General features: G+C 42.4%; 2 protein-coding genes across 13 annotated transcripts; one reads left to right on the forward strand and one right to left on the reverse strand.

The window, feature by feature from the left end:
- The first annotated feature begins 305 nt into the window (after positions 1 to 305).
- On the forward strand, positions 306 to 95,769 carry C3H2orf76 (chromosome 3 C2orf76 homolog). Of its 12 annotated transcripts, XM_065931394.1 has the most exons (9): positions 22,472 to 22,503; positions 58,781 to 58,850; positions 59,528 to 59,576; positions 59,673 to 59,795; positions 60,159 to 60,303; positions 69,846 to 69,896; positions 78,701 to 78,738; positions 87,360 to 87,441; positions 95,599 to 95,769. In XM_065931394.1, exons 5-9 carry the CDS (start codon positions 60,171 to 60,173, stop codon positions 95,673 to 95,675), a joined length of 381 nt encoding a protein of 126 aa, XP_065787466.1. In that variant the 5' UTR covers positions 22,472 to 22,503; positions 58,781 to 58,850; positions 59,528 to 59,576; positions 59,673 to 59,795; positions 60,159 to 60,170; the 3' UTR covers positions 95,676 to 95,769. The 12 variants fall into 12 exon arrangements, with proteins under 12 accessions (XP_065787465.1, XP_065787463.1, XP_065787472.1 ...); XM_065931393.1 differs by lacking the exons at positions 22,472 to 22,503; positions 59,528 to 59,576 and adding an exon at positions 306 to 409; XM_065931390.1 differs by lacking the exons at positions 59,528 to 59,576; positions 59,673 to 59,795 and adding an exon at positions 46,114 to 46,370.
- DBI (diazepam binding inhibitor, acyl-CoA binding protein) lies at positions 17,275 to 22,371 on the reverse strand. Its single transcript, XM_065931401.1, has 4 exons — positions 22,233 to 22,371; positions 21,091 to 21,208; positions 18,876 to 18,938; positions 17,275 to 17,548 (listed from the first exon to the last, which is right to left on the reverse strand). The coding sequence occupies exons 1-4, from the start codon at positions 22,239 to 22,241 to the stop codon at positions 17,475 to 17,477; spliced, it is 264 nt and encodes an 87-aa protein (XP_065787473.1). The 5' UTR covers positions 22,242 to 22,371; the 3' UTR covers positions 17,275 to 17,474.
- Positions 95,770 to 115,058: the final 19,289 nt, after the last annotated feature.

Raw genomic sequence — 115,058 nt, forward strand, 5'->3', positions numbered from 1 at the left:
TAGGTTTTCCTTTCCAGTGGCCTGAAAGACTGATGACGCTCTTGTCCTTCAGGCTGTGGCTCCAAAGAACGAGGCATGTCCCTGGCAGGAAAGCAGGCAGGGCTGGAGCAGGGCATCACCAGCTTCATCAGCGGAGAGGCTGAGGCTTTGCATCTCGGCCAGGAGGGGGCGCATGTCCTCCGACTATTGACCCCGAGCGTCCTGCGCGGCCTTCAGTGGCCGGCAGGTGGCGCCAGAAGCTTCCTGTCCTCGGCACGGGCGCATGCGCACCTCTCCGGCGTCCTTGGCAACGGAGCGGATTCTCCCTCAGGAAGACCGAGGGCCCGCCGCGGTGGCTCTGGGGCAGTTGCCTGGCTCGGTCGCGTCCGAGGCGGCAGAGCGCTCCCGGCTACGCCGCGCGTCTGAGGAGGTGATCCTGTGAAGGGGCTGGTGGTGCCGCGGGGGCCGGTGCGGGAGCCGGCGCGGGAGCCGGGCCGGAGGTCGCGCTGCCGGGGTGTCGCTCAGGCGCAGGTGGTTTGTGGGGACCGCGCTGACGTGTCGTCCGGGAGCGAGATGCGTGCTGGGGACCCCGCAGCCTCGGGAGAGGGGTGAGCGGGGCTCGGGGCCGGCCTGGGAGACGCGGGATCCCCGGGCAGAAGGGAAAGTTTGTTAGCCCCGTTCTCCCGTTACTGTTTCCTCACCTGCCCTCGAGAGGTGATAAAAACCTCTGTTTTCCTCAGTGACTGAGAGTGTTTGCCTCCCCTTGTCCTTAGGCCACTGGACTATTCAGTCACTGGTGCAAAGATCTTTACTAAATTTCTGATATGTGCGGACAATACGGACAGAATGGATTAGTAGTTGAAAAAATACTGAAAAAGTAAAGAGGAAGTGTGTTACATTACTTTAATATTTTAACTATGCAAAACCCCAGAATTTTCTATAACTTTAAGTTCCTGACTTTAAAGGAACACAAATTATCTAAAATACACTTAATATACTTCTTAACCTCATTTCCAGATTAAGATATTGCCATGCTTGACAGTTACTTTTAACACAGTGACCATCTTAGATTTGTGTAAGTATTAGGTCATTGAAACATCTTTTGCAGAATGACAATGCAACTAGACATGTTAAAATAATAATATCCAGGCCACTACCAAGTTTTTATAAGACTATAATGAAGATAACGGCAAATCACTTTTAGAAGATCCAAAGACAGTTGTGATTTAAAAAAAAACAAACTAGCCATTGTGTATTACTTAAGACAATTTAAGATGAAATATATTAAAACTCAAAACTTTAGCGTATTTAAGAGCTGAGACAATGGGTGCTTTTTGTAAATTGGACACTTTTGTTGCAAATGAGAAACTTCTAAATTATAAGCTTTCTCCTAATAACTTCAATATCTGAAGGCATTTAGATTAATTTTGTATATGTCTATTTGAATGGTAAATTAGAGTGTCTATAATCTTATTTTTTAATAAGCTCCTTTCCCAAAAGAATTGATGTTTTTATATGTAGTTCTTCATTCCCCATTTCTTTACTTTTCCTTTTTGTTATTTTTTAGATCAGAAAATGTATGTCTGTGTCTTGTTAAAGCTTTTCATTCTTCTGACGTATTTCAGGAGGTGCATTCTCTTCCTGTAAACAAGGAGAGAGCCCTTCTAATAAGCACGTATTATATATATAATCAGGATTTTTCCAAGGAGCACAAAACAGTTTCCACTTGGCTTACAGTATCATCCTGTTTAGAATCCTGCATAAATATTTGTACAGTAATGTCCTGTTACCAACACGCTTCTGGTTTCACCATGGTGTATTTCCTGATATGACTTTATCTTATTTTTCATTTCACTTTATGTTCTTTATTGGAGTGGAGTTGCTTTACACTGCCGTGTCAGTTTCCGCCGTGCAGCAAAGTGAATCAGCCACATGTACACAGATATCCCCCCACATATCCTGTGTTTGGGTTTCCTTCCCATCTAGGTCGCTACAGGGCGCCAGGTAGAGTTCCCTGTGCTATCCAGTAGGTTCTTCTTCTTAGTTGTCTACTTTATACCTCAGAGGTTAAACCATCTGCCTGCAATGCAGGCAGGAGACCTGGGTTCGATCCCTGGGTCGGGAAGATCCCCTGGAGAAGGAAATGGCAACCCACTCCAGTATTCTTGCCTGGAGAATCCCATGGACAGAGGAGCCTGGCGGGCCACAGTCCACAGGGTCGCAAAGAATCGGACACGACTGAGTGACTTCACTTTCACTTCTCTTTCAGTGTATATTTAGGGCTTCCTGGGCAGTGCTAGTGGTAAAGAATTGCCTGCAGTGCGGGAGACACAAGAGATGCGAGTTCGATACCTGGGTTGGGAAGATCCCTGGAGGGGGGCAAGGCAACCCACTCCACTATTCTTGCCTGGAGCATCCCATGGACAGAGGAGCCTGGCGGGCCACAGTCCACAGGGTCACAAAGAATCAACATGAGTGAAGCAACTTTGCACGCACGTGGTGTATATATGGCAATCCCAATCTCACAGTTGATCCCACCACATTGACCCCGTGAGTGCCCATATGTTTGTCCCCTACATCTGTGTCTCTATTCCTACTTTGCAAATAAGATCATCTTTACCATTTTTCTACATTTCAAATAATGGTTTTATTTTAAATATTAATCTAATAATACAGTATTTTTGACTTTGTTTTGTATCATATACTAATATATGCTTTAAGAGGACACGTATTAGTATTTGCTAAATGTGGTTAGTTTTCATGAGATGGTAGCTGATTGCATTTCATCTTGATGCCCATTGGGCATTCTTATAAGTGTTTAAAGTACTTTTTAGAACAGATATGAAATATCTCCCATCAGGAAGTTTCCATAAGCCTCTTATCCTTATCTGTCAGAGGATAGACAGAATGAAAACCACAATCACAGAAATCTAATCAAACTGATCACATGGACCACAGCCTTGTCTAACTCAATGAAACTATGAGCCATGACATGTAGGGCCACCCAAGACAGATGGGTCATGGTGGAGAGCTCTGACAGAATGTGGTTCACTGGAGAAGGGAATGGCAAACCACTTCAGTATTCTTGCCTCGAGAACCCCATGAACAGTATGAAAAGGCAAAAAGATAGGACACTGAAACATGAACTCCCCAGATTGGTAGGTGCCCAATATGTTACTGGAGATCAGTGGAGAAATAACTCCAGAAAGAATGAAGGGGTGGAGCCAAAGCATAAAACAACACCTAGTTGTGGATGGGACTGGTGATGGAAGCAAGGTCCGATGCTGTAAAGAGCAATATTGCATAGTAACCTGAATGTTAGGTCCACGACTCAAGGCAAATTGGAAGTGGTCAAACAGGAGATGGCAAGAGTGAACATCGACATTCTAGGAATCAGTGAATTAAGATGGACTGGAATGGGTGACTTTAACTCAGATGACCATTATATCTGCTACTGTGAGCAGAAATCCCTTAGAAGAAATGGAGTAGCCATCATAGTCAACAAAAGTACCCAAATGCAGTACTTGGATGCAATCTCAAAAATGACAGAATGATCTCTGTTCGTTTCCAAGGCTAGCTACTCAATATCACAGTAATCCAAGTCTACGCACTGACCAATAATGCTGAAGAAGCTGAAGTTGAACGGTTCTATGAAGACCTACAAGACCTTCTAGAACTAACACCCAAAAAATATGTCCTTTTCATTATAGGGGACTGGAATACAAAAGTAGGAAGTCAAGAAACACCTGGAGCAACAGGCAGATTTGGCCTTGGAGTACAGAATGAAGCAGGGCAAAGGCTAATAGCATTCTTCCAAGAGAATGCACTGGTCATAGCAAACATCCTCTTCCAACAACACAAGAGAAGACTCTATACATAGACATCACCAGATGGCCAACACCAAAATCAGATTGATTATATCCTTTGCAGCCAAAGATGGAGAAGCTCTATACAGTCAGCACAAACAAGACCGGGAAGTGACTGTGGCTCAGATCACGAAGTCCTTATTGCCAAATTCAGACTTAAATTTTGAAGAAAGTGGGGAAAACCACTAGACCATTCAGGTATGACCTAAATCAAATCCCTTATGATTATACAGTGGAAGTGAGAAATAGATTTAAGGGACTAGATCTGATAGACAGAGTGCCTGATGAACTATGGACAGAGGTTCATGAAATTGTACAGGAGATAGGAATCAAGACCATCCACAAGAAAAAGAAATGCAAAAAGGCAATATGGCTGTCTGAGGAGGCCTTACAAATAGCTGTGAAAAGAAGAGACGGGAAAGACAAAGGAGAAAAGGAAAGATATACCCATTTGAATGCAGAGTTCCAAAGAATAGCAAGGAGAGATAAGAAAGCCTTCCTCAGCGATCAATGCAAAGAAATAGAGGAAAACAATTGAATGGTAAAAACTAGAGATCTTTTCAAGAAAATTAGAGATATCAAGGGAACATTTCATGCAAAGATGGGTTCAATAAAGGACAGGAACGGTATGGACTTAACAGAAACAGAAGATATTAAGAAGAGGTGGCAAGAATACACAGAAGAACTGTACAAAAAAGATCTTCATGACCCAGATAATCACGATGGTGTGATCACTCACCTAGAGCTAGACATCCTGGAATGTGACGTCAAGTGGGCCTAAGGAAGCATCACTATGAACAAAGCTAGTGGAGGTGATGGAATTCCAGTTGAGCTATTTCAAATCCTAAAAGATGATGTTGTGAAAGTGCCGCACTCAATATGCCAGCAAATTTGGAGAACTCAGCAGTGGCTACAGGACTGGAAAAGGTCAGTTTTCATTCAGTACCAAAGAAAGGCAATGCCAAAGAATGCTCACACTACTGCACAATTGCACTCACCTCACACGCTAGTAAAGTAATACTCAAAATTCTCCAAGCCAGGCTTCAGCAATATGTGAACCGAGAACTTCCATATGTTCAAGCCAGTTTTAGAAAAGGCAGAGAAACCAGAGATCAAATTGCCAACATCCACTGGATCATTGAAAAAGCAAGAGAGTTTCAGAAAAACATTTATTTCTGCTTTATTGACTATGCTAAAGCCTTTGTGTGGATCATAATAAACTGTGAAAAATTCTTCAAGAGATGGGAATACCAGACCACCTGACCTGCCTCTTGAGAAACCTGTATGCGGGTCAGGAAGCAACAGTTAGAACTGGACATGGACCAACAGACTAGTTCCAAATAGGAAAAGGAGTATGTCAAGGCTGTATGTTGGCCCCCTGCTTATTTAACTTATATGCAGAGTACATCATGAGAAATGCTGGGCTGGATGAAGCACAAGCTGGAATCAAGATTGCCGGGAGAAATATCAATAACCTCAGATATGCAGGTGACACCACCCTTATGGCAGAAAGCGAAAAAGAACTAAAGAGCCTCTTGATGAAAGCAAAAGAGGAGAGTGAAAAAGCTGGCTTAAAGCTCAACATTCAGAAAACTAAGATCATGGCATCTGGTCCTATCACCTCATAGGAAATAGATGGGAAACAGTGGAAACAGTGGCTGATTTTATTTTTGGTGTCTCCAAAATCACTGCAGATGGTGACTGCAGCCATAAAATTAAAAGACGCTTACTCCTTGGAAGGAAAGTTAGGACCAACCTAGACAGCATATTAAAAAGCAGAGACATTACTTTGCCAACAAAAGTCCGTCTAGTCAAGGCTATGGCTTTTCCAGTAGTCATGTATGGATGTGAGAGTTGGACTATAAAGAAAGCTGAGCGCAGAAGAATTGATGCTTTTGAACTGTAGTATTGGAGAAGACTCTTGAGAGTCCCCTGGACAGCAAGGAGATCCAACCAGTCCATCCTGAAGGAGATCAGTCCTGGGTGTTCATTGGAAGGACTGATACTGAAGCTAAAACTCCAATACTTTGGCCACCTGATGTGAAGAGCTGACTCATTTGAAAAGACCCTAATGCTGGGAAAGATTGAGGGCAGGAGGAGAAGCGGACAACAGAGGATGAGATGGTTGGTTGGCATCACTGACTCAATGGACACGTGTTTAGGTGGACTTGGGAGTTGGTGATGGACAGGGAGGCCTGGCATGCTGCCGTTCATGGGGTCCCAATGAGTCAGACATGACTGAACAACGGAACTGAACTGATATTTGTCAAGTATATTTGTTAAGTCAAACATCAACAGGCAAATTTGGTCTTGGAGTACAAAATGAAGCAGGGCAAAGGCTAACAGAGTTTTGCCAAGAGAATGCACTGGTCATAGCAAACATCCTCTTCCAACAACACAAGAGAAGATTCTACACATGGACATCACCAGTTGGTCAATACCAAAATCAAATTGATTATATTCTTTTCAGCCAAAGATGGAAAAGCTCTATACAGTCAGCAAAAACAAGACCAGGAGCTGACTGTGGCTCAGATCATAAATTCTTTATTGCAAAATTCAGACTTGAATTGAAGAAAACCACTAAACCATTCAGGTATGACCTAAGTCAAATCCCTTATGATTATACCTTAGAAGTGACAAATAGATTCAAGGGATTAGATCTTATAGACAGAGTGCTTGAAGAACTGTGGATGGAGGTTCGTGACATTGTACAGGAGGCAGTGATCAAGACCATCCCCAAGAAAAAGAAATGCAAAAAGGCAAAATGGTTCTCTGAGGAAACCTTACAAATAACTGAGAAAAGTAGAGAAGCTAAAGGCAAAGGAGAAAAGGAAAGATATACCCATTTGAATGCAGAGTTCCAAAGAATAGCAAGGAGAGATAAGAAAGCCTTCCTCAGTGATCAATGCAAAGAAATAGAGGAAAGCAATAGAATGGGAAAGACTAGAGATCTTTTCAAGAAAATTAGTAATATCAAAGGAACATTTCATGCAAAAATGGGCACAATAAAGGACAGAAATGGTATGAATCTAAGAGAAGCAGACGATATGGCAAAAATACACAGAACTATACAAAAAACATCTTTATGACCCAGATAATCACGATGGTGTGATCACTCACCCAGAGCCAGACATCCTGGAATGTGAAGTCAAGTGGGCCTTAGAAAGCATCTTTGTACTCTCTTAATGGTGTTTCCCACTGTGGTTTCAAATGAAATTCTAGGTAATGAACAGTTTTCTTTCATCTCAAGTGAAAACTTGCTGGTGGGCCCTATAGTTTGATACTTTCCTCTCACATAATAAAGTGTCCTTAGATGAAGTGAAATAAGCCTTACACAAAGGATATACAGGTATGATTTCACTCACATGAAGTTGTAGAACAGGCAGAACTAGTTTATGGTAGAAAAAAATGAGAGTGATGTTTGCCTCTGGGAGCATGATGACAGACAGTGACTGGAAAGGAACGTGAAGGAACCTTTTGGATCAATGATAGCGTTCTATATTTTTGTTGCAGGAAGGGGGACCCCCTTCCAGGGCCCTAGACTGAGCTCTTGTCTAACACTCAGAAATGGATTGTGCAGTGCTGACAACGCAAGAGGCTTTATTGGGAAGGGGCACCCCAGTGGAGAGCAGGAGGGTAAATGACAGGAGAACTGTCTACCATGTGGTTTGCAGTCTCCGGTTTTAGGTGATGTACTGTCCAGATTCTCTCTGATCAATCAATCTGGCTCCAGGTCCTTTGTGGTATACACATTGCTTAGCCAAGGTGGATTCCAGCAAGGAGGATTGTGGGAGATTGGTAGCACTTTTGGCGTCTCTTGACCTTTCCCTAATTCCTGTGGTTGGTGGTGGCTTGTTAGTTCCATGTTCCTTGCCAGGCCCTCCTGTTGTAAAGTAACTGGTGCAGGTGATTACTATGTGGGTGCCTGGCCCGGGCGAGTGGTTTCAGCCAGCGTTTCCCCTAAGATTTTGATAGGGATCTGGGTTGTACAGGTACGTGTACTTGTTGAAACTTACCAGTTGGTATATTTAAGATTTTGCATTTTATTATAAATAAATTTTATTCCAAAGAAATAATAAAACTGTAAACAAGTGTTGAACTGTAATTAATAATATTCCATAACATCTTACAGAAACACCAGAATGAACTTTTTGGCCAACCCTATATACCCTTAAGTATTCAGGGAGAAACGTATGAATGCCTGCAAGTTACTTTGAATGGCATCCAAAAAGTGGCTCAGGTTGCCGGATAGAGTAGTGGATCTAGCTATATGATAAAACAGCTAGAGTAAAATGCTGTGGTAAAAATCTAGGTAGGGAGTACTCGAGAGCTCACTGTAAAAAATAGTATTTTCACTTCATGCTTTCAGTTTCATTAAACATGGGCAGGAATGAGTTGAAAGTCCTTGAAAAGGCCTTTAAGGTGCAGCGAGGCCAAAAGAAGGCCAGTTTCTCTTGCTCTGCAGTGCTGTGCTTAGTCGCATCGGACTGTTTGCAGCCCCAGGGACTGTAACTCGCCAGGCTCCTCTATCCAGGGGATGCTCCAGGCAGGAATACTGGAGCGGGTTGCCACGCCCTCCTCCAGGGGACCTTCCCAACCCAGGGATTGAACCCAGGTCTTCCACATTGCAGGCGATTCTTTACTGTCTGAGCCACTAGGGAAGCCCAGGAATACTGGAGTGGGTAGCCTATCCTTCTCCAGAGCATCTTCCCAACCCAGGAATCGAACTGGGGTCTCTTGTATTGCAGGTGGATTCTTTACCAGCTGAGCCACCAGAAACTCCCCTCTTGCTCTGCAGTCACCTGTTTCTGCAGATTCTTTCTCAGTCTGTGTCCTCCTGTCCTGCGGCTGCCAATGCAGGAGAGCGGCTTCCTCCCTCCTAGCCAGGAGCTCGTATTCCCATGCAGGCTTGTGTGTCTTGACCGGTCGGCCTGGTGTAGGAGGACTGAGTCCTCACCTATCGCCTGCGGTGACTCCAGGAAAAGCTAGGCACTTAACCTTCTTCTCCCAGCCTGTGGCATCCGGCCTGCCCAGCCCTGAGGGAGGCACCTCTGCCCCATGCTGCTTTCCTGGGTGCAGTCCAGCTCTGCACTCCTGCCATCTCCAGGGGCTTCTTAGTTGACCATTTCACATACATGGCCTTGGTTAATGGAAAACGTCTGGCCTTGTGCTCCCTGGCAGAATGAGACTTTGGAGAGCAGAGGTGAAACCGAGAAAGAAATGTCTGCTCCAAAGAAATGAGCAGAAACTGTGCAAGATGGTGAAAGATGGCCAGGAGGTTGAGAGAGAGAGAAAGAGAGGGAGAAAGAATCTGTAGGAGCAGAGGTCACTAAAGAACCTGGAAAAGACAGCCCTCAAGCACTCTCACTTTCAAGGAAGTCTCAAACTGCAAGACACCACTTTTTACCTGCCAGATTGTAAAAACAAAAGAAATTTTAAGTGATAATATTCAATGCTGGCAAGGAAGTGATAGTGAAAAGGCACTATTGTACATTAGCAGTAAGAACTTTTTATGGAAATAATTTAAAAATATGTATAAAAATGATACATTTTGAATCAATAAATTACATTCTAAGAGTGAAAAATCAAAATGTTTTCAAAGATTTGTATATAAAGATGTTTAACAAATTATCATACTAATAGCAAAAAGTGGATATTATCTATCAGGGTACAAATTAAATTATAGTCCAACAAAGTAATGCAACTATTATGCAAACATTTTTCATGAAATGGTTTTAGGAGAGAAAAATCAGGTTACAGAATTTTATATACATGTGATTCCCATTGTATGCTATAAGATTATGAGTTAACTTGTTCTCTTTTTCACATTTCTGGCATTTCCCAAGTTTTCTGCAATGCATGCACATTGTTTTTCAAATCCGAGAATTTGTTTAATTTTTATTTTATTATTTATTTCATTTTTGACTGCGCTGGGTCTTCGTTGCTTTGCACGGGCTCTCTCTGGTTTCTGAGAGTGGGGGCCGCTCTTGATTGTGGTGCGCCGGCTTCACGCAGTGGCTTCTCTTGTAGCGCACGGGCTCTGGGAAGCTCGGACTTCAGCAGTTGCGGCATGTGGGCTCAGTAGTTGCCAAGCACGGGCTTCGTTGCTCCGAGCATGTGAAATCCTCCTGGACCGGGGATTGAACCTGTGCCCCCTGGATTGGCAGGCGGACTCCTGCCCACTATGCCACCAGGGGTGTCCAGAACAAAAATTGTTTTTAAATGCCGCACAGCCTGGGACTGGGATATGAGAGCGATGTCTGCAGAGGGATTTGGGATATGTTGTAAAGAAACTGTATCTGAAAAGACTTGTTTAAAAACTCTTAAAAGTCAATTTCCAAACTCTTTTGCTTATAATATAAAAGTGCAGGTCCCAGTTTTGGATCATGTTGATGTAAATGTTAAGCTGATAGGTAGAAGGAACAATAGATTACTGCTTGTGAGCAGCGCTCTGTCTGTACTGGGCTGGAGCCATGTATTACAAGTTTCCTGAGTGTACCTGTAAGCTCAGGGTATGAACTGTCCATGACGATAAAGGTTGCTGCTACTGCTGTTCTGCAACATAGATGGCATTAGTTGCAGATTCTCACTATCCACAGGGGAAATCAGCCATTGGAAGGGAAGGAGTGGGGGTAAGGGAACTTCCAATTATGGAGCTCCTATAGTTTGCACTGTGCTGTGAGTTTTGCAAACATTGGCAACCATCTAATCCTTAGAGTAGCCCTGTGACATATTGTTATAGCGTTGTAACCAGGAAGTGACAGAAACCCATGTTAAACCAGCTGAAGCAGAATGGGAGTGTAGTGGTTCAGTTATCTGGAAAGGACAGTTTGATGGCGGCCACATGCTATATGTTCATAAATCTCTGGCAGGTTATATTAATATTTTCCCAAAAGAGTAGCAACAGTGTCTCCCATCTCGCCAGCCTTTCCTACATTGTGATCATGAGACTTTCCATCAAGAATGGGGTCCATGTTCTTTCTTCTTGAATTTGGGTTGGCTTGTGACTGTGGTAGAGGTCATGCCATGTGACTTTCCAGGCTAGGTTATAAAGGCAGTACGGATTCACCCTGTCTCTTGGGACACTCACTCTGGGAACTCAGCCACCAATGCTGTGAGGAAGTCCAAGCCACATGGAGAATTGTGGGTCGGTGTCCTGGCTAACAGCCAGCATTAACCACTAGACATGCGAGTGAGGAAGCTCTGAGGTGACCCCCATCCCCACCATCATCTAGCCATCCCGAACAAGAGCCACTCAGCTGAGCCTAGTTAAGTCCAGAATCATGAGAATGATAATGAAATCGTTGTTAAGTCACTAACCTTGGGGGTGACTTATACAGCAACAGATATCTTTTTTCTTCTGGTATCGAAACAGAAACTCAGGTAAGAGATTTTATTGAAATCATTCTTTGCTATGCCAAACAGCTTCTTCCATGCTTCTGGGAAAGATGGCAGCAAGCAGCTCCCACTTATAAAGTCCCTACAGTTAGAGATTTTGGAGGATGGGCAAACTTTGCAACAAGGCCTGGCCACTTAAGGTTCTATGCCCCTGGCCTTGAGATTGGTTCAAAGACAGTCAAGTGACCCAGGCAATCATTCTTCTCTAGGATTTTCATGCTGGGACCTTCAGGAAAAATGACCCCTCTTGTACTCTAGGACTCTGGTGGACTAATTGCCCTGGAATAGGGGAGGGGGCGTTATTCCTCAAAAGCAGGAATGCCGGTCCAAGCACACAGGAGCACAAAAGGTACACAGCTTAAGATTAGGGAGGAGTCTGGGCTCTCTCAACCAGAACCTCTCAGATTTTAATACTCTAAACAGACGAATCCATTCTTTAGTCGTCCTAAATGCTTTTGTTGCTAGTGTGTGTTCATTTTTCTCTTTTGTGTTAGGCGTTTATTAAAATCTCCACTCAATTCTGCACCATAGAGATTATCCCTATTTTACAGACCAAAAAAAAAAAAAAAAAAAATTGAGGCTCAGAGAAAATAAGCTGGCTCAAGGTCAGAAAGAGCAAAAGTAGCCACTTTGTGGTTCAAATGTAAGTCTATCTGGGAAGCCCATGCTGTCTGCACCACTGCCTATCTTCTGGTGAGCTGAGCGCCCCTCAGGGCCACGCTCAGGCAAAGCTGTGTGAAGGGCCGAGGCGAGCCTTCTCTCCGCCTCTCCCTTTGCAGGCCCCACCCGCCTTGGTACGTTTCATGCCCTGGTGCCCCTGGGTGATTTCTAATGTGGTCACCTTCGCAGCAACCTGAGCTCCAGCTTTTTCATGATTTCCACCAAAACCGTGCTGGCTCCCATACCTTAAGGCTGGTGTTTTTTTTTTTGTCTTTTTTTTTAGTGTTACTTGGACTTTATTTTAAAAACATTTAATTATAAACATATTTAAAAATTAACACAGACAACTGCTATCAGAATTATTGTGATAAAATATGCTATGTGCCATGATTTATCCAAATACAAATCATTTCTCAAAATTAAATATTAATAACATACCTTTAATATGACATATATATGGCAAGTTAAAAGTGCATTTATTTGAATTATGATTGACCATTAAAAAATTAACTACTAAACCAATTCAAAGTGGGTATTCCAATATTGAATTGCTTTAATTATTGCTTTCCTAATTTGAATAAATTTATGCAGAGAAATTAAAATTTCTTTGGCCACTAAAAATGAGATTTTTTTTTCTTTGTGCTTTTTTTTTTAATTAGTTGCTAATTAGAGGCCAATTACTTCACAACATTGCAGTGGGTTTTGTCATACATTGACATGAATCAAGGCTGGTGATTTTTAACTGCTGCTGCTGCGACCCCATAGACGGCAGCCCACCAGGCTCCCCTGTCCCTGGGGTTCTCCAGGCAAGAATACTGGAGTGGGTTGCCATTTCCTTCTCCAATGCATGAAAGTGAAAAGTGAAAGTGAAGTCGCTCAGTCGTGTCTGACTCTGTGCGACGCCATAGACGGCAGCCCACCAGGCTCCCCTGTCCCTGGGATTCTCCAGGCAAGAATACTGGAGTGGGTTGCCATTTCCTTCTCCAGCGCATGAAAGTGAAAAGTGAAAGTGAAGTCACTCAGTCATGTCCAACTCTTAGGGAGCCAGCCCATGGACTGCAGCCCACCAGGCTCCTCCGTCCATGGGATTTTCCAGGCAAGAATACTGGAGTGGGGTGCCATTGCCTGGACTTTTAACTGAGGTGAGCCCGATCAGGTATTCACCAGAGAGCCCTCCGGCTACTAGTGTCTCATTTGCAGTTGACCAAGACCTTACGGGTCTTCTGAAGAAGGGCCACTGCTGGACGAGACCAGCCCACCGACAGCCATATGAGGATTATTAGCAGGCATATTAGTTTCCTGGGGCTCCTCTGACAAATCACATAAACTGGATAGTTTAAAACCACAGACATTTATTTTACCACAGTTCTGGATGCTAGAAATCCAGATTCAAGGTGTCGGCAGGCCTGGTTCCTTCTGGAGACCTAGAGAAGATCTGTCCCATGCCTCTCTCTTAGCCTCTGGTGTTGCTGGTAGCCCTTGGCATTCCTTGGCTCCTAGATGCCTAATTCTAGTCTCTGCCCCCGTGTTTACATTGTCTTTCTCTCTATGCATATCTGTGTCTCAAATTTCACTTTCTTTTCTCTTATAAGAACAACAGTTATTGGATTAGGGCCCAGCCTTAATCCAGGATGATCTTGTCTTGAGATCCTTATCTCAATTGCAACTGCAAAGATCCTCTTTCCAAATAAGGTCACATCCTGAGGTGTGGTGTGTGTATTTGGGGGCGGTGGTGCTTAGGACTTGGACCTATATCCTGAGGGAACACCGTCTACCCCACTCTAGCAGAGCATTTGGAAGCCCCACAAGTTACACACTGAACCTACTTGATATTACCCCTCCTACCAAGTGCAGAGTCCTTTACTGTCTTTGATATCTCACTGATTACTCTGGAAAGGCTTTGCAGGGGTATCTAAACGTTTGCAGGCTAGACTTATACTAGTTCATTCATTCCTTACTCACATTCACTCCTGAGCAAGGATACTTATCAAAACATCATAGAACAGAAAGATGTAGGTCTTCTATTCCCGGTCCTCCAAGGACCGAGTTGCATCCGAGGCAGGAGGGTGTTGTGAAGCAAGGGGGGTTCCCTGCTGGAGGGGCACAGAGGGCACTCCCGGGCCCTCCTGGCGCGCTTCCTGGTTTACGGCTTTCAGAACAAGGAGGGCATCTGGTGGGGCTTTGCTCATTTGGGGGGTCTGTTCTTAGCTACCCCACGTCCCTTCAAAAGGCAGGTTGTGTGTACTCACACAAATAAATAAAAGGGAAGAACCATTCTGCCCCTTTCTTTCCTGGGAGCTGCTGAGGGCAGAGGCGCTGTCCTGCCCTGAGCCAGTCCAAAGCCTCAGCTCCTTAAAGCCTGCCTCCGCTGGTTATTTCTTTTGGTTCATCCGCAACTCTGAATACCTGTAATTTTACTTTACACCTTTATGCTGCTTAAACCGCCCCCTCACAACTTTCCAGTCTGATTCCTGTAAGCCAGGAACCCCTGGGGCCTTCTTATTCCCCTATTCTGCTCCCCTTCCCTTCTGTACTGGACCCCACGACCTTCTGCTCAGCCCCATTTAACTGATGAAGAAGCTGAGGCTTACTGAGTTGACGCAACTTGCCCTCTGTCTGTGTGACTTGGGCAGTGCTTAGCCAAGGTCCAGTTGCAGTCCAGGGGCCTTTCTGTGTCCCCTAAGATGCCTGGTCTCTAGCAGCAGTTCCCAGGCTTTTTGGATCTTGGAACTACTTTAGTGTAGGGAAAACATGGTGACCGCACCCCCCCCCCCCCACCTTATTATTGAAGCACTGCTAAGGAGGGGGCGCTTCCCAGGTGGCTCCGTGGTGAAGAATCCGCCTGCCAATGCAGGAGACCTGGGTTCATTCCCTGGGTTGGGAGGATCCCCTGGAAAAGGAAATGGCAACTCACCCCAGTATTCTCCTCTGGAGAATCCCAGGGACAGGGGCTGTAGTCCATGGGTTGCAAAGAGTTGGAAACACTTAGCAACTAAAGAGCAACAAAGTGGGGAGCAGCAGCTTGTGTCCTCAGGCCAAGGCTGGTCCACAAAGTTGGGCAGGGAAGTATTGAGGGCCAGGATGCCGGCTAGGGAAGGCCTCCGGGCTGCTAGCAGTCGCTGTTTGCTGGGCATTGTGCCAAGCACTTAACCCATTTTATCGGCTCATTTTCCAGATGGAAGAAAGTGTGGCTCAAAGAAGACAGGTGATTCAGCACCTGAGAGAGGCTGGAGTGGGGTTCACATGTGAGTCTGTCAGTCGCCTGCAATGCAGGAGACCTGGGTTCGATTCCTGGGTCGGGAACATCCCCTGGAGGAAGGCATGGTGACCCACTCTATATTGTTGCCTGAAGAATTCCATAGACAGAGGAGCCTGGTGGGTTGCAGTCCATGGGAGCTGCAAAGAGTTGGACACGACTGAGTGACTTTGACTTTATGTTAGCCTAGCGAGACAGGGGTCACCAGGTAATGAGTGGTGACTAGAGGGGATGTGACAGATGTGGACAAGCAAGGCCTTCCTGGTCAGAGAGCCCTGGGTTTGGATCAACTCATCATCTGAGCCTTCTTTTCCTCATTTGAATAATGGGCATGGTAACACAGCAAAGAGGTACAGTTCCCACCTCAAGGCACCGTGGATAATTTCAGAACTGAAGCAAAGAGCCTGACCCTGCAGGTCCTTTGCAAATAATGGCCACTCATCAGAGGCCATGCCCTTGGTGGGCAGAGGGGCCTTGGGTCTGTCTTTTCACTCCAGTGTCTCTCCCATTGGTATCCACTGGAGAAGAGATACGAGTCATCATAGTACAATCTAAGCAGAGTGTAACTGCAGAGGGCCATACTGTGCTCTTTGTCAGGGCTTCCCTAAGCTCAGGTCCACTCTTCTGGGATCCTGGCTGGCAACGAGGCAATGACATGTCTGAGCACAGGTCTGCGCTGCCTTTCCAAGCTAGAGATAGGGCAGGGGACCAGGTAGTTGATTTTCTTACCCACACCATCTCCAGTGTTAGACTCGGGCTAGGTCCCTGACTGATAGATACTGCAAGGGATGCTGCCAGGGACAAAAACTGGTTTGAAGGAGGGTGAGAGAGAAATTCCTGATAAAGTGCTACCCACTGTGGTACCTCCTTTATGGCAGGACCTTCTCACACCCCCTGGAGGCTACACTAGGCCTGACCTGGAGCCAGGTCTACAGCCGGGGCTGGAACTGGATGACTCAGTATTCTCAATAGTCACCGACAGTCAGACTGGCCGTCTGAACGCCTTGACCGCTGCAGCTCCCATCACCTATGGTCAGATTCTGTACTTTTAAACTTGGCTGTCAACTTCCCACTACCTAGCCTCCTTCCACACTGAAGGCACGTTCTATTCCAGCCATACCAGCTGCCTCCCTGCTTGCTCCTGTTTTTCCCATCTGTGCTACTCACTCCTTTGAGGCCACCTTGGCTGGTACAGGTATCTGAACCAAGAAGACCTGCACCTGAATGCTGGTCCTGGGTTTCTTTACCAGCTGAGTGACCTCAGGCAAGCTGCCGCAGTGCTCAGGTCTCACTGTTCTGGAGCAAGGCTGACTACGTCCAGGAGCAAGGCACTGGCTCTGGAGGGGAGATCTAAGAGCTGCCTGGCCTCAGAGAGCGTCTCTTTAAATTCCCTTTTGCCTCAGCATCCTCACCTGCAAAATGGAAATATGACTGCCTCCCTGGCAGGACTGTGGAAGTGACTGAAGGGGAACATGAGGCACAGAGGGTCTGACTGCTGTTTCCTTTTATTCTTACTATTCAACCAGCTGCAAAGTCAGGCCTCAGCCTGTCTTCTTTGCAGCCTTAACCCCTTGCCCTTCTGAGGTCCTAACTGCCCTTCTCCCTGCTGAGCCCTCACTTCCCCTACTTGCTTTTTGCCTGCCCAGCTGCATGTCACCAAGCTTCCCCGATGGACACTGGGGATGCTCCCTGAAAATGCATGTTTCACCCTGACTGGGGGCTTCCCTCCTTGCTTGTTTACCCTGCAACTATGAACTGGTTGGACCTCAGCCAGACCTCAAATGCTTATCAACCCTGCCTTCTTCAGAGTATGAGGCCAGCAGTGTTCTTGTCAGAGGGCTGGCAGTACCTGCAGATTGACGTCTCAGCCCACCTGACTGGTGTAGTTGAAGTTGAGGAAGATGGAGACAGCGAAGGCCACTTGTATGATAACTCCTCTGCACCGAGGTGAACACATGCCAGGTCTGAACAGGTGGGTGCGCCTGCCCACCTCCAGCAAAGTGTACAGGGGGAGATAGAGAAGTTCAAACACTTCTAGATGAAATCTTTAGAAATAGTGAGGAAGAGAGATTGGAACAGAGGACATTATTTCAAGAGCTCAAGTTATCAAAGACGTAAAGTAACAAAGATACTTTTAATTCATCTACTGATAAAAATTACTCAGCAAGGATTAATAACTGTGTCAGCTCCTAATCTGTTATTATCTTGAGCTCCTGGGTTAGCTAGTTGTCTGTTAACTTCACCCACAGTATTAGAAAAGCAAGGCATTAAGTCAGTTTAGGTGAAATGCCTGGCTGGCAGCCAATCCCAGTCTCTTATATTCCATATTTTTTCTTTAGTTCTTCTACCTTGTCAACGTACGCTTTCATGGCATCTTCTTTAGAAGTCCCTGCAAGGCATCAACAAGATTATTTGTCAGAGAGGCAGTGCTGTAGAAAGGCAGCACGCTTTAGAGCCCCGGGTTAATGCTGCGAGCCTCGGTTTCTCACCTGTGCAAGGGCTGGGGGCTCCACCACCTACACCTCACAGACCTGCCCAGGACGTGACTTTTGAAGTCCTTAAGGGTCTCGGCCCACAGGGAAGGCTCCATAAAGCACTGAGCTCATAATGTGTGTGCAGCTGCCCGAGGCCTGTCACTGGCTTGCTGGCCAGGTGAGTATCCCACGGTTGTGTCCCACTGACTTTCACGATTGGCTTTGATCTATCAAGTGTTTCTCTGTTGGGCTCTTATCTCTCAGAGCTGTTAAGCTTCCAGGGAAGAAACAAAGCCAGATACCCTCTTCTCCCCAGAGAGCAGCTTTGGGAGCTCTGAAGACAAGCAGCTGGCCCTTGGAGGGGAAGACAGAGGACACTGGAGATATCCCTCAGAGATAGTGATGCCTGGTGTGTCCTGGATTCTACGCTGAAGGAGACTCAGTGGGAATCAGTGTGTGTTCTGGAGTAAGGGCGAGTACATGGGGCCTCAGAATGGTATGGAAATGCCCAATGGGAATGAACAGTCAGAGGTGCATTCCTGTTTCACTTACTTGCAGATCCTAGGAGTGTATTTATTGTATTCTGGCCCCTTTTGAATTCAAGGGTTTCTCATTTGCAGGAAGACAGAGGGCTTATTCAGAAACGAGCAAGCTAGGACACAAAAGCTGGCAGGCACTTCAGTGCCAACTTCTGGGTCTTGCCGCCGCAGGTGGCATGTGATTAAGTCACAGCCGGGATACTTGTTGGCCTCTGTTCTTAGCATATAAGAGCTCCATTCACCAAGGCTACGATTGTGCCAGCAGCCTGCCATGCATTAATTCATTTCTTTTTTTAGGTGCCTTTCTGGCTGGAAGGGAAATAGGGAAGGCTACTTGGGCCAGGGGGTCACTGCCTGGCCTTGTGAGGGAAAGGAAAGTGTGGACAGGAAACCATCCCTATTCTGAATATTGTAAAGCCCAAGGCAACTTATCACCTCCCAGTCTGTTTGTCAGTGGCCTGGTCCCCTGCCCCTCCACTCTCCAGATGATATTATGACTCAGAGATGGTGTTTTTGGAAATGGCACAAATGGTATCATAAGTGGTCTAGTTTTTTTTTTTTTTTTCCATTCTGGTCTAGGTCAAACTGGTTCCCAGCATGTGCCTCATCCATTCTGTTCTCTCTCCTCACCCCTTACACTCCTTAATGAAGAGTATTTCATTACTGGGGTTCCCAAATGAGGGAAGCATATTAGAACAATTACCTTTCAGCTCATTCCAGGCATCCCACTTGGCCTTGCCTTTGAAGTCCAACATTCCAGGACGTTCTTAAACAAGGGAAGGAAAGACATTAGACCTGCTGCAAGTTCTGATGGGGAACCTTATCCATTTTCTTGCCATGATAGCCATCTTTCATCTTCTTTTTCCAGGCTCTGCTATGGAGTTAAATGGGTCTAGTATGGTGGCTTCTGCCTTCAGAAACTCACATGTACAGAAATTCAAACTTAAAATCTAGAGAAAATAGGAGGAAAACTGTTCTCATTACTGGAGAGACCCTTTCTTACCAGTTAACTCCAAAATTTCTTTTAAAAACTGTACTTTATTTTTTTTAAACGAGCACCACAATCCACTCACCTGGCTTGAAATTCAACCACCACAAAGGGATTGCTACAAAGGTTCCTTCCACTCTTCCCACCCAAGGTCGCTCTCCCATGTTACTGTTACCAGTTTTGTAGGCGTCCTTTTCTGTGAACTGTCTGTTCATATTCTTGCCCCATTTTGCTACCAAATTGTTAGTCTATTTCTTATTGTTTTATGGGAATTTTATTCCCCCCACCCCGAGGGCAAGCTTCCTTTAAGATATACCCTGGTTTTATACCTGCAGACCTGTTATCAGGTCTGGGGAGCCTATTCCCCTGGGGAACACACTTATCACCTCCCTGCTGTTCACTGCCATGCTAAGAAGAAAGCCCAGGGGAGCAATCGCAGTGTCCACAGCCAGGACCACAGTGTCTGAGAAACATACAGTCTCCCCCGAAACGCTTGCCGGGAAGCATTCCCAGGGACACCTGAACGAAACTGCGCCCCAGAATCATCATCAGAATCTGAGACTAGCACATCCCAGTAGCCGTCTCATGATGATGGAAAGGTGGTGTGTTTGCACTGTCTAGCTCAGGGTGCCAGCTGAGCGCCTGAAGTGTGCCTGGGAAGTGAGCTGCTGACTTTATTTTAATTATTCTCAGTTTAAATTTAGATAGCTGCATGTGGCTAGTGGTGGCTGCATTGGACCGAAGAGGCCTAGAGTGAGCTGATTAGGAAGTGATAAGAATCCCAAGCCAGTCTACCTACACTAATTCGAAAGCAGGGCAGAGGACAGTCTCTGTGACAATCATGTTTGTCAGAAAAGTATCTCAGTCACTCTGGCCACCCCCACTTCATTTCCCCTGCCTCCCTGAGAAGGCGCAGAGTTTATAAACCCAGGGTAAAACTCACCTTCACCACAAGACCTTTCTTAACTAAGCTCTCCCTGTGATTTTTATTTTAAAATATTTTATTTATTTGGCTGTGCTGGGTCTTAGTTGCTGCATATAGGATCTTTAACTGTGGGATCTAGTTCCCTGACCAGGGATCGAACCTTGCCCCCTGCAGTGGGAGTATGGAATCTTAGCCACTGGACCATCAGGGGAGTTCCGCTCCCTGTGATGTTTGATTTGGCACTGCCCAGGATCCTTAGCAGCCAGCCCACCTGCTCTACCCTCTGCCCTAACTGCAATGGAATTAGGGGCTACGCTCACCCTCCTAAACAGGAGCGAGGGGTGACCTCCTCGATGCTACTGTGGCCACCATCTCTGAGTGCCTGTGTACAATGCATCATGCTATTGCCATATTCTCCTGAGTTTGAAGAACTTAGGGGCAGAATGAAAACTGTCCAAGTGAGAAAAGACATTATAGAATATGGTGGTCCAAACCAAGGTCTCAAATCTGTACCTAGATTTTTTGACAGGGAACAAATGGGGAATTGTTGTCAGAAAAAATGCTTCTGACCTGACGCAGAAAGCCAGCGTACTCTGGCTGTAGTAGCTGACATCAGGCTTGGCCCAGCTGCCAAGCGCCCTGACTTTGATCCTGTCTGACTGGGGTGGAAATAGTGTGGTTCAACAAAACTACTACTGAGCTGAGAGCTTGGAGCAAGTCTCTTCAAAGCTGGGATCTTTGTTCCTCCCAAATAGATAGAAAATGCTGGTGATAACGAGACAAGTCCTCAAACAGGGATTTGAATTCTGCTATCTGAGCCACCAAACCCCACTCAGGAACATGATCTTTGGGCAACCTCTCCCAGCTTAAACCCCAGGAACCACCTTAAGTGTAGGGCTGTGGGTGGTTTTGAGAATGAGGTTGCCAGAGACAGTTTCAGCACCAACCAAGGCTGCCAAGCCTACTTTGATGAATCTGGGCCCTCCCAACTCCACCTCAGCATACCTGTATTTACGTCACCCACAGTTGCCTGTTTGTAGCGGCTGTAGAGGAACAGCATCTCCTCATCTGCTGGCTTGGCCTTAAGCTGCTTAGCTTCCTCAGCAGCTTTGTCAAACTCAGCCTAAATGTGAGGGAGAGAAGAGGCCTGACTAGAGTTCGGTAATGAGGATGGAGGGGTTGGAAAGGAAGCACTCTTGCCCTGCTGGTGAGGAAAAGCAGTCTTCCTCATCTCCTCAACAGGGCAGCTAGAGAGATTCAGCAAAACCAGGAGGGTAAGCACATCCCTTCACTCACTTGGACAACTATGTATGGGGCTCTCTCACTAAACCAGATATCACTGCTGGAAACAGAGGTGAAGGAGGCAGGCTGACACTGGCTGCAGTGGACACACACTCCACAGAAAAAGCAGCACGGCCAACTGGCTGACCCGACAGAGGTCTCAGGGCAGCCCTGACTTGCGATAGGGCTGGCACCGGGTGACTGAAACAGCGGAGAAAGCTGCATGAACGCAGCGCTTCAGCGGCCAGAGCCCGCTGGCCCCCTCCCTCTGAGGCCAGGGGATCCGGTGCCAATCCCCGTCCCAGTGTCCGGACTGGAGACGGGGGAGGAGCCAAAGATCGCCCCCCACTGCTAGGTCCCGGGAAAGCGTCTACAGTCAGAGAAGCGAAAGGCCTCCAGGTCGCCCCTCCTCAGGCTGCGACCCTCCTCTGGCCTCGCGCCGGACACTCGGCCCCTACTTCCCCTGACCTCCAAGCTCTCAACCGCGGCCTGCTGGCTTCTCCACTCTATCTGGCACCCCTACTCCTGCCTTGTCCTTCCGGATAGGGCACTCTGTCCCCTTAGTCTTTCAGTCTATGAAAACCATTACATCCCGTCTGTCCATGTTGGACGCTGGCTTCCGACCTCAATTCCTGCTTCACTGCGACCGAAGGCTTCCCTATGGCACCTTGCCAGCCGCTGCGGGCTCAGTAACCGGAAAGTTCCGCTTACAGGGCTCTGCTCAGAGTCTGGGCTGGGTAAGGGTCCAGAAATAACAGCGGAGCACGGAAGGGAAAGACCCTGGGGGGTTGTGTCTGCGGGACAATCCCCGCACCAGCTTCCCGCCTCGTGGCACCTTCGTAGCCAAGGCTGGGCACGCGTATTACCTGAGACATGCCGGCGGTGTTGCAAGGATTCCAGGAAGCCCGCGGAGGCGGCGAAGAGAAGGAAGCAGTAGCACAAGATACTCAACTGACAGCGCCTTTGGAAGCGCAGCCTTAGGCCTCTGGTGCTCGGACCAGCGAGAGACAGCCAATCAGGAGCCAGATGTACGCTGGGGGCGTGCCCAACCGCCCCACGCCGCCAACCCCGCTTGAACCCGCGGGGTGTGCTTGCGCAAGCGCAGCGGGGAGGAGCCGAAGGGGACGCCGGGAGCAGGTGAGGATCGCGGAAGTAGGGCGCTCTCGGTAGTGACCGCCAGGTGGTCAGAGCTGGAATTGGGTTCCCGGGTCACCGTGGGGTGACCCGCGAGGCAGAGAGAGGGGGTGGAAGCTGAGGAGCGGAGGTTTTAAAATTTGTTTCATTAAATCTTGTGTCCTGCGTGAGATGCCGGAAGTCGCGCCGCTGGACGAGTAACGGCTCACGCTTGGGGAGGGCGAGGGGCCCGGTCCTTCTGCGGGGACTAGAGACTTTCTGGGGGTGGTCTTTGGAGAACTGCACGAGGGTGGGGAGCTGGAATGGTTCCTAGAGCGTCGAAGCCAAGGCCTCTTCCTCTGAGTGTTTGACACGTCCTGTGACCTGCCATCGGCCGTGATTTGCAGTCCTGTTTTGTTTGTGTGCGGTAAACCATCTGGTGCCCTCGAGTCAGGGACAGTGTCTTACTTGTCTTGACCTCCCTGGTGTCTCAGACGGTAAAGAATCTGCCCAGCAGTGTAGGAAACCCAGGTAGGATCCCTGGGTCGGGGAGATCCCCTGGAGGAGGGCACGGCAACACCTTCCAGTATTCTTGTCTGGAGAATCCTATGCACAGAGGAGCCTGGAGGGGCCACAGACCATGGAGTCGCAAAGAGCAGGACTCAACTGAGCGAGTAACACTTTCACGTTAACAGACTCGGCCCGGACTAGGTGCTCAGCAGACAGCTGTTATGACTTTCCTTCATTCATGAGTGTGTACTGAAATCTTGTCAGGTTACTTGCATTGCTCCAGACCGTAAGGTGAAGGATTAAGGGAAGGTAACTTTTGAGAAAGCCCCTCAAGAGGAAGCATTCCAGGTAGAAAATGAGTGTAAATGTATGAGCAGGGAGTGAGGGGAGGATAGGAGATGAGCCTGGAAGGTTAAGGAGGTGGCAGGCTGGCTGGATGATGCAGAACTTTGAGTTTTATTCTGAGTGAAATGGAAAGTTAGAGGCTTTTGAGCAGAGGATAAGGAGACTAGGGCAGTTTTGCAAAGTTGTTGCAGAGGCTAATATTCTCCGTGGGAGAAGGGTGGGTGGGGAAGTTTGAAGGTGATACCCAAAGACCAAAGGGAGAATTTTCTGGCTGCGGTTACAAAGGAGCTAGGTGAAAGGAGGGAACTGATGGAAAATAAGTCTCCAGAGATCTTTTGATAGGGACCCTTCGTCTCCAGTTCCTAATTTGTGAAGAGGAGTGGACTGCAGATCAACCTCCAGCTTCTTCCCGCATTAGTTTATAGCTGTAGGTGTTTAAAGAAAGGCCAGGTAGACGCTTTCAGATATAACTTACTAACCTAACGGAGGTCAGGCTTAATGAAAAGGGGAAAAGTGGAGATGTAATAGCAGGGAGCACATCTCGAGTCTTCAGCCTATGTGTAATTTTGTTTGAGAAAGCAAAGCCAAACGAATTAACAAATTTTGGAGCTAACTTTGGGGAAATTACATTTGAATTGTAAGAGATGTGAATTTCTTCCCAAATGACAATTCAGGACTGTCTTTTTGCCCTTAGTCCCATATGAAACTTGGATTCACTTTTGCCTCCATCCTTTGGTGCTCACAACTTCCTTGATGAAATTCAGGTTATTCCCTGTGTGAATCATATTTGCAGTCAAATATATTTTCTAGTAGGTAGGTTTTGTGCTTCCCTGGTGGCTCAGTGGTAATGATTCTGCCTCAGTGCAGGAGCCCAGGGAGACGTGGGTTAACACAAAGTTAGTGTTTGTGTTGTGTTTGGCACATTTGAAAAGATTAGGTACCTCTGAAAATGGAATTTTCTTTTTATTCCTCCAAGGTTGGCTAGTGTGATTGAATTTTGACTGAAGTTAAACATTGCAAAAAGCAAAGCTAGTGTTTTGAATTAACTTGGTAATCTCCAGCTTAAGTGGGGTTGATTTTTTCGTTGCTTTTTTGGAATATATGCCACTTTTAAAAAAAACCCGACCTTCCACATGGTGGTTTTGTGCCCAGGTTGCTTAAAGTTACTGAAGTATGGAACTGGTCTCAGGGAGCCTGAGTTTGCAGCGGCTTCAAGTGGGGCTTCAGTTCCTTAACCAGAGACTGAGGCCGGGTCTCTGTGGTGAGAGCCCCAAATCCCAGCCACTAGACCAGTGGTCAATGACAAGGGCCCTGGCCCTTCAGCTTTGCAGAAGAAAATTTCCACAAAGTCAGAAAGTAGTGAAGCAAGTGGAATATTTATTAAGAGGAAAAAGAGTACATTATATGTGGATAGGGACACAGGGGGACTGAGAGAGAGTCCCTGAGTTTTACCTTTGTGGTAATTTGAATTACTTTTATGGGGCATTTCTTCCAAGTTTCTGTTGGCTAGTCATTTTGAATTGCCTGGTTCAGAGTCCATGTTTGATACATCTCAGGATCCTCCCACGTGTGTGCATGTATCTCTTAGCCAAGATAGATTCTACCGAAAAGGCCTAAGGGTAGAACATCTCTTATCATCACTTCCCTTTTGACCTCCACTGAACCCTTTTGCACATATGTAGCTGGGGAGTCTCCTGACTTCAAGAATGGGAAATATGTGGTCTGGGCAGGGAACAGCCTCCTCTCTCAATTTTCCTGCTATTCTCCTGGTGGAGTTTTGGCCCACAGAAAATGAATCTTCAGTTGCTTTACCCTGGGGGGTGGGGTGGGTGGGAGGGGAGCCGTGGCATCTGCCTCCTGCCTCAGAACCAGTAGTGACTGCAGATCCCAGGGAACCGGGTGGTGTGTGATCTTGAGGAGAAGGAAGGATGTTTTTCCTTGTTGGGGATCCAGCCTAGGCCAAGTTTTGAAAGAGCTGAAGGCATGCTTGCCTTGTGCTTCCTCCCCTCACTTTTCAGTGACCTCCGCCTATGGAAATGCTGCTTTATGGCCTGTTACCATCTCTGCTCTAGGAAATTGGAATGTCACTCAGCTTTTAACATAAAGAGAGGGTAACACGTCAGCAGCCGGTATTTAATTTTTAAAAGTGAATTTTAGAGTATATTTGGGGTCAATAGATTAGATGAATTTAAAAAAAAAACCATGTATTTGTTTTTGGCTGTGCTGAGTCTTTGTTGTCAGGCAGGCTTTTCTCCAGGGGAGGCTAGCAGGTGCCGCTCTCTAGTTGTGCTCTGAGAGCTTCTCGTTGCAGTGGCTTCCCTTGTTGGGGAGCACGCACTCCAGGGCACACGCAGGCTCCAGGAGTTTCGGCTCCCGGCTCTAGAGCATGGGCTCGATAGTTGTGGTGCACAGGCTTAGTTGCTCTGCGGCATCTTCCCGCACCAGGGAACCATTCTCCGGCACTGACAGGTGGATTCTTTACCGCTGACCCCCCAGGGAGGCCCAGAATTTTTTGATTCTACGTTTTGACCCTTCTGGAAGGGTCTTCATATCCCAAGAGAGGACAAGGTTGTTAGCTCTGTTCATCTTCTTGTTAGCAGCTGTCACAGTTGGTGATTATTTTTTGTAATTATTTTATTTACAATCACTTTTATTTTAATTTGCTTCTCTACTGTCTGATCCCCTGCCCTACCTAAGTCAGGGGGGATACGGATCGCTGAGTAGCAGTTGGTGCTCCGTCTCCAAGTACCTGGCACTTAAATGGTGGGTGAATGGACAGAGTGCTTTTCTCTCTATGAAACATTTTCCTTCTGATTAGCCATGAACTTAGAAACCAACCAAGTTTATTAGAACTAAGTGTGAAACTATGAGCTAGAGTAAAGCAGATGAACTCTGGTGCAAGGGCTGTGTCATCTCTTTGTTCTGCCCTCAGTCTTGGAAATAGAACACTTGAAATGTTAGGGGGGATGAGAACCTGACGAGCTGACTTGTCAGCCTAATTGACCCTCTGAGTTAGTGGAGGGGCCGTAATCATTACTGCAGTTTTCCCCACATCCTTGTCTTGCCAGTTTTGGCTACTCACAGGCTTCACTTGCTGGGTGTCAGTGTAAAGCCAGCCAGGCAAGTTATATTAACAGGTGAAAGCAGTTCTTGCCCAGTGGGTGTGAATAGTAGTTTAATATTATGTTTCTTGGTGTAAACTAAACCTCTAATTTCTAAGAGTAACCTAGTCATTAAAACGTGAAAATCATTACCAAAAGCTTTATGGTAAAGCTTTACTAGAAGGCACTGGTTAGGTTCTTCACAAATGATGAATTATATTCATTTTGTATTTATTTTCTAGTTTCTTGGCATAAGAGACTGGGGTTAATCATTTTTGTGACATTTTATAATTGTAGTTTCTAGTTTCGGGAGTCAGGGTGCTCTGGTTTACCATTCTCTGGCCAGGTAGTCCATGGCTTGGGGATCTGTTAGCTCATGTTGTCCTGGAGAAACAACCCGAGTTTGTTCATTAATGATGATACCTATAATAGCAATTTTAGAAAGATGTTATCAGTAACAGCGATTGTAGTCATCTGACTCTGGTTGCTTAGTGCTCAGTACCCAGTTGAAGTCAGAAGGGATAAAAAAGGGAATAAAATTTTGGATAGAGAGATTAACCATAAACTTGGTAAGGGAACTTGATTTTAGGGGGACTTGGGTTCAGAGGCACTTGGGAACTGCTGCTGGGATAGGAGTGGGGAGAGCTGGATAGAGTTGTGGTCTTTATTTTGTGAAGGTGGGGGGAGCTGACAGCTGAGGTGAAAATGTACCTTTTCTCCCGCCCACCCCCCATCCCCCTGCCTTTTCTCCTCTTTTGTCTCGTTTCCTTTTCTGATGAAAAAACTGGTAAGAGGAGGCCTGGTTACCAGAGATCTTAACCAGCCCTTGCCCTTTGCCGTTCTTTTCTTCCTTCGGGTATTTATATTTGGAGAATTGGGTGAGAGAACGGGCACGTGGGTAAGACATCCATGAGTGTATGAGTCTCACCTTTCCCCTGTCCTGTTTTTGCCCAGCCAGCATGGGGTTGGGGGGGTGGTTTGGGATTAGTTGAGACATGAAGACCAGGGCTTGCGTAGAGGTGGGGGGTTTTCCTGGCAGGAAGTGACCTTCACTGGCTGGGAGTTAAGAAGTAGGGAAAGTTACTTATAAGTTGGTCATGCGCTGGTGACGTGCTGCCTGTGTTCTATTTAGAAATATTTACAAATGTGGGCAGGCATAATGAAGTGCTTTACAAAGATAACTTAAGTTCAGTACAGTAGTTCCTGTTCAACTTCACTAGAAATATAACCTCTCCTCTAAATCTTTGTCTTCCTCACTTTGCCTGTTTCCCTAGCTTCAAGTTGTATGTGACAAGCTCTTGGTAAATGCTTTGAAACTAGGTTGTTAGAAATGAATTTTCTAGTGTGCTTTCCTATTGCCTGTCAACAACGACAAAAAATAGAAGTATTAAAATTTGATGACAAATTATTTGGCTGATAATTCCTTTGGAGATAATGCAGTTTTATTTATTTGCTTATTTTTGATTTTTTTTTTTTTGGATGTGGACCATTTTTAAAATCTGTATTGCTTTTGTTCCAGTATTGCTTCTGTTTTATTTTTTCATTATTTTGGCCCCCAGGCATGTGGAACCTTAGCTCCTCGACCAGAGTTTAAACCCGTGCCCCCTGCAGTGGAAGTGTGGGGTTTCTTCACTCCTGGGCAGTCAGGGGAGCCCCTCTGCTGTTACCCCTTACACCCTCTACCTGTCTCGTCCTGGTGTTAACGGCTTGCACAGCTATTGTACATGCCACAAATAGTACATTGACTCTAATAGGTTGAAGATACAGAACATTTTCGTCATCGTCCTTTTATTGCCCTGTGATAGCCACAACCACTTCCCTCCTGTCCTTACTCCTCCTCTGCTCCTGGCAACCAGGAATTTATTCTGTTTCTATAATTTTGTCATGTCAAGAATGTTATGTGAGTGAAATCATGTAGTTTGTAACCTTTTGGGATTGGCTTCTTTACTCAACATAATTCTCTAGTGATTCATCCAGATCATTGTATGTACCAGTAATTAATTCAATTCTTATTGCTGAGTGTACTCCATCATATGGATGAACCAGTTTGTTTAACCATTCACCTGTTGAAGGACATCTGTACTGTTTCCACTTTTTAATTGTTACCAATAAAGCTGCTGCTAGTCACTCTTGTACAGATTTTTCTGTGAATGTTTTCATTTTTCTGGAATGAAAGCCCAGGAGTGCAGCTCTGGGCCATATGGCCATTCCATGTTTGGTTTTGTAAGAAATTGTCATTGTGTCTGTACCATTTTACATTCATATCAGTAATAAAGGAGAGATCCAGTTTCTCCACATCCTTGCCAGAATTTGCTGTTATCACTTTTTTATTTTCAGTTCAGTTCAGTCACTCAGTCGTGTCCAACTCCTTGCGACCCCATGAATCGCAGCATGCCAGGCCTCCCTGTCCATCACCAACTCCCGGAGTTTATTCAAACTCATGTCCATCGAGTCAGTGATGGCATCCAGCCATCTCATCCTCTGTTATCCCCTTCTCCTCCTGCCCCCAATCCCTCCCATCATCAGGGTCTTTTCCAATGAGTCAACTCTTTGCGTGAGGTGGCCGAAGTATTGGAGTTTCAGCTTCAGCATCAGTCCTTCCAGTGAACACCCAGGACTGATTTCCTTCAGGATGGACTGGTTAGATCTCCTTGCAGTCCAAGGGACTCTCAAGAGTTCTCCAACACCACAGTTCAAAAGCATCAATTCTTTGGCGCTCAGCTTTCTTCACAGTCCAATTCTCACATCCATACATGACCACTGGAAAAACCATAGCCTTGACCAGATGGACCTTTGTTGGCAAAGTGATGTCTCTGCTTTTTAATATGCTATCTAGGTTGGTCATAACTTTCCTTCCAAGGGGTAAGCGTCTTTTAATTTCATGGCTGCAATCACCATCTGCATTTTTTATTTTAGGCATTCTTATAAGTGTGTAGTGGTATCTCATTGTGGTTTTAGGTTTGCATTCCCTAATTATCAATGATGTTGAACATCTTTTCATGTGTTTATTTGTGCCATGTGTATAATCTCTTCTCTCAATTTTCTGTGTCTTTTGCTTGTGTTTAAATTGAATGTTTTTCAATGTTGAATTTTGGGAGTTCTTAATATATTCCAGATACTATTCCTTTGTTGGATATGTGGTTTACAAACATTTTCTTCCAATTTTTAGTTTGTTTTTTCATCTTCTTAACAGTCTTTCACAAAGCATAACATTTTAATTCTGGTGAAATCCAGTTTTTCCAATTTTTTCTTTTATGGATTGCACTTTTGGTGCAGTCATGTCTAGTAAATCTTGACCTAGCCCTAGATTCTGATAATTTTCTCATTTTTTTGTAAAAGTTTTATAGTTTTGCATTTTAAAATTCACATAATTGATTTTGAGTTAATTTCTGTAGAAAGGTATAAGATTTATATTGAGGTTATCCTCACCTCCCTCACCTTGGATGTCTAATTGTTCCAGCACCGTTTGTTGAAAAGATATATTTCCTTTAATGAATTGCTTTTTGCACCTTTGTAATCTCTTGGGCATATATATGTGGTCTTTTCTGGGTCCTGTCTTCTGTTGATCTGTGCATCTGTTCCTCCACCAATACTACACAGTCCTGGTTATTGTAGCTGTATAATAAATCTTGAAATAGGGTAAACTAATTCTTTCTACTTTATTCTCCTTTTTCAGAATTGTTTAGTTATTTTAGTTCTTTTCTCATTCCATATAAATTTTAGAATAAACTTGTCTATGTCTAGAACTTGTAGCACTATGTTCTAGAACCACAACTATATTGAATAAGAGTGATGAGAGTGGATACATACTTGCCTTGGATTTGTAGGGAATATTGGTCTGTGGCTTTTGTTTTTATAATGTCTTTGGTTGGTTATCCTGTAACTATTAACTTCATAAAATGAATTAGGAAATGTTCCCTCCTCTTCTGTTTTCTAGAAGAGAATGTGTAGAATTCTTCAGTGAAACCTTCTGGACCTGGAGATTTCTCTTTTGGGAGTGTCAAAATTATGGATTTTCCTTAATAGTTTCCGTAAAAGTTCCATTCCGATTATCTATTTCATATTGGATTAATGGTGGTAGTTGGTATATTTCAAGAAACTGGCCCCTTTAATCTAAGTTGTGAAATGTGTGTATGTAGATTTGTTCATAGTATGCCCTTGTGATAGGTAGAGTCTTAGCGAATATTTTTTGTTTCATTTCTGATATTTATCATTTAGATCTTCTCTCTTTTTTTGGCCAGTCTTGCACAAGATGTATCAATTTTTTTGTCTTTCCGAAGAACTAGCCCTTTTTTCATTGATTTTCTCTTTATTGTCTTTCTGTTTTCAACTTTATTGATTTCTGTTCTCTATTATTTCTTTCCTTCCGCCTATTTTGGGTTGTTTTGCTTTTATTTTCCTAGGTTCCTGAGATGAAAGCTTCCTGACTCTCCACCAGGCCCCCTCTGACACTAGCTGCTCTGTTACATTAACATTTGTGAAGTGGAGTACAGGTGGCTGGATGGTGGGCTGTGGTCAACGGAGGACCACAGAGAGACTGAAAGAGAGAAGTTTACTATTCACCCGTCCTGGAGGAAGTGCTCCGCACTACCCGAGGACCCACGTGGGGAGGAGGTGAGGACTGAGCGCGGGGGGAGAGTGAGCGGTAGGACCTGGAGCGCGTGGTCTGTGGTGGAATCCCTGGGCTTCCCAGGCTGACACTGGATTGATCAGTTCAAACCAAAGGTGCAGGGTTCTAGTAAGCTCTGTGGGGGTTTTATCTAAGGAGTGTGAAAGGGCAGGCCCTGGAGGCAGAGGAAACTGGTGATCACAAGGGCTGTTGGGCAAGTCTTATCTTGGTGATTCAGGGCTGTTATCTAGGGCACATACTTCCATGAGGGGGCAAGTTTCAGTTTAAGGTCCTTGTGGGGCTATACAGCCAAACAAAATGTTTGCTGGGGCAGCAGTACCTCGTGGTAGCTTAGCTAAACCCTCCACAGCGCCCCGTGGGGAAGGGGACGGCCTCTTATTACTGTGGAGGTGGGGGTCCGAACTCTTTACTGACTCCAGGGTGCAGAGGAATCATGCTGATGATTGTCCAGCTCCCTACTCAGCCTTCTCTAGTGTGACCCTGGCAGGGGGTTGGGGCTCCTCATTAAGGCCTGGGAAGGGTAGAAGTCTAGGCTCCAGCTCTGCCTTTGCTAGTGGGGCTGGGGTTGCAGTTTCTTATGTGATTTCTGGCTGGATTAGAGGGCTCCTTTGTCTAAAAGTTTTCTTTCTTGGCTAGGCTGCCCCTTTCCTGGTCCTTTGGCTAGATAGAGAAGACTTTATTCAAGCTTTCCCCCCGCCCCTCTTTCCCTGCACCTGTTCGTGATTCTGGGTTACTGACTTCAGCTCTGTGTCCAAGATATGTGAAAACCCAGGGGCCTCTCCACCATGTTGTTCCTTAGGTCTGTAGGTCCCTAGCTAATCTGCTGCCCTCCCTCCACCTTTCTGATCCTCTTACATTTGTTTTATAGATAATGCCCAGGATTTTTAGTTGTATTTTATTAGGACATGTAGCAAAAGGTACATCTACTCCATCTTCCCAGACACAGAAATGGAGAATAGTAACACTTAAAATTCATCATTATTTTCTCCGTGAATTAGACTAGATTCTGAATTCATAACCTAAGTTGGGGCTTTTAAAGTTGAATAAAAACTCAGTGTTCTCCACTCTTTTCAGAAGAGCATTAGTTCTGTTTTGGCTTTTGAAAGTTGTTTCATGTGGTTGAAACTTACAACCTCCCAAATTCAATAGCAGGATTATTTTCTTCTTAAGAAGCCAAGTGGTAAGGGAATATAGTCAATATTTTGTAGTAAGTGGAGTATAACCTTTAAAAAATGTTGTTTACTTGTAACTTATATAGTATTCTATAGCAACTTCTTCAATTAAAAAAAAAGAAGCCAAGTGGTCAAACACAAGCCAAGTCGTTTGCCATTAAAAGTGAGTTTGTGCTGTGCTGCACTAAGTGGCTTTAGTCGTGTCCGACTCTGTGCAACCCTATGGACTGTAGCCCACCAGGCTCCTCTGTCCATGGGATTCTCCAGGCAAGAATATTGGAGTGGATTGCCATTTCCTCCTCCATGGGATCTTCCTGACCCAGGGATCGAACCTGTGTCTCCCACGTTGCAGGTGGGTTCTTTACCACTAGCATCACCTGGGAAGCCCAAAAAGTGAGTTTCAGTAAGGCCAAATCCAACTTTAGCTAGTGCTTAATATAATGTATGTTTAAAAATATTAACTTACAAACAATTTATTTTAAAAAGCATCCTTCCTGGGATGGGTAATACAAAAAGTAAGTCTTGAATTTATCTTAACAGTATTTTCGGGTTTTCGGGCTTTCCAGGTGAGGCAGTGGCAACCCACTCCAGTACTCTTACCTGGAAAATCCCATGGATGACGAAGCCTGGTAGGCTGCAGTCCGTGGGGTCGCTAAGAGTCAGACAAGACTGAGCAACTTCACTTTCACTTTTCACTTTCATGCATTAGAGACGGAAATGGCAGCCCACTCCAGTGTTCTTGTCTGGAGAGTCCCAGGGACGGGGGAGCCTGGTGGGCTGCTGTCTGTGGGGTTGCACAGAGTTGGACACGACTGATGCGACTTAGCAGCAGCAGCAGATGGCCCTAGTGGTAAAGAACCCACCTGTCAATGCAGGTAGAAGTAAGAGACGTGGGTTTGATCCCTGGGTCGGGAAGGTCCCCTAGAGGAGGGCACGGCAACCCACCCCAGTATTCTTGCCTGGAGAATCCCTGGCGAGGGATTCCAGAGGAATCCCAGGCTCTAGGTCTGGAGTCCGTAGGGTCCCATAGTCCATGGGGTCACACAGAGCCGGACACTACTAAAATGACTTACCACATGACAGTATTTTCTGATTATGTGTAACATTCCTGGAAATGTTGCTGCAGTGACACTGATTGTTCTTTAGTAGAGTCTGCCAAATACATTATTTGTGTATAGGTAGCTCTTGATGGAAGTCACAAGGCATGTGTTCTAGTCTTGTCTCTGCTACTGAATTAGCTGTGTTATTCTCGACTCACATATCCTTTGTTTCCTCATCTGCAAAATGGGGGCAGCTGTACCTGCTTTGCTGATAGGTAATTGAGGATTATTAATGATATTTCTAAAGCATTTAGCACATTCAGAGTAGCTGTTATTCTCATCCTTATTGCAGTTTGTTAAAGCAAAAACCTTGAAGCATATTCATAACGAAATTAGAGATAACTTGCTCCAGTCCCTCTTAGAAGATCACAGAGTTGAGATTGAGAAGTCTGTGACTTTTCTTCATGGACACCATTGTAATTTTTCAGAAGCTGTTTGCAGTAACATTTAATACGGATTGGTATAAAAATAGACAGTTACAGATTGTTTTTTTTTGGGGGGGGGCCTGGTTGAATCGTATTTCTAGACTCAATTCTAGTGTAAATATATGGAGGCTTCCCCACATCAACAAGCAGTTCTTGATGCTAGGAGGGTATCCAAAATTTCAATTCAGTTCTGACACTATCTGCCCAGATAGAATCAGATACAGTAGATAAAGGGCTCAGTTGCACAAGTCCGCCCTCCACTGCAGAGGCCAGTCACACAAGTTGTTATCTGTGCTTTTGACCAGCTAGAGCCTGGAGGTTCCGTTGACCCCTCCAATTCAGGATGTCAGCTGCAAGTCTAGGTTGCAGCCCATACTTCTGATCAATTGGCTGTAAATCAGAGCCACAATTCCCTCTTGGGGTTCTATTAGCTTGTTAGAAGAGCTCACAGAACTCTGGAAATCCTGTTTACTCACTAGCTTACCAATTTATTATAAAAGAATATTAAAGGATATACGTCAACAGCCGGATGAGATACATGGGTTGAGGTCCTACAAAGGGACTTCTGTCATCACGGCTGATGAAGCTGAGCATGGGGGCATGTGGAAGTGTTCTGGTTCCCCAACGTGGAAGATCTCTGAAAAAGGTCCAAAAAGCTTCTTTTGGAGTTGTTTATGGAGGTTTCATTACATAGTTATGATTGACTAAATCACTGGCCAGTGGTGATCGATTCAACTTCCAGCACAGGGTGGGACTGAAAGTTAGTTCTCCTGACCACCAGCCCCCAGTTTGTGTGGCTCCCCAAAGTCACCTTCCCTGGAGCGGTTTTCAGAAACTGAGGATGAGAGACCAAATACCATTCCATTGTTCAGGAAATTCAAAGAGATTTGGAAACCATGAGCAGGAACTGAGGATGAGGACCAAATGTATATATATTTCCTATAAATCATGACATTTCTGTGTAGTGAGGCTTCGCTGTAACTGTAGTTCATATGTATTTTGGACTGCACCTTGCAGCATGGAGGATCTTAGTTCCCTGGACCTGGGATCCAAATCGGGCCCCCTGCAGTGCAAGTGCTGACTCATAACTCCTGGGCCACCAGGGAACACCTGCTGTTCATATTTTAATAGTTAGGTTACTTTCATAAAGGAAAGTTTTCGTTTAAGCAGACAAATGTTAAAACTGTCATTCATGCCCCTTTACCCACTGCCTCCCTCTGTAAGAACACATTTCACTTCTGTATGTGTCTTTGCAATTTGGTTTGTGTTAGTCTCTTAGGGTTGCTGTAGCAAAGTATCATCAACTGGGAGACCTGAAACAGCAGATATTTATTGTCCCATAGTTCTGGGGGCCAGAAGTCCGAAATCAATGAGCAAGCCTGATTCCTTGTGAGGATTTTGAGAGAGAATCTGTTCCTTGTCTCTCTCTCATTTTCTGGTAGCCCTAAGCATTCCTTGGCTTGTAGAGGCATCACTTCAGTCCCCTATCTTCACATGGTGGTCTTGTGTGCTTGTCTTTACAAGGCCCTCTGCTTTCATAAGGACGCTAGTCGTGTTAGATATGAGGCCCGGCCTGCCCCAGTACGACCTCACCTTGACGAGTTATATCTTCGGCAACTGCGTGTACAGATAAGGTCACATTCTGAGATACTGGGTAAGGGTTAGGGTGTCAGCTTACCTTTTCAGGGAGAACACAGTACCTCCCACAACAGCACTCACCTGAAAATCAGAAATAAATGAATCGGTATTAAAAACAAGCGCTTTCCCTCATGCATTGTTTTTTTATAGTAGGGGAAAAGAGAGCAAAGGAATAATAAGTGGAGCCGAGTCAGTCAGAAAAGGCCCTCCTGATGGGGTTCCAGTTACACTGATAGGGAGGATCCAGTTTTAGAAAAAGCAAGAATGTTTCAAGCTAGAGAACAACCTGTTCTCTAGTTTCTGGAATAATCCAGAAATAGCTGGATGTATTGGAAGAACTGAAGGAGGACCAGTGTAATTGTTGAGCAGTGGCATAGTGGGGAGATGGTGTCTAGGGCCAAACAATGCAGGGACTAGCTGGCCATAATGATGAGTTCACTTCTTTCCTTTAGGGGCTCTGGGGAGCCTGTGAAGAATTTTAAGCAGGGGAGACATATTCAGATTTACATATTAAGGAGATCACTCCTGCTGCTATATGTCACATGGATTGAGAGAACTGGACTGGTATTGGGACCAAGACCAGTTTCCATTATTTCAGTAGAGACGGTGAGAGTGGAGGCTTAGACTAGTGTAGCGGAATTGGAGAGAAATGGGGAAATTCAAGATATGTTTTGGGGAAAGAGCTGAGAAGATTTGCTGGGTTAGCTAAAGATTAAGGAAGGAGGAATCCTTTGCTGATGGCTTGAGTAACTCAGTGTAATGGACTGAGATGGGGAAATTAGGATTAGGGGTTGGGGTCAGATTTAACTGCCAGGTTCAGTTTGGGATATGTTAAATGCATGGGGTGATATCTAAGTAGAGAAGTTAAGTAGCCCACTGATGTCTGAGTTTTGAACTTAGGTCTGAAATGTATTTGAGAGAGTGGTCAGAGGAGCAGTAATATTTCAAGGTCTCAGAGAGGAGAGGAGCCTGGAGAAGATCTAGGAAAGGAGCAGTGCAGTAATAGACAGCTGGAGAGAGTGTGTCCCAGAGGCAGACAAGGATAAGCAGGTTCTTCAGCTTTGTTGAGTGCTTCTAAGAAGTTGAGTGTGATCAAAGGGATATGAAGAAAAGGAGAGAAATGTATTCAGTGGATCCAACCTCTGCCATTTTAACTGAGGGGTGAGTGCGAAGTCTTTCAGTTCTATTCAGTTCAGTCACTCAGTCATGTCTGACTCTTTGCAACCCATGGACTGCAGCACGCCAGGCTTCTCTGTCCATCACCAACTTCCAGAGCTTGCTCAAACTCATGTCTATTGAGTCAGTGATGCCATCCAACCATCTCATCCTCTGTTGCCCCCTTCTCAACCTGCCTTCAGTCTTTCCGAGCATCAGGGTCTTTTCCAATGAATCAGTTCTTCACATAAGATGGCCAAAGTATTGGAGCTTCAGCATCAATCTTTCCAATGAATATTCAGGACTGATTTCCTTTAGGATTGACTGGTTGGATCTCCTTACAGTCCAAGGGACTCTCAAGAGTCTTCTCCAACACCACAGTTCAAAAGCATCAATTCTTTGGCACTCAGCCTTCATTATGGTCCAACTCTCACATCCCTACATGACTACTGGAAAAACCATAGCTTTGATTAGATGGACCTTTGTTGGCAAAGTAATGTCTCTGCTTTTTAATATGCTGTCTAGGTTGCTCATAGCTTTTTTTCCAAGGAGCAAACGTCTTTTAATTTCATGGCTGTGGACACCGTCTGCAGTGATTTTGGAGCCCAAGAAAATAAAGTCTGAAACTGTTTCCATTATTTCCCCATCTATTTGCCATGAAATGATGGAACTGATGCCATGATCGTCGTTTTTTGAATGTTGAGTTTTAAGCCAGATTTTTTACTCTCCTCTTTCACTTTCATCAAGAGGCTGTTTAGTTCTCTTTGCTTTCTGCCTAAAGGGTGGTGTCATCAGCATATCTGAGGTTATTAGTATTTCTCCTGGCAATCTTGATTCCAGCTTGTGCTTTTTCCAGCCCGGCGTTTCTCTTGATATACTCTGCATATAAGTTAAATAAGCAGGGTGACAATATACAGCCTTGACGTACTCCTTTCCCAATTTGGAACCAGTCCATTGTTCCATGTCTGGTTCTAACTGTTGCTTCTTGACCTACATACAGATTTCTCAGGAGGCAAGTAAGGTGATCTGGTATTCCCATCTCTTGAAGAATTTTCCACAGTTTATTGTAATCCACACAGTCAAAGGCTTTGGCATAGTCAATAAAGCAGAAGTAGATGTTTTTCTGGAACTCTCTAGTTTTTTTGATGGTTGAATGGATTTTGGCAATTTGGTCTCTGGTTCCTCTGCCTTTTCTAAATCCGAAGTTCTCAGTTTGCATACTGTTGAAGCCTAGTTTGGAGAATTTTGAGCACATCTTTGCTAGTGTGTGAGATGAGTGCAATTTTGCAATAGTTGGAACATTCTCTCTCTTTTGCATTGATCACTGAGGAAGGCTTTCTTATCTCTCCTTGCTATTCTTTGGAACTCTACATTCAAATGGGTATATCTTTCCTTTTCTTTTTTGCTTTTCACGTCTCTTCTTTTTACAGCTGTTTGTAAGGTCTGCTCAGACAGCCATTTTGCTTTTTTGCATTTTTTTTCTTGGGGATGGTCTTGATCCCTGTCTGCTGTGCAATGTCGTGAACCTCTGTCCATAGTTCATCAGGCACTCTATCAGATCTAGTCCCTTAAATCTATTTCTCACTTCCACTGTATAGTCATAAGGGATTTAGTTTAGGTCATACCTGAATGGTCTTGTGGTTTTCCCCACTTTCTTCAATTTAAGTCTGAATTTGGCAATAAGGAGTTCACGATCTGAGCCACAGTCAACTCCCGGTCTTGTTTTTGCTGACTGTATAGAGCTTTTCCATCTTTGGCTGCAGAGGATATAATCAATCTGATTTCGGCATTGACCATCTGGTGATGTCCATGTGTAGAGTCTTCTCTTGTGTTGTTGGAGGAGGGTGTTTGCTGTGACCAGTGCATTCTCTGGCAAAACTCTGTTAGCCTTTGCCCTGCTTCATTCTGTACTCCAAGGCCAAATTTGCCTGTTGCTCCAGGTGTTTCTTGACTTCCTACTTTTGTATTCCAGTCCCCTATAGTGAAAAGGACATCATTTTTGGGTGTTAGTTCTAGAAGATCTTGTAAGTCTTCATAGAACTGTTTAACTTTAGCTTCTTCTTTCTATGTTCAACTTTAGAAACTTCTTCAGCCTTACTGGTCGGGGCATAGAGTTGGATTACTGTGATATTGAATGGTTTGCCTTGGAAATAAACAGAGATCATTCTGTTGTTTTTGAGATTGTATCCAAGTACTGCATTTGGGACTCTTTTGTTGACTATGATGGCTACTCTGTTTCTTCTAAGGGATTCCTGCCCACAGTAGCAGATATAATGGTCATCTGAGTTAAATTCACCCATTCCCTCCGTCTTAATTCGCTGATTCCTACAATGTCGATGTTCACTCTTGCCATCTCCTGTTTGACCACTTCCAATTTGCCTTGAGTCGTGGACCTAACATTCCAGGTTCCTATGCAATATTGCTCTTTATAGTGTCGAATCTTGCTTCTGTCACCAGTCCTATCCACAATTGGGTGTTGTTTTTGCTTCGGCTCCATCCCTTCATTCTTTCTGGAGTTATTTCTCCACTGATCTCCAGTAGCATACTGGGCACCTACTGACCTGGGGAGTTCATCTTTCAATGTCCTATCTTTTTGCCTTTTTGTACTGTTGATGGGGTTCTCGAGGCAAGAATACTGAAGTGGTTTGCCGTTCCCGTCTCCAGTGGACCACATTCTGTCAGACTTCCCCACCATGACCTGACCATCTTGGGTGGCCCCACATGGAATGGCTTAGTTTCATTGAGTTAGACAAGGCTGTGGTCCATGTGATCAGATTGACTAGTATGCAGAGTACATCATGAGAAACGCTGAGCTGGAGGAAGCAGAAGCTGGAATCAAGATTGCTGGGAGAAATATCAATAACCTCAGATATGTAGATGACACCACCCTTATGGCAGAAAGTGAAAAAAAACTAAAGAGCCTCTTGATGAAAGTGAAAGAGGAGAGTGAAAAAGTTAGCTTGAAGCTCAACATTCAGAAAACTAAGATCATGGCATCTGGTCCCATCACTTCATGGCAAATAGATGGGGAAACAATGGAAACAGTGGCTGACTTTATTCTTCTGGGCTCCAAAATCACTGCAGATGGTGATTGCAGCCATGAAATTAAAAGATGCTTGCTCCTTGGAAGAAAAGCTATGACCAACCTAGACAGCATATTAAAAAGCAGAGACATTGCTTTGCCAGCAAAGGTCCATCTAGTCAAGGATATGGTTTTTCCAGTAGTCATGTATGGATGTGAGAGTTGGACTATAAAGAAAGCTGAGCGCTGATGAATTGATGCTTTTGAACTGTGGTATTGCCAGGCTTCAGCAATACGTGAACTGAGAACTTCCAGATGTTCAAGCTGGTTTTAGAAAAGGCAGAGGAACCAGAGGTTACATTGCCAATATCTGCTGGATCATCGAAAAAGCAATAGAGTTCCAGAAAACATCTATTTCTGCTTTATTGACTACACGAAAGCCTTTGACTGTGTGGAGCACAATAAACTGTGGAAAATTCTGAAGGAGATGGGAATACCAGACCACCTGACCTGCCTCCTGAGAAACCTGTATGCAGGTCAGGAAGCAACAGTTAGAACTGGACATGGAACAATGGACTGGTTCCAAATAGGAAAAGGAGTACGTCAAGGCTGTATATTGTCACCCTGCTTATTTAACTTATATATAGAGTACATCATGAGAAACGCTGGGCTGGAAAAAGCACAAGCTGGAATTAAGATTGCCGGGAGAAATATCAATAACCTCAGATATGCAGATGACACCACCCTTATGGCAGAAAGTGAAGAGGAACTAAACAGCCTATTGATGAAAGTGAAAGAGGAGAGTGAAAAAGTTGACTTAAAACTCAGCATTCAGAAAACTAAGATCATGGCATTTGGTCCTATCACCTCATGGGAAATAGATGGGGAAACAGTGGAAGCAGTGTCAGACTTTATTTTTTGGGGCTCCAAAATCACTACAGATGGTGACTGCAGCCATGAAATTAAAAGACACTTACTCCTTGGGAGGAAAGTTATGACCAACCTAGACAGCATATTAAAAAGCAGAGACATTACTTTGCCAACAACGGTCTGTCTAGTCAAGGCTATGGTTTCTCCAGTGGTCATGTATGGATGTGAGAGTTGGACTGTGAAGAAAACTGAGTGCCGAAAAATTGATGCTTTTGAACTGTGTGTTGGAGAAGACTCTTGAGAGTCCCTTGGACTGCAAGGAGATCCAACCAGTCCATCCTGAAGGAGATAAGTCCTGGGTGTTCATTGAAAGGACTGATGCTGAAACTGAAACTCCGATACTTTGACCACCTGATACAAAGAGCTGACTCATTTGAAAAGACCCTGATACTGGGAAGAATTGAGGGCAGGAGGGGAAGGGGACGACAGAGGATGAGATGGTTGGATGGCATCACCGACACAATGGACATGGGTTTGGGTGGACTCCAGGAGTTGGTGATGGACAGGGAGGCCTGGTGTGCTGCAGTTCATGGGGTCGCAAAGAGTCAGACATGACTGAGCGACTAAACTGAACTGAACTGAACATTCTTTAGCATTGCCTTTCTTTGGGATTGAAGTGAAAACTGACCTTTTACAGTCCTGTGGCCACTGCTGAGTTTTCTAAATTTTCTGATATATTGAGTGCAGCACTTTCCATAGCTTTATCTTTTAGAATTTGAAATAGCTCAGCTGGAATTCCATCATCTCCACTAAGTTTCTTGGTAGTGATATTTCTAAGGCCCACTTGACTTTTCATTGCAGGATGTCTGGCTCTAGCTGAGTGATCACACCATCATGGTTATCTGGGTCATTAAGATCTTTTTTTGTGTAGTTTCTGTGTATTTTTGCTACCTCTTCTTAATATGTTCTGCTTCTGTTAGATCCATACCATTTCTGTCCTTTATTGTGCCCATCTTTGCATGAAATATTCCCTTGGTAGCTCTTATTTGCTTGAAGAGATCTTTAGTCTTTCCCATTCTATTGTTTTCCTCTATTTGCATTGATCACTGAGGAAGGCTTTCTTATCTCTCCTTGCAATTCTTTGGAACTCTGCATTCAGATGAATATATAAATTTCGTTTTCTCCTTTGCCTTTCACTTCTCTTCTTTTCTAAGCTATTGGTAAGGCCTCCTCAGACCACCATTTTGCCTTTTTGCATTTCTTTTTCCTGAGGATGGCTTTGATCACCAACTCCTGTACAATGTTAGGAACCTCTGTTCTAAAGTCTTCTTTAGAATAGATTGAAGAGAGAATGGGAGGTGGGGAATTGGATCAGCAGAGTAAACACACCAGCCCTGTGCTGGGGGCAGACACTATCTTCCAAGGCCATAGGCTATATAGATATCCTGAGAAAAGATAGCTGAGAGCAGAGGCCGCCAGTGCTTCTGCTCAGTAACATATGCAGAAACTCAGACTCATGGAAAATTGTCTCTGGCTAGGAGCCACTCCCAGGTGGCACTGGTGGTAAGGAACCCGCTTGCCAGTGCAGAAGATGTAAGAAATGTGGGTTCGATCCCTGGATCGGGAAGATCCCCTGGAGAAGGGGCAACCCACTCCAGTATTCTTGCCTGGAGAATCCCATGGACAGAGGAGCCTAGTGGCTACAGCCCACGGAGTCACAAAGAGTCAGTCACTGAAGTGACTTAGCATGCCCGTCAAGAGCCACTCCTCATTTCTATAGCATCTTCCAGTGAATTTTCCTCTGAGTATGCCACTCTCTCAGCCAGTCTGGTTAATCTACCGGCAGGTTGGGATTAAATCAATTCTGTTCATCTCAGACAGCATTTCATTAGGACTACTGTCAGTAAGACTCCAAGCCACAAGGCTAGGGCAACCTGCAGTATCGACCTCCGCCATACCACCAGGGTCCTGAGAAAATCCCGGAAACCACCCATGGGTCTTAGAAAACCAGGGGCTTTTCTCTTTAAGTTTCTGTATTGACCTTTCCTCTGGGTGCAAGACATCAATCTAGGTGCAGCGGCTTGTATTAGCCTTGTCACAGACTCCACCCTGGGCAAAAGGCAGGAGTCTAGAGTCTGCACCCATAGCCACGCTGGCCAGTGAGTGAACCCTTGCTAACCTGCTAACGAGGTGGTGTTACTTATCACTTTAGCTTAAGCTGGGGATGGATTTCAAACCACCTTTTTTGTTTGGATGGCTCACTGGGGGAAACTGCCCATAGGGTCTACTTAAGATAGTTAACCCTCCTGGAAGCTTTCCTGAGTTCCCAAGGGCTGTTTTGGAGAGATTGCTACCTCTAATCTAGTCTCCAGTAGTCTGAGATCTTACTCATGTGTGTTTTTAGATCTGTTTTTTGGGGGAGAGGCAAGTGGTGTGGATGTGCGCGCATGCGCACACACACACACACGGATATAGTCAGTCACAGGCCTGGAGTGCATTTGGTATACACACACACACACACACACACATGCACGCACGCACGCACGCACGCACGCATGCACGCATACAGTATGCTGGAGTGCATTTGGTATCCCTGGAAAAAAATTTCTTTACAGTTTGCAACTGGGACTCACATGGTTCAGAGCACATAGGTTGTCAGGGCCCCCAGTATGACCCTTGACCTTCTCAACCCAAGTGTATCCCTTGGGTTCACGTTATTGCACTTGGGCCTTGTTTTTGGAGGCACTGCCTGAGGGCCGGCAGTCGGTCTGTCTTGTTGGTTTAGGCTGCCCGCTGAGTGTCATTGTCTGTAACGTGGCGTGCTGAGCAACGGCTGTGGGGATGGGGTGGAGAAGACGTCTGGAGGTGTGGACGCATGTCTTGTATGAGAAGTACAGGAGCTGGGACAGATGTTCTGAGACACTTGTTTTCTTGGTAATAGTGATCACGTTGGAGTCAGAGCCATCTGTCAGGGGTGGCAAATTCAGGAGTCAGTTAAATTTAAAGTGCTTATACCAATTTTGGGGAAGCTTGTCAGGGTGTTTTGCTTCATGTGAACTGCTCTGGGGCAGTTCGGAAAGATGAAAAATCGTTAAGGAATGGTCCTTCCCATCCGTATCTCCTGGGATACAGGATGTTCTCTTCAGTGGTGAGGTTAATTCCCTCCCTCTGCCTCCACAAAAATGTGTGTGTCCCATTCCAGGCCCGTGGACACTGCTGGGTTTGAGCTTAGCCAAACCATCCATGAACTAAATCCAGGCATTTAGGGCAACCTCGTTGAACAGAGCGTCCTGCTGAGTCAGTAGCTGTGTCAGAGAGGTGAGGAGCCCGAAACGCAAAGGAGTGCCTCTGAATGGAGGCTGTCTCCCTTTGCTAGAGGCTCTAGTTTGCAAAATCATCAGCCACAGAGACTGGTACCTCAACGAGGTCGTTGGGTTGTGGGAACCAAAGTTAGAGGTGTATTGCAGCTTGTTGGACCACTTTTGATGCAGCCAGTTGATTTGGGCACCACTCAGGATGCTGCCTTGTAGATTAAAAGACCATGTAGAGTGTCCATGTGAGGACTGTATCAATCAGGATTCAACTGGAGAAGCAGCAGAACCAGTAAGGACAAAATGCACAGACACACACACACACATGGAATTGACTTACTCTGTGGTGGGGACTGGATAAGCAGGTTGGAAATCCAGAGGCCAGCAGTCAGGAAGGGCCCATGAGGAGCAGACTGGACCCCACAGACACCAACCAAGGCTCGTGGTCCCAGGCAGCGGTCAGGAGGGAGGACCCAGGGGAAGGGAGAGCAAGTGCAGGCCTCACGGTAGTTTGGACTCTCTGAGCTCAGGGACGCCTACATCCTCCTGTGCTGTGCTTAGTCCAACTCTTTGCGACCCCATGGACTATACCCCGCCAGGCTTCTCTGTCATGGGGATTCGCCAGGCAAGAATACTGGAATGGGTTGCCATGCCCCGCTCCAGGGGATCTTCCCAACCCATGTATCCAAACCAGGTCTCCTACATTGCAGGCAGATTCTTTACTGCCTGAGCCACCAGGAAGTCCTCCTAAAGGGCTTCTAACTGATTAAGTCAGGCCTGCCCAGGAAAATCTCTCTTTTGATTAAGGCCAGCTGATTATGGACTTTAATTGTATCTACAAAATGGTCTATATGCTACAAAATGGTCACTGCCCCCTTCTTCCTCTGACATTCTGGAGAGAATATCCCTTGTGCATTCTGGGGACCATAGCTCAGCATGGCCACGATGAGCCACCCCAGGCATATACTGTATCTAGTACCCAAAGAGTGTAGCAAGGTGCTAGGCTTTCTCTTTGGTGGTGGGAGGCTGAGGAGACAGCTGTTCCTTGATCACCAAAGGGCTTGGGCATTGTGAATCCACCCACATAATCCCAGGAAGCTTTACTTGTTGAGTAGGGCCCTGGATTTGGCTGGCAGAGGTGTGGTAACAGAACAGGCAGGACCGTGGAGACAGGTGTCTGACTTGGACATCTTTTATGTGTTGAAAACTTTGAACATCAATGGGTAGGGCAATTACATGTTGTCTTGACCCACCCAGTGATGACACACAGCAGGGGAGCTTCTCCCACTCGCATTTCTCTACAGCTCTTCCTCCTGGGGGAGAATCTCCTCTGGCCCTGTGGACGGGGAAGTATTAAGGGTATATAAGCATCCTTTGTACAGTCGTGTAGAAACACGGCAATACTCTGAGTTGGCCTGAAGCTCCCATCTGCTACCTCATGTTAGTTTCCCTCTCCCGTTGTGAATCTTGTCCAGATTCCGTTAGCTGAATCTGAGTGCCTCCTCCTGCACAGCGCCAAGTAGGACAGTGGCGTGGGTGCCTGTATCCACAGAGCCACGGATGTTTGAGTCCCTCCTTTCCTTGCAGTTCTCCAGTGTGCTTAGGTGCGTCAGGTCTTCCGTCTCTCTTGGGAGTAGGGAGGCCTCAGGCCACCCCCGGTGCCTCTCCTAAAAGCAGGTGTCAGGGTAGAGGGCCCAGGGCAGGATCAGTTACAAAGGGGTAGAGGAGCGTTGTGCCAGTAAGCGTGCGCGTGTGTGTGCTAAGTCGCTTCAGTTGTGTCCAGCTCTCTGTGTCCTCATGGACACAGGCTTCTCCGTCCGTGGGATTCTCCAGGCAAGAATACTGGAGTGGGTTGCCAGGCCCTCCTCTAGGGGATCTTCCCTACCCAGGGATTGAACCTGTTTCTCTTACGTCTCCTGCATTGGCAGGCAAGTTCTTTACCACTAGCGCCACCTGGGAAGCCCCACTTATCTTTAGTCTCATATGGCTTTGTGGCTATACATGGCTCAACTTAATGAATTTTTCAGTTACCCAAGAGCTCTGCATCCTCACTGATGACATAATCTGTTTCAGCTCTGAGGACTCTACTCAATAGCTGCAGCCACATTGCTCCTCATCTGGAGCCAGGGGCTTGTGCTTCACTGCCTCAGTAATATCCCTTCTTCCTCACCTGAGGGAGCGTGAGCAACAACAGAAGGTCCTCGGGCCGTTTTTTCAGTCCTATCTTCTGCTGCTTGTCCTCTAAGCTTAATTAGCCCTAACACCCATCACTTGGAGAAGAACCTTTGTTACTGGATCCCAAGGAATCTTCTTGTGTACCCTAAACCCATGGGACCCTTGTCTTTTCTGTTCCAGAAAGCCATGTTTCTGCCAGCATCCCATCCTTGTCACCTACTGTCAAGAACTGTGAAGAGTCTTGAGATTTTACCCGACTTGGAAGCCGGCACCTTAGCATCTCAGCCTGTCACAGTTTCCTGGATGCTGGTAGAAGACATGGGACTTGTGGTCCTGAGACAAAGGACTGTGTAACAGCACAGCCAACAACATGAGCTCCCCGTCTGTGCCATTGCCTTTTGCCCCGTGAGTCCATAGCTGTGGAACCCTGAATTTAGGTAATCCAAATATTGCAATATTTTTCAAAGAACTATAGCCAGCCTACCCAGCCTTAGCCCAGAGGGAGCCATTGCGTTTGTTATACTAGACAGGAAACACACCCGCCCTCGATTCTGGAAGGGGAGCATGTCTGTCTTCCTGGACTGTTTGCTCTGAGCACACTCTAGAAAAGACTATTTGAGCGCTGGAGCAGCCAATGCCTCTGCCCACAGGGTGTGCAGACGTGTGAGAGCCCCATGGGGAGGTGTCTGCAACACACTGTGTAAGGATTGACATACTCACTGATGATTGTGTATCGGGAAAATTCAAATTTGTATTCCATGTACCTTGTTACACACAGGAAGGACAGCGTGAAATATTCTTTCCAAATGGTTAACTGTTTTTTTTTTCCATTTATTTTTATTAGTTGGAGGCTAATTACTTGAAAATATTGTAGTGGTTTTTGCCATACATTGACATGAATCAGCCATGTGTTCCCCATCCTGAAACCCCCTCCCTAACTCTTAAACCCTTTGGAAAACTCAACTGTCCAAAACAGTTAGTTCTCTGAGAGTTTTGTTTTCTTCCTTGAGCAGAGAAACCAGATTATGATTTTGTGTATTTGTCCCAAATTGAAGGTCATAAAGGCAGGTCTGTGGAATTGTAGGTGTTGATTTGTCAGTGAGTGATACAGTCAGGGTGAACAGCAAGAGTTTACTTATTACAATTGACCATGACTCTTTCTCCGGAAAGGCTGGCTGCTAATGTCATCTTGCAGTGAAGCAGTTACAGAATGAGAATTACTTGCGTAATCATCTGATTTAGCTAATATTTGTTGTTGAGTCTCCAAACTATGTCCGACTCTATCGACCCCATGGACTGTAGCCTGCCAGGCTTTTCTGTTCATGGGGCTTCCCAGGCAAGAAAAGCAGGATGGGTTACCATTTCTTTCTCCAGGGGATCTTCCCTTCCCAAGGATTGAACCCACGTCTCCTGTATTGGCAGGCAGATTCTTTACCACTGAGCCATCAGGGAAGCCTTAATTTAGCTAATTATTTGTCTTGCACCTTCTGTGTTATATTAAACATCTAATGTATGAGATTTTATTTTTTTGACCTACCTAAAAAATGGCTCAGGTCAAAGACTTTAAAGTCTTTCATAAGTTAATACATTGAAAATCTTTCTCAAAAGTTTTGTGTCACTGAAAGATGAATAAACTGATTTTTCTAATATAGTAGTGTTTTGATTTGAATTATACAGCTAAACATTTGGAAGAAAAAGACTAGGAGATTTTCACATGTTTATTTGATTCTCTGATGAACCTGTTCTATAAAGTTATAGCTTATGATCTTAAAAATTATGCTTTTGAAAATATTTAAAGCAAATTTCTGTTAACTTTTTTCTTTTTATTATAATGACCAGTTTTGGTATTTCATTTTTACCAAGGTCTATTTTTAGAATAAAAGTTTGTTCTTCATTTATGAGTTTAAAAATAATTACAGTTTTAAAGTAGGTTGGAATAGATTAGAATGGAATTAACATTTTAGGCATAGTCTAAAATAAATGACTTGATTATAATTTGTCATTCTTATCAACTTTAGTTAAATTGGAATTTTGTATAAACTTACTAGTTTGCCAAGGTTATGTTCTCTTTAAAAGGTTCCTATTTAGCAGTGTGCTAGGTGCTAAGTATTTTTAAGAATAGTATAAAGAATGTAGGTCAATTGTAGTGAGGTGGATGAACCCAGAGCCTGTTATACACAGTGAGGTAAGTCAGAAAGTAAAAAACAAATATCATATATTAATGCAGATACTCATGAACCTGTTTACAGGGAAGGAATGGAGATGCAGTTGTAGAGAACGGACTTGGGGACACAGCAGGGGAAGGAGAGTGTCGCACGGATGGAGAAAGTAGCGTTTACATATATACACGTTGCTGTTGTGCAGTCGCTAAGACGTGTCTGACGCATTGTGACCCCGTGGACTGCAGCATGCCAGTCTCCTCTGTCCTTCGCTGTCTCCCAGAGTTTGCTCAAGTTCATGCCGATTGAGTCAACGATGCTGTCTAACCATTTCATCCTCTGCTTCCCCCTTTTACTTTTGCCTTCAGTCTTTCCCAGCGTCAGGGTCTTTTTCAATGAGTCGGCTCTTCCCATGAGGTGGCCAAAGTATTGGAGTTTCAGCTTCAGCATCAGTCCTTGAAGTGAATATTCAGGACTGATTTCCTTTAGGATTGACTGTTTGATCTTCTTGAAGTCCAGAGGGCTCTCAAGAGTCTTTTCCAGCACCACAGTTTGAAAGCATCAGTTCTTACACGTACCATACATACACTATCATGTGTAAAATAGATAACCAGTGGGAAGCATTATATAACACAGGGAGTTCAGCCTGGGGCTCTGTGACCTCCTGGGGGTGGGATGGGAGTGGGGAGGGATACACTGTAGGGAGGGTGTGTGTGTATAATTACGACAGATTTGCATTGTTCAGAGGAAACCAAAAGCAGTTATTCTCCAATTAAAAAAGGCAAAAACATTAAAGGAAGAAAGTAGATTTTCTCCCCTCTCCCTCTTTGGCCTCAAACAACTTTTTCTAGGGGTAAAATCACATATTTGGGTGATATTTAGTAGTACATATGTTTATTTTCTTCAGAATCATTTTCATATTGAGTAATTTTCATCTTAGCAGTACTCTTCTTTTTCCTACTTTTATGCCAGTTTAGTTTCCTCATATAAAAGAACAATAAACTATATTTCTTCTTTTTATTGATTTGTTTCAAAAGGAAGGCAAATTAACTCTTTGCTGTGTATTATTAGTTCCTAAATCTAGAGGAAAATTAAGCATTTAGTGTAATATATGTTTTTTGTATGTGTTTAGGACACTAGTTTTTTGAAAGTTTTACCTTTTTCATATGGGTAAGACAAGTTTTAAAGAAAAGTTGGTATTGTGACAATTTTGATTTTACAATACTTAAATTTAGGGGGTAGATATAACTTTACAAAATACATTAGTTTTTCAAAGTGATTCACCTTAGGAATCTGTTAAATTTCAAGTTACGTACACCCTTTCTCCTTCCTGGTGATTACAGAATCTGAATGCTAGCTGCCTGAGTGGTGAGTGCTTTTCTATGCTAAAACTTCTGGTTCTTTACATGTATGTGTATGGCAGAGTCCCTTCACCTGAAATTATCACAACATTGTTAATCAGCTATATGCCAGTACAGAATAAAAAGTTTTTTAAAAAAGCTTCTCTTAAGGACATTTGGATTCTCTTCCATTCTCTGACAAAAAGTGAAGAGCGTGCTTTCTTCAAATACTGGAACGCACGTGAAAGTGAAGCTTGCTCGGTTGTGTCCAGCTCTTTGCGACACCAGGGACTATACAGTCCATGGAATTCTCCAGGCCAGAATACTGGAGTGGGTGGCCTTTCCCTTCTCCAGGGGATCTTCCCAACCCAGGGATGGAACCCAGGTCTCCCGCATTGCAGGTGGATTCTTTGAGCCACCAGGGAAGGCCAAGAATACTGGAGTGGGTAGCCTATCCCTTCTCCTGTGGATCTTCTCGACCCAGGAATCGAACCAGGGTCTCCTGCATTGCAGGTGGATTCTTTACCAGTTGAGTTATCAGGGAAACCCGGAAAGCACATATCCTTTTTTTTTTTTTTTAATTGTAATGCAGTCAATCCTTGTTATTCACAGACTGTGTATTTGTGATTTGCCTACTCACTAAAATCTCCTTGCAACCCCCAAAGCAATACCCGGGCACTTTCTTGGTCATTCTCCAGTCTGCAGGGCTGTGACATATTTGAATCAACAAAATTCACATTGCCAGCTGAGGTGAAACGAGGCAACTTGCTGCCTTCTGGTTTCAGTTCATATTGTAAACAGGTGTCCGCATTGTGCTTCGTTTAATGCCATGCTTTTCACATTTTCATGGTTGTTTGTTGGTGATGTCACTTTAAAATGGCCCCCAAATGTCTTGCTGTCTGTGTGTGCCTTAGAAAACGTGTGTTAAGCAAACTTTGTTCAGGCACGACTTGTAATACTCCTGACTGTGAGTTTAACATTTATGAATCAGCAGTGTAAGTATATATCAAATAAGGTGTCTTTAAACAGAAATGCGCATAAAATAAGGTTATGTATTTACCAGTTGGTGGGAATTGTGACTAGAGGAAGCAGGTGTCCCAGACCCTGACTCTGTTCCTCCCGGAGCAGTGGTCCAGTATTCATGGGTTCAGTGTTCCAGACCACCTTACAGACAGCATCCACTGCAAGTACTGGAATCCGCTGTAGTTATTTTATTTTATTTTGCTGAACTGATGGAGATCATCAGTCAAGTATCTTATGCATACGTGTGTTTCGTGTGTATGTTAATGCTGGGCTGTGCACTTTGATCTCAGGAGCGCCCTGGCGAGTTTCCAGCTCGTCAGCTCAGAGCTTTGCCTCAGGGAGAGGCGGCAGCTCTGGAATGAGAGCCGTTGAGTGGTTAGGGAACCTGGCTTGCAGCTTGGCTTGGCTTTCCCTGACCACTCCATGCTGACTTTCCACCTTCCCTTTTCGCGCTGCTGCAGCCTAGGCCATGAAAAAGCAGCTCTGACCTGACCTGTGAGGCTGGCCCAGGAGGGGAGGATACTGGGCTGCCTCCGTTCTTGGCTCTGATGGTGCAGGGACGTGGGATGTGGGAGCTCCACATGAGGGTCTTCCTATGTGGGTTTCGTGCTTGCTTTGTGGTTTAAGAGTTTTGCTTTGCTATGGTTATGGGTTTTTCTTCATTATCCCAAACCAGCTTGGTAAGGTACCAGCCAGAACAGGTTTTTTAGGCAGGGAAGTTTAAAGACCTTCCTAAGCCCTAGACTTCTGTTACTTTTCAAATCCCCACCCTACATTGTAGAAAATGGACCTGTATCCTGTATTAAATCTAAGATTTATAAGTAGAGTTGAATTGCTGTTGAAATGTTAACTTGTGTTGTAGTTACTTAAATGTTAAATTTGATTTTTTTTTTAATTTTATGTTCTAGAGCAGTGAGTTTTTTCCTCCAGATCTCAAGCATTTTCATGGGCCCTGGAAAAAATTCACAGGCACCTGGGTGCTTCTTTAGTGGCTCTGTGGTAAAGAATCTGTCTATAGTACAGGAGGTGTGTGTTTGATCCCTGGGTCAGGAAGATCCCCTGGGGAAGGAAATGGCAACCCGCTCCAGGATTCTTGCCTGGAGAATCCCGTGGACAGAGGAGCCTGGTGGGGCTACAGTCCATGGGGTCGCAGAGTCAGACACGACTGAGCGACTGAACAATAACTGTGTCTGTGGTGCTGGACTGTGTGTCAGGAATTCAGGTGTTCCTTAGCACTGCAGTTGTCCAGACACCGATGGCGGCTCTGATGTGCCTCGTGACACATGTGTTGCTGTGGTACCAAAACAAGCCATGAACGGATTACTGCAGTAAGATGTGTCCGCTGCTGTGGGTGGGCAGAGGGCCTTTAGCTGAGTTGGGGCAGAGGAGAAAGCATTGTGATGCTGTCCTGGAGCAGATGGAGCCAGGCCAGGTTTTGGAGGCTGTCTGTGTTGTAAGGTGAAGAGTGGAGGGACAAAGGGAGTCTGCAGAAAAACTGGGGGTGGAAAGGTGTGGCAGGGGCTTGGAAACAGCCTGATGTGTGTGGGAAATTATGGACTGACATTACTGCTGGGGTATTATGTACAGTGTGGGTTGTGGTGGTGACAGATACCATCAGAGGAGCAGGGAGGGGCTGAGTCTGGAACACCTTTTGTGCTTCTTAGACAAGTGTAAACTCGTCCTGGGCATGTGACCTGCTTCTAGGGCCTCTTGACTGCCGAGTAATACTTCCTGAATTTATCAGTAGTTGGTATCCTTCAACACATATCAGTAATATAACTAAGTTTCTGACCCTCTCTGTCCTTGCCAGTATTTGCTAAGTTCTGTTTTGTTTGCCTTTGCTCAGTAAACTCTTTTTTCTTAAAGGAAATAGATACCTTTGTTTTAAAAATAACTTTTTGTTGATGTATACCACATACCTCAGAAAAGTGAAAATGTACGTATACAGAGAAATTAACCAAATTTCAAAACACATGCTCTTTCTTAAAACATCAAGCAATATTAAAAATTGATAAAACAAGTAGCAGTCTCTTGGATTTCTATCATTCATAGCTGCTGTGAACATTTTGGTCAGTGCTGCTCTGGACCTGTCTCTGATCTTATGCAGACACCATACACCCATGGTTTTCTATCTTATTTTTTCATTCACTAATATGTCATAGCCATCTTTTAAAGTTAATATCCCTGGATTCATTTCACCCTTTAGTGGCTGCAAGGGATTTCATTTTATGGCATGACGTAATTTACTTCATTGATGAACTCAATTGATTCAGTTGATGAATTCAGTTACTTCATTGAATTCTAATTTTTATAAACTATTAGAAGCACATCAGTGGAAAAAAGTCTTCCTTGAATGTACTTCTTTGTATACTTTTCTTCTCTTAAAATAATTTTATTATTAAAATTAAAATAATCTTAAAATTAATCTTAAAATTTCAAGCATATAAAAATTGTGTAGTATGATAAGGTCCCATATACATCCAGTTTCAGCAGTTACCAGTGTTCTACTTTTTTTTCAATCTACACATCCATAATTGTTTTCCTCTGTCAAGAGTGTTTGAAAGCAAGTACCAGTCATAATATCACTTTATCTATGTACCTTAGTCTTCTAAGTTAGACTCACAAGCATAATAATATTAAATAAACAGAATTGATATTGATTCCTAATATCTTCTAGTATTATGCAGATTAAGATCCATGCATGATGTAAACATTAGTTGATATATCTCTTTTAAGTCTCTTAGTTTATAACCTTCCTCATCTTCTATGTATTTCATGCTAATTATTTGTTGAAGAAAACAAGTCATTTATTTGGTAGAATTTTCCAGTCTGAACTTGGCTGATGACCTCCTTATGGTGTCATTTAACTTGTTCTTGCAGACACTGTCATAACCCCGAAACTGGGAGTTAGATCTAGAGGCTTAATTCATTTGTTAAGTTGGATTCATTTAAGTTGGATGACTAAGTTTAGCCCCTGAAGTATCCATTCTAAAGCTTCTCATCAATCTTTTACCTAATGGTTTTGTCACCCCTTTATGATCACTGCCTACTTTCATTACTACATTAGGGTTTCCAAAATGATGGCCTTTAGCAACTTTTTATTTTGAGATAATTGCAGAGTCACATGCAGTTATGTGAAATAATACCAGTGATCCTTTCTGCCCCTCATCCAGTTTTCCCCAAGGGTGACATCCTGCTTCAGGGTGGTCTTATATCAGTCACATCTAGGGAATTGATGTTGATACAATCCATGGACCATATTCACGTTTCACTAGTTTTGCATCTTCCTCTGTAGGCATGTGTGCATGTGCATGTGTATTTGGTTTTAGGCAGTTTTATCACATGTGTAGATAAGTGTGGATAACACCACGGTCAAGAATTAGAAACTTTCCATCACAAGGATCTCTTTTGTTACGCTTTTATAGCCAGAGCCACCTCCTTCCCTCCTTGCTAACCCCAAGGACGCTAATTATTCTCCGTTTCTATACTTTTGTCATTACGAGAATGGCATGCAGGACTTCCCTGGTTGTCTAATGGTTAAGAGTCCGTCTTCTGATGCAGAGGGCATGGATTTGATCCCTGGTCTGGGAAGATTTCACGTGCCATAGGGCAACTAGGCCCATGTGCCCTACTGCCCCTGCTCTGCAAGAAGAGACACCGCTGCCATGGGGAGCGGCTCCCTGCTGCAGAGAGCAGCCCCCGCTTGCCCCAGCTCGGGAGGGCGCATGCGCAGCGGTGAGACCCAGGACCGCCGGAAAAGCACGCACAAAGAAGCCTGCTGTTAAGGCAGAATGCTCTGTAGTGGGACGGTGCAGTGTGACCTTCTGAGATTGCGCTTTCTTTTCAGTTTAGTTCCCTTAAGATCTGTCAAAATTGTTATGTGTGTTAGTAGTTTTTTCTTTTTTATTACCCAGTGTTTCGTGATATGAATAGACCACACTTGGTTTAACTATTCACATGTTGAAGGATGTTTGGGTTGTTTCCAGTTTTGGGTTATTAAACATGGATATACTATGAGCATTTATATGTAGATTTTTTTATGTGAACATAAGTTTTCATTTTTCTGGCATAAATGCTCAACAGTGCATTTGCTAGGTCTGTGATAAGCATGTGTTTAGTTTTATAATAAATTATCATATTCTCTTCCAGAGTGGCTGTACCATTTTGCATTTCCATCAGTAGTGAATGAAAGATTAGTTTCTCTGTACCCTCAGCAATATTTGGTGTTATCATTGTTTTTATTTTAGCCATTTTGACATTTATGTAAATGATAATTTTTAAATTCTGTCATTCCTTAAGTGCTTTTTAGCTGTCATTCTTCTTTAAAGAAGAAACTTTTCATCAGCTATTTGGTAATCTTGAAATACAAACTATAAGAATCTGATTATTTTTCTCATTTTCAGTGCCCTGTTCCCTACCTTGGTAAGCCAGTTTTCAGGAAAACAAATAAGTGCCCCTTTAGCTTCCAGAGTGACTAATTGACTTAAAAAAATATCATTATAAACTCATGGATTCTTAAATATTTGATGTGATTGTCTTCTCTGGGTAAATTAGTAGAAGGAAAATTGTCATGTCAAAAGGTAGGCAAATTTAAAATTTTGATATCAGTTATCCCACTCCTCTCCAGAAAGTCTGTCATTTAATGTTCTTGGCAAGAGTATGTAAAATGTTTATTTTTCTATATCCTTGCCAACGCTGGTGTAGCCAGCTTTTAATTTAAATGTATTTTAACAATCTGTGGCTAATCAGTTTCTTACTATTACTATTTTTCAGTTATATAGTTACCAGTAATATTGATTTAAAAATTTAGCCTATTGCTCATTGATTACCTTTATCCATGTTTCTATCAAGACATTTGTCTTATAATTTTTTTTTTTTTTTGCTATATCTGTCAACCTTTTCCTTGGTGGTTGTTGATTTTTATTTGTTTAGAAAGGTCTTTTCTACCTTAAGGTTATAAAAGTTTATACACATTTTTTGATGCTTTCCTGTGATTTTATAGTTTAGTTTAAATATTTGTTCTACATATAGTTTATTTTGTATAAGATATGAAATAAGGATCCAGAATTATCTTTTTCTAAATGTCTGACCAGTTTGCCTAATGTCATTGATTAAGGTGTCTTTTCCCCACAAATGTGAAATGCCATTTTTATACTAAATTCTTGAATCTTGAGTCTTTTCTGAGTTTTCTATTCTCTTCTACTGATTTGTCAGTCTTCAGTGTCACATAATTTATGGTACTGCGGTCTCTTCTGTCTCTCTCTCTTTTTTTTTCTTTTATGACTTTGCTAAGTTCACAAGCATTTTCTTCTAGATTAGAAATACTTGTTTTAAATCCAGACCACCATGTTATATTTTGATGGGGATTTTATTTAATTTATAGATTAATTTAGGGAGAATTATTTCTTTACAACTCTGAGCTTTCATAGTTAAGAACATGTCATTTCATTTATTCACATCTTTTTTCTTGTTTTTGAATATGTTTTGTTAATTTACCTCTAAATTATTGCTTTTGGTTTTTCTGTCCCTTCATTTGAAGGATACCTTTTAAACTTGATCAGATTCGTTTTTTAAAAAGTAGGTCAAACCTTCTGGGAAAACATCGCATTTATAATTTGTAATGCTCGCATTCCAAGCTGTCTCTTCAGTATGTCTGCCTCCCTAACTAACAACCTATATTTCCCACAGTCCTTGAGACAAATTAAATAATGGCCTCATTCTAATAGTAGCTAATATGACTTAGTTAGTATAAATTACTACAAATTTCTGATGAAGATGACAATACATTGTTGATAAAATTAGACAGTAATGCACATTTGGAGTTTTAAATTGAAAACTTCAGCTATTTAAGTACAGCATATGGGGCAGCTTTTTTTTTTTAAGTGGGAAAAACAAGCCTACAATTATAAAAGTTTCATAAGGCATACATGCGCTAGCTTGCTTGGCCTCTTATTTTTTTTTTTTTGGCTTGGCCTCTTTCGTTAGTCCGTTTACATCATGTATTTCACTGCACCTGGGAATCTTGTATCTTTGTTTGCTGCCTACATGAGCTGTCTTTATGCCCAAACTTGTTTAATCCCAAGTAGACCTTTGATAAAAGCAGCTACTATTTATTGAGATCCAACTATGTGTTGGGGCTGAGAAGTAGAGTCACTAATTAAGTTTGATCTGTCCAGCTCTGAACTCTTTAGGAATTTGGACTTCATTGTAGGGCTTCTGTCTGTGTGTGTGTGTGTGTGTGTGTGTGTGCGTGTGTGTGTACTGCATTATAGGGCTTCTGTGTGTGTGTGTGTGTGTGTGTGTGTACTGCATTATAGGGCCTCCATTGTAGGGCTTCCATCTGTGTGTGTGTGTGTGTGTGTACTGCATTATAGGGCCTCCATTGTAGGGCTTCCGTCTGTGTGTGTGTGTGTGTGTGTGTGTGTGTGTACTGCATTATAGGGCTTCTGTGTGTGTGTGTGTGTGTGTGTGTGTACTGCATTATAGGGCTTCTGTGTGTGTGTGTGTGTGTGTACTGCATTATAGGGCTTCTGTGTGTGTGTGTGTGTGTGTGTGTGTGTACTGCATTATAGGGCCTCCATTGTAGGGCTTCCGTCTGTGTGTGTGTGTGTGTCTGTACTGCATTATAGGGCTTCTGTGTGTGTGTGTGTGTGTGTGTGTGTGTGTGTGTGTGTGTGTACTGCATTATAGGGCTTCTGTGTGTATGTGTGTATGTGTGTGTGTGTACTGCATTATAGGGCTTCCGTGTGTGTGTGTGTGTGTGTGTGTGTGTGTGTGTACTGCATTATAGGGCTTCTGTGTGTGTGTGTGTGTGTGTGTGTGTGTGTGTACTGCATTATAGGGCTTCTGTGTGTGTGTGTGTGTGTGTGTGTGTGTGTACTGCATTATAGGGCTTCTGTGTGTGTGTGCGTGTGTGTGTGTGTGTGTACTGCATTATAGGGCTTCCGTGTGTGTGTGTGTATGTGTGTGTGTACTGCATTATAGGGCTTCTGTGTGTGTGTGTGTGTGTGTGTGTGTGTGTGGTGTGTTTTGGAGAGATTCTTTGTTGTTTTGGGGGCTAGGTGAGAGGAGGAAGAAATTGGTCATAATTTTCACAAACCTGTTAACACTGCCTCTAAAATACGGATGCTTTTTTCCTTTCTTTTTTAATTTATTTATGTATTTATTTGGTTGCTTCGGGTCCTAGTTGCAGCGTGCAGGATCTTCGTTGTGGTGGGGGCTATCCAGTTGTGGCTTGCAGGCTTCAGAGTGCGTGGGCTCAGTGACTGCAGCACTTAGTTGTTCCTCATCATGTGGGATCTTAGTTCCCCCACCAGGGATCACACTTGAGTCCCCTGCATTGCAAGGAATTCTTCCAATGGATTGTTTATCACTAGACCACAGGGGAAGTTCCTAGAGCCTTTATGGTATCCCTTTCTTGAGAGAGATTCTTTATTAGGTATCTCAGTAAATTTTAAATTGTAATTTTGTAGATATCTTGCTAAACTGCCATTATTTGGTAAGTTTTAGGGTCAGAGTTTTGGGGAAGCCCTGTAAAACCAGATTTAATAACAAATAGTGTAACAGCTAATATTGGAATTTCCAAAGATTTAATTTAAGCTCTCAAGCCACAAAATAAGATTATACAATGAATCCTTTATTTTAGAGGAAAAATACTATTTTTAATTCAAGACCATTTGATTAAAACTATTTGTTTAATTATAATAGTACATTATAATCACAGATTATTTTATGCATTAAAACAGCTTGAACCTTTGCTTTTTACACATAATGTGCTGTATATTCTCTCAAACTTAGTGAAATATTTGTGTAAGCGTTTTGTGATTCAAAGAAACTTTCCAGATCAAACCAGTGTGGCTTCTTTGTGTATATTATGAAATATTATGTAATATTATGAAATAGTCCAGACACACTAAAAGGCTTAAAGAATAGTAGCTATACTGTCCCTATACTTAACATCCTGCTTAAGATATAAAATGCAACCAGTATGATGGAAACACCTGTTTTACTTCTCCTTAGTAGCATAATCCTTTCTTTGCTCCAAGAATTATCTCTTTTTCAACGTAATAAAACCTGTGTTTTTGAATTTTGTGTAAATGATGTGTTATTCTGATGCTTTTGTGACTTGCTTTTTCTGCATTCACCATACTATTTCTGAGATTTCATCTGTGTTGCTGTGCATGGTTCAAGTTCATTCATTTTCACTGCTTGAAGTATTTTGTTGAATGAAAGTACCATAATTATCTATTCTCCTGCTGATGGACTTTTAGTTTTTTCCAGGTTTTGCAATTAACAAAAAATGTTAATATTGATGTTCTTTTGCAGTTCTCCTTGTGCTCACATGTGAGAGATTCCCAAGAGTACCTACATATGAATGACATTGCTGGATTGAAAGGTATATGAATCTTCAGCTATACTAAATATTGCCCAGTTGTCTCCAGAAGTAGAATCCATTTGGATGTCCACCTTAACTGATTAAACTCTCATTGTTCTGCACTCTTGCCAGCAGTAGGTATTGTCAGGCTTTTTCACTTGTCAGTTTGATGAGTAATATATAGCTCATTGTTATTTTGAATTTGTCTGATTACTGGTTAGGTTGGACATCTTATTTTATCTTATTAGCATTACAGGTTTTTTTTTTTAGTACTTGTGTATTATGGCTGAAAGTTATATGCAAAGCTGAAAGCATGAAGTAGATGCTGCTAATTAGAAATGTACCATAATTTTATTTTTAAAACGTTGGCAACTTTGCAGATTTTTTGGAGGAAATTATTTGGGGTGATTTTTTTAAAACAGTATATTATATATTAGATCATGAAATTTGGAATTAAATTGGTGGTTGAATCCTGGCTCCATTTTTTTATGACCTTGGGCATTTAGTGCAATGAATTTTTCCTCATCTTAAAATAAGTATGGTTTGGTAATAGAATTAAATCTGATAACATTAACACTGGCATGTAGGACTAGTTTAGGGTGAAATAAACATATTCAAATTAAACATACTCAAATAGTATGGACAATGGGTGATACTATGCATGCTAAGTTGCTTAAGTTGTGTCCAACTCTTTGCAGTCCTGTGGATGCTAGCCTACCAGGCTTCTCTGTCCATGGGATTTTCTAGGTAAGGATACTGGCGTGGGTTACCATGCCTTCCTCCAGGGGATCTTCCCAACCCATGGATGGACCCCTGAATCTCTTTCGTCTCTTGCATCGTCAGGTGAATTCTTCACCACCAGCACCACCTGGGAAGCTTGGGTAATACTATGATGCATGATTAAATCAGTTCTGAAATCTGGCAGCATTTGTGAAATGAAAATGCACCCCAATAGCTGATGCTAATGTAAGTGAACTTCCTCTCAGGGCCAAATGAGACTGGTGGTGTAGCACAGCAGAGCAGTAACGTGTGCAGCCCCACTTCTCCACATACACCCACACTCCCGAGTCGGTGTTCATCTTCTGTACCTTGTCAGTTTTCTGCCTGTCAGAACATCAGTGACTGTGGTTAAGCTGTCCAGGATCACAGTGGGTAGGTGGGAGCGACCTCGGGACCCTTTGGTTGTCCTGGAATCTGGCCCTTTCGTTGTCTGGGAACTCTGTCGTTAACTGTGCAGTGTGGGAGAGATGGGCTGGGTGCCTGAGAGCTGATGGAGGAAATGCAGGCTGGTGGATAATTATGAGTTGATGTTATTATCCCTTGCCACAGGAGTTTCTGCACATGGCTTCCGAAGATGTGACCATTACAGTTCGCCTCATTCGTTCATTTGAGCATCGCAATTTCAGACCTGTAGTATATCATGGAGTTCATTTGGACCAAACTGTAAAGGATTTTATAGTATTTCTAAAGCAAGGTATGAGATGTTTCAGCCACTTTTTTTTTCTAGTGTTTCAACAAGGAGTAGTTGAGTATTAGAGTGAAGTAATCTTTTAAAAGCACTTTGAAAGATATTAATCTGTGTTCTAAGCCAAGAGTGAGGGTTGCTCCTGCTCTGGGCCTTGTTATCAGCAGTATCTCTCCAAGGCTTATTTAGCAACAGGTGTGCCTTCCTCAGGGATTGTCATTATCATGTTTGACTTCTTTTTTTTTTTTAATTAAAAAGAACTTAAGATCTCCGATTGCTCATGACAAATGGCTTTATGTATTTGGAGGCTCGTTAACAAGAGAAGGTAGTGTTACCTGGCTGAGCAGAGGGCATCCTGGGGAGCATGGCAGGAAGGTAGCAGGCCTCTGTCTGTGCAGCCAGGAGATGACGAGCGCATCTGGTCGTGTGGGCACAGAGTGACGACCGCCTCACTGGTGTAGTGTATCATTCCAAGCTCGGCATACCTCAGGTGTGAATGTAGTTTTCATTTAGATAGGTCCTTGGTGGGTTTCTCTCCTCTGGTCTTAATTACAGAAGTGTTCCAATCATCAACATTTGATGAAACATCTAGAATAAGCTTTTATTGCTTTAATTGAATTGCAATTTATATATGGTGTAATGTACAGATCTTAGTATACAGTTCTGTGAATTTTGGCAGATGTCGTACTTTATATCCAACTTAACTTTTTTCAGCTGACATAATTTGAGACAGAGAAGTTGTGAAAACTCCTAAAAGCTCTTCACACAGGTTCCCCAAATGTCAACATTTTGTTACATTTATTTTTCTCCCTCCTCCTCCTCCCCAATTCGTTTCTTACTCTTCCACTTCATTTTGCTCTCTGAACCATTTACAAGTGTGTTGCAGACATGATTCCCTTTTACCTCTAAATATTTCAGTGTATATTTTCCAAAAACAGGGAATTTGCTTATATAACTGTAGTTCCAGTAATGAAAATCAGAAACTTAACATTGAAACAGTGCTATCTCTTCAAGAAAACTAGAGATACCAAGGGAACATTTCATGCAAAGATGGGCTCAATAAAGGACAGAAATGGTATGGACCTAACAGAAGCAGAAGATATTAAGAAGAGGTGGCAAGAGTACACAGAAGAACTGTACAAAAAAGATCTTTACAACCCAGATAATCATGAAGGTGTGATCACTCACCTAGAGCCGGACATCATGGAATGTGAAGTCAGGTGGGCCTTAGGAAGCATCACTATGAACGAAGCTAGTGGAAGCAATGGAATTCCAGTTGAGCTATTTCAAATCCTAAAAGATGATGCTGTGAAAGTGCTGCACTCAATATGCCAGCAGATTTGGAGAACTCAGCAGTGGCTACAGGACTGGAAAGGGTCAGAGGATGGGATGGTTGGATGGCATCACCGATTCAATGGACATGAGTTTGAGTAAATTCTGGGAGGCCTGGCGTGCTCCAGTCTGTGTGGTCGTAGAGTCGGACACGACTGAGTGACTGAACTGAACTGAACTGAAGGTGATAGCTGCCAGGTTTCTCTACTGTAAATTTTGATTGTACTTGAAAAGTAACTTGTTAGGGATACGCTCTGAGATTACGTGAATGTCCTGTTACTTCCCAATCTTCCATCTGCTAGTTTAGCATTAATTGATGATTCTTGCCTGAATCAGTTATGATGTTTGGCAAATGGTGATTCTTCTTATTCCATCGTTCCTTTTACATATATTAGTTGTTTTTCTACAGTACAGAAGAGCTTCTTACCCTACCCCCCATTCCTACTCCTGCCCCATTTATTTAATCTTTGGTTTATATCATTGTGGACTCAAGGATTCTTACTTTAGTCAGAGGATTATAATTCTTTATTTTTATTTTATTTTGATGCTCTAATCTTCCTCATTTGGGCTGGGGGTAGCCAAAAACACTACTCAGAATTGCCAATGGAAGACAATAAAGGACTCCTGAATGAAGAAATTAATTCAGATTAAAGGAGCTGAATTAACATATGTCCTTGGATTTTCTCTAGTTACGGAAAGAAAGGACATGGCCCCGTGTCCTTTTAACATGTCCACTCTGTTCTTTGAGCACCTCCTTACTTTTTGATCTAAGAGGTTCCAGATGTGTCTTGTTCTTTCCCTGCCCCAGCCCTGGGATCAGTCATTTCTCTGAGAAGCTGTGATTGCATTACTGGAGAATGTTATTGGGAAACCACAAACTTGGTTTATATGTGTGCAATGTAAGTGTACATAGTTAACTTTTAAAAATGTAGTGAATTCTTGACATTTTTCCTTCCTGGTGGACTTTGTAAAATTTCTAAACTCTTCTCCCTTACTTTTTCTTTGTTTTCATCTAATTCGAGTGGTTTTGCTGCTCTGTGTTACTTGCCTAAGAAGAAAGCGTGGTGTATTAACTCAGAGAAGACAGGCTAGTTACTCTACCTGTTAGGGGGAGATTGAGAGCTGGTACTAAGATATTGCCAATGACAGAGTGTCCTGTTTTTGAAAGGCTATCATCAAAAGTATATTCAGATTTTGAAAGAGAAACAAATCCCTATTTTTTTTATTTTGAAATCTTTGTGTGTATCATAGGTTACAGTGTTTCTTAGTGTTACTGCGGTAAGTGTCTGGTGTTCTTGGTACAGAGCAGGATAGATCCTCTGAAGCCCTTGAGAACAAGATGTAATCTTCAGGCTACTCCAGTGCCAAGGGAAGATATATTCTCCCCAGGGTCACTGTGTTCTTTTCCTTCCCAAGTACCGCAGAATTGCTCCCCATTAGAGCAGTGGTGTGGATCACTGCAAACGCTCAGCACAGCCTACTCACATCTTTCACCTGTTACTTGTTTCTATTAATATTGTGCATGTGGGAAGTGTGTTCCACTGATTAAAAGATAAACTTTGGGCTTCCTGTTTGAGCTGTGTGCCCTGTGCCTGTCTTTGTCCTCTGATTTGAGGTACGGTGGAACTCTGCAAAGTTCGTGAATTTACCTTTTATGAACTGTGTACATAACAAAGACCAAATAGCTTATTACTGAGGAATTTTTGAACTAATTTGTGCTAAGAGCTTTACGTAGATTTTCTCGTTTCATCCTCACAGCATTCTTCTAAATTAGGAACTGTTATTATCTCCATTTTGCAGATGAAGAAACTGAAGAACAGAGAGAGAAGTCGAGATGCTTGCCTGAGATTACATGGCAAAAACTAGGCAAAGCTGCAGTCCAACCCTTGCAGTTTAGCTATACAATCATGTACTCCTAAACAGTACTCTCAGTTGCCTCTTTATTCTTCTCTATTGCCTTGCTTGCTTAAATAGAATCTCTGAAACAAATGGATTTGCTTAGAGTCAAAAGTCTTTGAATTTAGTTCATCATGCTCTACTGTTTTATTTTTAGTTGAAGTATAGTTGATTTACCGTGTTTCAGGTATATAACAAACAGATTACACACTTACATATTCTTTTTCAGATTCTTTTCCATTATAGGTTATTATAAGTTATTGAATATAGTTAGTTCGTTGTGCTATACAGTAGTCCTTGTTGTTTAAATTTTATACATAGTAGTGTGTATCTGTTAATTTCAAATTTCCGATTTATCCTTCCCACTCTTTCCCTTTGATAACCATAATTTTATTTTCTATGTCTGCGAGTCTATTTTTGTTTTGTAAATAAGTTCATTTGCTTTATAGTTTTAGATTCCACAGATAAGTGATGTCATATAATATTTGTCTTTCTGTGTCCGACTTCACTTCATTTAGGAAGATAATGTCTAGGTTCTTCCATGTTGTTGCAAATGGCCCTACTTTGCTCTTTTACATGGTGAGTAATATCCCATTGTATGTGTATACCACATCTTCTCTGTCCATTCCTCTGATGATGGACATTTCGGTTGCTTCCATGTCTTGGTTTTGTAAATGGTGCTGCAGTGAACATTTCAATTAAGAGTTTTTGTCTTTTTTGGATATGTGCCCAGGAGTGGGATTCCCAGATCATATGGTAACTCTAGTTTTAGTTTTTTACGGAGCTTCCATCCTGCTCTCCATAGTGACTGCAGCAATTTATATTCCCACCAACAGTGTAGGAGGGTCCTGTTTTCTCCACACACTCTCCAGCATTTATTATTTGTAGACTTTTAAAAAATATTTTCATTTATATATTTACTTGGCTGCACCAGGTCTTAGTCTCTGGGCATGTGGGATCTAGTTCCCTAACCAGGATTGAAGCCTGGCCCCCTGTCCTGGGCACACAGGGTCTTGACCACTGGACGCCAGGGGAGTCGCCTATTTGTAGACTCTGAGGGTGGCCATTCTGACTGGTCTGAGGCCTGGTCTGATCTCATTATAGTTTTGATTTGCGTTTATCTAATAATTAGCAATGTTGAGCATCTTTTCATGTTCCTGTTGGCCTTGCTTTAGTTTTGAACACCGAAAGCTGGAAGGATGCTTGACATCATGGCATAGAGAATTTTGTATACAAACCGAATGTTCATTGTGGTGAATGACTTTTTGGAGTTATTTTAGATGCCTTCTTGCCTTTCCAGTTGTCTTTTTGATAAATCACTTATTCCTTCCATAGCTTAACTTGGTCCTTCCCATAATTGTCTGTTTCTCCCTCAACCAAGAAACTTTGGTTAAATTTGATCCATTCTGCCTTGAGGATCATTGAACCACTATATCATGCCATTAAAATCTAAAGTTGTATAAATATAACAAGTGTAGTGGGTATAAACTAGCAATTATAAATAAGTGTAAATATAATAATACATAAGATTGTATCCATATATAAGCATATAAATATAATAAAACAAATTTATTATTAACATACGGAAAATGGATATTGATCAGATATTTTGATCACAGAGGTACCATGTATTACTTTATATAGATGACAAATTTTCAGACTAATATACAAACCAATTATCTAGACTATACTACATTTTAATTATTTGTTGATCTGGCATTTTAATACTTTGCAATACTTTAGATTTGGGTTCTGAATGTAAAATCATTTTGTCTATTAAATAAAGAAAAGCTGTGGCGATTTTATCCAGACTTCCAATTGAGAACTCAATTCTTTATACCCCCCTTACTCCTGGTGAATTGTTACTTTGTAGAGCAGTCTGTTCTGTTGGGTGACTACTAGAATAGTTAGAAAGATTTTCCTTATCTTTTTAATCTTTATTTATTTGTTTATATCTAATTCTTCCCTCCACAGTTTCCCCTATTATTAACATATTAGTATGCTGCATTTGTTGCAGTTAAAGAACCAATATTGACGCATTATTAAATACAGTCCATAGTTGATTCAGGTTTCCTTAGTTTGTAGTGATGTCCTTTTTCTGCTCCAAGACCCCAGCCAGGATACTACATTACATCTAGTTGACATGTCTCTCTGGGCTCTGTGAACTGTGGCAGTTTCTCAGATTTTCCTTGTTTGAGGACTTCGACAGTTTTAGGGAGTACTGATCAGGCTTGTTGTAGGATATCCCTCTATTGGAATGTGTTTGATGGTTTTTCTCATGATCTGTCATGATTTTTCTCAGTCTGACCTTCCCCCTGTTTTTATAAAGTTTATTGAAACACAGCCACACCCATTTATTTACATATTATATGTACTGCTTTTGTGTTTCAGGGGCACTTACATAGTTGTGCCAGAAACCATGTGGTTCACAAAAACTAAAATATTTTTTACTGATCTTTACAGAAATAGTTTGCTGATCCCTAATGTTGGTGATTCCTCCTCATTGCATCATATCAGGAAGCACTTGGTTATTGGTAGTATTTATGAACTTACTGGATCAGCCGTTTATTAGAGAAGGATGAAACGGAGGAATGGCCAGAGGGAAAATATGCATAGGACAAAGCGTGGGGAAAGGGGATGGCGCTTCCATGCCCTCCTGGAGTGCAGCATTCTCCCTGATATCACCGTGAGTTCACCAGCCTGGAAGCTCTCGTGATAGATGTTTAAGTCATTTGGTGAAGATGCTATCTACTAGATTTCTCTGTTGTAAACATCTTTCCAACTAATAAATAGTTGAGACCATATGTGTATGTTGTTTCCAATAGTTTTAGCATCTATTTTGTTTTTAAATTAATTGTTAAATTTTTTGGCCACGCCAAAACAGTTCCTCAACTAGAGATCGAATTTGTGCCCCCTGTATTGGAAGCCTGGAGTTTTAACCACAGGACTGCCAGGGAAGTCCCGGTTTTAGTATCTATTGATGATCTTTACCCAAATCTCTGGTAGTTGCAGTAACTGGGATTTTTTTTCTAACTCTGTGACTCCTTCTATGTTTATTGTCTAGCATTTTTTCTGTAAAGAGGCCCTCCCCTGGTGCCCCTCTTATTTAGAGAGGAACAGGATAATTTTATAGTAGCACCACCACGGAAGATACCAGCTTTAGTCCTACCCTTCTTAGTGTGGCAGATGGAAGTTGGGAGGGCTAGATTCTAGTCCTGGCTCTTGACACTTTGGGCTGATCGACTGCCTTCTTGGGACCTCAGTGCTCTAACCTGCTGATTAAAGGGATTAAATGATGCATTTTTACTCATGTCTATTTTTGAGCACCTGCCATGTGCCAGGTACTCTGTTAGGTTTTGGCAACATGATGAAGGAAATAGGCTGTCGTCCCCACTCTCAGGGAACCAGTATTTATTAACATATAATGTGCCAGGCACTGTCCTAGGTTTTGGAAAGACAGGCCATTGTGTCTTAATCTTTAGGAATTTATGAATTAGTAGAGAAGAGAGACCAAACTAAGGAAACAAAGCTCTAAAATTGTAAAAAATGTTATGAATGGAGGAATATGAGAGGAGACCCCTCTTTTAGTAGGGCTGTCCAGGAAGGCCTCTTTGTGGAGGTGACAGCTGAGCTGAGATCCACAGATAGAAGGGAAAAACGGGCTCCTTTCATCTCTGTCATAGTCTCTCCTCTCAGAAGCCCAGACTGAAGCTAAGGTGGTGATTCAGTGTCTTGACTGTAGACATCTCTAAATGAGAATAGTTTCGTGGCACTGTACCTTAGTCCTTTCTTCAGGGAGTTTTGCTGTCTAGTTTAGGAAATACAAATGGCAATAAATTAAACAGATTTATTTCTTCTTTCTGATATTTAGTTAATACCTCTTTGGCCTATAATTCAAAAGTGAGAAGCAAAAGATAAAATGAAGTTCTGTCTCTGCTAAGGCTAAAACAGAGGTTTCAGATGGAGGTTGGGCGGGTGAATGTGGACTCGACAGACAGGTTTCCTTTGGCCTACAGCATTTTTTTTTTTTTTTTCTTTTTTGGCTGCATAGGCTCTTTGTTGCTGCGCGTAGGATCTTCATTGTGGCACGTGGGCTTGTTGCCCTGTGGCATGTCTTGCCTGGCAAATCCCATGGAGAGAGGAGCCTGGAGGGATACAGTCCATGGGGTTGCAAGAGTAGGATATGACTGAGGGACTCAACCACCACCAATGTGGGGATCTTAGTTCCCCAATCAGGAACCGAACCTGTGTCCCCTGCATTGGAAGGCGAATTCTTAACCACTGGATCACCAGGGAAGTCCCTGCCTACAGTATTTTAAAAGTGAATACAATCCACCCAGCCCCCCCAGCCCACCCCAGACTTAGTGTTCCCGTTTAAATCTTCAGGTGACCAATTGGAATGAAGGGACTGCACCTCCTTTAATGGGGCGCTTGCTCGTTCCTCACGGCCCTCTCCTGATTGCCCAGCCTCACTCAGTCCTGTAGTCTGGTCAGCCTCCTGTGCTTGTGTTTGTCTAAGAATCATCTCAGCAGGCTTTCATTTTGAGTCTAAATGTGCTTGGGACTGGCCGGCCGTGAGTCTGATCTACGGGTGTGGGGCTGGGTGATTCTGGCATGTGGCAGGTGAGATCAAGCCCTAACTGTGAGCACACCTCTGTTAAAGGATTCACAGGGAGGGTGCCCTCTCAAGAGTGGGGACTTGTCGCAGCAACTTCTTCTTTGCCCTGTCCCTGGAATACTTGGTAGTGGGTACTTTAAATGCTTGTAACATAAACGAATAAATCATATTTTAATTTTGGTATTTATTTAGGCTTTAAAATTTGGGCTTTCCTGGTGACTCAGTGGTAGAGAATCTGCCTGCAATGCAAGAGATGTGGGTTTAATCCCTGGATCAGGAAGATACCCTGGAGAAGGGAATGGCTACCGACTCCAGTATTCTTGCCTGCAGAATTCCATGGACACAGCAGCTTCGTAGGCTACAGTCCATGGGGTTGCAAAGGAGTCGGACAAAACTTAGCAACTAACACTTTTCACTTTCACTGACCTTTAAAAGGTTAAATGTACTTAAGCACTTTTCCTAATTCATATGTGTAGGTTTTTAAAAAAGTTTTCTTCGGTAACACATTCCTGGTTTTTAAGATGAATGTGTAAAAAGGAATACAGTGAAAAGTCTCCTTCCCACTTCTGTTTTTTATCTGACCAGTGCATCATGCTCTCTCCCATGGAAGTGTAAACAAGAGCAGATACATATTCTTATTTTTCCTCTCTTTTTTCCAAAAGGTAGTGTACTAAAAATAATGCTCTGCCTTAGGCCTCCTTTGCTCTTAAAAAAATTTTTTTTTAATTTATTTAATTTTTGGCTGTATTAGGTCTTTGTTGCTGCGCACAGGCTTTCTCTGGCTGCGGCCCGTGGGGGCTGCTCTCTGGTTGCTGAGCACAGACTTCCACTGTGGTGGCTTCTCTTGTTAAGGCGCGCCAGGCTCTAGAGCGTGGGTCCAGTAGCTGTGGCGCACAGGCTTGCTTGCTCTGTGGCGTGTGGGATCTTCTGGACCAGGGGTGGGACCCACGTTCTCTGCACTGGCAGGCAGATTCTTACCCACTTGGACCCCCAGGGAGATCTGCTTCCTTTACTCTTGGCGTGTCTTGAAGATCTTATCATATTAGTAAAGAGCTTCTCTTTCTTTTTTGGTTGTTTTACTGGTTGTTGAAAAATATGTTTAATTGTTTGGACATATTATAGTTTATTTAGGAAGTCCCCTCATTGAAAGACACCTGGATTTTCCCAGGCATTTGCTATTGCAAACAGTGCTACAGTTAGTACCTTTGTTTAAGTCATTTCACACACACACACACACACACACACACACACACACACACACAAGTGTGCAAAGTATATTTCTATGGTGAATTCTCCAAGTGGAATTGTTAGGTCAATGCATATGTAATTCAGATATATGTTACTTAATCTCCCTCTGTAAGGGTAGTAGTTTAATTAATTATTAATTAAAACTAATACTAGTGTTTGAAAACACTGTTTTAAAAAAATTTTACTGTTTTCTTTGATGAGTTAGAGTAGTTACATTATAGGTTATATGAATTTTGGTAAGAGTGATAAGATTTTTCTAGATCATTGGTTTCTACTACTGACCCCAAGAGATTCTCAGATTCATATGCTAAATGAACATCAACTATATAATAATGTTTCACACAAATGTACTATGTATTTCAAGTGTATGTAGATGCTATTGTATAATAAAATGCAAATTCTCTTAACAGTATGACTATTTGAATATTTTATAATAAAAATACTCTTTATCTTACAGATATCCCTTTGAGGACCAGCCTCCCACCACCATTCAGAAATTATAAATATGGTAACCAATTTTTCTTATTCTTTTAAAACATATAATTTCACATTAGTTTTATTTTGAAATGAATTTAAATTTGGTTTTCAAAAATGAGTTTGCAATCTGTATATAAAAACCAATGTGGAAGTTATTTAAAAATATAGGAATTCTAGTATATCATTAAAGTATACACTACTTGTGTCATCAAGTTGCGTATTTATGAGGAATAGCATGTTTGGAAAACTGAAGTGAATTTCTTTGTCAGGTAATCAGATAAAGGAGAAATGATTAAAGACTCGGAGTTAAAAGAAGCGATTGAGCATTTTAGACGTCAATAACTTGAGTGTGTTGGCTTCCCTGGTGCCCCAGCGGTACAGAATTTACCTGCCAACGTAGGAGCTGCTGCGGCTGCTGCTAAGTTGCCTCAGTCGTGTCCGACTCTGTGCGACCCCAGAGACGGCAGCCCACCAGGCTCCTCCATCCATAGGATTTTCCAGGCAAGAGTACTGGAGTGGATTGCCTGTTGCCTTCTCCAGCCAACGCAGGAGAGGCAGGTTCAATCCTTGGGTCAGGAAGATTTCCTGGAGAAGGAAATGGCAACCTACACTGGTATTCTTGCCTGGGAAACCCCATGGACAGAGGAGCCTGGTAGTCCATAGGGTTGAAAAAGAGTCGGATTCTACTTAGTGAATAAACAACAACAGCGACAACTTGAGCGTGTTACATAGTAATTTTATATGTTGCAGTCATTGACTTTAAAATGTAGTAATAAGTCAAGAAGCTAGGTGTCATTATTCATTATAAAGATGGTACAGTTATTAACCTTCAGGATAGTGACACTCACCAAACTTTGGATTTGAGACTTCACTTGAGAATTACAATGCACCTAATAAATATTTCTGTTAATTGGTGCAGACATTTTAAAGCATAAATTTTTAATTACCCTAGATCATTTCTGGAGTGTTTTTTCATTCTGCTGCCATTTGGTAGAGCAACTTTTGACATAAAATACTTTGAAATCACAGTCTTCACCGTGTGTATGCATTTTAATATCCAGAGACTAATTGTGAGGTCACAAGGGGTAGTCAAGCAGAAGTTAAAGGCACTGAGTCAAAAGTACTTTGATTTATTGGACTTAAAGAATTTACATACTAAATACTGAATAAGAGAAAGGAATGAAAAACATGATGAAGTAAATGTGAAACTTTTCAGTTCTGTCTTTCACGGCTTTCAAAGTGTCAAGCCTTGAAATACAACCTTAAACTTGAATCTGCCTACAGACGCCACTTCAAATTAGCATAGTTACATGTGGGTTCCCTTTTTGCATGCTGTGGATGTGTATTCAAACTTGTGTTCCATGGAAATTATTTTGAAAGATAAGTTTTAGATAATGAAATTATCAAAATATCTGGCTGCTAATCATCATGATGGTAAATAATGTATTCCTTCAATTTTTCCCTTTGTTGGTATTTATATATTTAAGTGTGATGTTGGGTACATATATTAGTTTGTTAATGGGTGGAATATCTTCTTGTATTGATTCTTTTATCATTTTGTAGTGTCTTTCTTTCTTTATGGCCTTTGTTAAAAAGCGTGTTTTGTCTGACATGAATATTTTGCCACCCCTGCTTTCTTATCCTTTTTGTTTGCACAAAATATCTTAAAAAATTTTTTTTTGTTTTATTTATTTTTTAATTGAATTATACTTAATTTATAATTTCTGTTATACAACAAAGTGACTCATATATATGTATGTATGTATGTATATATGTGTGTGTGTGTGTATTCTTTTTCATTATGATTTATTCCAGGACATTGAATATTATTTCCTGTGCTATACAATAGGACCTTGTTGTCCATCCATTCTATATGTAATTGTTGCATCTACAAAACCCAAGATTGCTGGGAGAAATGTCAATATCCTCAGATATGCAGATGACACCACCCCTATGGCAGAAAGCGAAGAGGACGTCAAGAGCCTCTTGATGAAGGTGAAAGAGGAGAGTGAAAAATCTATCTTAAAACTAAACATTCAAAAAATGACGATAATGGCATCTGATCCCGTCACTTCCTGGCAAATAGATGGGGAAACAGTGGAAACACTGAGAGACTTTGTTTTCTTGGGCCCCAAGATCACTGCAGATGGTAGCTGCAGCCATGAAATTAAAAGATGCTTGCTCCTTCAAAGAAAAGCTATGACAAACCTAGACAGCATATTAAAAAGCAGAGATATTACTTTGCCAACAAAGGTCTGTCTGGTCAAAGCTATGGTTTTTCCAGTAGTCATGTATGGATGTGAGAGTTGGACCATGAAGAAGGCTGAGTGCTAAAGAATCGATGCTTTTGAACTGTAGTGTTGGAGAAGGCTCTTGAGAATCCCTTGGACTTCAAGGAGATCAAACCAGTCAATCCTAAAGAAAATTAACTCTAAATATTCATTGGAAGGACTGATGCTGAAGCTGAAGCTCCAATATTTTGGCCAGTTGAGGCAAAGAGCTGTCTCATTAGAAAAGACCCTGATGCTGGGAAAGATTGAAGGCAGGAGGAGAAAGGGATGACAGAGGATAAGATGGTTGGATGGCATCACTGACTCAATGGATATGAGTTTGAGCAGGCCCTGGGAGATGGTGAAGGACAGGGAAGCCTGGCGTGCTGCAGTCCATGGGCTCACAAAGAGTTGGACACGACTGAGTGACTGAACAAGAACAAACCCCAAAACTCCCAGTCTGTCCCTCCCCGCTGCTCTTGGCAAGCACAGATCTGTTCTCTGTGGTTTTAAGTCTATTTCTGCTTTGTAACTCATTTCTGTCATATTTGGTTTTTACATTAAAGTGCCATCATACGGCATTTGTCTTTCTGACTTACTTCACTTAGTATGATAATCTCTGGTTGCGTCCGTGTTGCTAGAAGTGGCATCGTTTCCTCCTTTTTTATGACTGAGTACTGTTCCATTATGTGTATGTACCACGTCTTATTTATCCCTCCCTCTGCTGAAAGACGTTTAGGTGGTTTCCGTGTCTTGACTCTTGTGAACAGTGCTGCTGTGGCCACAGGCGTGCCTGTATCATTTTGAATTATAGTTTGTCCACATGTGCACACGAGTGGGAATGCTGGGTCACACGGTGACTCTAGTCTTAGTTCTCTGTCCACATGTGCACACGAGTGGGAATGCTGGGTCACACGGTGACTCTAGTTTTAGTTCTTTGTCCACTTGTGCACACGAGTGGGAATGCTGGGTCACACGGTGACTCTAGTCTTAGTTCTCTGTCCACATGTGCACACGAGTGGGAATGCTGGGTCACATGGTGACTCTAGTCTTAGTTCTCTGTCCACATGTGCACACGAGTGGGAATGCTGGGTCACACGGTGACTCTAGTTTAAGTTCTCTGTCCACATGTGCACACGAGTGGGAATGCTGGGTCATACGGTAACTAGTTTTAGTTCTCTGTCCACATGTGCACACGAGTGGGAATGCTGGGTCATACGGTGACTCTAGTTTTAGTTCTTTGTCCACTTGTGCACACGAGTGGGAATGCTGGGTCACACGGTGACTCTAGTCTTAGTTCTCTGTCCACATGTGCACACGAGTGGGAATGCTGGGTCACACGGTGACTCTAGTTTAAGTTCTCTGTCCACATGTGCACACGAGTGGGAATGCTGGGTCATACGGTGACTCTAGTTTTAGTTCTCTGTCCACATGCGCACACGAGTGGGAATGCTGGGTCATACGGTAACTAGTTTTAGTTCTCTGTCCACATGTGCACACGAGTGGGAATGCTGGGTCATACGGTGACTCTAGTTTCAGTTCTTTGTCCACATACATACACACGAGAGTGGGAATGTTGCATCATACGATAACTCTAATTTTAGTTCTTTAAGGAAATTCCATAGTGTTCTCTATAGTAACTACACCAATTTACATTTCCACAAACAGTGTAGGAGGGTTCCCTTTTCCCCACACCCTCTCCAGCATTTGTTATTTGTAGACTTTTTAATGATAGCCATTGTGACTGGTGTGAGGTGGTACCTCACTGTAGTTTTGATTTGCATTTCTCTAATAATTAGCAATATTGAGCATCTTTTCACATGCTTATTGGTCATCTCTTTGTCTTCTCTGAAGAAATACCTGTTTAGATCTTCTGCTCATTTTTTCTTTGGGTTTGTTGTCATTGTTGTATGAGCTGCTTGTATATTTTGGAAACTAAGCCCTTGTTGGTCACATCACTTGCAAATATTTTGTCCCTTTATGTAAGTTGTCTTTTGTTTTGTTTATGGTTTCCTTGGCTGTGCAAAAGCTTGTAAGTTTGATTAGGTCCTATTTGTTTATTTTTCTATTGCCTCTTGCCTTGGGAGACCAACCTAGACCAACCTAGACAGCAACCTATGACCACCTAGACAGCATATTAAAAAGCAGAGACATTACTTTGCTGACAAAGATCTGTCTAGTCGAAGCTATGGTTTTTCCAGTAGTCAAGTATGGATGTGAGAGTTGGACTATAAAGAAGGCTGAGTGCTGAGAATTGATACTTTTGAACTGTGGTGTTGGAGAAGGCTCTTGAGAGTCCCTTGGACTGCAAGGAGATCAAACCAGTCAATCCTAAAGGAAATCAGTCCTGAATATTCACTGAAAGGACTGAAGCTGAAGCTCCCAGTACTTTGGCTGCCTGCTGTGAAGGACTGACTCATTTGAAAAGACCCTGATGCTAGGAAAGATTGAGGGTAGGAGGAGAAGGGGACGACAGAGGATGGGATGGTTGGATGGCGTCACCGACTGATGGATATGAGTTTGAGCAAGCTCTGGGAGTTGGTGATGGACAGGGAAGCCTGGCATGCTGCAGTCCGTGGGGTCGCCAAGAGTCAGACATGACTGAGCGACTGAACTGAACTTGGGAGACTGACCTCAGAAAATATTGGTGCGATTTGTGTCAGAAAATGTTTTGTCTGTGTTCTCTTGTAGGAGTACCATGGTGTCTTGTCTTAGGTTTACGTCTTTAAGCCATTTTGAGTTTATTTTTGTGCATGTTGTATGGCTGTGTTCTGACTTGACTGATTTACATGTGGCAGAATCACTTGCTAAAGAGACTTTTCCCCCTTTTATGTTGTTGCCACTTTGTCAAAGATTAATTGACTGTATGTGTGGTTTTATTTCTGGGCTGTCTGTTATGTTCCATTGATCTCTATGTCTGCTTTTGCCCCAATACTGCGCTGTTTTGATCACTGTAGCTTTGCAGTATTGTTACTATTGGAGTGTCAGTAGACTCCTTCCCGAGTTTGGGAGGGTTTGCCTCCTGCTTTGTTTTTCCCTCAGGAGTGCTCTGGCAGTTGTGGCCTTTTGTAGCTCTCCTGTCCCCTCACTTTCAGTGTATGTCTGTCCTTCACCCTACGGTGGGTCTCCTGTAGGCAACATGTTGTAAGCTGTCGTTTTACCATCCAGTCTGTCACTCTCAAGTCTTTTGATTGGAACATTTAGATAATTGATAATTAAGATAATTATTGCCAGATATGTTTTTATTGCCATTTAAACCTTGTTTTGCAGTTGATTTTGTACTTTTTCCTTGTTCCTTTTTCTTTTACCATGGTGGTAGATAATGTATCTTTCTCATTAGTCCACCTTATTAACATCCACTTGTGCTATTGTTTCTATCCTACTCAGATGAATTGGCAGGAAAAACAAACACATTTACCTGTGAAGAAATCAGAGAAGCACCGTGGTTTTGGTAGAACTCAAGTGTCTGTGTTTGGCCCTTTAACCGTTTGCCACTCTGTTTTTGACAAGAAACGCTGAAGTGCCCCTTGCTCACCTGTCCTTGTCCGGCAGGGTTGCTACACTCTCTGTGGGCCTGAACGCACTGGGTGTTGGGAGTGGAAGGGGCACAGAGTCAGATTTCTTTTTTGTTGGTTGCCATCTCTGTGCCCTTGGGCAGAGGTCCAGTCTCTCTGCCAGGCTGCGAAGTCAGAGATTTCTCAGAGCCCTGCCTCCCATTCAGTTGGCATCTGCATCTATTACTGATTTACCCTGGCCCGATGGTGTGTTCCTAAAGCACACACCGTATGTGTGCAGTGAATGTTTGTTGTTATACAATGTGAGGCTGCTAATTCTGTTTCTTTCTAAGGCTGTGTGAGTTTACAGTAAACAATGTGAACACATTAAATACTCTGAAAATGTAAATCTTGTTTTTGTCTTTATGAGGTTGTTTTCCTCAAGAAATCTGTACTAAGGAAATAGTACCAGCAGAAGTTGTTTCTGTTAATAATTAAAATTGTTTTTTTTTTTTTTAAGAAGTAAAAACAAGTGGAAAAGATGATTTAACAAAGAAAGGGGCATTTATTTTCTTTCCAATTCTTACCAATTTCTGTTGGAGAGAAAAATCTGGTGAAAATTTATGTTCAAAGCATTTCTTTTTCTGCTAAAAATAAAAATTGCCTCTTTATTGTGGGGTTGCACAGCATATCAGAGTAGAGATATTTCTAACTTAAAGAATTATTAGCAAAATATATAGAACATAATGACACTTGGAGAGGTCAGTCTGCAATTTTGCAGGTCGATTGTAAATGGACTTTGATCAAGGTCCTTTTGTTTTAAAAAAAAAAAAACAAAAACTACTATTGGCTTCTCTAACTTGTCTCTAGTAACAAACAATATATATTTATAATGAGAAAAAGAATAGGTAACTCAGTATAATAGATAATTCAAAAGTCACATCTGTGTATTTTCTTGTGTACATTGTAAGCTTATTTTTAGTCATTATGACCTATTTTATATCCTAAATGTGTATATTTTGCTTAGGTTAGATTGATTTTTATAAGGCTGACCTTATAGTAAAGATTGTAATAGGCAATTGAAAATTTACTATTTAAAATAATGAGCATTTCAGAGTGCCTGTTCTTAACTGAATAGGTGCCCTAATTTTTCTTTATTATTAGAACGTAGTTAAATCAAGGTTTTTTTTTCTTTAACAGAGTCTTTCATTTCACTGAAATTCCTTGTTGAATCAAATAGCATGATTGATAGAAATGAATTTTAGCTTAAGGTTAAGAGTTTATTCACATATAATAATATGTGTAACTATAGTAAGTTAATTAAATGGCTAGTGGAGAGTAAACTGAGTAAACTGAGTGGAGAATTAGAAACTTTCTGAATTTAAGCCTGTTGAATGCTATGTCTCTTTTATAATTAAGAACTGTTTATTGCCCAGTTAGAAATAGCCAATGTAGAGAAACTACTTACTGGAAAAACACAGTATAGCCTGACTTCAAGATAAACAGATTAAGGAGTGAAGGAGAGATTGAATAAAGCAGATTAGGTGGTGTGAGCCTGTGTAGTATTTGAGAACCAGGAGACAGATATTTGTAGTCTTTGGGTATTAGCAGCCTTGATCAGATTACCAGTGCATCCTTGATGGTGTTATATTCTGAGAGGTAGCAACTTGTTGCTATGATCATTTGACCTCCTGTCACTGAAGCTCTTCTGAGAGATCAGTAGAAAAATAGTAGTAGACATTAACAAAGACGGACTTTTTAAAAAACTTTATTTGCTAATCCTAGCATTTAGGGACTCTAACAAACAAGATAGAGTTATGTCATTCAGCTGTCTTCTAAGGGCTGAGTTGACTACAGGTTATGGTACAAACACAGTTGTATTTGTCAAAGTTCAGTCGCTGAGTCGTGTCTGACTCTCTGCGACCCCGTGAACCACAGCACGCCAGGCCTCCCTGTCCATCACCAGCTCCTGGAGTCCACCCAAACCCATGTCCATCGAGTTGGTGATGCCACCCAACCATCTCATCCTCTGTCGTCCCCTTCTCCTCCTGCCCTCAATCTTTCCCAGCATCAGGGTCTTTTTAAATGAGTCTGCTCTTCGCATGAGGTGGCCAAAGTATTGGAGTTTCAGCTTCAACATCAGTCCTTCCAATGAACACCCAGGACTTATCTCCTTTAGGATGGACTGGTTGGATCTCCTTGCTGTCCAAGGGACTGCCAAGAGTCTTCTCCAATACCACAGTTCAAAAGCATCAATTCTTCGGCACTCAGCTTTCTTTATAGTCCAACTCTCACATCCATACATGACCAGTGGAAAAACCATAGCCTTGGCTAGACGGACCTTTGTTGGCAAAGTAATGTCTCTGCTTTTTAATATGCTATCTAGGTTGGTCATAACTTTCCTTCCAAGGAGTAAGCGTCTTTTAACTCCATGGCTGCACTCACCATCTGCAGTGATTTGGGAGCCCCAAAAGTAAAGTCACCCGTTGTTTCCACTGTTTCCCTATCTATTAGCCATGAAGTGATGGGACTGGATACCATGATCTTAGTTTTCTGAATGTTGAGCTTTAAACCAACTTTTTCACTCTCCTCTTTCGCTCCTCATCGGCCAGGGCTTTAAAATATTTTATACAGTGATATTTAATTTAAGTGATATGCAAATGTAATATTTCTCTTACTGCATGTTAGATTTTTAAGTGAAGCCGATCATAAGGCAGGGACCCAGATTTCTCACTTTCCTAGCTGCCAACCTCCCCATCTGCCCACAGACCTCGTCTCACTGTGTGTATGTGTGCACTCACTCGTGTCTGACTTTGTGACCCATGGGTTGCAGCCCACCAGCCCCCTCTGTCCGTGGGGTTTTCCAGGTGAGGATACTGGAGAGGGTGTCACTTCCTTCTCCAGGGGATCTTCCCGACCCAGGGGTGAACCCACATCTCTTGTGTCTCCTTCATTGGTAGATCCTTTATCACTAGCGCCACCAGGGAAGCCTTTTAATCTCACTTCGATAAGTTTGAAATGAAGCTTTAGAATAATTTTAGTAAAAAGACAACTTGTTTTTTTTCTTTCAGATAAACTGAAGATTGTTCATCAAGCACATAAATCAAAGGTATGTTTCATATGTACAGTATCTGGCACATAGCAGGTAATCAATTTTGGTTGACTTAGGGAATAAATGAATGAACATGTATACTTCTTTTTTTTTCCATTTATTTTTATTAGTTGGAGGCTAATTACTTTACAATATTGTAGTGGTTTTTGCCATACAGTGACATGAATCAGCCATGGAGTTACATGTGTTCCCCTTCCCGATCCCCCCTCCCGCCTCCCTCCCCATCCCATCCCTCTGGGTCTTCCCAGTGCACCAGCCCTGAGCACTTGTCTCATGCATCCAACCTGGGCTGGTAACATGTGTACTTCTAAGATATTTTTCATTATAATAGCATTTTTCATCTTGAATTTACCCTTTAAGTAGCCTTTTATCCATTAAAAGAAAAAAAAAACCCTCTAAAATCATATTCCTGTTGGTAATAGATTCTTTTTTTTAAAAAGTGTTAATTTTAAAAAAAATGTTGTTAATATATTGAGTTGACCAAAAAGTTTGTTCGGGTACAGAAAAATGAACTTTTTGGTCAACCCAGTATATTAAGCAAATGTTTAACAAGCATAAAAGTTGTTGAAATAAATTCAGCTTACAAATAAAGGAAATCAAATATTATATCTAGTCCAATTTCTTTGATTTTCTTATTTCCATACCAGAAGAGAGCATTATGAAAATAATGTGTTTCCTCTCATTTGACTCTCTCTGTATGTTAAGAGAAGGCTCCGTACTGTGGCTCTCGGAAACAGACCTACTAGTTTCACAGAGAACATGACCCTCCGCAAAGAGGACTGCTTAGTTATGCGTTTATAGTATGTTTACATTTCCATCTTCATACTTTTTAGAACAATGTTTTTATGTTTGCATCTCATGTAGATAGACGAGAGTGATCTTTTTTCTTGAATCTCAGTGACCTCGTGTAGACTTCTCATTGAAACAATAATCTCCTCTGTTATAGAAACTACTCAAGGACAAGGGGCTGTATTTTATTCCTCATATCTCCAATACCTAGCACAATGCCTCATTCAAAGAAGTGTTTCCGTAACAATTTTTGAAGGGAGTATTTATTTGTGGATTCATTTAATTTCATTCTCTTTGCTAGTCATAGATGATGCCCCCCATAAACTCAGTCAGCTTTCAAATAAATGTATAACAAGAGGTCATAAAGAGGATGGCATGAGGGTATGTCTGTTGACTGTGGGTTAGTAACTCAAAATTTTTTTTTCCCTGTGGCTTAAAACAACACACATTTACTGTCTTAAAGTTCTGGAGGTCAGAAATCTGAAATCAGTTTCCCTGGGCTAAAATCAAGCTGGTTCTTTCCAGTAACTTTATTTTTCTATGCCAAGGACTATGTATACAAATTTGACAGCATCCAGTTGTCAAATGCTTTGAAATTTAGTGCTTGTGTATGTCTGGGACTATGGTGTGGAATCTTTACTTTGTATGGATGCTAGAATTGTATCTGGCCACAGACTCCATCTGCTTTCTCTTGTCCAAGCCAGGACTGTTTTTAGGCTTGTCCCTAAAATGTGGAGAATAGGAATCTTTATCTTATTGTAGAAAGAAAATAAATAAAGTTAAAATGAAACAATAGGCTCTCTAAAAATGTTGTCATCCTCCATTTAGTGTTGCATTTATATCATAGCTTGCTCATATGCTCCTTTCCTAAAAGGGAATAATAAGTAGAGTATTCCTTTATCCTAATGAAGACCTAGTTCATAATATTCAAATTAATCAGTATTATGACATTTTAAAAAATCAGGAAGTTTTCCTACTATAGTTGGAAATATCTTAGAATTGTTTCTTATATTTAAAACATATGTTCCATCTTGGCACATTAGAGTTGTGAAATTAGAGCCCATTTTTTAGTTGAGCAATGTATTTACTTAAAGATACTCCAAACAAATTGAGTCACTGAGGATGTTTCTGGAATCTGGCTTTATAAACTTACATCTAAATCATAGAGATTCTAGTTGAGATTGTTGTTATTTAGTCACTAAGTCGTGTCCAACTCTTTTGCGACCCCGTGGACTGTAGCCCCACCAGGCTCCTCTGTCCATGGGATTTCCCAGGCAAGAATACTGGAGTGGGTTGCTATTTCCTTCTCCAGGGGATCTTCCCGACCCAGGAATGGAACCCATGTCTCCTGCATTGGCAGGTGGGTTCTTTGCCCCTGAGCCACCAGGGAAACCCAGTTAAGAGAGAGGTCTTTAGATTTCTTCTTTAACTTTTTTTTTTTTTTTTCTGTTCCATTATCTTGGTTTTTTATTTACTTATTTTTTTTCAGTGGGTTTTGTCATACATTGATATGAATCAGCCATAGAGTTACACGTATTCCCCATCCCGGTCCCCCATCCCACCTCCTTCTCCACCCGATTCCTCTGGGTCTTCCCAGCCCACCAGGCCTGAGCACTTGACTCATGCATCTCACCTGGGCTGGTAGTCTGTTTCATCACAGATAATATACATGCTGTCCTTTCAAAACATCCCACCCTCACCTTCTCCCACAGAGTTCAAAAGTCTGTTCTGTTCTTCTGTGTCTCTTCTTCTGCCCTGCATATAGGGCCATCTTTACCATCTTTCTAAATTCCGTATATATGTGTTAGTATGCTGTAATGTTCTTTATCTTTCTGGCTTACTTCACTCTGTATAATGGGCTCCAGTTTCATCCATCTCATTAGAACTGATTCAAATGAATTCTTTTTAATGGCTGAGTAATATTCCATGGTGTATATGTACCACAGCTTCCTTATCCATTCATCTGCTGAAGGGCATCTAGGTTGCTTCCATGTCCTGGCTATTATAAACAGTGCTGCGATGAACATTGGGGTGCACGTGTCTCTTTCAGATCTGGATTCCTCAGTATGTATGCCCAGAAGTGGTATTGCTGGGTCATATGGCAGTTCTATTTCCAGTTTTTTAAGAAATCTCCACACTGTTTTCCATAGTGGCTGTACTAGTTTGCATTCCCACCAACAGTGTAAGAGGGTTCCCTTTTCTCCACACCCTCTCCAGCATTTATTGCTTGTAGACTTTTGGATAGCAGCCATCCTGACTGGCGTGTAATGGTACCTCATTGTGGTTTTGATTTGCATTTCTCTGATAATGAGTGATGTTGAGCATCTTTTCATGTGTTTGTTAGCCATCTGTATGTCTTCTTTGGAGAAATGTCTGTTTAGTTCTTTGGCCCATTTTTTGATTGGGTCATTTATTTTTCTGGAATTGAGCTGCAGGAGTTGCTTGTATATTTTTGAGATTAATCCTTTGTCTGTTTCCTCATTTGCTATTATTTTCTCCCAATCTGAGGGCTGTCTTTTCACCTTACGTATATTTTCCTATGTTGTGCAAAAGCTTTTAATTTTCATTAGGTCCCATTTGTTTATTTTTGCTTTTATTTCCAATATTCTGGGAGGTGGGTCATAGAAGATCTTGCTGAGATTTATGTCGGAGAGTGTTTTGCCTATGTTCTCCTCTAGGAGTTTTATAGTTTCTGGTCTTACATTTAGATCTTTAATCCATTTTGAGTTTATTTTTGTGTATGGTGTTAGAAAGTGTTCTAGTTTCATTCTTTTACAAGTGGTTGACCAGTTTTCCCAGCACCACTTGTTAAAGAGATTGTCTTTTTTCCATTGTGTGTCCTTGCCTCCTTTGTCAAAGATAAGGTGTCCATAGGTTCGTGGATTTATCTCTGGGCTTTCTATTCTGTTCCATTGATCTATGTTTCTGCCTTTGTGCCAGTACCATACTGTCTTGATGACTGTGGCTTTGTAGTAGAGTCTGAAGTCAGGCAGGTTGATTCCTCCAGTTCCATTCTTCTTTCTCAAGATTACTTTGGCTATTCGAGGTTTTTTGTTTTTCCATACAAATTGTGAAATTATTTGTTCTAGTTCTGTGAAAAATACCGTTGGTAGCTTGATAGGGATTGCCTTGAATCTATAGATTGCTTTGGGTAGAATAGCCATTTTGACAATATTGATTCTTCCAATCCATGAACACGGTCTCTTTAACTTTTGTAAGGAAGGAGTCAATATATTTTTACAGATACGATTTAAAACTTCTACCCACATATTCCTCATTTGTGCCTTTTCCAACTGCCAACCATTTTTCTCATTTTTGCATGTGCATTCTACTTTCCCATTTACAAGGCCTATAGACATCACTGGCTCAGCCTGTCAGTTTTCCAACCCAGCTGTAATTTTAGTCTTCTTCCTTAGCCAAAGGGAGAAACTTCCAACTAACTCCTATATCTTAATGAACTTGTTCGCAAAAGGCATGTTCCCCATTTCCCCAAATTTCTAGGTTTAGACTTTCTTAATTGAAATTATCAGGTGTCCACAGAAATCTGGTGCCATCAGCACAATAAAAAAGTGATTGGATACCTTCCCACCAAGCCTCCTGTTTGGGTGATGAGCTCAGTGTTTGTTGGATGAATCAGTAGTTCAGTGCAAGTAATTACTGTAGTATGGTTCATTTCGGCAAGAAAATGGACTTGTGTGTCTGTGTGTGTAGTATGTAGTATAATCAGTAGGCTTCTTATAGAGTCATAATAATTCCTATCAAAAAGATTTGAAAGAAAAACCCCAATTTCTGTCTTACATTTTGTGAGTTTGGAAACTGGATAGCTATCCTTGTTAAAAGTTTATGAAAGAAAGAAGTTACACCCTGTAGTAAACTTTGTAAGAAATATGCAAGACCTTTAAGAAGGAAACTTTAAAATTGCAGAGAGGTTATTCGGTTGTCCAGACTCATAGAGCTGAACTTCTCTTAAGAACTATGTGCTATCTTTATATGAAATTCCATCTTAATTTTACAAAAAAGAAAAACATGCAAAGAGGGATATAAGATGAGATTTAAGTGGAAATGGAAAGGACATTTGGATGGGAAGAGGCAACAGTATGAAGATGTCAGTTCTTTCATAGTTAATTTACAAATTTAATGCCACCCAAATAAAATTCTAGTAACAGTTGTGTGTATATGTGTATTTGTGTATATGTGTGTGTGTGTGTGTGATGTATATATAAAAGCTAAAGAAACTGATTATAAAACATGGAAAAAATAAATAATGAAGAATAGTCAGAAAAAAGAGAAATGAGAGTGACTAACCCTGGCACATTAAGACATACTGTAAAACTATAGTAATTAAAACAGTGTGGTACTGTCACATTAACTGTTAGTTCAAAGACACAGAATCAGAAGTCCAAAAGTCGGCCCAGTTATATATGGGAATTTAGTATATAGTGAATACTGCATTTCAGATTTATGGAGAAAATATGGAGGATTCAGTAAATGTTACTGGAATAGCTGGAACACAGTTAAATTGAATCCATATCCTTTTCCTTATGCCAAAATAAATACTCAAATAAGTCTAAGATGAAACCCATAGGTGAGCATAGAGATTAACTAGATTAATATTAGTGGATAACTTGTTCAAGCTGAGTATTGGGTACATGAAGGGTTCATTGTACTATCATGCATACATTTTATGTTTGAAATACTCTATGATTAAAAGTTTAAAAGATGAAGTTAATTACAATATTTTAAGGAAACACAGGATTTTAAAGTAATCTTACACTGAAGGTCTTTTTAAGTATGATAGAAAAATAAAAGATTGATACATTTTCCTTTATTCATTCAGTAGACAATTACAGAAAAGACCTAATTTTCTTAGTGAAAAGTAAGTGTTAGTCACTCAGTTGTGTCCAATTCTTTGTGACTGGTGTGGGTAGCCATTCCCTTCTCCAGAGGATCTTGCTGACCTTGGATTGAATCCAGGTCTCCTGCATTTCAGGCAGATTCTTTACCATCTGAGCCTTCAGGGAAGCCCAGTTTTCTTAGAATGTAACAATATTCCACAATTCCATTTAAAAAATTATCCTACAAGTTTATTAAAAGATAGAAGCTATTCACACCTTTGGAAAATCCCATAGACAGAGGAGCCTGGTGGGCTACAGTCCATGGGGTCACTATTCACACTCAAATAAATATAAATTAATACTCTTCTTGGGGGCTTCCTTGGTAGGTCAGTAGGTAAAGAATCTGCCTACAGTGCAGCAGACCCAGGTTCAATCCCTGGGTCAGGAAGATCCCCTGGAGAAGGAAAGGGCAACCCAGTTCAGTATTCTTGCCTGGAAAATCCTATGCATAGAGGAACATGGAGGGCTACAGTCCAGGGGTCCAAGAGTCGGACACAACTTAGTGACTAAACCACCACCACAACACTATTCTTAGTCTACACTTGCTAGATTGGCAATATCAAAATCTTTCGATCATGCACTGTGCTTGTGAGGCTATGGGAAACAGGGACTCTCAGTGATGGGTAGTGGTGGTGTAAGTGGGTACCGCTTCTTTGGAGAGTGATTTGGAAACATCTGTCAAAATAAAATTGTACTTCCTCTCTGACTGAACAGTTCTAGGAATTTATCTTACAGACAAAACTTGTACATACACCAAGCGATACATGGACAAGGATGTTTGATGCAGGACTGAGGAGGATAGGAAGAGATAGGAAACAACGTGGGTGTCCGTCAGTAGGGACAGAGAGAGTGTTAATCCTCCCGTTGGAATACACTGCGGCCTTGATAAATTATGATGCAGCTCTTAAACTGGTTTTGAATGACTTTAAGATATTTCATGTTGTGTTGGGGTACAGCTGATAAGCAATGTTGTGGTAGTTTCAGCTGAACAGCTAAGTGGCTCAGCCACACACACACGTGTATCCGTTCTCCCCCAGACCCTGCTCCCGTCTAGGCTGCCGCGTGACACAGAGCAGAGCTGCGTGTGCTGTCCATTAGGTCCTTGTTGGTTATCCACTTTAAATAGAGCTGTGTGTACGTGTCCATCCCAAACTCCCTAACGATCCTTCCCCCTCATCCTTCCCCCAGCAGTCGCAAGTTCTTTCTCTGTCTGTGAGTCTCTCTTTGTTTTGTAAGTTCAGTTGTATCCGAATGACTGAGATATTTTAAGAGAAGTTAGAACACAGCATATTCCATGCCGTCATTGGTGTGTACAAGTTTGTAGGCACATCTCTGCCTGCGTGGACATGTACAACGACAGTCTCTGGGAGGTACAAGGACAGTCTGGAAGGATGCGTAAGAATTAGTACAGATGCTCTGGAGGAGAACTGGGTAGCTGGGTGGAGGAGGGAGGAGCCCACTTCTCACTCTCTCCATATGTACTTGGAGAATTTTGTCTTGTGAGTATGTATTACCTATTCTAAAATGATTTTTTCAGTAACCTTTTCTCCCCCCTTTTAATCTGTGCGCGCTTAAGCCCCCGTGCTCCTTCTAGCGAGTCAAGCTGTGGAGCATGGCTCCCGGGGCGGCTCTTCTGACTGCTTAGAGGCCTTCTTTTGCGCCTCCGTCTCAGCCCTATTCTGGAAAGAGGATCTGGTACTAAACAATGCGTTCTGGTTGACAGGTGGTACTGTGCCCAGCGAGGGCTCACTACTAGGTGCTGTTTAGAGGCAGGCTCAGTAATTATGACGTTTAAGTGGATTTGTGAGTGGCATTGGAGCGCAAACTCTCCCTAAATCACAAAGACGAATGTTAGTTAACAGCACTTGGGCCAAGTGTTTGTTAGCTGGAGGGTTTTTAAATATGTGAGCTTTCAGCGGAGGCAAACTGCTTCTCTCAGAAGTCAGACTGGTTAAAACTGGATCTGTTGCAGGAAGAGGGACACCCACTAGGACCCAAGACTGAGCTCTTGTCTAAGACTGGGGAATGAACTGCCGAGGAGACACACACGCTGAGACAGCCGGAGAATTCACTGGGCAGGGGCTCCCGGGTGAAGCGCAGGCGGGACGGGGACCCAGGGGCACGGCTCCGCCATGCGGCCCGCAGTCTCGGGTTTCTGGTGATGAGATTAGCTTCTGGGTCGCCTCTGGCCCGTCATTCGGACTCGGGTCCTTCCTGGTGGAGCAAGCATTGTTCAGCCAAGATGGATTTCAGCAAGAAGGATTCTGGGAGATTGGTAGGACATGTGGCATCTCCTTTTGACCTTTCCCAAATTCTTCCAGCTGGTGGTGGCTTGTTAGTTCTGCTTTTCTCACTAGGATCTGGTTACTGTAGTGCCCGAGCAGGGTGGGCGGTTTCTGTCAGTGTTTCCACTAACAGAACCTTAGTCCCCTGAGCACATCCTCTGAGCCTGTATCCTAGCCTCTCTGAACCCTCTTGGGTTATTGTGAGCATGAGATGATGATGAACAGAACACTGACAGCTAATACTACTCCCTCTGTGACTGGCACTGCACTGGGGGTTTATACACGTCATCTCTTTTCATCCTCACCACCTGGCAATAAGAAGATGCATTGCTACCCCTCTTTTTTTTTTCTAAGGCTATGTAATTTATTGAGACCACGCAGCTGGATATTTGTGGAACCTGAATTTTTAACCCAGCTCCAGCACAAAAGCTCTGTGTTCTAGCCCTGTCTCCCTCGTGCTTTATGTAGCGTGTATTTAATAGGCACTCACTGTATACCTCTTCACTGCTTTCCCTACAGCCATGAGAGCAGAATGTGACTTGGATTATTGCTGTGACCCAAAGTAACAATTCAGTTGTCTTTGAGGAATCTCAGCAAATGTGAAACTAATAGAAGTACTGGTAAAAAGTGGATTTTTTTTTCTTTCTAGACAAATGAACTTGTGTTGAGTTTGGAAGATGATGACAGACTCCTGTTAAAAGAAGATAGCACCCTGAAAGCAGCTGGAATCGGTGAGAAAGTGTGTGTGTGTGTGTGTGTGTGTGTGTGGAGCTGGAGGGGGCACGGGCTTTCCGGCCTGGATGGCCATGTCTGGCTGATTGTATTTGGACAACTCAATGCAAAGTAAATGCTACCCTTGGTGCTCTTTACACTACCTGATAATTATTCAGAGGGGAAGGACAAGAATGATGTACATTCAGATCATTTGACTGAGGGCAGTAGATATCTGCTCTCCCAACGTTCAGCATGCAAATAGTTCTTTCGAGAAAGTATGCTCAGAATTCTGCTGAGGGTTATTTTAAGTGATTGACAGGTTATTACTCACTTAATAACCTACTTACTCATATCAGCTTCATTTGAGCTGATAGTTTAAGAGAAAAGGGCCCGATAGAAGTATTGTGGAATAATGAAGTGAGATGTTGTTTGTATAACAAGCAGCGTGGTTTCTGATAGTTATCCAAATCACTCCGAGCCGACCAAGTCATGGAATTTCAAATAGGAGCCTATGGTGTGCAGTTGAAAAATTGCCTGATTTAACCTTTCAATTTGGAATATGCATGCAGTTTTATTTTAAAGAAACGCTATGTGACATGTGTTGTGACCATTAGATGTCACTATAATTCTACTTCCATGTATACTTAGAGATGATGTGGTAGTACAGTGAAGGTTTTGAGGGAAGTGTGAGCAGTTGAAGGCATTATGCCTCTGACAAATCACACTTACTTTCTAATTTTTTGGATGCACTGGTTAAGGGACACTCTAGGGTTCATAAGGTCCGTGTTAGGAATCCTTAAATTGTTTTGATAGGTGTTTAATTGTTGTCTCTTCTGCCAGGAATTCATTTTTAAATGACACATGTGGTTAAAGTGGGCTCCTGACATCTCTAACTTAGATATGATTTTGAATGCCGTGTTATATAATCTCAGACTTGTTTTCTGTGTCTAAGTCTATACTCTTGGCTAGATTTAGTGTCTTTCCATGTTGTGACTACATAAGATTGATTGCTGTTATTTGAAAAAACAATGTTTAATTTGGCCTTTATTTCTTCTTAATTTGGTACCTATTTTATTACAGCAGGTAGCACTTAACTGCTTATTAAGCATAAAACTATACTTGTTATAACAGGCTGGTATTGATACAGGCCAGAGAAGGCAATGGCAGCCCACTCCAGTACTCTTGCCTGGACAATCCCGTGGACGGAGGAGCCTGGTAGGCTGTGGTCCACGGGGTCGCTAAGTCGGACACGACTGAGCGTCTTCACTTTCACTTTTCACTTTCATGCACTGGAGAAGGAAATGGCAACCCACTCCAGTGTTCTCGCCTGGAAAATCCCAGGACGGAGGAGCCTGGTGGGCTGCCGTCTATGGGGTCGCACAGAGTTGGACACGACTGAAGGTCGGCGGCAGCAGCAGCATTGATACAGAAATCGACAGCTCTGTGGAAAAGACTGGAAAATTAAAAAACCAACTAAAAAACAGTTTCATGGTATGAAAAAATTTTGACATATCAAATAAGTGGAGAAAAGAATGAATTAGCCAGAAACTGTTGGGCCCATTGTCAAAACATTTGAGAAAATAAAACTTAAGTTCTTAGTCCTTATTCTAAAATAAATTCTATATAGATTAAATGTTTACAATGTAAAAAAGTTTTTAGGTAAAATGTAGGTCAGTAGTTTCATAATCTTGGGGAGAAGAGCTTTCTAAGCATGCCCTTGAAGCCAGAAGCCATGAAGCAGGGAGAAATGATAGATTTAACCACATAAACAGAGTTAAAGGAGAAGCAATAAATTGTGAAAAAATATTTGCAGCATATATGACAAAGAAAGCCTGACTTTATAAAGAGGTCTTAAAACTAGTATAAAAAAGAGAAATAAACTACTGATAGAAGAAATAGCTAACATAAATAGTTCAGCCCTATTAGTAATGAGAGCAATATATATGAAAATAGAGACTGAATTTTATGTAGTTTACTACTCTAGTGATTAAGAATTAGAGGCTGAAGTCAGAGTGCTTGGGTAACAGCTTGACTACCACGCACTGTCTGGGTGACCTTGGGCAAGCAATAATTTAAGACTAGCAGACATGAAGAACAGCGGTTGTATCTGAAGGAATGTTAGAAAATGGATGTTCCCTTGTACTACTTTTGGGAAGGTATATTACCGCTAACTTTGTTGATTAATTGGACCAGTAAGACTTTCTCAAACTTACTAAGTAATTTTCTGTCACATCTATTACCAAGGCAACAGAAGTATGCTTCTTCAACTCTGTGACTCCTCCCAGGTTGTGATACACATTCAGAAGTGCTAGCTCTCATCTTCCTGGTTTGAGATGCATTGCTGTAGAGCTTTATTGAATGGAAATAGAAAATGTATTGTGTGATACCGTTATTATTTTTAAATATATTTACATGTCTGTATATGTATATGAAGAAGAGATCATATATTAAAATTATAGAAATGGTTTCCCTGGGTGGTGGCATTGCCAGCAATTTTTTTTTTCTTTATTCTCCATTTTACCTAATTGTTCTTGTAATTTAAACTTTCTTGTATAATTTACATGTGTTACTTATAAAGTAAGGGCCCAATTTTAAGGAATCAACTCCTAAATTTAGGGAAAATTGGTTTGAATGACGGCTCTGCATCTGTGACCTTCTGTAAGCCATTTAGACTCTCTGAACTTCCACTTTGATTTCTGTAAAATGAAACAAATAATAAATGTATTTCAGAGGGTTGTCATAGGGTTAAATAAAAGAATGTATATGAAAGCATCTGGAGCAATGCATATAAACGCCCTCAAAAATACTTCATTTTATTTGGAAACCATTTTGGAGAAAGCAATTGGCAAATGTTTTGAATTTGTTAAAATCTCAAGTTGTTGGTTTAATTGTCATCAATTTCAGACTTATATAACAACCACCTATAAAGGTATAAATCAAATCACTTTTTTTGGGGGGGGTCATTCTTGTTTTAAGGCCATGTATATCTTTGATCAGAATTGGATCGTTTTCATGGGTTCTCCACTGGTTTCAGGTTGTTACTTCAAACTGTTCTCTTGCCCTGGTTGAGGGTGCCTTCCATCCCTGTTGGGAGCAGCCCCCTCTTCTGCATGTTCCCCTTTGTTGCTGAGAGCAGTGTTTCTGTACTCTTCAGAACAGGCCACAGTTATTACACATGGGGAAGGAGGTGATGGCCCCAGGAGAGGAACAAAAAATTCTCAGTGGGAGTAGAGTTGTAAAAGCAGTACTTGAAATGTGTGATTTTTCTAGGGAATTTTCCCTCCTTTGGTGCTGTGCCTGGTTAGGTTTTTAAGAGGTTTTAGGACAAAAATTCTAAGTCTTCGCTCTCTCCCTTCTTACCACTTGATCTTGCTGTAGAGCTGTCACTCTGCCATCACAGCCAGTTGCCATGGGAATAAGGCCAGTGTAACAAATGTATCATTATGACTTTTCTGTAAAAATCATGAAAGGAAAAGAAAGCCTGTGAGGGGGGAAATTAGGGGAACAAACTGGTTTGAAGATTTCTTTTCTCACTGAGAAATTCTCTAGCCTTTCATCTACATTGCCGATCCCAATTGTATATTCTACGCTTGACGTCAGGGAAGGTTTTTGCTTGTGGATTTAGTCCTAAAATACATCAGTAAAAAGATTTGTTTTGTGGAAGAAGGAAGAAGGCCTTACCTAGAATTGTTATTTATAATTTAAACATCTTGTTGTTAACAGTTGTGGTTTTATGGACTAATTCCCCTAAGTGATACATTTTCATGTTAAATATTTTTGGGGTTATATTTTATCTCTTTCATTTTGCTGCGTTCTACTATTGCTATCTTTTTTCTCCGGTTTAGGAGAGAAACTGAGGTAGGGTAACTCTTCTGAAGTCAGTTTATGCTTTACTGGAAATATTTTAAAACAAGACACGGTCTGGCAAACTAAGTGCTCACCTCTGGGAAGAGTGCGCATCAAGGCACATCTTGTAATAATCCCCCGATTCCCTTGTGGTTTGTTTTCACTTTCTGTGTCACTCCCGTATCGTCTGCCCACAACCGAAACCCAGTCTTGGTGTCCGACCCCTCTTGGTGATCTTGGCTAAGCAGCTCAGATTGTAGGATTCCTTGGCTCCACTTCTTTAATCAGGATCATGTATGATTAGTGTTTCCTGAAGGTTTGAGTCCCTCTCCCATTCTCTTTTAGGTGGTAATATCTTGGGGCATACATGCTTTGCTGCTTTGGCAGCGTGTTTCACTGGCTGTTCATGTTAACATGATAGCAGCAGTGATCTGGTGCTTGATGAAATAGGTGGCAGGCCCAGGGAATTTGGGATCCCAGAGAAAGAAGATCAGAAGGAACCTCCCAGACATGATTCTTCCCTTTTTGCCCTCCCCTCGGGCTTCCCTGGTAGCTCAGATGTAAAGAATCTGCCTGCCGATGCAGGAGACACGGGTTTGATCCCTTGGTCAGGAAGATCCCCTGGAGAAGGGAATGGCAACCGACTCGAGTATTCTTGCCTGGAGAATTCCGTGACCGAGAAACCTGGAGGGCTACAGTCCACAGGTCACAAGGAATCGGATACGACTGAGCGACTAACACGTTCACTTTGCATGCTTATGTGGAAATCACAGTGTCCAGTCTATCAAAGGTCAGATTCATTTCTATATTTGTTTCCTCCAAACTATAGTTTGAAATCTTCTCAACCAGCTTGAAAACAGATTCTCAAGTAAATAAGAAATAAAAGACACATGGTTGTTTGGAACTACTTGCTGGATTGTTGACCTCCTTTGGCGAAAAGTTAGAAGTACAACACAGCTGTGGGCATGGTTTTGAATGATTTGTAGATTAGACTTTTGTGAAACTTGCAAGGATGAGTCCTGGACCAGGCGAGACAGTGAACCTGTCCCTTTGGTGTCAAATTGCTGCAGAAATCACACCTTGCCCTTCCTGGCTTTTTTTGTTTTGCCAATGATCTGGAGTTATTATTCACATTACAGCCTGCTCTGATCATTAATTGTACTACAGCCAGGACATGTCTCAGCCTCTTTTCTCAGACGACAGTTGCTGTGCTGCATGCGACTTTGACATGAGGCTCGGGATTTAGAAGCTGTACAGTAAATCCTTGTTGATAGATGGGTTTATTGAAACAAGTTAGTTGAGGAGTTTAAGTACATTATACTCAACTTTCCTGAGACTTCTACATTTAAAATTGGTTTTTCTTCTTTTTAAAAAAAATTTGAAGTTATTATTTTCCCATTAGAGGTGTATATGTGTGCATTTTATAATGGAAGCATGATGACATTCTTAATCATTGATTTCATATCCAACATTTGAATGCCCTGGCTTGTGTTTGTTTCATTAAACTTGAAAGTCAGTGTTAAAATGATGCACAGATGTATTTGGCGAGCCCTTACGTGGTTTCGTTTGCTAGTCAGACAAAGGGATGAGCTGGTGGCGCATTTATTGGATTTGAGAAGCACATTCATTTCACATTCTCATGCCAAGGCACCACGCACCTGAGTGCACTGCCCTGCAGCACATTTAATTTAAAATCAGGTGCCCTGGGGGACCAGCATGGGGCAGACTTCCTGAGGTTCTTCTGGAGCTGTTTTAAATAGAATTGGGCATGATGGAGGAAAGGGTGATTATGTAGAGGTCTTGAAAAGCTTTTGTAATTTGTTTTCACTGTAATTGGCAAGCAAATCTGTAGTCTAAATACATGAAATCATTGTCTCAGACATTTTTCAATAGGGTTCTGTAGATTTAAGAAAAAAACATTATATTCTGTTTTTGCTTAAGGACCACATTACTAAAGTTTAAAATCCACCTTATGTCTTTCTTCTGAATGTTCAAAGCAGCTAACTCCTAATTTGTGTGTTATTCTCCAATTTGTTAAGGGTGAACATTTTTATCAACCTGGACCATTTGAGTTTAATCCATTTGTCAATGTAGTTTTCCTGAAAAAAAAAAAAGTCATTCATCTGAAAATAAAATCTTTACCTTAGATGACCTCATTTTTAAGCCTGTAGTATATAAATAATGGATTGATCTATAACTGATTTAGACCCAAGAGAACTTATGTGTCAAAACAGAAATGCTTTGTCAGTTCTTTCTATACATTAATTTAATTCTAAACCTATTACTGGTATCCTGAAGAGCCATAAGATGTACTAGTTTCTCAAAAGGGGTATACAGATAAATGTCAATTGCGGTAAGTGAAAATTGTAATCACAGTGTGTATTGAGCGAAGTGCTGTGTGGGCAAATCACTGTGTAAAGTTCTATATGTAAATAGCACATTGTGTATGAAATCTTGCACTGTGATTATTAAGAACAGGGGACTTTTGCTTATTCTCCTAATATCAGGAGAAGGATATTAGAATCACTTGCAAATTATGTAGGTCTACCTTTGGGCTTACCTCTCTTCAAAAAAGGAGCTCTTTATATAAAGGATAGATCTCAGAATATCTTCTCTTTGAATACTGAATTTTTTGAAGCCCCCCTTTTCAACATTTTACTAATTCCCAGTATAATTTCTTATATAATTTCTTATATAATTATATAATTATATAATTATAATTTCTTATAATATTTAACTGTACCTTAACTTACTGTTTGCCCAGGGTGCATTTGTTTACAGCCCCTCTTATCGATTCCCAATTTCTTTCTGCTGTGTCTTCCCTGCTTGCCTACACACACACCCCCAGGCTTATTGTGACAAGAGTTCCTGGTCTGATTTTTATCAAGATTAATCTTCATTTAATCTTGAATATATAAAAGGGCTGGAATGAGGATCTGAGACACTGGGTGATTTTATTTTCTTCTTTCAACATTTCCACTGGAGAAGGAAATAGTATTCTTGCTTGGAGAATCCCGTGGACAGAGGAGCCTGGTGGGCAACAGTCCACAGGGTCGCAAAGAGTCGGACACGACTGAGCGACTACACACACACACATACAAGTATTTGTCAAATAAAAATCCTTTCAATAATTTCTAAAAAAAAAAAAACAACATTTCTATATTTTCTGTAAAGACCACAGGAATTCAGGTTTGAGAAACATCAAATTTGGTATACTTAAAACCAGCAAAAACATTTTTAATGAAATGTTATGCTAAGCTCTTTAATTTCATTCTTCTGTGATAAATTCTAATGAAGAGATGAGCGCTTTAAACTGGGAGACCAGTGGTAATCCTTGGCATCCTTCCTTATTATCCTATTTATTTGGCTTGAGGAGTTTCACTTGTCTGTTTTTAGAGAATATGTTAATTGAGTGATCAGTATTCATTACAAATAATCTTGTCTGTTTTCTTGTCAAGATTCTAAAGGCCCTTTTGCTCTTTCTGTAAAAGCTAAGCAGGCTGTGTTAACTTCTGATTTAATTTAAAAAATGGGAACTTGTTGGCGCAACACCTTAAAGAATTGCATGTTTAATAATTGGAAGGCTTTCCATCAGATTTGTCTCCAGTCTGAATTAATAATGTTGCTGACTTATTGTTTTAGAAGACAGAGTCCTTGACCTGCTAGGTTGAAAGAATTGTGACTGCTCTGAACCTTTGTGGGTCCTTTAGCTGTGCCATATCCCTTGTGAATAATTAGAGGTATTTGAAGGTATTGCGGTAGAAGCCAATTTGTGTCTTTCACTTTGCATATTGTTGAAGCCTCATGAATTAGTCATAAGCGGGCAAAAAATTAACTTCTTCAGACACATATTTTGATGGGTCATGAGGGAGAATGTAAAGTGATCTGTAAAATATTCTACTGATCCTCTAAGTATTAAATTATTATACCTACAGGCTAATTTCAGAGGGGGGAGAAAAGAGTTTTCCTCTTCCTTCAGGAACAGAGTAACACATTTGGAAAAAAAAAATAATGGCTTATTATTTCTAGGATTGTCAAGAGGACTACAAATGAACAATTTTATGATTTCTTGAAAACCAGATTCATGTGTTAACTCTTGTTTTTAGTATTTTTGGTTATTTTTCTTTTTACTTTTAAATTGGTTGAATTCTAGATTCTCGTACTTAAACTTCTTGTTGATTTTGTGAAATGTGAAACCAAACTCGCTTTTCTAACTTTAGGCCTTGGAAGCACTGAATCAATGAAATATGGATTTCCATACTTATTTAAAATCTAATTTTACATTAAAATTTTTTTTCCATTTTCTGTTTTTCTTTTTTTTTTTTCAGCCAGTGAAACTGAAATTGCATTCTTCTGTGAAGAAGACTATAAGAACTACAAAGCTAATCCCATTTCATCCTGGTGAAAACCTCACAGAGCTTCTTTTTTGCATACTTGTATTAAGCTCTTTATTCCACTAGTGAATTTCTGAAATTGACAAATAAACTTAAAAAAATTAATCCCAGCCTCTGCCGTTTGAGGTAAAATCTGTGGTGTGTTCTCTCTTGTGCAGGTCTTATTTCTTTCTTTCTTGTTGTAAAATAGTGTATTCATTTATAGGAAAAACATCTGATTTTAAGTGAAAGAAATAATTGTTCAAAAATCACCATGGAGTGTTGGCTCTTTAGTTATAATTTGTTTCTCGAAATTAGAGATCATTTTGGTGACTTGCATGTTGGATTCTTTAAAAAAGATTATAAGACTAAGGGCATTCTCTTTTATTTTGCATTTTCTCCAAAGTTTCTAATTAGAGCCCCTGTTACTATCTTTGTCTAGCAGGGATTCTTATGACCATGAATGACCATAAGAGTCTCTTATGATCATGAATGCCATCTTTTCACTCACTGTGATAAACACCACCAGACATGAAATTAAATTGGGTATATTTTAGGGAGGTTTTCTGATATAAGAGAGTTTCTTCTTTCTTTTCATGTTACAGCCCACACAAATAACATTGCCGAAATGTGTTTTTCTGAGCTATGTTTCCTGACTTCAGGAGCAAACTATAATAGAATCAAACTCATTTATTTGGCAAGAGGAGGTAGCAGGAAGTTTACACTTCTGGAAGAAAATTGTCCATTGAGAACAAGTCTTAAGTCATGGATGATACATTCTTTCAAAATAATATAATACTTTGATGTCTGACTACCAGCATCTGAAGAATAGTGGATTCAAGGGGGCCTCTCAGCCAGCGTGTATCTAATCAGAACTCTTAAGAGAGGTTAGTTGGCTCTAGAATTGTTCCATGAAGCCTTAAATTGCTAGTAAGGCTTATTGTGGTGAGGCTAATATAAGAAAATCTATTCTGCTAAAACAAACTAACTAACAAAACAAAAATCAAACTTAAAAGTCCGGTTCACATAGCCATTCTAGTATTCTTGCCTGGAGAATCCCCTGGACAGAGGAGCCTGGTGTGGGCTATGATCCACAGGGTGGAAAAGAGTCAGACATGACCGAAGTGATGTAGCACGCACGGCTCTTTAGTCTTGATAGTGTTATGTCTGTTTATAGATGAAGAAATCAGGGCCCAGGGAGGTAAAGGAACTTAGCTGAGGCGACTCAGTGATGTGCCCTGCAAGCAGAGCCAGGTCTGCCTTAAATTCTTGACCTTGCCCATTTTATCCTGTGGCCTCCTAGGAGAGCTATGAGGTAAAATCTTGGGGCTTGCTGAATGGCTGTTGTGGAAGGTGTAGAAGAAGGAGGAAAGGAGACTTTAATTCTTCCAGATTATTGCTGGAGCGAGTGACTGCATTGGTGGTGACAGCCTGAACCCAAACAGAAAGTTAAGTAAGTAGAAAAATAAGTTAAAGCACATTCAGTTTGATTATTTTTCAAACATTCAGTTTACCCACACTTTTTTTCTTTTTTAAGAAAAATTAAGCATTCTTTACCTGTATGTTTTCTTTTTAACAAATAATGCAAAAATATGTATGTATGTCTAATCCTTTGTTTTGGCCTGTATTTATTTTCCTTGTTAGAAAGTTACGTATAGCCTTTTCTCACTTGTAAACACAGATGTAAAAGTCAGAAATTAAAATATATTATGACTAAGAAGGACTTTTATCAGGAGTGAAAGATTGGTTGAAAACATAGAAAATTTATCATTGTACATAACTTGCAAAATTTATAAAGAAGAAGGAAATTGTGCTATCTCGAGAGATGCCAGAAAGAAGCATATGATGATGTGCAACCCAGTGTGTGAATAACAATAGAACAAAATCTCCCTAACCTGATGAAGGTTACCCACAGGAAACAGACTAATGGAGACGCGCTTAAGCAAACCTATGAGATGAGTGAGACGGGGTTGTGGGGGTCGGAGGGGGGGGAGCCACTCTTACCAGTGTGATTCAGAATGGTTCTGCCTCATATTGCAGCCAGTACAATAAGAAAAGTAGTGAGAATCACAGGCGTTGGAAAGGAGGAGACAAAACATTTATTTGCAGGTAATATGATTGCAAGAGAATCAACTGACAAGTTATGAGAACTAACAGGAGACTCTGAGTGCTTAATAATGAACTTTAAGTGTGCGCAAAAGCTATAAAACTGTTAACTAGAAGATATAAGAGAGCTAAGTAGAGAGATACTACACGTTCATAGGTGGAAGCTTTGGTGTGTAGTAAAGATGTTGATTTATACCTAATCTGTAATCTAGTGCAACCTCAGTATTTATATTGGGATTTGGCAAATTAATTTTAAGGTTCATTTGGAAAAGCAAATGTACAAGAACAGCCAAGATCAGTTTGGAAAAACAAGGAGGGAGGATTGCCTACCCCATGTCAAAATATATTGTAAAACTGTAGTAATTAAAACAGCTTGGTTGTGATACAGCAAACCAAAAAATCAATGAATAGAAACTGACTAATGTCTATGGAAACTTGGTATATAATAACGGTATTTATAATCAGTGGAAAAAAGATGGGTATTTAGCACCTGCCTAGGCCTTAAAAAAATGACTAAGGACCTTACTTCCTACCATTCACTGAAATTTCAGATGGACTAAATAAACATGAAAAAAGAAATGAACTTATTAGAAAAAAAAAAAAGGTTATTTTTATGACCTCGGGGTAAGGATGGCTTTAAAACACAGAAGGTGCACATGCTATCATTTGCTGAATTTGGTATATTGGTATGAAAAACTAGATTCTCCTCCCACCCCCTGCCAATATAAACAGATTGAAAGACAGAGACTGGGAAAAGCTACTTGCACATATAAGGTAGACAGAGGATTAGTTTCCAGAATATATGAAGAACTCTTACAAAAATCAATGAGAAAGGGACAAACCTGCAACAGAAAAATGGACACATTTTATAAAGAAGAAATTTGTAAAAATGGAAACATATGGCTTATAAAAATTTGAAAAGACACACATCCTGTGATTCAAGGAAATTAAAACAGCAGAGAGTCATTTTTATTCATCAAGTTGGCAAAAAGTTAAAGGTTTTGTTAGCAAGTACTGACAGTGACGTGTGCCTGCACTGGGAGTATACATTCGTGTGCAGTCACTTAGTCAAGCAATTTGATGTACTGTCTGTTAAAATAACAAATGCGTGTCTTCTCTTGACCTAGCAGTTACACTTCTTAAAATGAATCTCAAGGAAACCCTCTAATGCCTGCAGAAGAAGGCATTTATAAGAGAATTGACTGCAGAATTATTTTTAGCAGAAAAACACTAAATGCTGTTAGTAGAGAGTAGCTAAGTGACATTTGGTGTATCTGTATTTTGTGTTGCTACTTAATCTAAAACAATGAGGGCCATTCATATTACTTAGTGTGACATGGGATAATCTTTGAGACATCTTGATGGGTGAAATTGCAGAAGGTATCTGCAATTCTGATGCAAACTGATGCCATTTGTTTAAAAAAGGCAGAATATGATAATATATATAATGTTATGTATACATGTGTATATGTGAACACACACACTGTATACACATATGTACATATACACGAAAGAACATACACCAAACTGATAATATTGATTACCGCTGGGTAGGGGCCTAGGATTGGGAGGTGAAAGTGGTAAAAGGCTTCATCTGTAATATTTAAGGAGAATGTATCTGTGTTAAGAATTAGTAAAATCTAGTGCATGTATAGAGATTAAAAGAGGCAGGAAAAGAACCCATGGGGCAATTGCTATTAATATTTTGGCATAGTCCATCTAGGTTATTTTTTCTGTGTGTTTTTTTAATGTTTCTGATCTTTTTGATGTGTTTTGAGTTATCCAAGTAACACGTGCTTGTTAAAAACAGCTCTAGAGGACTTTCCTGGTGGTGCAGTGGTTATGAGTCCAGCTTGTAATGCAGGGGACGTGGGTTCCATCCCTGGTGAAGGAACTTAAGTTTCACGTGCCACGGAGCAGCCAAGCCTGTGAGCCCGTGCACTGTGACGTTCAAGCGCCACAAGTAGGAGTCTGTGAACAACCACGAAAGACCCCAAAAGACGCGACGAAGACTCAACGCAGCCTCAGTAAATAACTAAACACAGCTCTAAGGTGAAATAAAATGACCTACAATGGTCTCTTTTTTGCATGACTTGGTGTTCAGACTTTAGTTTCTTTTTTTTTTCTGCACATATATCAGTTTTTAAGTGTGCATTTTAAAGCATTACCATTTGAATATTTTAAAATATTCTCTTATATAGAGGAGTCTCATTTTCTTTCTTTTCTAAAACTTTTTATTTTTGGCTGTGCTGGGTCTTCATGCCGTGTGCGGGCTTTTTCTCTAGTTGCAGCGAGTGCGGACTACTCTCTAGTTGTGGTGCTCAGGCTTCTCCTTGCAGTGGCTTCTCTTGTGAAGCACAGACTCTAGGGCGAGCAGGCTTCAGCATTTGCAGTGCTTGGGCTCAGTGGCTCAGTAGTTCTGGCTCACGAGTCTACTTTGCCATGAGGCATCTGGAGTCTTCCCAGACCAGGGGTCACACTGGTGTCCCTTGCATTGGCAGGTGGATTCTTAACCACTGGACCACCAGGGACGTCCTGGAAGTCTCGTTTTCCTTTTGAAAAATCACTGTGTACCAGACACTGCGTGTGTTGTATATATTAAGTCCTCTCGTTGGATAGAGCTATGAGTAGCTCCATCTGTGAAGGGGAGGTGATGATGCCCACCTTACAGGATCTTAGTGTCAAGGGAGACACTGTCCACGGGGCACTTATCAGGCAGGGCCTGGTGTGGGGTAAGTGCTCATCGAATGTCTTAACGATACTCCTGAGTCATGAAGCAGCATCAGCTTCAGTTTGAAGCCCCAAGCCCTGATGCACTCGGGCATTAAGCCACTTGCCCAAGGCCTAAAATCTGGAAGGTCAAAGAGCAGAATTCTTCTGGCTTCAGGCACCATGTTCTGCCACTCTTGAAAAACAAGGTGTGTTGGGCACGTGGAGAAACGTGATGTGAAGGTTGTCAACCATGGACTGAGAGATGGTGCCCCGTTTTTGTTGATTGTCACCCCTTCTCCTAGCATTTTTACCATTCTCAGTTGGAGAAAACTTTCCTCCTCTTCTTGTGCCAAACGAACATTCAGGCCCTGGCCCCACTTAATAAGCACACCTAGTTTTATGTGTCTGAGGCTTTTTAACACAGCAAAGGTGTTTTATTTTCCTCTCTTTCTGCCTGTTTTAGATACATGCAGGAGAGGTGGTGATGCTCTTGCCTGTGTGGGACACTGAGAGAGCTGGCCTGGCCTGGGCCTCTTGGGAAACTGCTGCTCATTGCTAAGGAGGGGAGGGGAGGGGAGGGGAAAATGAGGCTTTCTTACTTCGGGCACGCAGGGGCAGGGGCCAGAGGAGTCTGAGGCTGCTGAACCACATCTCAAGAACACAGAAAAGTCCAAGTAAGACAGTGTCCAAGGATCTGGACTTGTTCATTTTTTCTTCACTGTGTGGGCAGGCATGTGTGTTGGGGGAGGGGTTCTGATTATGGGTTATAGGCAGTTTCCTTTTATTTTACTCTTAAAACTCTCTCATAGTTAATCAGGTTAGTTAGCAAAGGTAACTGAAACAAGTGCTACAGTTAATTCCTTGGTTTGAGGTGAACATTTTGAACCCCACCATCATGATGGGGGGGCTTGGGTGTCTGAGGGCCTGGAAAATACCCGTCTTTCACTTTGAACCCCCTGCGTGAAGCTCATGACCACTATTGACCTTTCACTCAGCACTTCCAGCATGATAGAGAAGAGTATGCCATATCTCTCCATCAAGGGAGATGTAATGAATCAGACCTGAGACCAGTTCTCCCATCCCCAAGTGTGCGTTTTGGGTTATAATACTAACACTGACCTTGGATAACGGCCCTTGGAGACTCATTTTTTTTTTTTACTGTAAGTCAGTGAGAGGATTATATAATGTGCAATGACTTAAAAGAAACATACAGGATATGTGTCATGCTGCTTTATGATGTTGGTTTTCTAGAGAGCAGTGACTCAACTCTTCTGTGCTTCTGGCTCTTCACTCAAATACTCAGTAAATACTATCATTCATAGGCAGTGAGATTTAGGGTGGAGAAAATCCATTTCAGGTCTCAGGTGATGTCATATGACTCCTGAAATATGTGAAGGCAAACGGTTTGGGGAATGCTGGGAATGCCTTAGAGATCAGGCCTTTGGTTTTAGCGTCATTCCTAAGTCCAATACACAGGAAAAATGCCATCCCCAATAATAAAATTTTTGTCGTTCATGGGTGAGCAGAGGCTCTGATTCTTTAACAGGACTAAGGCAAGTGATGAAGACAAGATTGTTGGGGCTTCTTCCCCCCATTCCTCACTTGGTGGGAAATGAGAAAGATCAAGGACTGTTATCTGCATTCCTTTCTTTGTTCAGTCCTACTTAGTGAAAAACAAGAACCCCAGTTAATTTCCTCATCCTTATCATCTCTTTGCCTCTTCCTCCCTCACATAATCCCCAGTTTTGTGCTTTCTGCCATCAGACTGTACATCACCCGCCTGCCCAACCCCTTGTTGCAGGACCCAGCACCAGTCCCCCTTATTCCTTGCAAACTCAGATCAGCTTTTGGCTCATGCCAATACTACAGCTGTCATGATTTGGTATAGAGAAGCCTTCCAGTACCATGGAGCCTTGCAACTCGACTGTCTCAGCCAACTGCTTTCTCTCATGTTCACACTTTAGCCATAGTTATCTTCACTAATCACATCCTAGTCCATAACTTCTCAATATCATGCCTCTCATTCATCAACCACTGGGTACTATCTTTCCAGTTCTTTCCCTCTGGCACCCCCTCCTGCAGTTCTTTGGCCTCGCAAGTCTCCACCAGCATTGACTCTACCATCTTTTCACTGTCCCTCCTCCTAACCCCGTTGAGATTCTCTGGTCCTTAGGAGAAGACTCTTGCGAGTCCCTTGGACAGCAAGGAAATCAAGCCAGTCAACCTTAAAGGAAATCAACCCTGAATATTCATTGGCAGGACTGATGCTGAAGCTGAGGCTCCAATACTTTGGCCACCTCATGGGAAGAGCTGACTCATTGGAAAAGACCCTGATGCTGGAAAAGAGTGAAGGCAGGAAGAGAAGGGGGCCACAGAGGATGAGACAGTTGGATGGCATCACCAATTCAATGGACATGAGTTTGAGCAGGCCCTGGGAGATGGTGAAGGACAGAAAAGCCTGGTGTGCTGCAGTCCATGGGGCTGCGGAGAGTTGGACATGACTTAGCAACTGAACAGCAACAACTGGTCCTTTGTATGGATCCTGGGTTCCCTTAACCACCCCCAAGTCCCCAGGATTAATTCTACCCTCTGCCTTCTCCACATTTGCCTGGCTGGATAAAGACATGTGGGCTGACAAACCATTTTGTTTGGTTCGTGCCTGCTAAACTCAGGTGAGTTCCTAATGCTGCCCTGCAGTTCTTACCCTTCCCTAGTTCCATCCCTCTCCTTGGCCCTCAGTTTTAACACCTCCTTTCCAACTTTGAGCTGCTATCCCTGCTTCCTATTTCACTTGAGAAAATAGAGGTCATCAGAGGATAACTTGCTTCTGTCCCGCCAGTTACTGATGAAAGAGAAGGCTCCTTTCGAGTCTGGCCTCTACTTGTGTGTCCGTCCCTACCTTTCAAGCAGCACACAGCTCTTGGCCTCCGTCCCTCTCCTGCGTGGTCACACCCGCCCTGTCCCGCAGGTCCTCCCCACGATGTGTAAACAGAGACACGCTGTAGCGTCTATCACCTAGGCCCACAGCACTTGCCCCATTTTCGCTTTACAGCAAAGTTCCTTAACAGAGTTCATCATACCCTCCTTCTCCCACTTTCTCTCTTCCCAGTTTCCCTTGAACTCACTCCAGTTGGGCTTTCATCCCCATCACTGTACTGACTTGGGTCTGGTCAGGATCACCAGTGGATTCCCTCTTGCCAGAGGAGTGTGATGCTTCGGCTTCAAATTACTGGACCTTTCAGGAGCATTTGACACAGATTCACTTGGCACCCTCCTGCTTGTGAATACTGGCTTCATTTGGCTTTCTGGTGCTCCCCCGGCCACTCATGCTGATTTCTTTTACTGGTCCTTCCTCGTCTTCTTTACCTTTCTACTCCCTTGATGACCTCATGGATCTCACAGTTTCAAATGATAACTAGATGCTGTGGACTCCTGATTTTTTAGTAATTTTATTCATTCATTCATTTTTGGCTGCCCTGGATCTTTGTTGCTTTGTGCAGGCTTTCTCTGGTTGCAGTGACAGACTTCTCTTTGCAGTGGCTTTTCTAGTTATGGAGCACAGGCTCTAGTGTGAGGCCTTCAGAAATTGCAGCACGTGGGCTCAGTAGTTGAGGCATGTAGGCTTACTGCTCCAAGGCATGTGGAATCCTCCCAGATCAGGGATTGATCCTGTGTCCCTTACATTGGCAGGCAGATTCTTAGCCACTGTGCCACCAGTGGCTAAGTTAGAAGTTCAGTTAGAAGTCCCTGCTAACTGTACTCTTAAAAAACATTTTTCTGGTCAGTCTCCTACCAGGCTGTCCCCAGTATATAGAACTGTGCTGGCACTTAATAGGGCAGCATAAATATTTCTTGAATGAATGAATGCCTTTGGGACTATAGCTTAATCTTAAAGCAAAACTTTACAGACTCTTGAAGCTCATCTCTTAGCAAAGTAGACCCAAAGTAGATTGGATAAGTTCTAGACACTTTTTTACTTGAAGACAGTCATCTAGATTTGTGTACTAATAGACTGGGCCCTGTAGTAATTGGCCAGCAGTCCTTAGTGCATATGTGTTTCAAATGGTATTGAGGAAGTGAGATTAAAAATCTTGTTACAGTTGGTGTTTATTTGTCTGAACCTGGTGGCTGTCACACCTGCCTACGCGTGCTGCTGACAGCTCTCTTCACTGTGCAGTCCCTGTGTGTGCCTGGAGGCCATCATGCACCTCTTGTGAGGGTTTTTTACCAGCCGGAAAAAAACAGAGTGTTGAGTACTCACAATAGACAAGACAGGTGTCTTAGATTGTCATCTCTTTCTGTTTGAACTGTCCCTGGAAAGCTGAGTAGAAAACTGCACAGTGGATCCTACAACTGTACAAATTACGGCAGTATTTTTTCCCCTGCTTGCCTTAAAGCAAAGTTTCTTGTTTTAAAAGTGACCTAGAAGTGAACTTGTGGTGACATTTAAAAAATTATACAAATTGAAATAGGCAGATGGTACACTTCTGCCTGTATTGGAATTATTTATCTTTCAGTGTTTGCTTTAAGCAAGTGTGAGCGGGAGGAAAGAGCATCGCCTCTGAAGTCAGCCCTGGGTGGGAAGGACACACACAGTGTCACTAGCACGGAAGTAACCTTGGGCCAAAGCCACTCGGCCTCTCTGGGCCTCAGTCTCTCCTACTGTTGTTGTTTAGCCGCCAAGTTGTGTCCAGCTCTTGGACCACATGGACTGTAGCCCCGCAGTCGCCTCTGTCCATGGGATTTCCCAGGCAAGAATCCTGAAGTGGGCTGCCACTTCATTCTCCAGGGGATCCTCCCAACCCAGGGGCTGAGCCTGTGTCTCCTGCATTGGCAGCCAGAGTCTTTCCTGCTGAGCCGCCTGGGAAGCCCCTTTTCTCCCCTTCCATGGGGGGATGGTAGTGCTGGCTGCACAGGATTGCTCTGAGCTTTTGCAGAATGGCCTGCTCAGTGGCTGGCATACAGATCCTCTATTTCGGGAGGAACTATCGTGTTGGCTGTTTTCACAAAGATGACCATTCATCCTATTTAGGGACAATCTAAACAGAGAATGGGGTTGTCCCACATCAAACACTGGGGAGTAGAGCCAAGCCTTTGCAGGTATTTCCTGCCATTTGACAATTTTCTCTTGACCTGTTGGTTCCAATGATATAGCCCAGTAATGTTCTTGTGAAATGGGGAAGAATTCATTTTTCTTTTTCCAAGAAATCTTCCTATCTTATTCCCTTTCCTGAAGAGCCTTGTCCTTGAATGCGGCTAACCCTTAACAATGTTAAATGTTTCTTGTACCTGCCCCTTTTCTTCTGGTGGCCTTGTTCCCAGTTAGGATTGAGTTAATCGCCAACAGCAGAACAATTTAAATGCCCCTTTTAAAAGAATAAGGACTATTCGTTATCTGTTCTCTGGGTATAACTTGCTTAAAATGAGGATAAGGGCAGGAGTTGGTAGAATGAATGGATTCCAGAGAGGTGGATACAGAGGTTGTTTAAACAAATTTCATCTATGGGAATAACAATTTTGAAAAGCAGGTTTTGCCATTTGAATTTTCTAGATACCCGCATGGGATTCTTTATGGGTGCTGATTAATTCCTGGCCATTAATGTGACGATTGTAAAGAGCAGCTGTTTCTCTAATGTAACATCATTCTTGCTGTTTTAGCCAATATCTATCGCAGACCAGAAGTCCAGGCAGCAGGTCAGGTGGAGGGAAATCCTCTGTGGACTCAGCGCCGTCTGCCTGCTGTCTGCCACCAGGTGTCAGCAGAGGCCGTTGGGCCGCAGAGTTGCCGGGGCAGAGGGCTGAGCCCTTTGTCAAGGACTGTGTTTAGTGGATGGGCTTCCCAGGAGGTGCTAGGGGTAAAAACCCACCTGCCAGGGCAGGAGATGGAAGAGGCGCGGGTTCGATCCTGGATTGGAAAGATCCCCTGGAGGAGGGCATGACAACTCACTCCTGTATTCTTGCCTGGAGAACCCCACGGACAGTCCATAGAGTCACAAAGAGTCGGACACAACTGAAGAGACTTAGCAGCAGCAGCAGTGGATAGGTTTGTACACCTGTCGCGTCGGCCTTGCAGCACTTCAGCAGAAAGTCAAAGCCTTCAACCAGTGAATGATTTGTTGTACTCCTGTTCAGAATGATTGTGTGGTTTCTACTGCCTAAAATTTTGTTTCCGAAATCAGCGCCTAATGATTACAAAACCAATGGCTCCTTTTACTCTGTTGCACCTCTATAATCTTCCTTATTTCTACAATGAATACCAATAATGTGTTCATGCTTCAGAAAAAGCTCCTATTTATTTGTTGAGGATGATTTTTTGAAGGTGAGGATTGAGAGGTGGCGCACAAGTTTTAATAGGTCCTTTGTTAAAAGCTTACAAGTGTCCTGCATTATGTGCGACTTCCTTTGTTCGACTGAGGTTAGATGCTTAAGCCAGTTCCTTCCCAAACCAGTGATGTTTGTGAAAACATTCTGCTTGGTGGAAGGCCTTGGGAGCTCTCTTTTTTTAAGCTTTAAGCTTTAAAGCAGTGCCCACAGCTCTGGGAGCAGAGTGACTTGCACCTCAAGGACACAGAAATTACTTTGCACTAGGTGGTGTGTCTCTTCCCTTTTAGAGGCTGAATGTTCTCACACATGATTAGGTGATGTCTTTAACCCCGAACAGTTTGCAAAAACCCCTGTTTGTTTCTGAGTTATTTAAATTTTATCTTAAAACATCATTTTGAGTTAGTGAACAGAATTAAAAACCAACCTGGCATCGTACAGAGTTACCTCTGTGGCTTCTCCTCCTGGTTTGGCTTCAGTCTGGCCGTTAGAAGAGAACTTTTTGTGTAGACAGAGGGCTGAGCTGGTGCTGGGAGTGGGGCCGAGAGTGGATTTTAAAACTTGGAAAAAAAATTCTATATTCTTTATTTTTGGCTGTGCTGGGTATTTGTTGCTGCAGGGGGGGCCTTTTCTCGTTGCAGAGGGTGGGGGCTTCTCTTCACTGCTGTGTGTGGGCTTCTCGTTGTGGTGTCTTCGCTCGTTGCAGGTCACAGGCTCTAGGCACACAAGCTTCAGTGGTTGCAGCGTAGCGCGAGGGCTCCGTAGTTGCGCGGCGTTTGAATCTTCCCAGACCGGGGGTTGAACTGGTGTCCCCTGCTTTGCAAGGTGGATTCTTAACACTGGGCCACCAGGGAAACCTCTGACAGTAGGTCTGAAGTAGCAGCGTCTTTTTATAGCTCTGGGGACTCTATTGGTGTCTAATCTCAGCTCCCAGTGCTACGTCACTCAGCTCTTTCATGCATGTACCACAGCTGGTAGATGCTTCCAGACTAAGACACTGATGAGAGACTTGGCGAAGTGTAGGATGAAACACAGTGGCTGAAAAGGAGGAGGAGAATCCCAAGAAGCCTATTGGATATAGGAGTGAGTCCAACCCTCCCCTGCCTCTCCATTTTCCAAATTCTTACAGCCCTGGGATGAAAGGGGCTTCTCTGACCTAGCGAGCATTCTGTGGTCTTAGGTCTCCTGTATTTCATGGAAATGTATTGGGGCCTGTTGTGCAAAGGCCTGGTGACCGGCCTTCCTCAAGGGCTCCAGCACAAGAGAACAGAGAAGTATAGAGACAGGGATTTGCGTGTGGTCCTCTGTAGTCTCCCCTCTTCTTCTTCTAAGACAGTTGGGCTCTTTGGTGTCCTAGCCCAGGGGTGCTTGAAGGGTGGAAAGCAGAAGCATCTTGAAGATAAATTCTGTAAGTCTTTCTTGGAAGCCTTAGCTGGTCAGGCACAGTTTGGAAGGCAGGATGGGGGAGACTGGGAAGCTGGGGTGATTCTCCAAGACCGGAGGGGAATGGAGGCCTGTGAGTTCCACCATAAGCAGGTGTCCGCATTCTTGGGGCATGGTGGGTAGGTCTGACTTGGAGACAAAGATAGTTCTACGCAGGGGAGCACTCCAACTCCACCCAAGACCCCAGGCCTCTCTGTTCCTCATGGGAGCAGCCAGGTTGTTTAGCCTCTTGGAACCACATGGATTGAGATAACAGGCATCTCTGGGAAAGCAAGTATGAACCGAAGACTAAGAGCCCCAGAAATATTTTGCCCTAGGACCTTTGCATAACCCTCAGGTAGGGGATAAGGAAGCTCGGTGATGTCTGAGGTTGAATTTCAACCCAGATAGGGCCTTGAAATCAGACTTCAGGAAATAAAAAAATATGAAATTTCTTTTACACTTACGTTTGTAATTGCAAATTCATACAAACTATACCATGAACTCCTTGTTGCAAAATTCGGACTTGAATTGAAGAAAGTAGGGAAAACTGCTAGACCATTCAGGTATGACCTAAATCAAATCCCTTAGGATTATACAGTGGAAGTGACAAATAGATTCAAGGGATTAGATCCTGATAGACAGAGTGCCTGAGAAACTATGGACAGAGGTTCATGACATTGTACAGGAGGTGGTGATCAAGATCATCCCCAAGAAAAAGAAATGAAAAAAGGCAAAGTGGTTGTTTTAGGAGGCCTTACAAATAGCTGTGAAAAGAAGAGAAGTGAAAGGCAAAGGAGAAAGTGAAAGATATTCCCATTTGAATGCAGAGTTCCAAAGAATAGCAAGGAGAGAGAAGAAAGCCTTCCTCAGTGATCAATGCAAAGAAATAGAGGAAAACAATAGAATGGGAAAGACTAGAGATCTCTTCAAGAAAATTAGAGATACCAAGGGAACATTTCATGCAAAGATGGGCTCAATAAAGGACAGAAATGATATAGGCCTAACAGAAGCAGAAGATATCAAGAAGAGGTAGCAAGAATACACAGAAGAACTGCACAAAAAAGATCTTCATGACCCAGATAATCATGATAGTGATGGTTATGATGGTGATTACTCTAGGTGGTCACTCACTTAGAGCCAGACAATATGGAATGTGGAATCAAGTGGGCCTTAGGAAGCATCACTGGAAACAAAGCTAGTGGAGGTGGATGGAATTCCAGTTGAGCTATTTCAAATCCTAAAAGATGATGTTGTGAAGGTGCTGCATTCAATATACAAGCAAACTTGGAAAACTCATGTCCATTGAGTTGGTGATGCCATCCAACCGTCTTATCCTCCATCGTCCCCTTCTCCTCCTGCCCTCAATCTTTCCCAGCATCAGGATCTTTTCAAATGAGTCAGCTCTTTGCATCAGGTGGCCAAAGTATTGGAGTTTCAGCTTCAACATCAGTCCTTCCAATGAACACCCAGGACTGATCTCCTTTAGGATGGACTGGTTGAATCTCCCTGCAGTCCAAGGGACTCTCCAGAATTTTCTCCAACACTACAGTTCGAAAGCATCATTTCTTCAGGGCTCAGTTTTCTTTATAGTCCAACTCTCACATCCATACTTGACTACTGGAAAAACCATAGCCTTGATTGGACGGACCTTTGTTGGCAAAGTAATGTCTCTGCTTTTTAATATGCTGTCTAGGTTGGTCATAACTTTCCTTCCAAGGAGTAAGTGTCTTTTAATTTCATGGCTGCAGCCACCATCTGCAGTGATTTTGGAGCCCCCCCCTCCCAAATAAAGTCAGCCCCTGTTTCCACTGTTTCCCCATCTATTTGCCATGAAGTGATGGGACCAGATGCCATGATCTTAGTTTTCTGAATGTTGAGCTTAAAAGGCAACTTTTTTACTCTCCTCTTTCTCTTTCATCAAGAGGCTCTTTAGTTCTTCACTTTCTGCCATAAGGGTGGTGTCATCTGCATATCTGAGGTTATTGATATTTCTCCCGGCAATCTTGATTCCACCTTGTGCTTCCTCCAGCCTGGCATTTCACATGTTGTACTCTGCATATAAGTTAAATAAGCAGGGTGACAAGCCCTGATGAACTCCTTTTTCTATTTGGAACCAGTCTGTTGTTCCATGTCCAGTTCTAACTGTTGCTTCTTGACCTGCATACAGGTTTCTCAAGAGGCAGGTCAGGTGGTCTGGTATTCCCATCTCTTTCAGAATTTTCCACAACCTGTTGTGATCCACACAGTCAAAGGCTTTGGCATAGTCAATAAAATAGAAATAGATGTTTTTCTGAAACTCTTTTGCTTTTTTGATGATCCAGCAGATGTTGGCAATTTGATCTCTGGTTCCTCTGCCTTTTCTAAAACCAGCTTGAACATCTGGAAGTTCTCGGGTCACGTATTGCTGAAGCCTGGCTTGGAGAATTTTGAGCATTACTTTATTAGCATGTGAGATGACTGCAATTGTGCGGTAGTTTGGTTATTCTTTGGCATTTCCTTTCTTTGGGATTGGAATGAAAACTGACCTTTTCCAGTCCTGTGGCCACTGCTGAGTTTTCCAAATTTGCTGGCATATTGAGTGCAGCACTTTCACAGCATCATCTTTCAGGATTTGAAATAGCTCAACTGGAATTCCATCACCTCCACTAGCTTTGTTCATAGTGATGCTTTCTAAGGCCCACTTGACGTCACATTCCAGGATGTATGGCTCTAGGTGAGTGATCACACCATCATGATTATCTGGGTCATGACGATCTTTTTTGTGTAGTTCTTCTGTGTGTTCTTGCCACCTCTTAATATCTTCTGCTTTTGTTAGGTCCACACCATTTCTGTCCTTTATTGAGCCCATCTTTGCATGAAATGTTCCCTTGGTATCTCTAATTTTCTTGAAGAGATCTCTAGTCTTTCCCATTCTATTGTTTTCCTCTATTTCTTTGCATTGATCACTAAGGAAGCCTTTCTTATCTCTCCTTGCTATTCTTTGGAACTCTGCATTCAAATGGGAATATCTTTCCTTTTCTCCTTTGCCTGTCACCTCTCTTCTCTTCACAACTATTTGTAAGGCCTCCTCAGACAACCATTTTGCTTTTTTGCCTTTGTTTTTCTTGGGGATGGTCTTCATCCCTGTCTCCTATACAATGTCACAAATCTCCGTCCATAGTTCATCAGGCACTCTGTCTATCAGATCTACTCCCTTAAATCTATTTCCCACTTCCAATACTCCAATACTTTCCAAAGCTCCAATACTTATCTACATGATGCCGAGAACTGACTCATTTGAAAAGACTCTGATGCTAGGAGAGATTGAAGGCAGGAGAAGAAGGGGATGACAGAGGATGAGATGGTTGGATGGCATCCCTGACTCAATGGACATGAGTTTGAGTAAGCTCTGGGAGTTGGTGATGGACAGGGAGGCCTGGCTTGCTGCAGTCCATGGAGTTGCAAAGAATAGGACACGACTCAGCAACTGAACTGTACTGAACTGAACACACTATACCAGATTGGTATAATCTAATGTTTAAGGAAGAGCATTGTAACCTCTTGGTTACCAACAAAAATGATAGTTTAATAAAAATGGAGAACAGAATTAAATTCTCCTGCCGAGTTATCAAAAGAAACACCTGTCTCTCTCTTTTTTTTTGAGAATTAAAAAATATATGTTCATTCTTACCAAGTTAAAAAAAATGTCCTACAGTACTAATGCCTTATACTAGTTTCCATCTCCTCTCTCTGGTCTCATGCACCCAAAGCAACTACTTTAAACTCTTGGTTAGTTCCTTCTGCTATTTTTCTCCATGTTTTATCTTATGTGCTCCTATTTCTTTCCTTGATCTGCGCATTTGGGGAACAGTCTATTGACTTTCTACTGTAGAAGGGAATTGACTCACCTATTTTAAATAGATGAGGATTTAACTCTTTTACGCTCCTTTCACATTTCTTTCCTTTATTTTCATGATTGTATACCATGATTATGCCTTTTCTTGGGAATTTGAATGCTTTCCCCCTTCACATGTATAGCGTTTCCCCATCAGAGTGGTCTAAGGATTTTGTTCATTTTTTCCCAACTGCTGAAGCATATCAGATAACCTCTTCTCCTTGGCTTGCTGAATCCTGAGACCTCTGTCCTGCTTTGCCCGGATGGTCTGCTCCTTGGGTCTGCTGTAAAAATATTACAGGGGGCTTCCCATTGCCATCATCTGGGGCTTCCTTCCTTGTTTTCCTGTCTTCTTGGTTCCTGAATGCTTTATCATTTTTGTCTCACTTCTTATGCTGTATCAGAGCTTCTGTTAGGTTGGTGCAAAAGTAGTTGCAGTTTTGCATTGTTGAACTTTGCCTTTTGATATTGGAATACATTCTTAAGTAAATGTGATTATGTTTTACATCATTTCAGTGCACATTTTTTGCTTTATTATTATTATTTTTTTTTTGCTAATGACGTATTACTTGCTGTTTATATTTATTTTAGACTATGGAAATGCTGTTAGATAAAAAGCAAATTTGAGCACTTTTCATATTTGAGTTCAAAATGAGTCATAAAGCAGCAGAGACAACTTGCAACATCAACAACACATGTGGCCCAGGAACTGCTAACAAACATATAGTGCAGTGGTGGTTCGAGAAGTTTTGCAAAGGAGATGAGAGCCTTGAAGCTGAGGAACGTAGAGGCTGACCATTGGAAGTTGACATTGACCAGCTGAGAGGATCACTGAAGCTGACCCTCTTGCAACTACGTGAAAAGTTGCCCACGAGCCCAGTGTTGACCATTCTACAGTTGTGTGGCATTTGAAGCAAATAGGAAAGGTGAAAAGGCTTGATAAGGGGGTGCCTCATGAGGTGACTGCAATTTTAAAAAATTGTCATTTTGAAGTGTTGTCTTCTCTTGTTCTACACAACAGAAACGAGCCATTTCTTGATTGGATTGTGACATATGACAGAAGTGAATTTTATATGCAACCAGTGATGGTCAAATTTGTACCAAAGAAAGGGTCCTGGTTGCTGGTGGTCTGCTGCTAGTCTGATCCACTACAGCTTTCTGAATCCTGGCAAAACCATTACATCTGAGAAGAAAGCTCAGCAAATCAATGAGATACACTGAAAACTGCAGTGCCTGCAGCCAACATTAATCAACAGAAAGGGCCCAATTCTCCACGACAACACCTCACACAACCAGCACTTCAAAAGTTGAACAAATTGGGCTATGAAGTTTTGCCTCATCTGCCATATTCACCTAACATCTCACCAACTGAGTACCACTTCTTCAAGCGTCTCGACAATTTTTGCAGGGAAAATGCTTCCCAAAACTAGCAGAATACGGAAAATGCTTTCCAAGAGTTCGTTGAATCTTGAAGCATGGACTCTTATGCTACAGGAATAAACAAACTTATTTCTTGTTGGCAAAATGTGTTGATTGTAAAGATTCCTATTTTGATTAATAAGCATGTGTTTAAGCCTAGTTATAATAGTTTAAATTCAGGATCCGAAACCTCAGTTGCTTTTGCACCAACCTAATAGCGCTGCTGCTGCTGCTGCTGCTAAGTCACTTCAGTCGTGTCCGACTCTGTGCGACCCCATAGACGGCAGCCCACCAGGCTCCTCCACCCCCGGGATTCTCCAGGCAAGAACAGTGGAGTGGGTTGCCATTTCCTTCTCCAATGCATGAAAGTGAAAAGTGAAAGTCAAGTCTCTCAGTAGCTTCCCCAAAATGGGCTTGCCTGGTAGCTCAGCTGGTAAAGAATCCACCTGCAGTGCAGGAGACCCCAGTTTGATTCCTGGGTTGGGAAGATCTGCTGGAAAAGGGATAGGCTACCCACTCCAGTATTCTTGGGCTTCCCTGGTGGCTCAGCTGGCAAAGAATCTGCCTGCGATGCGGGAGACCCGGGCTGGATTCCTGGGTTGGGAAGATCCCCTGGAGAAGGGAATGGCTACCCACTCCAGTATTCTGACCTGGAGAATTCCATGGACTGTGTAGTCCATGGGGTCGCAAAGAGTCAGACATGGCTGAGCAACTTGCACTTTCACTTTCTTTCAAAAATGGGCACATAGAAGATCTGTGTTTTGAAATGTTTGAAAATGGCTGTTTTTTTTTTCTTCAGACACTGGTGGGTATTAAAGTCTAGACTGAAGCACTGATGCTTGGAATTTTGAAAGTGCCATCTGCTTTTAGCTTATAGGAAGCTTTTGAGAGGACTAGTGCTTTATTTTTTGTTGTTCAGTGGCTCAGTCATGTATCACTCTGTGACCCCATGGACTGCAGCACGCCAGGCTTCCCTGTCCTTCACCATCTCCCGGAGCTTGCTCTAACTCATATCCATTGAATTGGTGATGCCATCCAACCATCTTGTTCTCTGTTGGTCCCTTCTCCTGCCTTCATTCTTTCCCAGCATCAGGGTCTTTTCTAATGAGTCAGCTCTTCGCATCAGTTGGCCAAAGTATTGGAGCTTCAGCTTCAGCATCAGTCCTTCCAATGAATATTCAGGACTGATTTCCTTTGGGATTGACTCTTTGTTGTCCAAGGGACTCTCAAGAGTCTTCACCAACACCACAGTGCAAAAGCATCAATTCTTCAGTGCTCAGCCTTCTTTATGGTCCAACTCTCACATCCATACATGACTACTGGAAAAGCCATAGCTTTGATTATATAGACCTTTGTTGGCAAAGTAATGTCTCTGCTTTTTAATATGCTGTCTAGCTTTGTCGTAGCTTTTCTTCCAAGGAGCAGGTGTCTTTGAATTTCATGACTGTCGCCACCATCTGCAGTGATTTTAGAGCCCAAGAAAATAAAGTCTGTCATTGTTTTCATTGTTTCTCCATCTATTCACCATGAAGTGATGAGACCCGATGCCATGATCTTC

The sequence above is a fragment of the Muntiacus reevesi genome, chromosome 3 (assembly GCF_963930625.1).
Source record: "Muntiacus reevesi chromosome 3, mMunRee1.1, whole genome shotgun sequence".
NCBI lineage: Eukaryota > Metazoa > Chordata > Mammalia > Artiodactyla > Cervidae > Muntiacus > Muntiacus reevesi.

Excerpts from the sequence above, each read along its gene's own strand:
- C3H2orf76 (XM_065931388.1), top strand. The coding sequence starts at position 22,393 with ATGTACGCTGGGGGCGTGCCCAACCGCCCCACGCCGCCAACCCCGCTT. Across the intron at positions 22,504-58,780 it reads GAAGGGGACGCCGGGAGCAG|TTCTCCTTGTGCTCACATGT; the intron begins GTGAGGATCGCG and ends GTTCTTTTGCAG. Across the intron at positions 78,739-87,359 it reads ATCAAGCACATAAATCAAAG|ACAAATGAACTTGTGTTGAG; the intron begins GTATGTTTCATA and ends TTTTCTTTCTAG.
- DBI (XM_065931401.1), bottom strand. Across the intron at positions 18,939-21,090 it reads TGTGGGTGACGTAAATACAG|AACGTCCTGGAATGTTGGAC; the intron begins GTATGCTGAGGT and ends CCCTTGTTTAAG. Across the intron at positions 17,549-18,875 it reads TGCCTGGAATGAGCTGAAAG|GGACTTCTAAAGAAGATGCC; the intron begins GTAATTGTTCTA and ends GATGCCTTGCAG.